This window comes from Plutella xylostella, chromosome 25 (assembly GCF_932276165.1).
Source record: "Plutella xylostella chromosome 25, ilPluXylo3.1, whole genome shotgun sequence".
Lineage (NCBI taxonomy): Eukaryota > Metazoa > Arthropoda > Insecta > Lepidoptera > Plutellidae > Plutella > Plutella xylostella.
In genome coordinates, this window is record NC_064005.1 from 160,837 (window position 1) to 285,022 (window position 124,186).

General features: G+C 39.2%; 7 protein-coding genes and 2 long non-coding RNA genes across 15 annotated transcripts; 5 read left to right on the forward strand and 4 right to left on the reverse strand.

Annotated features, from left to right (window-relative positions):
• Window positions 1-14,420: 14,420 nt before the first annotated feature.
• Window positions 14,421-17,032, forward strand: LOC119690466 (cylicin-1-like). Its single transcript, XM_048630365.1, has 3 exons — window positions 14,421-14,921; window positions 15,173-15,433; window positions 17,015-17,032. The coding sequence occupies exons 1-3, from the start codon at window positions 14,421-14,423 to the stop codon at window positions 17,030-17,032; spliced, it is 780 nt and encodes a 259-aa protein (XP_048486322.1).
• Window positions 17,033-25,958: 8,926 nt separating this feature from the next.
• Window positions 25,959-43,547, reverse strand: LOC105387893 (protein kinase C). Of its 3 annotated transcripts, none has more exons than XM_048630425.1 (18): window positions 43,205-43,547; window positions 42,900-43,032; window positions 42,700-42,814; window positions 41,529-41,592; window positions 40,865-41,048; window positions 40,440-40,471; window positions 40,136-40,212; window positions 39,521-39,671; window positions 39,012-39,148; window positions 38,603-38,681; window positions 38,007-38,125; window positions 37,389-37,621; window positions 36,870-37,018; window positions 35,736-35,788; window positions 34,922-35,108; window positions 33,531-33,670; window positions 32,600-32,695; window positions 25,959-32,206 (listed from the first exon to the last, which is right to left on the reverse strand). In XM_048630425.1, exons 1-18 carry the CDS (start codon window positions 43,299-43,301, stop codon window positions 32,129-32,131), a joined length of 2,124 nt encoding a protein of 707 aa, XP_048486382.1. In that variant the 5' UTR covers window positions 43,302-43,547; the 3' UTR covers window positions 25,959-32,128. The 3 variants fall into 3 exon arrangements, with proteins under 3 accessions (XP_048486382.1, XP_048486381.1, XP_048486383.1); XM_048630424.1 differs by having other exon boundaries at window positions 32,600-32,698; window positions 43,205-43,546; XM_048630426.1 differs by lacking the exons at window positions 42,700-42,814; window positions 42,900-43,032; window positions 43,205-43,547 and adding an exon at window positions 42,386-42,601 and having other exon boundaries at window positions 32,600-32,698.
• Window positions 42,142-42,817, forward strand: LOC125490614. Its single transcript, XR_007267793.1, has 2 exons — window positions 42,142-42,228; window positions 42,570-42,817. It is a non-coding gene; the product is annotated as an uncharacterized LOC125490614 (long non-coding RNA).
• Window positions 43,548-43,592: 45 nt separating the features above from the next.
• Window positions 43,593-47,121, forward strand: LOC105387894 (ADP-ribosylation factor-like protein 2). Its single transcript, XM_048630429.1, has 4 exons — window positions 43,593-44,078; window positions 44,152-44,307; window positions 46,151-46,349; window positions 46,671-47,121. The coding sequence occupies exons 1-4, from the start codon at window positions 44,014-44,016 to the stop codon at window positions 46,803-46,805; spliced, it is 555 nt and encodes a 184-aa protein (XP_048486386.1). The 5' UTR covers window positions 43,593-44,013; the 3' UTR covers window positions 46,806-47,121.
• Window positions 47,122-47,162: 41 nt separating this feature from the next.
• LOC105387895 (pinin) lies at window positions 47,163-50,030 on the reverse strand. Of its 2 annotated transcripts, none has more exons than XM_048630428.1 (6): window positions 49,828-50,030; window positions 49,601-49,738; window positions 49,255-49,477; window positions 48,834-49,128; window positions 48,142-48,453; window positions 47,163-47,934 (listed from the first exon to the last, which is right to left on the reverse strand). In XM_048630428.1, the coding sequence occupies exons 1-6, from the start codon at window positions 49,953-49,955 to the stop codon at window positions 47,780-47,782; spliced, it is 1,251 nt and encodes a 416-aa protein (XP_048486385.1). In that variant the 5' UTR covers window positions 49,956-50,030; the 3' UTR covers window positions 47,163-47,779. The 2 variants fall into 2 exon arrangements, with proteins under 2 accessions (XP_048486385.1, XP_048486384.1); XM_048630427.1 differs by having other exon boundaries at window positions 47,163-47,940; window positions 49,828-50,029.
• An 883-nt stretch (window positions 50,031-50,913) lies between these two features.
• On the reverse strand, window positions 50,914-59,057 carry LOC105393810 (protein kinase C). Its single transcript, XM_038107566.2, has 8 exons — window positions 58,654-59,057; window positions 58,250-58,379; window positions 58,054-58,162; window positions 52,633-52,696; window positions 52,352-52,499; window positions 52,214-52,245; window positions 52,059-52,135; window positions 50,914-51,841 (listed from the first exon to the last, which is right to left on the reverse strand). The coding sequence occupies exons 1-8, from the start codon at window positions 58,748-58,750 to the stop codon at window positions 51,773-51,775; spliced, it is 726 nt and encodes a 241-aa protein (XP_037963494.2). The 5' UTR covers window positions 58,751-59,057; the 3' UTR covers window positions 50,914-51,772.
• A 12,190-nt stretch (window positions 59,058-71,247) lies between these two features.
• Window positions 71,248-90,637, forward strand: LOC105387897 (paired box protein Pax-1). Of its 2 annotated transcripts, none has more exons than XM_048630315.1 (5): window positions 71,248-71,424; window positions 86,052-86,190; window positions 86,574-86,706; window positions 87,593-87,826; window positions 89,136-90,637. In XM_048630315.1, the coding sequence occupies exons 1-5, from the start codon at window positions 71,346-71,348 to the stop codon at window positions 89,214-89,216; spliced, it is 666 nt and encodes a 221-aa protein (XP_048486272.1). In that variant the 5' UTR covers window positions 71,248-71,345; the 3' UTR covers window positions 89,217-90,637. The 2 variants fall into 2 exon arrangements, with proteins under 2 accessions (XP_048486272.1, XP_048486273.1); XM_048630316.1 differs by having other exon boundaries at window positions 89,145-90,637.
• Window positions 90,638-97,739: 7,102 nt separating this feature from the next.
• Window positions 97,740-120,681, forward strand: LOC105387898 (high affinity copper uptake protein 1). Of its 3 annotated transcripts, XM_038107285.2 has the most exons (6): window positions 97,745-98,006; window positions 98,884-99,154; window positions 113,401-113,495; window positions 115,726-115,961; window positions 119,046-119,127; window positions 120,005-120,681. In XM_038107285.2, the coding sequence occupies exons 3-6, from the start codon at window positions 113,418-113,420 to the stop codon at window positions 120,122-120,124; spliced, it is 516 nt and encodes a 171-aa protein (XP_037963213.2). In that variant the 5' UTR covers window positions 97,745-98,006; window positions 98,884-99,154; window positions 113,401-113,417; the 3' UTR covers window positions 120,125-120,681. The 3 variants fall into 3 exon arrangements, with proteins under 3 accessions (XP_037963215.2, XP_037963213.2, XP_037963216.2); XM_038107287.2 differs by lacking the exon at window positions 98,884-99,154 and having other exon boundaries at window positions 97,740-98,006; XM_038107288.2 differs by lacking the exons at window positions 97,745-98,006; window positions 98,884-99,154 and adding an exon at window positions 100,250-100,492.
• Window positions 109,072-113,042, reverse strand: LOC125490564. The gene is made up of 2 exons (XR_007267757.1): window positions 112,908-113,042; window positions 109,072-109,107 (listed from the first exon to the last, which is right to left on the reverse strand). It is a non-coding gene; the product is annotated as an uncharacterized LOC125490564 (long non-coding RNA).
• Window positions 120,682-124,186: the final 3,505 nt, after the last annotated feature.

Below are 124,186 nucleotides of genomic sequence, written 5' to 3' on the forward strand. Positions count from 1 at the left end.
TCAAATCTTTATGGCATCTTTTCAACGCCATATTTATTGCTTATTTAAACCACACAAAGATTACCAAAACAAACATGAAAAGATTTCTAAATAAACGGAGCACATTCTGTAGTCTTTCATCTGCCTACGCGCGGCCCGGCTCGGCTCGACCCACTACAGTAAGAAGTGTTTAGTGCGACAAATGCGCGCTGAGTAATGTATTACTATTCTTGTGAGGAGGTAAAGTTTTTCGTCGCGAGATTAATCTGTGGAGATTATGCCTTTCACAGAGTATAATCCTATTAGGATTTGTTTGTATTTAGTGCGCGTGCGGCGGCGGCGGCGGCGGGAGTTGCCACAGACAATGGTAAGAATAATATCCCACAGAGTGAGTCAACTAACTAAATAAAAACACAACAGTCGTTACCAACTCACAGGATTCTAAATATTATTTGTCTTTGTGTAAATCAGGACGTGACCATGTAAAACTGGAAGAACCACCAGACTTTCAATTCGTTTGGAGAAACATATAAATATGGCCTAAACGTCTATCGACCTAACTTTGTGCACCTCCTAATTATCTTTACAGTCCGTACGCCCATTCATTTTTCTTCCACTAGTTACCTGCCCCTGGCCCGTGTACCTGGCAGCCCCGGCGGAGTCAGCGAAGTCAAGCAGGCGCTCAGTATGCCGCGCACGTGACTCGCCGGCGACTCACTGATCGACATCTACGACTAATGATACCTACAGCCGCTGTACCGGAGGCACTCACCATTGCAGAAGCATGGAATTTTTATTTGGAGTCACGGTATAACGGTCCACATCATTATAATGGCACGAAAACGCTTGCTGAATACCTCGTTTTCTAATTCGTTGAATATGATATCGCTCCCTTAGGGGTTGCCTGTAACTAATTGCTTGGTAAAAACGCAGACGTCAACACTGTGTGCATATTTGTTATCTGAAGATTTTTTACGATACAAAATTTAGGCATCGTGTAGAAGCCACATAACAATAACAAGTGATTTTTTGCAAAAACAGCAGGATGCGGATTAGAATCAACGGATCGATCGATCGACGCCGGAAATTATAAACTCCCGGAGCAGCCTCCGCGCAGGACTGATAGCGACGTCACGTGACGTCACGTCCGCCGCGGACACACGTCACGTCGCGGACATCCTGTTCTCTGAACGGACGAGTAACGTCGCGGGATTTGCGATTCAGATGAGCCGAGATTTGTGGCCGCCCCGGCTCATACGAGCGATTTATGCTTTAGACAGAAGCGATAGGTTTCGTAGATAACAGTGAATATTGTTCATGGTATTGGATTCACCAATAACTTGTTTAAGTATGTATTCTTAAATTTATGGACACTGAATTGCATAGGTACGGACGAAACATGTATTCAACTATGTAGCATACCTAGCTACCTTGTCAGGAAATACACGCAAGATATATTAAACATGCTTAACATAGCAATGTAATATTCCTCTATAATAACATGTTTAAAGTGCAAAGTACGTAGAGGCGCACAAACATTGATCCGACCCTTCGATCCCAGATTAAAGCTATCTGACTTCACGGCGAGAACAACTGCGCAGATAACACCGGCGTGTACCGCGATCGCGCCCAATCAATCTTGTTCGCACCTTCCCCTGCCCCGCACCCCCGCAGCTAGCCCCCTCACCCCCGCAGCCCCCGGCCGTGGAGGTGATATCACTAAATCTCCACATGGGTAGATACCGCGCGGCACAGACGCTGCTGTCGATAGTGGATGGATCTGTGCAGGCTCACGATTGTGAGAAGTCGAGAGACCGAGATATAGGGTTAATATAAGTAAATACTATATTTATTTATAGCATATCATAATTTGAGATACTTCAGGTAACTAATTCCTATCTCGTTTTCTAACAAATAAGATTTACGTGAATGAGTTATTTACCAAGGTTTTGACACTTTTCATACAAAAGACATCAACGCGTTGCTTAAAAAAAGAAAGTTCTATGTATTTTACATGGAGTTCACCACTCAATGTCTGCAAATACTTATTTATATTGTTATGAGCAAATTTTCAACAGAACCCCAACTGCTGAAAATTTCAATACTTACTGAATAGATTAAACAAATACCGATACATTTTTTGTCATTAATTTCCCCAGGTGACTACTTAGTAGGCAATTCAGCAACACCGTTTTGTCGAAAATTCATATGACACCTTTTCAAAACATTTTACCAGCTTATCGCATTATGGGGAAACACTAAAATCCAAAATCTTCTTTAACAAGCTAATAAATTTCCAGACTATCTCTCTGGCCACGACCATTGCTCAAATGCTACTTCCACTTTAACTTACATCTCTATAAATTGTCGTATCGACGTTTTCCACATAATTTTAAGGGTTCCATCGGCACATAAGTAACCCTTCTCTAAACTTTTCTGGTTATTTTCACTGAAACTTCATCTTATGTATCTTATGAAATGCGGTGTGTAGTTGAAAATTTGTGAGTGATATATTAATACATACCTACCTTCAATTTACAGGTACAACCGCCGATATTGGTCGGACAGTTAACCCTTGACCCATTCCCATTACAACCACGGTGACTGCCCACAACGCTTTAAAGCATAGTATATAAATTATGATGGAACTGGATATGGACTATTGATTGTAATTAATTTAATAAGTCTGAAATAAAATTTTATTTATTTATTTATTTATTTATTTATTTATTTATGATAGATATTCTATTTAAAAAAAATGCGGAGCTTACAACAACAACAAAAAATAAGCTATATATCTACTGCGGAACCACTAATCTCAGAGCGAAAAGAACACACTCTTATCAATTCAATATAAAAATAATTATAAAATTTGTCCGTTGGTGTATGTTCGGTGACAGATGGCCGCGAGGCGACTCGGCGAGCGGAGGCACCAGCTATCGGCCGCTAATTATTTATATGTTTTCGTTTAGACAAGACTCTTACCGGCGCGTGCGCAGCTGGGGAATTTACTGCCTTGTTGTTGTCCGCACTTACAATGAAAAATTACAGGAGAAATTGATTTACGGACTTTTACTTTAAAGACATCTTCTTAGCGTAAACAACTAGACTTGGGATTTCAAACAGTGGTGAGAGGATTTTCCAATCGTATTTGTCTCAGTTTCCGACTACCTAGGGTACGCCAGATACGTAGTATAATCAACAGGTACATCCACCACTCCAAGAGGTTCCTTTAGTACACTCCGAAATTAAAGGGATATAGGAACATATAGTATAATGTTATACAAATGTGGATTTCGAAGTTGTATAGGCAGGTAGAGTTTAAAACGAAAATGGCGATGCATTATACGGTTAATTATTTAACGGTAATGGTTGTAGATCGCAGCCGCGGCCACGTCGCGTCCGCCCGAGCCCGCTGTGTCCAGCGCCCGCGATAATATCTTTTAATTGAACATCATCCTGTACACTATGTATCTACTAGCCGGTCGGATGTTGTGCGTAGCGGATTTCTGCGTCTCGACCGAAAACTACGGTTGTTATAAGGTTGCTGTGTGTGTGCCAAAGAGTACCTCCAAAACGAATATCAATTTGATTGTGATTTTGTTTGGATGGTTTGTAATGTATCATACATAGATAAACACACACACACGCACATACACTTTCATTTAATACATAGTAAAAAATAATTTACGTATAGGGTGGCACACAATTTGCTTTGTGGGGTGGCACGATGTTGGGGAGAGGAGTCACGATACATCATCATCATCATCACGACCCATTACGTCCCCACTGCTGGGGCACGGGTCTCCTTCCAGTGAAGGAAGGGTTTAGGCCTAGTCCACCACGCTGGCCAAGTGCGGGTTGGTGGACCCCAACACAAGCAAGCTTGTGCTGAGAGAGTTGTCGGGTAAGTGGGCAACCCGACTGTCAGATGTTTTCAAGCCGCCCGAAGGCCTCTGACTAGGCTTAACGACTGCTGCCGAAGCAGCAACCGGGACCCACGGCTTAACGTGCCGTCCGAAGCACGGAAGCGTCCAGAAAAGCACCACTTGAAATTGGTCACCCATCCAATGGCTGACCGTGTCAGTTGTTGCTTAACCTCAGCGATCAGTTACGATCACTGAGGCCCGCTCGACTACGGACGCTTCACGATACAATTATAACTAATTTATAACACAGACGTGTTAGTAACTGCTGCAGGCCTCTGATACACAATTAAATGCTTTGATTTATTGTAATGAGCTGTACTGACCCGCACTCTCTACATTGTTTCAGATAGGCAATTTGCAAGCGTAACCGTTCCGATCCTTGTATTTCGATTCTTATCTTACTAAATAACAATTATGATAAATATTAATAATTAAGGTAACTGAGTGTATAGCTTTTAGCAGAAAAGTCGTGCGATCTCCAGTCGGACACCGGGTAGTGACGGATGCGCGTCCTGATGCCGTGAGCCAGCCCGCGGCGCCCCCACGGAGCTCCCGCCCCCCGCAGCCTCCGCGGCGCCCCCGCCCCCCCTGCAACTCCCGCGGAGTACACAGAACTGAGCATCGCGGCGATCTGTCAAACCCAGCAGCTTAAGGAACAGCGGCCGTGATAGCGCTTAATGCTGGGTTTAGCGAGGTCTGACAAAGACTAAACATCCTGACCTGAGATATGCTTCACCGTACCACGATGGGTATAGTCAGCTACGATTTTGGGAGATTCTATAATTTTAATAGTTGAACAGATAATGTCATTCAAACTAAACTGAGAATACTGAGCCCTCTAATAACAAAAAAATAATAAATACCATTATATAATAAATTGATATTTGTTTCAGAGCATTTTTGTTTTAACGGTAAATGAGTTTGAACTGCTCAATAATTAGTCGAAGCTAGTCCACTATAAAAAAGATGCCAGGGTCTACTCGTGGTGATGGATCGCGGTGTCGGCCGCGGCGTGGACCCGCCCGCCCGGGACCTCTGGAGCACCTCCGACTGCATTCTGCTATACACAGTATAGTGTAAGTAATTGTATATATTTAGTGTAGTATATAATGCAACTACACAATTTTAAAATACAACAAGTAATAGATACGTAACTAACAGCCAACCAATATGAATTAAACATCAGCATCGTGCACATCCATAAAAAATATCTCACTAAAAAGTATAAAAGATAGGAGAGGATAGGGTAGAGTTCACACGATTTTTATCTGTGTTCAATAATAAAGGTAATTGGATAAAAAAATCTAGTAGATAAGTTATATTTTTATTTTCACCTTCCGATAGTAAAATTGTATTTAACTGAATTATAACGACATACCACTGAGCATCATTTGGTAGCAGAATGAGGCATCTGCCATCAATCCTGCCTTCATTGTGAGTGGATCGTGACAAGGGGAGATGGATCGCCCCGCGGCCTAGGACTGAAGGAATTCATTAACAAATTACATTCCATTTAATGAGGCTTCTGAATTTAATTGTTATTGGATCAAGCTTTTTCTGGCGATACTTAGTAGTATTTTTATGTCATGTATGTTCCTAGAATGTCGGAGGTGAGCAGTGACCCGGATACGTGAAGTGAAAGCGCCCCTACCGAGTAAGTAGTTGATTCAAATGTCGGCCCGGCAACGGAATAAAAATTAAAAGTCTGACCTAATATTTGTTCCATAGTTACAACTGTTACAGTTGTTCTTCCTCAAGCTCAAATTTTTTCTCTAATCTTCACGGTTCGCAGGTTGTTTGGAATTATTTTTATTTCGTGGAGTCGTAGTTTGTAATTTTTAGCACAATGTTATCCAGTTTTATGTTGTTATCATCAAATTATCAGCTCTAAAAGGTAAATTTAAACTTAAATAAAAAAGAAAGCCACATAGGTTATGGTATGGCATAAGAGTAAAAAAACTTGTGTAGGTAATATAAAAGGAAGATATTAAGTAGTTGCAGTTTATTTAGTCGGGAGACTCGGGAGTCGGGACCTGTGAGCTTCAAAAGCTTGTTGACAGAAAGAGATTTGGCTAAATTCTCTACGAAAATGATGTATCCAAATAATGAAAGTAGGTATATTTGGCCTCAGCATCAGCAACGAGGGCACGTTGGTTGGCAAATTGCCGAAAGTCCCGGGGCCGGCGAGAGCGCCCCCCGCCGGGCGCCGCGGAGCCCCGAGCGATCGTATCTGACGCAGGAGGCCTCGGACACGGGCATAGGAGCAGCGGTATACCTGATTACACCTACCGAGTAGAATGGCCGAGATAGTATCCTCGGCCGAGCACTCGTTCAATTGCTAGCCGTTCATTGACCAAGGCTCAATCAGGGTAATTGAGAGGTATCCCGCTCATAGTAGGCAGGGGTAACTACAGTTTTTTTTTTGCAATTTAAATACTTACCAAGTTTTATGCGGCTTTCAATTCGACGTCTTAATTTTAACATCTCGTGTTTATACCTAACTATTAAGTCAGTCATTATTAATCAAATTATTCTAAATTTAATTAAAAGATACGTATAAGTGTACTCAATACTAATAATTAAGCATCTAATCCACTATCACCTATAACCATAACAGCATCCCAACAATGAAAACTGATGAGTGGACTAGGCAATGTTGTGACTGACCTCGCGTTGTAGCCACGGCCGGCCGCCATCTTGAGCAGATTGACGCGAGATAGCGCCGAGAATTAAAGAAAAAGAAACTCTTGTCTATGGACGCTTTGTTTCACCTCCACGGCCGATTAGGCAAGCTATCCAGTGACTCGGGAAATGTTAATCAAGTTTGACCATATACGTCCGTTAATGGCAATGGAGTGGATAAGGTGTCGAGCTTTACGGTTTATGTTCAATGGCTTAACAAATAGCCCAATCATCTCCGCGCCCTCAGAACAACACCATTCCCTATTTGCTATAGCAATTTTACAAAATTGGAAGACTCTACAATGTGTTTCGACAGTTACGCTCCCGTAGAGGATAATAGATAGTTAGGTGTAAGTATCTTGAAGCGTTTTAAATTTAACGGCATATTTATAAAGCGAAAAGATACTTTTACATCACTATTACCACTAGAAACAATTGAAGTACTTCCCGACAAGGCGTCGGTCGCATTACGAGCAGTATTACGGCATTACACAGCCAATAAAATTATTCACACAACCACATCGGGCCTTCTAGAGAGATCGCCGCGTCTCTTTAAGGATATAACTAATATATCGATAACTGAACCGATACTATTGAGACGTTATCCTGTAACTATAGCAAGACCATAATAGGGATGGCTTTAGTTGATGTTGAAGTTACGTTTTTGTGCATCATTATGATAATAACTAGTGTCACAGCATGTAATAAGGACATGTGCCAACAATAAAATACGTAACATATAAGTTAAAGTGTACGAGAAACAAGAAAAGTCTAAAATGCCTATTTCGGTATGATTTATGATGGTTGCTCTGCACGAATGCTGAAATGTTTGTTTAACCGTACAGTGGTACTGAAGTTAAACAAACTTTTAAGTTGCTGCAATATAATAGATGAATCATTCTTTGTAAATCAATTTCATTTGTCTCAATGTGTATAGATTTAACCAGATTCTCTATAACAACATGCTAGTGAAACACTATTTAGTTATGGAATCAAGCCTTGAACATTTATACCTATAAATATAAACAAGGATAACTAATTCTAGTACATTTAGACTAGAGCCATTGTTGGCCACAATCAGCGATTGAATCGGGCGCGTCCCTAGCCCACTTACTGCTTCAATCGTCCAATAATAACATAACATTATAATAGCCGGGACACGACTCTCCAATCCCGCCCTAATGTGTTTAATCAGTCCCGCGCGGCTCTGTCTCCATTTGGACATTATTGTTGTTTTAAACTATACTGTGTGCGTGTCACGATCACTCATACCCAGGGATTCACTAAACAGCTTTAGAAGTCTTTATGTACTTACATATTATAAAAAAAATATGGATCACTGGACAAACTTAAATTTAATTACTGACAAATACCTATAAAAATACATGGTCATGGTCACCGAGAGTTTAGGTCTACATGTATAAAAAGTACCATTCCTTAATATCTTTTACTTCTGATTCCTCTGCAGTGGCTGTCACAGGTCCTGCGGACGCGCCGCGGCCACGGGGGCTCCGCGGTGGTCGCGGCTAATTCTGGTATTTGTTTAGGCGACATCACCCCGAGTGTTGTTGTTGTGGCCGGCCGGTCGCCGTGTTTGTCCGCGGCATCCGGTTTGTACTGGTTTGTTTATTAGAGGCTCTATTGATGATCATCATGCAATCGGATATTGCGGTGGTCTGGGTGTTGACTGCTGGCCGATGAGTGAGGTCGGTATTGTACATGTTCATTCACATTTGGATAAATTTATCTTTCTGTTTCTCAAATCATAAACAAACATGTAGGTTCATCTGTAGGTCCTCATTTAACTATTCACCTAATGCACAAATAGATCGCATTATTAATACATTTTATTTCTGATAAATGATAGCAGACTATATGTATAAGTATACACCAACTAGACTTGGAACTTGAAAAAACTTTCAGACAACGCGTTGATGTCTTTTGTATGGCACATTTCAAGTATTTCAACTCGTTAGCAAAGTAATTCCAATAACTCATTTTTGGTGTCGAACTTTATAATAAATGCAATAAAATCTTTAATTTCTTCAAACACGTTGCTTCCTAACGTTTAAATAAGTGTCTTTCGATATCAAATAACCAATATAGAGCCAGTTTATAAATATAAAATTCGATACGACTTTTAGTCAAATGAGTATTATGATTAGCAAATTGCAATAACATATCATTGACAAATTGTCTTATTAATTTCAATAATATTTGATAAGAAACTTCCCATTTAATGTGAGTAGATCAAGAACCGCTATTTGAAACCAGATGTCTGAAGAATCCCCAGAGATGCGGAGTCGTAATACAAAAACCAAAACTTAGCGACTTATTTAGTTTTATGAAGATTTTATCATAATTTGTATCTACCGCCGTTGTAAATGAATATGAGCGTTTATATATCTAGATAAAATTACCTAAGTATATAAAACAGGTGAATCATTAATTAAATATAGGATTTACCAATTAAATAATATTCTTATTTAATTATATTATTAAAATAAAAAGACTACTGAACCTTCAAGGGCAAATAAAATTGTAATGTGATATCGATTCACAAATCAAGTATTGGCGCCCCGCAACCCACGCCCCGCACCCCGCGCCCCGCTACCCGCGTGACAACACTCGATCAAACCAAACATTTCTATAAAAGCCACTTCCCAGCCATAAGTGGACAATTCTAATAGATTTATAGCCATTTTTATCTCACATATTATGAAGCTGATGGCTTTTAGAGCGTCAAAAGTTAAATTTACTATCAGCTGGGTGACCCCTCGGGGTCGCTGCAGAGAGTCAGGGCCAGGAAATGTCTCCAAACATTCAGTGATGAAGTCATATCGCATAGGTATTGACTTTTTAAGTAAATAGCCGGATAAGAGCGCTTTCTGGGAGCTTTTAAGAAGCTCGTAAATATCTACTTTTAATTCGTTGAAGCTTGTGTTGAAGGCTTTTTACTATTTGTCCGATAAGCAGAAATACATTAAGTATCCAGTTTATTGCTGATCGGAAGCGGGTACTAATGGGTTTATTTGTCTGCATTTATCTCGACGTCTTCATTCTAGTTCGAAAACGACAAGGGAGTAACTTCCGGCGGGATGTCAAAGCTGATAAGTTTTCAGCTCATTAAATATGTAAAATATGATTGACAATTTTGTACGTGTGTATCTGTTTCTTTAGGGCACAGGACACCTATCAGTTTGACATTCGTAAATCCAAATTAAATAAAAATCGATAAACTGCTAAAGTAATACGGATTTCACAGTTATAACTTAACTTGAGTAATAAGAACGGTCATAATTACAAGGGTTTTTCTGCGGCTTTGTTTTACATGGTTTTACATTATAATATTTCAACAATAGTAATTAGCGTAATAGCCGTCAGTTGTCAGTTACATGTCAAATAAAGCATAGAGCAGCTAGAGAGAGCTGTCAGAGAGCGGCGGGCGAGGGGGTCACTCTCTACATCCATAAACGAACGAACGAGAATTATCGCGCAATCGGCACGCTTAGTACGGTCAGGTGCAGAGAAACCTGACCCCCCTCACATACTAACAATGCTTCTGAGGGGGGTCAGGTTTATCTGCCCCTTACTGTACAACGAGATAGATTCGTGGTTAGCGCTGCAGATTTTTTCCGAAGCTTTGGCGGGCTATGCTCTGTATCGGTAAATTAAGCGTGCTGATTGTTTGAAAATATTTGCATGTTCGTTCATCGATTTATAGAGTGACCCCCTGGCACGGGGTGACGGATAGATCCTGCCACTGACATTTAGACTCACTGACTTGTGCAACGTCCTGGCTGTGAGCAAACGTTTAGAACAAATTATTAGTTATTCCTATTTTGAATTTGTAACTAAAGACTACTAACGGCATTGAATTTTGGGTAATAAAACATATCCTTATGGTAAACGTCCGGTGCACCCTGGGAAATCAATGCCAACTTCTATTAGATTTGACATCACGTTACGTCTTGACGAAACGGCGGTGACTTTTTTTGTTAAAAGCTCAATGTGTATAACATTATGTAGTAGAGCTACTCTGCATGAAGAGATACATATTTTTGTCTTGGATTTCACACAGAAACTGACTCTTTAAGAGTCAGGCTACGGAAGACCCCAGAGAAAAGCCGTGCAGGTAAATAAAAACGACAACCACTTTAAATCTTCAGCCGGAAATGCAGTCAATTTAACGCTTTTTCTCAACGGAGCTGCTCCAGCGAATACCTGCAGCCGCGGCATGCGCCCACATCCGCGTCCTGGCGGGTCACTCTATACTGGCGAAAAACGAACGAACGAGAGCTGTCGTGCAATCGACATGTTTAATACAACGAGATAGAGTCGTGGCTTGCACAGCAGCGTTCTGAAACTTAGTTCTTCGTCATTTAGAGTGATCCCTCTGCCCATTAGCCCCTAGCCCAGCTCCAGCTCAGTCCTATTTATGACCCGCGCCTGACCCGCGCGTCGCGACCGATTCCAGTCAATTAGCGAATACACCCGAGTCGTGCTCGATAACCGCATCGATACTTATCCGATGCAATTAAATCGATTCGATCGTATAGCACAGATTGCGGTAATTTAGGCGTCCACTTACAGGTGGAGCTGCATGCTAATCAGCTGGAACGAGGATAAATTAATTGTAATGATCCTGGTTTATGTCCGTACGTGGTAAACTTGTAATGATTACCGTTAATAGAAAGTTATGGGTTTGATCAAAGATCGCAAGATTGCAATAAAAGCAGAGATAAGCTGTGCAATGAGGTTAAAAATTTCAGTCCAAAATATTCATTTTCATAAATGCTATTTTGTTCAATGGTTGAACTTAAAACGATTATGTTTGATCAAAGTAGACAACAGACAAGTAAAGTATCATTGGCCAGCACATCACCATATCGACATCTACCTATTTGAGAGGCCCGAACAGCAAATATGCGTAGACAGAAACAATACCGACTCGACTACGTGGCTCGCTCCAACACCATTGATCTGCAGAAGGTGTCCCATTACCGGTCGCCGGCGGCCGCGGGATGTTCCCACATGATCCATCACCAGCGCGCGCCATCCGTACCCCGCGCACGTCCTTAATTGTACCCGCACCGCCGCCGCCGCCCGCCCCGCCGCCCGCCCCGCGCCGCCCGCCCCGCGCCGCGCCGCGCGTGACCTGATGTGGAGCAGAGGACGATAAAGTATGCTTGCAGAAGATCAGACTTTAAAAATGTGCTACATTCCACGGAGATTTTTAACGTTCAATGTTCCTTGAAGAGGATTAATAGAGAGGCAAATTATGCTTAAATATTTGCGTTACGTTTGCATTTGCTAAAAGCCTCCACCTGCTATAAATATTAATTTGTTCGAATACCTAAATCTAATTCTCACGGCGAGACAGAGCAAGGTCCTCTTTATAGCCACGAGTATTACAATCTCAGCAGAAAACCTGTTAATTTATACAATTACTATACTAGTATTGCCACTAATATAATACCTAGAAAAGGTGTGGCTTGTAACCGCACGGTGCCGGCTGACATAGGATGCCTAGCCGCAATCTAGCTCAACTAGCCGGCCCTAGCTCTGTGGTTCCTAACATCGTTAACTTTGATTAGTGCAGTTTAGCTATTAAGAATACTTACGTATAAATTTAAAGTGTATATATACCCGCGAGTATTCAGTCTTATTCGTGTGGTATCGCGTATCATAGAGAGAAAACTAAACACCAACATAAATAATGCAGATTTATAAAGGTCGCAGTAACAGGTATAATTTCAGTTTCCCTGAAGTGAATTGCTATTAGTCACAGTCATAAACAAGGAAGTAATCCAGTATTTAATAAAGCATTTAATTTAAAGCATTAATCATTTAATTATCTCTGGGTCCAGTGCATCACTCGGCTGATATTTACGTCCCTAGACGTTTGTTCGTGAGAGCTGCGACGGCGCCGCGACAAGTGAGAAGTTATGATGATGGGCCGAGCGCCTGCATGGGGCATTGCAGCTTTAGTATCGTGAAAAATGGCTCTGTTACACTTTAAAACTGTCTTTATTTTCAGTAAAAAATATAGGTTTATTGGACTACGAATAGGTAGGTCTAGGATGTGCAAAATCGCTTTCCTTCATGAAAGCTCTTCCCGGGTAACCTAATATTTTAAAAGGTCTCTTTTAAATTCCAATTCTTCCTTATCTAGCTTCCTTCCTAGCTGTACGGAGAATTTCAGTTTATCCTTTCAAAGAAAAATGTTTCAGTTGAAAGTTTGATGCGGGAATCCTTGATCTGCCTTCACCACAGATAGCCCAGCCTCGCGAGAAATACGTGTAGGTACCGTCAATTTAAATAATAACCACCGCACTAAAACGTAAGCGATCAGCTGAATATGATCCAAGCATGCCGGCAATGTCTTCCATCAGCTTTGTATTGTTTCCTTCAGACCACAAACCGCAGGCGGGTCATTCCCCGGCGGCGGGGGCGGGGGTGCGGGGGCGCGGGGGCGGCGGAGAAAGGCTCGTAAGTTAAGCGCGGCTACTTAACCCGCTCGGGTTCGAACCCCGACCATAACCAATAAGTAATAGCCGGTGCCCACCGCAACCATTTAGGCACAGTTATGGACTGTGTAGAGACGATACCGTATACCAGGTCTGCACGAACAACTCTACATTCAGATCTTTTAGTTGATGAGTGTTTGGGGCAGGCAATGATAGTATGTAATTCGAATAATGTGTTGTTAGTTATTAGTATGTTGAAGATAGTCATAAAAGTATTCTTATTCGAAATTGCAACAGGTGCTAATAAATATAAGAGTTTATTGCGATTCGATTCCTATTACATACAGTCATTATACTGTACCTACCTAAATGGTACTAATAAGTTAGAGAACTATGGATGGTATTCTAGCATGGTATCCTGTAGATGATTAAATTTATCTCCTGTACAATCTACTTAATAGTAGAAGCTTTTTAAACAATAGCACCGGTCACAATGTAGTTTCTCCACTACACACGAATATGTCTGTGTCGTGCATCTGAAGCGGATCTTTCGAGGCAATATCTGGAGCTCACTGCAGTGGAAGTACCTACAGTAAGGTACTGTGGCGGGCTTATTGCTAAGCGTGTGACCACACGGCCACCGCTACCACAACCGCCGCTGGCTACACTTTCAATAACATCAAAGTACTTTTTTGTCACAATGGAATGTTTATGAAAATTGTAGCATCTGACATGTTAAGTTAATATTGGCTTCAGTAAAACCAGTGATTACCAACATTAAAGTAAGAAAAAACTTTATTATTTTGCTGTAATAAAAGTTAAGCTCTGGTGTGGTGTGTTACGGTCTGGATGTTTTGCTTATCGTGTCTGATTATGAGAATAAAATTGTTCCTAACTTTGTCCTCTAATACCTACATAATTTTAAAAATAAACTGCCATAATCGCAACATAAATGTAGGAATGGAACATTATCATTTATTATTATTTGGATGAACAGAGTGTGTGAAGAAAGGAAGAAAGCATTGATTGTCTATGGAAGGAAGTTGGACGGGATGAATGGAGGATTTGCAAAATGTAGTTGTGCTCAAACATAAATTATTTTATAAAAGATGTTGTAACTAAAATAAACGAGATTCAGTGATTAAATCAAATTGGTTCTCATTTCCACCGCCTGGTCCCACAATTTTGGGGGCTCGTCCGGGATCGAGCGTGGAAATGAGAAAAAACGACGCGTGATGAGCACACAGGACGACGACGGCCATTAAAGACGAAGACGAAAATACGACGAAATAAATTGGAAAAAGTGATTGGTGACAAAGTTGGTCGCTAGTCACTAAATATTTGAAGACGAAGACGAAAAATGACGACGCAAACAAGAAACGACGGAAGAAGTAACGCGATGCTTGGTAGCATGGTGTCCAACGACAAATTCTGCGGAATTACAAAATTCAGTGGAGAAGATAAGACGTATTCTTCGGCGAAGTGGGCCGCCGATATTGAAGATAATGCCAAGATATTCGGATGGAGTGCCCGGCAGAAACTCATTGTCGCTCGACAATCGCTCGTTGGTACGGCTCAGTTGTGGCTGAGATCGGAGGAGACGTACAAAACATTTGAAGAACTAAATGCCGCCTTACAAAACGAATTTCCTGATGAATTAAATTTAAATAGCAAGGAAATGCACGAGCATAGATACCCAGAAGAAGAAAATGACAGCCATAGACACAATTCATGTGAAGAAGAACCAGAAGAACAGAGTGACAGCCAAGAAATATCAATGTCAAACAGCTTTGAAGACGATGTAAACAAACAAAGTTTGCATAATGAAAAGGAGAAACTGATGAACATTTGCAAAAAATCTGTAAATATGTTGATAGATAACGGAAATGACGTTAACCTTATTGTAGACGATGTATATATTGTAAAAAGCGACGATGAAATGAAGACAATGAGACCTGAACCAATCGATATGAAGGCCAATCTCAAAGATGATATCCCTGTAGCACAGCGGTTGACGCGTTTATCATCGATGGAACAGAAGTTAGCGGAGGAGGAAGTAGTAGAATGGTTGAGGGAGAGTATAATTGAAGAGTGTTACTCAGCACATTCTAGTCCTCTGGTGTTGGTGACAAGAAGAATGACAAGGAAGATGATAAAGTTTATAAATCAAGTGATACCGAGGCGAAGAAGGATAAGAAGGCGAGTGACACGTGTGAGAAGAAAGATAAGAAGAGAAGCGAAATTCGAGATAAAAAAGATGAAAAGAAAGAAGGAAAAGAAGATGAAAAGAAAGAAGACAAGAATGAAGAAAAGAAAGGAAGTGATATTGGGGGAAAGAAAGATAAAAGTGATGATGAACGAATGATGACGAATGTGTGTGTTTTAAGTTGTAATGCCGTATTTGTTTATTATTATTAGTTAAGGTGTTAATTTATGTTGTTATTTATTTGAGATTGTTGTTTGTTTATTTAAGTTGTTTTAAAGGCACATGCTGAGGGCAGCATGTAAGCAGGATGGCCGAGTTGTAGGAATGGAACATTATCATTTATTATTATTTGGATGAACAGAGTGTGTGAAGAAAGGAAGAAAGCATTGATTGTCTATGGAAGGAAGTTGGACGGGATGAATGGAGGATTTGCAAAATGTAGTTGTGCTCAAACATAAATTATTTTATAAAAGATGTTGTAACTAAAATAAACGAGATTCAGTGATTAAATCAAATTGGTTCTCATTTCCACCGCCTGGTCCCACATAAATTGTATGCATAATAATACATATAGTTTAGGTAAGCACTTCTTTTTTGCCTGTGGCCACTATAAGTGGCAAGACTTGCGCAAAAACCTTAATGTGTCCGAGTCCTTAGTTGCGCAAGCTGATATCCGTAACGAGCGAGATTGAGCAACTAGGGCACTAACTAATAAAGAGCAGGGGTCACGTTTCTCTATTGTTTACATTTGCGGCGGCGACCAATCACGACGCGCCGCCCCCGCCCCGCCCACCGCGCCGCCCCGCCCACCGCACGAGCTACCAGCAGTTAGAAAGCTGAGACCTTAGATGTGATAGCTATAGCAGGAGCCATGGAGCCACCGCCGCGGCAGCCGGCGGGAAGCGAGCCTTCACGAGCCTTTGTTTGCTGCGTGCATTTTCAAAAAGGTCACTTTAGGTTTCGCAAATTCAAATTTATCGTTTTTAAAGCTGGGTACCGAAGCTTTGGTCCTGTTACAGTATACTTATGGAAATAATTCAAGTATGAAGCAATGCAAGATACAATCCTAAGCATTATTAAAGTAGAATGAGCTTGGTCGCTATCAACGAATTAACTTCCTAACATGAAGCTAAATCGTGTCGAACAGTTAAATAATCTATCTACTTGTATCGAGAGAGTAACAATCGCCAGTTATCTTAATGTGTCTCGAAGCTATTACAATAAATATGTCGATACAGTTACTCCGACGGACACGGACACCGACACTATTTTGGCTAAACGAGTGGCTCTACCACGAGTTATTGAAAAGACTACTTTGGGGAAATTTAGTTTAAACAAGATCCTTTATGCATATTGAAAAATCGATGTCTGAAGTTTTATGAATATTTGAAGATAAATTTTCTCACAATAAAAATAAAAAAGGGTAGGTATTCGTGGAGGTACATAATATTTTCAATCAATATCTACCATAGCCAATATACAACTCACAAAATATATCAATTTCTGGGTGGTACTAAAAACCAACAACGTATATTTTGGTAGATCCTGTGATAGTATATATGCTACAGTATCGATTACTAACTTTCAAATAACTGATCCAACATCATAAAACCTCACAGTTATGTTTCGCTCGGACCGGTTAGAGCGATCTATCAATGGCCGCCAGATGGATATCAATGACATATTCATTTAGGTATTTCCATTCAGACCTTATTAATGCTCAGATAAGATATTGCTCTTCTGTACAGAGAGGAACTTGCGTGTGAGCTCGACGACTAGAGAGGAAGCTGTGCTATTGGACAAGCTTATATAAAACAAATATGTTAGGTAAGTACCTACCTAAATCTACCTTTTATGTCAAGACAGTAAACGAGGCATTTTACTGAAATAAAACAGATTTCCTGTAGGTAATATTATTATACAATACATACGTCTCCGGTGACTTATCTACCTTAAAGATATACATAATGCACATGTTTGTTCATATAGAGGTGAAGGTCATCGTATTCAGAAACTTCCAAAAACTTTATTTACACCATTCTACCATCTTCTCCGTTACCTTGAGTTCGCGTCACTAACTAAAACAATACACACACATACCTACACAACATACTAACATTACATAATACACCTAACATACTCAGTGTATCTGCTCTGTAGCTCCGGGAGAGTTATTGATCGTGTTATCTCCACAAAGATTTAATTTGTCGGACAATCTGTGAGAGTGAATAATAAATCTGAAACTACTTACTTTATTGCCGGTGATCGCTGATAACACACGAGAACTCATTATGAACTTATTGCTTCTTGATTATGATTATTGATATATTATGTACAATACTTAGACAGCACAATACTGATCTACTTTAACAAATTTAGGTACTTATGACATTTCCAATCCCATTTGGAGTAAAAAAATACGTCGCTTTCATAAGAAAGCAACGTATTTTTACTCCAAATTTTGTTGTTATCAACATAAAGTTTATTAGGTACCTAAATCCCTCGCGAGTTTTGCTTCGCCTATTTTTTCCCCTTGAATGAAATTCTCGCGGCCCAAAGATATTTTTTCTGACTATGATATCGATAGTCTATTACATAACCCGTAAGCAATAAAGATTAAGTTCATTTTAATTTAAAAAGTTTGTATATGAAAAAGTAAAGGGGTAATTTTTTGAGTTTGCCCAGAAATTATAATTTTCAGGAATCCTCATACTAGCAATTCACAAAGTATGTACCTTTGTTAGGCACACCCATTCCACAACATTTAGCAGCCACAAATAGTACCTACGTATCTAAGTATACAGATACGTTCCAACATCATCTACAGAAACTGTTGACCTTTTGTTTCCGCTACTTAGCCCCTCGATCTCTCGCGGGTCCGTGCCGGTCCGTGCGCGGCGTCACGACGCGTCGCGTGTCGGCCCACTCGGCCCTGATGACGGATCTCACGTGTTCCACTCCGCGGCCTTATCTACCGAGCATCGGTGGTGGCGATGGAATACTAAAACAGCACTTAGATCTACGTTTCCGTTGTCAGGAAAATAAATAGGTAGAAAAATATGAAGCTGTAACGGTAACGCTTCCTGCCTCTGCTGCCAAGTCATTTCATGTCCATCATATTTATATTCAAAGCATTGTCTTTTAGAAAGTACCCGAATAAGTTTTATAGCTACGAACTTTGCATGGTCAACTCCAAACTACAGCTTTTAAAATATCGAATCCAGATAATAGCGAAACACTCAATCATGGGACGCTCTGACGGATCGTCTAGACCAGTGTTTTTCAACCTGTGGGTCGCGACCCCCTGGGGGGTCGCGAAGCTTCTGTAGAGGGGTCGCCAGAGGCCGAAAAAACTGGGTACTTTAGTGAAAAAAACATAAAGATAATTAATATTTCTTTATTAGATAGATCAATGATCATAAGCATTTTACTCCATCCATGCGAGCATGGATTTTTATAAACTAACTATAAACAAACTACTACTAAATCTGGCCTTAATCTGTAGTTTTCATGAGAAATCTTTTGTTGATACCTACACACAGAAGAAGAGTACAATTAGCTTGAGTCTATTCTTACTTCATCTTGCCTCCCACCGTAAATTATTAAATTGGAATAGGTTTTTTGATTGATTCAAGTCATGTTTGCTTCCAATGAGAGCAGAAAATAATAATAAATAATATTTAAGTACTTTATTAAAATATAAAGGTTTTCAAAATAACATCTAAATTAACAACTCTTTTCAGATTTTTCAAATTGAAGAGTTAAGAATTGAATTATACAGAGTGTTTTAAAAAGGGTATTTATTTTCATGAGATTTGAAATTCTCATTTCATTTTCGGGCTTAGATAAACCATGATGCACATGTAGGTTTCGGCTCAGTATACTGTTTTTGCTACAACATAACTAATAAGAAAGTTTGACTATATTTAGGACCTTTTAAATGGTAGCCAATAAAACAAAACCCCAAAAAAAATTGGCCCCTTTTTACATACCTACATGTTAAAAAAACCGCAGGGTCAAGGGGGTCGCGAAAAATTTTTGAATACCAGGGGGGTCGCGTCATGAAAAAGGTTGAAAAACACTGGTCTAGACCCTAGACTCTAGGCAAGTAAGTACGCCTAACTACCGTCCCGCTATATCGCTGGGCCTCGTCCCCCGCTCCCCCCCGCCCGCCCCCCGGGCCCCGCAGATCGTGGTGGATGCGCGGCGTCGTGCCGGTAACTCTCGGCTGACAAACGACGCCGGGGCACGCCACGCCGCCGCCCCGCGCCGCCCGCCGGAATGTCGGCAGCGGACACTGGACCGGGAGCTGACCACTGAAATCATGGACGGAAAAAGAAGTACTTATAGCACTGAAACTCCTGAAGGACTGACTTTCCATCCAACACCTCACACTAACGTGCCAGAAAGTACTTATAGAAATACAATCGGTCAATAAGAGATTAGATTAGAAGGGTGCTGAATTTACAACCAATTTCACGTCTATATAAAGTTATTTATGCCTATATGAACGGCTATAAATTCCATCGAGAATGAATAGGCGGAATTTCACGATGTGCCTATTACATATTTGAAGACGCCTCCAAATAAAGAACTCTAAAACGTAAAAATGACAACAAATCTCTCTGAGACGAGGAGCCCCACTGTGTTGTGAATGTTGTGATTGTGATTAAATTTATAACTCCAAGTGACGAAAATATCCATCGAAGTGTGATTTACTCGCGTTTGAATCGTTTGATAGATCCGGTTTCGTTAAAATTAACATTTATTTAACGGATTTACAGGTTAAATGCCTATATTTAGTATTGTTATTTGATACTTCGATATCGATACATATTATAGGATTAACAATTTGAAAGGAAGGTTGTAACGTGTATTTATGAAGTCCTTTGTCATTGTCAAGCTATGAATCATTGCTGATAGGTGGTCTAATCAGAGAGTTGGCTATTATATTCAGTCCTAGACAGCCATAATACGTTCGACTCGAGAGCAATGTAAAAGTTCCAGTGACAAAAGCACCAATTACTCCTGAACAGAAAACCAAAAACGTAATTTTGGATGGAACTTTTTAATAACTTGCGAGTTTAATACGATGTATCGTAAGCTCTTCATAACGTTTATCATTAAAATACATATTTTACAGGCTGTAGCCCCGTGTGCCTGGTCCAGCCCGGGTAGCCGGCTCCCGGGCCGCGCTAGCGCCGTGCGGCGGCGGCCCGGATCGCCGTCACGCGCGTCCCGGCGGCCGCTGAATTATGACCGAACCCACTTTTTCATTTTGCCGAGCGAGCGTGTACCGATAGCTTGCCTAATCGAGCCCTCATTATTTTCCGCGCAGTTGCCGGATAACGTAAGATAATAAATTTTGATGTACGGTGCTAGTTGGCACGGTTAGAAAGCTAAAGGCTACGAGGAGAGAACATATTAGGCTGGCTGCTTTAGTTCATACGAGGGCTAGTGCAGAAATAAAGAGTCGCGTGTGTGTGTAGACATTATGATACCATGGATCTAGTAATGTTGAGCTTTAAAAATACCTTTCTACCGGCTCGGCTACCGGGTGCATATTAATATAGGTAGGCTAAGATACTTACCTATTAGATTAAATTTTAAGAATTGCCTTTTGATGTCATCGATATTTTCTCTTGAACTACATTTTGATCTTTAATATGTGCAAACGGGTTGCAGACTTGCAGTTGCTATCCGTACGGCCCCGCTGTGCTCCCGCCATCTACAATTATGTTGGGAGATGCTGCCATTTCATTATTACAGGCAATACCGATGAGAATCTGCCAGTTGGTTCTTGCACTCAGGGCTGCCGTTTCAGAGATAAAAGATATATTTCTAGGAGCTCACCCCTCAATATTAACCTGCCTGATCATTAGATAAAAGTCAGTTGATTATTCCCCATGTTCCCTGTCTACTACATATCTATCTCTAAACAGAAATACAAATCACTAAACTAAGGTAGGTTATTCCAAGAAAGTTTTCTAAACCAGTTGCAGATAACGTAAACTTTACTGATCAAATATCCATAACAAACGATTGTAGGAGCAATAGCGGCGTTCTCCACAATCCGACACGTCTTCCCGATCGCTGACAACAACGTGTGATACAGGTTTATGAATTGGTCGTACCTATAGTGTTTCGACACAGCGAATAAGATATCCGACAAATAGTGCGCTAAACGAAAGCCGGCGACTATCGGGGCATGTACCCGGCCGGGTCACGCTCGGGACCGCTCATTGTGCATCAGAAAGCTTTACTGCCGCGCGTGGGCGCTTCTCCACTAGATTTGTCCAATAAATACCGACTCGAGATACCTAAAACATAAATTACCATATTAATACCTACGGCCCAAAGTTCAAACCGCGTTTTTCCACTGTTTATGTAAATGTAATGCGCCGTATCTCTTACTAAGAGTTTCAATTACACGGGCAGGCCGCTATATATTCTTAATTAGGCTCTATGGGGCACTTAAGTACGTCGATGGGCAGGCTTGATTGCTGCGCTCGTTACGGGACAGCCGGCGATTGAGGGGTTTAATTGAAAATGTATGCGACGAGATATCGGCTCATTGACGATCATCGCTGCTCGCGGGCAATCATCGCCGGGTTATAGGTAACTACATAATTACACGTGTAAACTGTGGTATACCACGGAGTGACAGTCGCTAGTCGCCTCGGCCATGTGAGAACGGCGCGCGACGTGGCAACAGTGGTCCCCCGGGACTAGAGCACGCACCGACTATAACAGCAGGTTCACTATTTGCAACAGATTGCATGGGGAGCGACTATTTTATTATCTTCCCATATCTTTATCAACATTTGTTTATCGAATTAACGCAACACGGCGCTGCCCACTTGTTGCCACAAAACTATTAAAATAATCCACAAACAAGAGCGTGCATTGTGCCGGCGCAGGGCGAGGGCGAGGGCGAGGGCGAGGGCGAGGGGGAGGGCGAGGGGCGGCGCACGATCCGTCATTGCAAACAAAATAGTTTTTTATCGTGTCAGCTGCACAAGTGGAGCGGCTATTGTCTAAGGATCGCTGCAAAATGGGATTAAATGGCTCCCCTCGCGAAATGTATCAGTTTTTATGGCGTTTTATTCATTAGAGGGATTATTGTAGTCGAGTGCGTGAAATCGAACGGCCGGGCGCTCGTGGGGAACGGCTTTTCGGCGTTTATTCATGTTATTAAACGATTTTGATCGCTACCGCAGCCGCGTGATCTCACCGATACAGTAATGCTATTGAGATATCCGTGGCGGATTGGGGATATTCAACATTAATAAAATAGCTACTGAATTAAATAGAGCTACCGTTGAACCGTTAGTAATTTATTTAAACAAAAATATGCGGGGTAACTATAATTTTAACGTTGAACTCCAATAAAATTGTAAAGATTGGCCACTATTGCAGTGGCTATTTGCTACTTTTATATACCATTGAGCTTAATCATTATTATTACGCATATTATTATAAAATATATAATACTTATACAAAAATTGTATGGTTCATTTCTGTTAGGTAGGTATACTTATTTAAAACTATATGGACGAGAGTATATAGGAATCGGTAGCAAGGGCTCTCACATTCACTAAGTAAGGATAATAAATTAGACTAGGACCCCCATTCTAGAATTGAATTCATGTGTCGAATTTAGAACAAATTTTACTGAAATATTTTCAATAGACGTAGGTATAAATCAGTCTAATTTTGGTGAGACTACTAAACTAGGTAGGTAGCAGCAACATTGAGTTAGGAAGCTGTTTTGATTTACTAAAATTCTCTTTATTTGGTTTTAACATTAATTTACAGTTTACTTACATAATTATATTAGTATACATTACACAAGAATATCTTAGTAACTTCTATTTAACAATTTTTGTTTTGATTTTGATTCTGATTTTTGTGTTAAGTACCTACCTATACTACCTAGGTACAGTTCAGTTTGTGCCTAAGGTTTTTTATTTTTTCTGCGTCGTGCCCCCATACGTGCCCCACACCGCGCGACAAATGAAGTGAAGAATAACAATCGCGGTGCGTGGAATCAAAAAGTCAAATGTGCCCGTTTTCCTTCGTAACGAGTCGTCGTGACTAGACACACAGGGCTCTTGTTAGCAGGCCTTCCATTCATATTACATTGCGATATTTTTTACCATTTTTATTTATCCGAACAGACCTACCTAGTACCTACCTACTTATACTTAAGTAGACCCAGAGTGCAGACCTATTTTATATCGTTCCATTATAAACCATACTTAAGAACTTTCTCGTTAGGCATATTCCAATAGAGGATGGTTACCTTAGAAGAGTAGACATCTATTACCCGAGTTAGATGGTCTCACCTCTAATATAAACTGCGTTGATTTTTCCCGAATCTTGCCTACCTAGGACTGTGTACGGCTACGGTCCAACCACACATAAAGCTAACACATCTAGATCTAGAGCACGCAGGCCAAGTGCTAATTTCCCCACGAGCCCCGCTTCGCCCCGTGTAGTGCGGTGTTAATGAGCGCGGCTGGCGGCGGCGGCGGCGTGCTGCTCGCATGTCACGTGACCCGCGACCCGGGACGCAGCGTGTCGCATGGACCAACACTGCAGCTCTAATGGGGTATAAGTAGTTAGTTTAGTTTCTACTGCTTAGTTAAGGCTAAGGCTCAGTTTCTCACGCGAGTAAATTTATCTAAGCATGAAGTTAAAAGTCTTTCTTGACAATTGCATTTCACTGACTCGATTTACTCAAGTGTGTACCTATGTACTTACCTATACATGCATGTAATCTGTTCAGCATGCATGATTACGCTGATGACTATTATCACCCAAGAATGTGATCCTGAAAGATGACTCGCAAGTAGAGATGCCACGAATATTCGGCAACTATTCGGTATTCGGCCTATTCGGCCAGTTTTTTCAGTATTCGGTATTCGGCCGAATAGTGCGTACTATTCGGGCCGAATACCGAATAGTAAATCATGTATAAATGACTTGTTATTTTAATCAAAATTGTGTATTTATTTCCAAATCACAACATTTAAGTACTTAAAATTAATCAGTAGTAAGTTGTGCAAACGAGCATTTCAGCATTTTTTGGCAGCCCACGATTGCGCTTTTCATTGTACCCATCCTCAGAAAATAACCTCTCACTATAGACGCTACTTCCAGGTGAAGAAAGATAAGATAAGTTTTTGCAAATTTCAAAAGGTTCGGGTATTGTTTTTTGTTTGCTGACCACCACTTGTAAGGATCGGCCATCCGATCTAGGCGAACTATTATCAAATAAAAATTCAACTCGTTTGCCACAGCATCTGCCTCCTAATAATTAGCATTTCTCATATATAATCTGTAGCGACTTCTTCAAAGCAGTTCCAAGAACAAAAAAAAACAGGTTGTAGCGCCGAATATTCGGCGGCCGAATGTTCGGCGCTTCGGCCGGCAGCGTCGCCGAATATTCGGTATTCGGTATTCGGCCAATTCACTATTCGTGGCAACACTACTCGCAAGCGAAACACTCGTGATAAGTGGCGAGCATGGAAGTAGAAGTGGCGAGCTGTATCGCCGTTTCGGACTTAGCGTAGGTACCTGCCGAGTAAATAAAGTTAAAAGTATTAAGGTAATAAAGGTATATGTATAAAGCAGTGGAGGATTACGGGCTGATGATGATGTCAATGGGCAATAGAAATGAAAGGAAGTAAATTGTACTCACCATATTTCATTTCCTATAGAGGAACATCGCACAAAACCATCCCTGCGTAAGTAAAGTTGGTGCTTATATTTCCTCTAAGACGGTAGGCATATATAATAGAGGTAGGTATAAAATATCCGCTTCCAAATACCAATCGGGAATCGGCACCTAGGCCTTACGTAGGTACTACCTACTAAGGCCTAGTCTCAGGCATAATGTTTTAACCTAGATGCAATAAAATCCTTCGTAATTTAAATAACTAATCTTCCTTTGCACCAACTTTACAATCTAATTCCCATGGCCACAAATAATAAAACAAACTAAAAACAATAGACAATCAGCGCCGCAGCCGCAGCCGCGCGAAAACAAATTGCATTCTGAATTAGTTCGCGCCAAAAACGGAATCTCAACTTAGTGTAATGTATCTGGGAGCCATATCGGGCGCGGTATGGGCAGGCTTTGTGTTGAATAGTAATACACGGCGACCTGCGACCCCGCATTGTTAGATAGCTTCATTAGTCCGGAATCTGTCGCTGTGTGAACAAAAATGGAGGCAGTGCAGGTAACTGCTCGTGTTATCTGTAATGGCGCAGTCGATAGGAGGTAGGATATAAGTCGTTATACGTGGTTTTACTATACATAAGTACAAAGTTATTATGTCGATATCAAAAATCATAAAACGCTTGAGTTTTACGGGTTTTCTATTGGTTTATGGTAGTTTTATAGACTTTCACGCTGTTATTGCACCGTTACGCCTGTACATCCCGAGTTACATCGCGACTACGATGTTTAGAGGTTGTTTTATTACTCAAAGTGAGGATAGCTTTATGAATGTGTAATGCTTGATTGTTAGTCGTTACGGACCTCGTTTATGTTATTCATATCGTACGTTTTATAGCGACAAGATCGTTACTGGCCACCGACATAGTGTAGCTTATACACTTTCACGACATAAGGTTAACATCCGTGAACCTACTTTTTTCGCGCTTAAAATGAAACGCTAAAGGTATACTCTATTTTCATCGATTTAATAGACATGTAGGATTACATATACATATTTTATTCCACCATAAAACTATATTATAATGCGTTAATTTACTCAGCTAAGTGTGTCTAATTGTGATTGGTGAACAAACAACAAATAACCGAGTGCAGGGGCGCGGCGGCGGCGGCGGCGGCGACACTCTCTGCACGCCGAACAGTAATCCAATGGTCTGGTCTCATTGAATCCGGCGCACAGACCCCGCCGCGCCTCTCACTCCACATATATATCTCATTTACTCAACTGTTAAATCACTAAATACAAAACACGGGTCGCCGACGTGGGACGATCATGCTCCGACTGCGAGGCACTGGCTCTGTATCGGTAACCATTTTAAAGCATTTATATAAATTAAAAGTTGATAGCCACATCATGATCCCACGTACAACACTCAGTTTCTGTAGACATTGTAAGTACATTGTGTGTTCTGTCAGCTAACAATTGGCAAGATGATATAAAACTAAACTCATAGGGGGGCTTATAGCCATTTGTACATTGCATATTTCTAGTGTTAAATAATCCTTTCTTTGGCTTAAACGATGTATCGGAAGCGTAAAAGTATACTTCAAAAGCATTAAAAATATATGTAGTACTTATCTAAAAACTAAACATAACATGTAAGTATGTGCTATGTTTTACACAGGACATTTTTATATGACATTCACTGGGGTAAATGTTATCTTTAAATTTTATTATAAAATATTCAATAATCCAACAGAATACAGAATATAGCGTGATATGTTCCGTTACTGGTAGCGTGATTGTTAGTTTAATTTAAAATGGCGTCAAGTTTACATTTCGTTATGTTTTGGACAGCATTGTAGCGATTGCCAGCAATCGTATTTTGACAAAAATTCTTAACTTTATCTAGGTTTTGTCGACGAACACAGTGCCGCTAGCATGTTGGTACTATAGAAAGCACTTTTCATGCTAGTTTATTTTTAACTTAATGCCAAAGACATTGATTTTTCCCATTCGCATCATCAAAATTAACATGGTCAAGGAATAAAATATTTTACATCGTTTCGGACTGAATATCGTTAGCCATTTGTGTGATAAAAATGTGATGATGTATCAAACTTTTAAACGCGTGCGGAAGCTTTGATAAAAATATAAAACGTAGCGGCGTCACTGTCGGCCTCACGGATTGATTAAATAAATGATGTTGGATGTTTATAAAGATTAAATAAACTTGACTATGTTCTGATCACAGCGGGGAAGGCGCGGGGTGCGGGGCAGCGGGAGTTTCACATCCACCAATGAGAATTTTGGATCCTCAAAAATGTCACTGTGAGGCCTCGATGACGGCCGGATTCACACAACGGCTGACGGGCCGAGACGCAGTGTTCAATAGGTGTGTACGGTGTTGGTTAATGCGACGGGCCTGCGCCGGTGTGCCCGTGCGACAAAACTCCATCACGTTAACATCCACCTACAGAAACTATTCAACACTACGTATAGGCCGTCACGTTGCCCGTCTTTATAAATCCTTGACCGTTAACAAGCGCCCTCAGCCGATATCAAACGTCCTTCACTGCGCAACCCTGCTCATCTCCGGTGGGAAATAAACTTTAGTCAAGTTCGAGCCCTCATTAAATCTCCATAGACCTCCAATGTAATTAATTATATACATTTTTATATAAATAATGCCGTAAACCTGGCAGTGAGGCCGCTCCTCGTCCGTTCTATTTCAGTATATTTGGCACAATCGGTGACAGAATTACATTCAACTACAAGCGTATAATTAATCCTTAAAACAAAACCTATTGGGACAATCATTACTCTGCCTGGGTGATACTAATAACATGAAAGAGTACAAATGTAAAATGGAGACTTTAGACCCCGTGTTGTTCTTAGCGTGTCTGTGACAAACACTAGAGCTGGACTAGGGTCTGTCACCGTGAATGCATATGAAATAAAAAGAGCCATTTGGATTGCATTTGCATCGCACGGCGATGGTTAAGGTCAGTTATACATTTGACATGGATCAAATGGGTCAGTGACCATCGACTGATATCTGATTGATACCCGGTACACTCACCTGCCTTCCAATGACACGGCATGCGGTGTGAGTGATTGTACACCGTCCAAGCAGTGTAAAGTAAACGATAATCGCGCGTCAGCCGTGCGCATAGAAATTCACGTTTACTTTTCACTGCATAAAACTCGAACTCCGCATGCTGTATCTAATTCGAAGGCAATTCAATGTACCGGGTATACATTTAATTACCGTAAAACCGTATTATAAATAAGCCCAGTAGAATTAAGTGCAATAGAATTGAAGGCAGAGTTTCTTACAAATCCAATTTCATCTGATAGAGTCAAAGTCTCCATTCAACCGTTCCCCAGTTTCTGAAACGGCATTTAACTTACACATATTTCAACAAGCACCAGCTTATACTATACTTGTTCTCGTCTGCCAATCAGAAACTGGGGAACAGGAACAACAATTAAATATATAATAATGAATCACAGAGGCTATGGTCTGGTTACCGTCATATTTCATTATAATCTTCAAGTAGAAATAACATTCTCATATAGGTAATCTATTTTATTTAGCGTGCGCTTAATTTCTCTATATATATCTCCATATATAATATTTCAATAGCTCTATATATGTTGTGCTCGGTTTGTACAGCAATGCTACGATCAAAATTGTACTACTCTTCAATTTATTTATTATCTATTAACAATAAAAAGTCCTCGTACCTACATAATGTAAAATCATCGAAAAAACGAGAAAATAAAAACATTTTCCAAAAATTCATAATAGAAATTAATATAAATTCAATTTGCAAATACAACTGTGGTAAAGTATACATTTACATCTCACATTCAACAGGATCAAATCACAGCTAACAACGAAACCGCTACTCGTAGACGTATGTACTGTACCGTTCAACATCCAACCTTATTACCTAAGCATAAGAAATGTTGTTTTTACAAATTGTGTAGAGAAGGAACAGCCGTGCGTCTACGAATAACACAAACTAACTTAATTAAGTACGGAGTGGAGTTACTGAACATCTACTATAACGCCTACGTCTTTGGTTAGTCACGTTCATCTGAAGCAGACTAGACCATTCCAACCGACTGCATTAGTACAGAATACAATATATATTTTTCTATATAGTTCACGAGAAGAAATTAAGTGATATCAGTGAAGTAGGCCAATTTGGGATAAAAAAGGGTTTACGTCAAAATGCGAATCGTCCATTTAGAACAGCCTAGTCCGGGAACGTCGCTATTGAAACAAAACGCACACACGCATATATACGGTAAGTCACGCCACACGACACACACTAACTATTACTAGAATGTCAATAAATAATATTACTGGCCCGAGACTTGATGTGCCATCCGCCACGCCGTCTCAACATCCCCGGGGTCACTCTTAAATAAATCGACGAACGATCGAGAATTGTCTGGCAATCGGCAAGTCTCGTTCGCGCGGTTCTGTCTGTTTAGAGAGTGACCCCCAGAGCCTTTGCAAGAGTGTATGAGAGACAGACATACTTCTAGTGGCGGCATGGCGCACAGTTGAAGCCTGCAGAAATAGGGACCTAAGATAGGATAGAAAGAAACGTCGCGATTGTACAGATATTGATTTGTTTCTTAGTAAATAGTTTGTACACGTCTCCTCATACAAATGCTACGTATGTAGGTAGATCCCCGAGGCCCAGTGTCCCGTCCACTACTCACTATACTTGTTTAGTATGATCCACATCAAAAATAAATTTGCACATACATTTAACTTACAATCTATTAGTACATAACAAGGAGACGTTTAAAGACATATATGTATATTTATTATATATATAAGTAACTATTCTTTATTTAGAAGCCGTTTTAACTCTGACGTTAAATAAAATCGGTTCAGAGTTAAAATGGTTCTGCTTTTTTCATATTTTTTTATATACTTATAGTATTGTGTTTGAGTTCAAGCGCAGATGTCACATTGAACGACAGATGCCGCGTTCATTCAGTGAATGTCATCACGTGGTGACTCCTGCGGTTGAAGCCAAGCACCGGACGAACCACCAAGCTATGTCTACCACGAGTTAACATAGAACACAGAGACGAAGTGCCAACGACTCAGCAATATGTACACGCACCCAACTATTTCCAAAAAACAACTGGAAAAACGACGAAAAACTTAATACTTCATATACGGATTTGTTAGGTAAACAACTTCAATACAAAATATATAAATGGTGTCAGAACGTAACAGTATAATATTAATAGTCGGAACACGTAAAATATTGTTTGTATATAATGTTATATATAAATATATATTATTTTACACTAACATCTACATAAGTAAAGCATTACATTTGTGCAATGATGGCCGCGCCAGGTATGTTCAACGCAATTGAAACAATACATTTTACACTACGTTTGCTAAAATTAACTAAATATATTTAATTTAAAATATGTTAACAGACACCTTTGGTACGTTTTACGAATGTACATCTAAAAATAAGTTTAATAATACTAAATAAACAAATACTGTGCTCCATCACAGGATGCAGCGTGCGCAGATCAACATAATCTCAATACGTCCGTACTCTCAGTACAGGAGAACAAAACGCGGCGAAACCCTCGATAAATCGATTCGTAAATAATAATATTATGAGTATTGCAGGAAAATGCTTTACAAAAGTATTACACAACGAGGGACTAGAAGCGGGATTAATTATTATTACATTCCAAATAATTAAATTATTCCAAATAGAAAAAACATACTCTTACAAACTTAAAACTTGGAAGAACCGTGTTCAAAAATTCAAATATAACGTTCAAAAAACAACTTTCAAATGTAAAGACAATATAAATTCAAATTGATTGATTGCTTTGCCCCGACGCGCACAAATCACTCACACACACACACACAAACACACTCTCAGCGACATTATTATAATAAATTTGCTCGTACCACTATCGCGACTGCGCCATGGCTGGCGTCTGGGGTTTACTTGCGGCGGGCGCCCGCTGCCGGCGCCTCGCCCAATCACCGATCAACATTCACTAAAGGTACTCTCTTTCAATATTTTTTCTTCAATATTTACAACAATCGTTAACTGCTATAAACTCTTTTTTTATAGTTTAATAAATTTGTTTTTTAGTGGAAAATACACTAATTCTCGCGACGACATACGTTGCTCGTATGTTTCGACACCGGCGGCCGCGTGCAAGCCCACTAGAGTGATTTTCATCAAACATTTAAACGTTTTTAAATCTATTGCTGTCTTGCTCTGCCACTATACTGTCAAAGCAAGCGACCAATAGATTTAAATACCCTAGAGCCTTGAAGTCGCATGAGACGCTAAAGCTGGGCTCACACGGGCCGCCCGTCGACTCAAACAATCAGTGCTCGATAAAATACATCTGGCTTGTGATAAAAATCATGGACAGAATCTCATAAGAAATTAACAATTCATACGTTTTTTTCGTGGAAATTAACCCTCAAATCTAATATTTGGCAACATGCTTCATCTATGAGAACCTATGGGTGTGTTGAGGTATTCCTTACATTAGCTAAAACCGCTACGATATAATAAACTCACAGTAGACCTCGCAACTTGCATCCGACATTACTTTCACCGGACGAGTGAATGCTTCTATAACTAAAACGTCTATGCGCCGTCAAACACCTTTCAGATCAATAAAAAAAAAATAAGAAAATATAAAATAAAAAAGCGAAATGACTAAACGGGAGATTGTCGCTCCGCTCGCGCTAGAGGTCGCCACTAGACGCAAACACGTATGAAACAAAACATGATAAAAAATAATACTTTGATCAACATTAATACTTAACTGCTCAAGATCTAGAACAGTGCGGCCCGACCGCACACTTTAACTTCGTGTTGACTAGACAAGTGTTGGCATTGCACTTACAGGCTATCAGAAGTGGTACACCATTCGTCCAATATGTTATGACCAATGTTTGATCAAATACAGCCGATATTTTCCTTACTGCCGTTGATATTGACGTCATCTTGCAATATATTTGGCCAAGTACATTGCGGATGGCGCACCACTCGTAGCGAAATAAAGAACGACATGGCACTGAACAAGCCTACGTTTGGAGGGCGACGCGCGGCAATGTAGACCTTATGCGTTGGTGATAAGGTCTCAGGCGACCGGCGTCTTGTCGAATGAGGCCACGGGGTTGAAGTCCTTGTTGACGAACGAGAAGCCGCGGAATTCCTCCTGCAAATAGATAATGAACAGTTATTCAGTGAACGAAGCAATTTACGTATCTTGAACAATGCGCAGTAGCCTTTATAAATGAAGAATTTAATGATTTTATGTCAATAGATTTGCGCAGATGGCTGCCGTTTTCCATACCATACGTGATTTGACGGCAAACGTGTGGTGTGGTTCGGCCCACTGGTGAACAGGCAGCCAAGAGTGGCTGGATGACAAACTAGGAGCTGATATCAGTTTTGTGATCCTTAGGAGTTAGGAAAGTCCATAAGTTGTTGTATGTATAAAATTGTTAGTGGCTATTGTTCCAAGTGTACCTATCGGTAAGGATTGAACCATTGCTTCACAGAGTGAGCTACAGAATGAATAAGTGAATGAAAGTGGTCTAGCACGGACCTGGTTGATGGCGCGCACCACGTCGGCCGGCAGGGGGGTCAGCACGGGCTCCTCCTTCGTGAACTCCGCGTCGAAGTTCACCGCCTCCTTCTTGCTCTTCTGAAACATACAATGTCATTATTAGACTTGTATTAGGTACTATTGTAAACTTGATGCAAAAGGCCAGAAACCAAAGTGGCTGACTGCAAAAATAATGTTAGATATGAAAGTCATCTATTTAGTTGGTAGTGTGTGTTAGTATGACACCTACTATCACACACTACCAAAGTGAATGAATGCTACAGGCCACATTGCACCCTCCCATTCAGTCCACTATATTTAACGACCCTGTAGCTCAGTTCGCTGTTTCGTATTCCGGCCAAACATAGTGCGAGACCCGTATGACAGACTCTGCCTAGTTTTGGGCCTGATGGCCGTGTATGAGATGTCCCGTATGACTCACTGAGCGGGGGCGGAAGAAGCACTATAGGGACCAGTATACACTAGGACTCACTGAGCGGGGGCGGAAGCACTATAGGGACTAGTATACACTAGGACTCACTGAGCGGGGGCGGAAGCACTATAGGGACTAGTATACACTAGGACTCACTGAGCGGGGGCGGAAGAAGCACTATAGGGACCAGTATACACTAGGACTCACTGAGCGGGGGCGGAAGCACTATAGGGACTAGTATACACTAGGACTCACTGAGCGGGGGCGGAAGAAGCACTATAGGGACCAGTATACACTAGGACTCACTGAGCGGGGGCGGAAGCACTATAGGGACTAGTATACACTAGGACTCACTGAGCGGGGGCGGAAGCACTATAGGGACTAGTATACACTAGGACTCACTGAGCGGGGGCGGAAGCACTATAGGGACTAGTATACACTAGGACTCACTGAGCGGGGGCGGAAGCACTATAGGGACCAGTATACACTAGGACTCACTGAGCGGGGGCGGAAGGGCGGGCGCAGGCGGCGCTCGTGCAGGGCGTCCCAGTCCATGTCGCGGAAGAAGGGGTGCTGCCGGATGGAGCCGCCGCCGCCGAGCACGCCCAGACGCCGCGCCGGGTTCTTCGTCATGAAGCCTGGAGAAAAAAATAATGTTTATTACACACACACTCACGTCACGCCTTGTACTAATTTACTCCCTTGCGGGGTAGGCAGAGATGCATCCACCCACTTTTCTCCAGAGTATTTATTACATTCATAAGTATACACTTTGTTATTTTACTGTAAATTGGTATAGATGACTTTGATATAGCTATTTACTCACGGAGTCACGGGTTCTTGTTTCAGTGAATATTTGGTCCTGCGAGCCGGATCTATAGCAGATGATCCCTGTGTTGCTCACTGTTATTTTCTAATGTAATGTACTTAACATAGTAGTTTATTTGGTTGTTATCAAGGACCCTTCTTCAATAAGCATCCAGCTTCATCAGCTGAACCAAACCATACCGCGATCTACACGACCACCCTACTACGCCATCTATGAGCGGACTTAGCTACTATAAAACTCAAAACTCACCCTTGAGTATGTTGACGGGGCGTGATAGATTAGTTTGATACAGCTATTTAGTCAAGACTTTTGTTTCGGCGAACAGGTGGTCCTTCGAGCCGGATCTTTGTTCCCTACCCTTGAGTATGTTACCCTTATCGAACTGTAAATCGGTAAAGACTAGTTTGATACAGCTATCTAGTCATGGGTTTTTGTTCCGGCGAACATTTGGTCCTTCGAGCCGGATCTATAGCACACTCAACACTCACCCTTGAGTATGTTGACGGCGTGATAGATTACTTTGATATAGCTATTTTTTACGGGTTTTGGTACGTTGCATATTTAGTCCTTCGAGCCGGATCTAAAGCACACTCAACACTCACCCTTGAGTATGTTGACGACGTGATAAAGTAGTTTGATACAGCTATTTAACCACAGAATTTTGTTTCTGCGAATATTTGCTCCTTCGAGCCGGATCTATAGCACACTCAACACTCACCCTTGAGTATGTTAACAGCGTGATAGATTAGTTTGATATATTATATATTTTGCTTAGCTTATATATATTGCTTTTTTTTACGAGTTTTTGTACGTTGCACATTTGGTCCTTCGAGCCGGACCACTCTCCTTACCGTTGAGTATGTTAACAGCGTGATAGATTAGTTTGATATAGCTTTTTTTTTACGAGTTTTTGTACGTTGCACATTTGGTCCTTCGAGCCGGACCACTCTCCTTACCCTTGAGTATGTTAACAGCGTGATAGATTAGTTTGATATAGCTTTTTTTTACGAGTTTTTGTACGTTGCACATTTGGTCCTTCGAGCCGGACCACTCTCCTTACCCTTGAGTATGTTGACGGCGTGGTTGCTGAGCCACACGGGGTACAACACATCGTCGTGCAGGATGGACTCGAACAGCTCGTCCTCGTTGTCGGCCTCGAAGGGCGGCTGCCCCGCCAGCATCTCGTACAGAAGGACGCCTAGAGCCCACCAGTCCACTGAGGGACCGTATTCCAGCTCTTGCAGGATCTGGGGATGATAGATAGGTGATTAATTAGATTATACGGCAGTATTTCAAATTGAAGTTGAGCAAAGTATATGGAATGATGGATAGGAATATGTTAGGATTTTTTTTAATCCACCTGAACTAGGTCCTATAGGATGTTCAGGTTACAAGTATTGTTTACAGTAATTACTTCAGTAATCACTTGTTTGTAATATAATTATTATGATAGATTGGGGGAAGGGAGTTTAGTTATTGATATCGATTCTGAAGGCGGAAATTTTAAATTTAGAGACGTCAAAACCTTAATTTCTTTGTTTAAAATTCGACTCTATGATTGTTTCCGTAAATGTCATTTTTGACTAGCAATTTTTTTAGTTTGACAGCGTTAAAATTAGAATTTCTGCCTTCAGAATCAACATCATTGACTGGTTGTAAGAATTGCAATGATGATTAACAACCCAACTGACGCGCTGTTTCGTGCGACGGTCTCCGAGTTAAAAAGCGTAGAATTCCACGTCGAATAAAAAAATATAAAAAGCGATAAGACGGCAATGGTAACCTTTCGTTTTGTAAATCCATGTGCGAACCCTGTATATTATTATGGTTATTTAAACTATTGCTATCCCGACTAAAGCAACTTTAAAACTCACCTCAGGCGCGATATAATCCGGAGTTCCACAGAACGTAGTGGTCGTGGCGCCATCTTGGAACATAAAGCAAGTACATATTTATGGCAAAATACTATACATAACAATATTTTAAAGTACACAATAACATTTAATATGTCCTCAGATCTCATAATCTTGGCTGTCACAGGCCACTCTGTTGCACAACGGATCACAACGCGTTGTCATACAGCTTCCTCTAGAGCGCTTTTCTCGTCATTGGACATCATCATCACTAGCCTACGACCTTGCTACACTTGGACAAGGGCCTCCCCAAGGAGAGCCATTAAATATTTTCAATCCATCGAAAACCAGTTTGAGTGCGGTTGTCAATGTTGTCATACTATGGCAAATGTTTCCTCTGACAAAGTTAAAGTTACAAAACTTGGTACTTGGCATTTCAAATTCCCTGGCAGGTACCGAATGCTTTACGAAGCAAGCCGACATTCTTTAACCCTGGACGTAACATGACCTATAACGACTGAGGGGCCGAGCCATTGCCAGGTGTGTACTAAGTTCTCCGAAGACAGCTGGCATTGGCCCTGTCCTTGTTAAGTTTGTTGCCATTACTAATGTAAGTGTGACTCTGAAAACCATTAATTTAAAAAAAAAAGGAAAAAAAAAAGAAAAAAAAAAAAAAATATTCTTGTATAATGAGATACACGGCTGGGGGTTTTTAGTCGGTTAACGCCCGACACTACCTGGGTCCTCTTCCCAGGTGTCCATGTGGATTTTCCCCCAGCAGTGGAAAAAAAAAGGGAAAAGAGAAAAAGAAAAAAAAAAAGAACAATATATATATAAAAGATAGAATATATATACCTATATATAAATGAAACTTCCTTATCGAGTAGAAAGTAGATAAAAGAATTAAAAACTATCTCATAAAAATTACCACTCTTCAAAAGGCACGGACATAAAGTCTGTGGAGTGATAACAATTTCTTAAAAAAAAAAAAAAAAAAAACCCTGGACGTAAAAAGACAGGTTTTATAAGTTAAAAGTGTGTGTATCTGTGTGTGATGTCTATGGTAGCGTAGCTCCCAAACGGCTGAACCGATTTTCATTTTATTTTTTTAGGTCGATAGGTAATATCTTCACTCCTAAGCCTCCTAGGACTCACCGATGATGCCCTCCTTGCACATGCCGAAGTCGGCCAGCTTGCAGTGGCCCTCGCTGTCCAGCAGAATGTTGTCCAGCTTCAGGTCGCGGTAGATCACGCCGTGCGAGTGCAGGAACTGCAGCGCGAGGGTCACTTCCGCTGAGTAGAATCTGCGGGGGTAGGTGCTGGTTAGACAGATGTGTGGGTGTTACTGACCGCCACATTAGTAAAATGAACGGAAAGGCTAGATTTATGACATAACGAAGAAACCTTTTTAATGCGAATAATCACAACAAATAAATGGTAATGTCAGTCGTCACTTTGGTCCGAATGTCCCCCTATAGCCACACGTACTATTAGCAAAAGCAACATTTTTGTACTCAAGATATAGGTAGCACGCTAATATAGCGCTAGGTTTGAAATTTTAAATTAAGAAAATGCACACTGGATACACATGTAGAATATTATGTAATAACCGCTGCTCTGTTCTCCGTAAGAGTTCTACATTAACTGTTCTGCCGTCACTCCTCCCACACTCACCTGGCTCTCGGCTCGTCGAACTTCCTGGCCCGCTGTATCTGGAACATGAGGTCTCCTCCGTCCACGTACTCCATGACAAAGAACAGCCGCTCCCGGGTCTGGAAGGCGCTGTGCAAGGCGGTCAGGAAGGGGTGCCGGGCGGCGAGGGCTAGTACCCGCCGCTCGGTCAGTGTGCATTCCACGTCGTCGTCCTGGATTATCGCGTCCTTCTTGAGGACTTTTACTGCGTACACCTGTAGGGAAATTGATATATAGCATCTGAAGAAGACTTCAATATTAAAACCCAGAGTTAAGAGTTGAGCGTGGGTTTGATAGTGTCGAAACTGCACAATGCCATTGATGCACGGTAAGCCGCGGCCTTATAGTCTACGTGCTCCTCCTATCTTTTCATCTATTGGTAAATGCAACATGCTCTGATGGTTTTTTATGCTATCGTATGGAAAGTCAAGTCTTCTCTGATAGGAAATGCATCAGACGAGAAGGTAATCGACAAATATTTATGTCTTTGAGTTGAGCCAAAGTCACAGAAAGTGGCTACGCTTAATTTTATTTACCCTCTCCCCTTTGTTCTTCAGCGGAGAAATACCCACACTATTCCCCACTAGATGATCCCCTCACCTCATCCGTGCCCTTCTTCTCCGCCAGCATGACCTTGCCGAAGCTGCCCTTGCCCAGCACCTTGATGAAGTGGAAGTCGTCCAGCGACACCGCCGCCGCGCCGCTGCCGCCACCGCTCTCTGTCGGATTAGTACATATACGTTAATAAATAATACACATAAATAAATAAACCAGACTCCGAAGGCCTGGCCCTGTAGCACGGCACGCCATTAAGACGTGACAAAAGTTCTTCGTCGCGCTCGCTCTTGAGGCTGCGCAATGTGAGTGAGCGCGATGCAAAACTCTTGTCACGTCTTAAATGCGCCCCGTACTAGCCCTTCTGTAACATGGAGAGGTGGACGATAGATTCAGGGAATTTTAGCGTAGTCACAGACACAATAATCTAATAATAATCATAAATTATTACACTAGCAAGCGATGCGTGGTAAGTACTTCAATTAGGTACTTTGTCTTATTTTGGATTTTCTACATTAGATTGGTCGGTCGGTCCAACAAAATTCGATGCAAATAAACTTGTGAAATATCAGAACAAAGAATCCAGATTCACACATGACGAATGATAGCTACACATGTAGGTGCTGATGCTGAGTACTGACCTTTGTCCTGCTGCTGGTCCGGCCCCTCCTTGTCGCCGGCGGCCGCGTCGCCCGCGCCCTCCAGCGCCGTGTTCAAGTACTACAACACACACAAAGTCATGTTAGCCACATAATTTAAAACAGGAGGGTTATAAGAAAACGTAATATCCATGAAATGCAGAGAGTCACAGACAGATCATCAAAAAATATATATTTATACGATGAATAAAACTTTCCCGGTTATGCCAAGTGCACACACTGCACACTCCTACGCTTATACTATGAGCATCATCTACGATTTAGTCCTATTTTTTAACCTTCATTTTTTTTATTGTGCCATCCAGTCTCACTTTGGCAAGGCTATATGACCCACAAAATTCAAATTTAAAACTACATAATGTACAAAAATAAATATATAGTTGTAGGGTACCTTGCTGGGCCGGGGCCTTGGGTTCTTGTCGGGCGAGATGCCCATCTCGCTGAGGATCTCGGCCATCATCTTGGTGTTGATGCCGCAGTTGTTGGCCACGTTCTTCTGGCAGCGCTTGTGCACGTTCATCGAACACACTGCGGGGAACACACAAGCTAGTAAGTACTCTTCTAGCAACCATTGCAGTGTTGAAATTTTGTAGAAGTAAATTTTACAAACGCAATAATGAGTTTCTGGCGGAAATGAAATTCACTTATAGATTCGAGGTAATAGGAGGTAGGTTTTAATAACCTAACCTGTTAAAAACACCCGACGGTTTGTTTTGAAGGCTAAGCCGATTTTGATAAATATGGCTAAGAACACTCAGGTTAACATTTCCCATGACAGATACACACAGACACGTTATACTTAAACCAGAAATTAAAACGCATACCTGACCTACCTCCAAAAAAAATTGTTGGTCCATGTGCATACTGAACACCCAGTATATTATACAGCACAAGTCATACCTTCGCACTGCAGGCCCTGCTTGATGAGTCCGTAGAGCAGCGAGCCGCAGTGGTCGCAGAAGGTGAACCGCTTGTAGGAGTGCACCACGAAGCGGTGCGGCACGTTCACGTTGAAGCGCTGCCCGCCCGACACGCCCACGCCGCTTTGTTGCTGCGGGGGGAGGGGGGAGGGGATGAGTGTGTGGAGGAGTAATCACGGCCCCGCGCTTTACACGGGCAGGTGAGGCCTTGTGAAATGTACCTATGCCAGGTTTGACAGATAGTCATAGCTGTTGAAGAATATCTGGTTGTTAAATTTAGGATGGTGTTCGATGGCAGGTATATTTTTGGCAGGTATATTTAATAATGGCGAATTTCAGTCCCCCTACTAGGCAAAACCCTCATTACTGTTGTTGCTAATAATATTCAGCAAGAAAAAAAATGTCATTTCATCCCTTCATGGGTCTGAGAAGATAAGGTTTGTCAGCGTGATGAATGGATTAGCCAGCCTGAGCACCCTCAATCGCTGATCGCCAGGGGTGCGCTGGACTATAAAATACAGTTGATATGTCACACGGGGACGTTCCTTTTGTTCACCCCATATAAGAGTAAATAATAGATCCATTGTTGACTCACCCGTACTTCCTCTTTCATGCCGGGACACTTGGTGACGACGGACGAGTGGCAGCGCTTGTGCACCACGCACGTGCACACTGCAAACAAAAATTTGTGTTATTCATGTCTTGTTCATAGAAGCGTCGCTTCTACCATCAACCTTATAATGCAGCATGGCTTCTTTATTAGAAGTAGTAGCAACAAAACATTGTTCTTTCATGTCTTGTTCATAGCGGCATTGCTTCTACCATCAATGTTATAATGGAGCATGGTTCTAACGCTTCTTTATAAGAAGGAGAAGCGTAAATGAATGATGACAACTCACCTTGGCATTGGTAGCCCTGCTTGCCGAGACCCCTGAAACAAATACAAGTTCGTTAGTAATGAGAGCACATATAATCTTATATGATGAGTACTCCACTCGAAACCTACTAAATTCGTGGCAAATAGAGACATAATGATATGCTATGTAGTATCACTTAGCTACGATTTTTATTTAATTTCAGTGGACTTTTGCGTCAGCTGCAGCGTAATCATGGAGCAATTTTGATGACTTAATTTTTCTTCAATGGTGGTTTGACCCAACAAGGCTTGACTTGGCTCAGATTGATTACTTCGGATACTCCAGAGCAGTACATTTATGAAGACCCATCATAAATGACAATCTATGTATAATAGTATTTTTTTGTTACTGGGGGACTTCTTATGTGAAACAAGGCACGTCATATCTAGAGGAGGCTCTACACTCACCATATGAACTCGCGGCAGTGCGAGCAGAAGGTGGGCTGGCGCAGGAAGGTGGCCATGAACTTGTGTCCGTTGACCTGGTGCACGCGGCGGCGCATGGCCCCGCGGCGCCGCGCGAAGCCCGCGCCCTCCTTGAACTCGCGCCCGCGCGCCGCCGCGCCCGCCGTGGACCGGGGCTCGGCCGCCGCTAAGGGGGAGGGGAGGTGAATTGTGATTATTTATTTTACCTATGTAACAGGACTGTATATAATCTATTTTTGTTGTGTTTCCAGCAAAATTGCTAGTATAAAAGCAAAAGGGGGACTTTTAACATCATCATCAGTCAATACTCGTCCACTGCTGGTCATGACCATGACTAAGGAATGTGAAACTACTTTACTCCTACTTTACTGTCCCCGCCTTTTGTGTCTCTGATTTTATTCTAATTATTAGTCTGGGATTTTATTGTACAAGCTAGAAAATATTTGCACAGTAAATCCAGCCTAATAACTTAATGACAAATTGTTAATAATAAAGTTCCTACAACTACACTAAACTATTATGTAGATTTCAAATATGAATTAAAAAAACATAAATAAAAATAAAGTTAAAATAAAATTACAGATGGCTACAAATTTAATAATCAAATTTGTGAAAATGATGTAATTTATTTAATTTTATTAAGTACCTTGTGTGGCGCTCCATTTCAGATCTATGCGGAGGTGCAGCTTGCCCTGCGGCTCCAGGTCCACCTGAAGAACATCACATTATTAGTTTTCTGAAATATTGCTAAGTACATTAGGGACAGTGGATGTTGGGCGACCCACTTCCAGCGGCCGAGTATGTGGGTCACTGCAATGTTTCCCCAATTAGGCCCAACCTGTGGCATGCACTTTAGTTTACAAGCCATTATTGGATTTGTGTATGAAATTGGTATACTTTTCAATTATACTAATATGCAAATAAGTACCCATGTAAGTATGTGAAAATTGTTTTGTGTAATAAGTGTAAAAATAAATAAACATTTACATTTAATCTGCAAATAATAGTGGCTTGTTAGCACACAGGTTGCAAGCATATTCTGAGGTGACTTGCAATCTTATGTGGTATTTCACAGACATCATGAATGTATACCTGTGATTAATACTTTAATTTGAAAGTGTACTTTTACAGTGTGTCACTACCAGTATGAGTCATAAATCTCATCATCAAGACATACATCACACAAATGGATCCCTTTGAGGAAAATGTGTTGTGCACCCAAAATAAACTTTCAGTAGGAAGCCCCTGATTCATCACAGTAATGTGTGGTGATTGTAGTGAGTAGAATGAATTGTTCAATATCAAAGTTTGAAATAACAAACATTGCACACAGCATCAAATATAAAGTAATGTCAATAATAATATCTTATAATTAATTTGATTGCATATCAATTTCAGTTTTATAGATTTTATAGTATAATTTCAAAAACAAAGACACTTAAAACATAGAATTAGTGAGTTTGTTATTTTTGCTTTGTTTGTTTAACAAATGTATGTAGGTACCTCATCTTCCTCACATAATGATTCATAACCTTCATTTATTTCCTCAAAATACAGTCGGCCAGATTTCCAGCACTTCATATTGGCACCACTCACATTGACTTGTGACCCACTTGCTGCTGCGAGACACTATTAGACACTGATGCACACCACTTATCTTCTAAACAAACATCTATTTATGTTTCAGATAGCATTCACTTCTATCACTACTATCAAGAGATTACATGGTATTAAGATAAGATGTGAGTAAAACCCCAGTCGGCCGCTAGTTCCCACAGTCAGCTGATAGGCGGCATCAACAACACAACAACACTCACCCAAAAGTCTGAAGCATCTTTATCTCTGTGTATCAAGTCTTCAAAAGGAATAGTACAGTTTGCAACAAAATCATCAGGCGGAATGGCAGCATCATGGAACACTGTGATGCCCAAGCTGGAAAAAAAACAAGTTTTAACAACAATGTGAATTGTGAACAGAGAAATAGATTCCAATAAGAAAGTATGTAAGTGACAGCAACCTGGTGACATTATGCACTTCGTGTATGAAGGTCTCGTTCCACACGGGGTCGAAGGTCTTGGGCTTGGTGGTGGAGCGGTCCAGGTGGTGCTCGTCGGCGTCGATGGAGACGTACGGGTCTATCGGCTGGTCGTCTGCAACACAACCAGTATTTACATATATTACCAACACCCATTTTGGTAAACATGCTACGCCTAGTTTACGCGCCCATTTTTTTGTGCAACCAACGAAAATTTCACTAAATCTTTATATTGCCAGTGGCGCAAGGATCTCGAGATTGTGTTTAGACGAAGCTCCGGGACGTACCTGGTTTCCCGAAGGTCATGTTATGCCTTTTCTGGAAGTCAGTCGGCCTAAGGCCCGTCGCCTCGCACACCTTGACCCGCACAGTCCCGCTGAACATGGTGGCGACCAACGAGCCCTATCACCGAGACCGCGCCGCCTCACGATCACTTCCACACGATAAACCCACTTAAAATCATTGAAGGAGCTTCATAATTGAAATAGAAATTAAAAAGACTTGACAGCGACGAGATCGGCCATGGATGGATTGTTGTCTATGGATTTGGAATTTGGATTAAAAAAACACTTTAGCCTACTTTCTGTATAAGGCTAGCCGCAACATAAATACAATGTTCCATTTCCAGCTTCCACAAAATTCACAAAAGGGACATACAAAAATCCTTCGTAAGGTAGTAATGCGAATCGTACACAAACAACAAAAATTGAATGGCTACATTTTCAAAGGACCTGCTACGTAGCAGCAACTGCTTGCTATTAGAGTAGAAGAGCACACAGTGATTGAGTATGATTGAGTAGTGGTAGGGTCAATAGGCTCTGGAGCAAACAGTGAAAAATCCTCCAATCATTTGGATACCTATCGTGTTGTGAGGTCGTTATCATTCTGAAGTATTAGGATTAGGGCCACAAACACAGACTACATTTTACTTTGATTGACATTTCAGTGACTGTCAAGATTACATGATTCTGCATGACATTGCCATTGTTATTTGAATGGTGGCCGATCGGTGTAAATTCGTTTAATTTATTTGTAAACATTTCGATTTTCGCTCTATATTTTACCTATTTCAAAGTGAACTACAAACTCCAACAAAATGGGATTCCTAACTATGCTGAAAAAACTTCGCCAGAAGGAGAAAGAAATGCGAATTCTCATGCTGTATCCTTTTAAAATTACTCACAACTTTTACTTTCATCTTTCAAGCCATAATTTCCGCTACATAGCGTTCCAGAGGTCTAGATAACGCGGGCAAGACGACGATCCTGAAGCGCTTCAACGGCGAGCCCATCGACACGATCTCGCCGACGCTCGGCTTCAACATCAAGACGCTGGAGCACAAGGGCTACAAGCTCAACATCTGGGACGTCGGCGGACAAAAGTCGCTCCGGTACACCGTTATAACTATTGATAAAGCGTTTAGTTTAACTGCAGACTGAAAAAGAGCCATATGAAATAGGTATCTGGATGTGAACATTGTTTTCTATGTTGTTTTTTGTTTAAAAAGCAACTTGGTTATAGTGATGATTCATCATCATCAAAATTTGGTCTACTGTTCAAAAGTAGGTAATAAATTATGAGTTTTCAATTTTTTGACGGCTGAATGGTGTAGTGGTTAGTGACCCTGACTGCTATGTTGAAGGTGCCGGGTTAGATTCCCGGCTGGAGCAGATATTTGTTTAAAGAAAGATATTTGTATGGGTGTCATTTAAACGATCGCCAATTAAATCCGTTTTGAATTTGCTAAATAATAGGTTTGAAGGCAAAATAGTAGATTTGCCAGCAAATTTTTGCCCCCAAACAATTTTAAATCAATTCAACAATTAATCACTTAAAATTGCCGGGATTTATGATCAAGTGGCAAGTTAACATTTATGTATATATTTTAATAGGTATGTCCACATAACTCGATGTTATGTTTAATATTTAAATGAAACAAAAAATTAAGTTTAAATCATCAATATTCTTAATTAAAAACAACATAAACAACCTTCTTCTAATTATAACTTAAACCTTAATCTTCTTCTAATCAAAAGCAATCTTATTGTAATTAAAACTTAAACTTCCTCTTTTCATCATCATCATCATCAGCCAATAATCATCCACTGGTGGAGATAGATCCGCTCCCAAGGAGTGCCACAACATTCGGTCCTCTGCCTTCCTCATCCAACCACTATCGGCTATCCGCCTAAGATCGTCAGTCCAGCGGGCAGGAGGGCGTCCCACGCTCCGTTTGCCTGTTTGTGGTCTCGACTCGAGAACTCGTCTACCCCAACGGTTATCTGTTCTTCGGCAGATATGACCAGCCCACTGCCTCTTCAGCTTGCATATTTTGACAGCTAAGTATGACGGTAACCTTGGTCCTCTGACGGATAATCTCATTTCTGATACGATCCATCAGAGAAACTCCAAGCATAGCTCTCTCCATAGCACCGTCTCCGCTAATTTGTAAACTCATGTATTAAATTGCTAACGAATTATAATGTTTTAATAACTGGACCAATCATAATGTAACTACTGCAATGCTGATAAAATATGAATTAAAAAGAAATCGCAACATGCGACCTAGAGTCAATATATTTGCTGGCAAATCTACTATTCTGCGGGCGCAGTTATTATTTGAGGAGCAAAAATAATATTCTGCATACAAAGTTTTTATTTATGTAATGAACTCAAATTTTTTGGCAATCCATCTATTATTTTAGATTTTTGTATTGATATTATTTGCTGATTCATACCAGAGGACACTTTTTATTTATTTGAGGACAAAAATATATTGTTGCGGTTGATCTATTAATTTGCTGATACAAGTTGATGACAAAAATAAACTTTGCTGGCAAGAAATATAGTTCCCTATTTGTATTAGGGTCTTGGGTGTTGATATTTATATTTAGTATGTATCTATCTATGTTTTTGTGTAGATATATCAGCTGTCCAACACCCATAACACAGGTTCTGCCTAGCTTGGGATCAGATGGCCGTGTGTGAGATGTCCCCACATATGCCACTGAGTGCTGCTGAGTGTTAAAAATGAGCTTCTACCACTGTGCAACAAACAATGTTATAGTTTTTGGAATAATAGTAGGTACCTATCATCACTTCATGATAAAAACTTTACATGTTACTTGATGAACTTAAATTTGGTTTTGAATGATAAAAGCAGAGCTGCTAACAATTAAACTCATTGATGAACCATAACAATGACTTAATCTTACAATCATAACATTTGCCAGATCCTACTGGAAGAACTACTTCGAGAGCACGGACGGCGTGGCGTGGGTGGTGGACAGCGCGGACGCGCGGCGGCTGGCGGCGTGCGCGCACGAGCTGCACGCGCTGCTGCGCGAGGAGCGGCTCGCCTCCGCCACGCTGCTCGTGTTCGCCAACAAGAGTGATCTGCCGGGAGCGCTTACTCTGCAGGAGATTAGAGAGGTATGCCTAATGTGTCTAGATATTTTTAGCCAGGAAGGCCCTCTAGCTTTAAGAAAACTTATGGCTCATCATGACACATGGAATGGTAGCTCTTTTTATATGTAGAGCCTATTCCCTGTGGTGCATGACCAGAATTACATGTCAGCTTAGGTGTATTAACTATTCCACTCTCTCAAACACTGTTCTCTAGCATACACATATTATAACATTCCAGGTTCCTCTCTCCACTCTCCCCATGCTAGATATTAACTTTATTCCTTTCTCCCAAACACTAAAGTTCTTGTTCTTACCCCTAACATACACATAATTCTATCATTCCAGGCGCTGGACCTGGACAGCATTAAGAGCCACCACTGGCGCGTGGTGCGCTGCTCCGCCGTGACCGGGGAGAACCTGCTGGAGGGCATGGACTGGATGCTCGATGACATCGCCTCAAGGATATTCGCTCTTGACTGAAGACTAAAATACAGATGTCAAGGGAAATTGCACAATTTTTAATATGAGCGGAAAACGGGAGAGCTAATATTATAGTTGTAAAATAAAACCAGTGAATTACATTTAGATAATACAGTGGGTTGCTACAACTTTGTATCTCTCGTAACATAAATGCTTGATGAAATAATCACTGATGTATAAAAGTTACACTGTAACTGCTAACAGCCCTTTAACCAGCTATGCTTATTCCATGATAATATGAGAACTGTGATCTCTATTTTATGTATAGAATATAAAAACTAAATTATTAAGTTACGTATTAAACAATTTTCATAAACGTAGTATTTTATTCAGGACTTATAAAATCAAACAGATATGGTAATTTCACGAAAACAATTTTTATTGTCTTGTTTTCACTTACTTTTCACTCTCAAAATGGAATAGTTAATGACTTAAACACCACAGTAATCTAAAGAACTTAATTACACTATTATTTTCTCTTCATAGTCATCTGTAGAACATTATCAATCAGCTATAAAGAAGGGCAGCTAAATCATAACCACTATTATCTGTAGGAGTAACATTCTGATGGTATAAACTTTACACTATAAAGTAGTAGAAAGAAGGTCACTAGCAGGTGCGGTCAGAGGGCCTTGTGGGAGATTTTATTACCGTTCGTGCAATGAAAAGTAAACGCGATGTCATTCATGTCATGGTCATGATGGTACTGAATTATGCTTTGTAAAATATACCATGAGCCCTATAACAGCTTTCAAATCCATACATTTACATTTTATTGGTAATTTTTCGTTTTTAAGGGAAAGCCAACTTTATTTACCTGGCATAAGGATCTGTCAATCAAACGTCATGCTCATGCTATATTTATTTTACCAAGTATAGTGCAGCAACTTTCCCGCAACCCGCAACATACTGCGTTTACTTTTCACTGCTCCAATGGCGTAAAATCTCTCACACCGCAGTCAGTGGGCCGGTGGTTAGGGCTGGTCTGGGGAGTGGTCCCGGTCCGCCTCCTGGTCGAGGGCCGTGGTGTCCAGCAGTGCACTTGTCTCCATGGTGACGTCACACTCCACGCTGTCTTGTGTCGTCTCTGCTGCAGGTGGGTCGTCTGAAGTTTCTTTCACTTCTTGTTCTTGTTCTGAAATAAAGAGAAAGACAATTTATGTATCTATTAATGGCTCTGCAGTAGTAGTTGTACGGTCCCAGACAATACAACAATACTAATGGTACAAGAGGAAAGGATATTGTGGCGTATCAAAATGGTGGCTTGTTGCTATTAGAGCTATTCAAACCAGGCCTTAGGCCCATCATCCAATCTTTCATTTTGGTACCTATTTACCTTTAACAGGGCTGTCATGGGGCTGCACGGCATCTGCAACCTTCTCCTGTTCATCCACATCACTGTCCTCCTTATCCTTGTCGTCTGCATCAGTCGCGAACTTGTCTCTCTTGCTGCTGCTGTCATCATGTTCCGCAGTGCCGTCATGCTCCATGGTGGAGTCTTTCCGTTCTCTAGTGTTCTTCGTGTCCATGTTGTCGTGATTGTGGTCGGGGTCATTCTCCTTGGCCGCGGGACCCTTCACTCGCAGGCAGCGCTGCTCTATTCTCTGTAGTTCCTCTTGAAGCTCTTCTCGTTTCTTTTCCAGGCATTCTGTGCAAGATTTAGGTGATTTAGAGGGGATGGATTAATTATTTTCATCCATTTTAATTTAGTTTTACCACTAATGAGGTATATTACAATAAATTTGTAAAAGATAAATAGGTTTTGTTAAACTTGAGTTTTGAGAAATCAATAGGTTATGCTATCATATTAGAGGAAGATTAATAATAGATTACAATGATAGTATGGATGTAAGTTTATTGTAGAAAAAGGTTGAGAACAGAATGATGAAGAACCCCTTGAATAATACAACAGACCAACTCACTGGCAAATCTATGGCTTTTCAGCCATTCTGTGAAAATATTAGAACAACATTTAAATACTGTTAAATTATGTACGTTATAGACAGAAATTATCCAAAACCCACTTACTTTCATGATACTTTCTACTGGACTCCAGTAGCTCTGTTGCCTTTTCTGTCATTTTCTTTGGGATCCAGTAGATGTAGGGCTTGGCTTTAGTGTAGATGAAGTTGCTGAGGTGTTTCTGTGAGGCCTCCCACTGCTCAAACTCCTGCACTCGGTTCATTTTGGCTTCAAGAGCCTTGATGGTGGCCTTCTTGTGGTCTCTCTCGGCAAACAAGGTTTTCCTCTCTTTCTGTTCCTTCTCCTTCTGCTGACGAGCCTGCTCCTCTATTTTTCTCTCAACCTGGGCCTTTTTTTCTTCCTGAAATGTATAAATGAAACTTAGAACAAAATTTTATGCTTGACAAAGAAAACTTGAATAAAAAAGAAATTCTAATCAATTTCTTTTGGCAACTTCATCTAATCCTTATAAATAATAAACACACACCTTAGTCTGCAATCCAATCTCCTCCTGTTTGAACTTCTGCAGTGTCCCGAGCAGTGAGCCGAAGATGCGTCTGTTCCTGGTGCGGGCCTGCTCGTCGCCGGACTGCGCGCGCAGCACGGCGGCGCGCGTGGGCAGCTCGCGCGACACCGCCGACGACATGCGCGCGCGCTTGCCGCCCGGAGACTCCTCCTCCTCGTTGTCACTGTCGTTGCGAGCTGAGAGCCTGAAAGAAATAACATTATACTGTAGATTATGGTTAAATACAACAAGTTCATGTCGTGTTTACCAAGAATCTGGTGTCGGGAGATGTTTGTTAACCAAATAAAGGTCTAGTGTACAACGTTACCTGCTAAATACGGTTTTGGTTTCATGTTTCCTCTTGCCGAAAAGCTCATCGTTTTTGTTGTAGTTGTTTGATTCCGGGTAAGAATTACGGCCGGGGCGGGCTCCTCCTCTCATATATTCACCAGATTGATTGTTAAACCTGAAACCGCAAAGATAATGGGTGAGAAAATTGAGAAAAACTAAGTAGGTATGTGAAATTACTGCATTAGCGGAAAATCATTGACTAACCTATCGGAATACCGTCCCGTTGTTTGCACGATTTTCTTGATATTTTCGTCAATTTTATATAAACTGCTCTTTTCATTTTCTAGTTGGGTACGTAATGTACTAAACGATAATGCCACTTCGGTGCCCATACTGCCTAATATTGAAATAAATGTAAATTTGTTTCAAGTCCACCACTAAAATTGTTTTATTTAGTAAAATGTCAAATTTGTTCAAGTTATTGTCTGTGGCTGAACGAAACAAACACAGAACACATTTTTATGGAATGAAAGTATCATTATATTTCATTCTTCTCAATCATAGTCTGTGAAATGTGTGATGTGAATTTAATTAGTTCAGCTACTCACCGCTAGATGGCAAACAATACTAAAATATTAATACTAAAACGGTTAGGAATTAGAAAAAAACATATGAGTTACAATTTTTAGATAATTTTAAGAGCTCCATTTTATTAGTTTATAACATTACTCTCCGATGCACCGTTTTTGAGATATAAGCAAAAAACCAAAAATTCGTAGCTTTATCCCCCCCTCCTCCCCCCGCTCATCACCTAGGAGTCAGGACTTTTGGTATGTTAACAACCTAAGCCCCCTGAACAAGTTTCTGAAAGAATCGCTTAGTTACCTGCTCACGCACTCTACACCTCATTCCTTGACTGGACTATAATATAAACTTTGAATAATCCATTACAGTGCGACAAACTTATCTGTTCCGGTGAGAGCGAACTAAATTGATCTATATCTAATTACTTACTAATGAATTGTATATTGTAAAAGATTAGATGGGTTTATTAATACCGTAAGAGCGAATTAACAATACGAGCAAACTTAAAATCTTATAGAATTAAGAAATATTACACATTTATGTGCGCTGTCACCGGAACAGATAAGTTTGTGGCACTATACGTGATTACTTGATTAGTACTTTTAGGTACTTCAATGGAATAATCTATCGCTATCACTATTTTTGTTGCACTCGTGTCTCTGAGTGGCGTCCACCCACAGTGACAGTACATAACTCTACAATATACTCAGCCCTATTGTTGTGGCACTATACTCTAGAAACTCTAGATAAAGTATAGCGAAATAAATAAACTTTTACAGGTTTTGTATGATTTTTGTATTTCTTGCAATAATCACACCGTTGGTTTAACAAAAATGAATACATAGTCATCATAAAATATTTTTAACATAAAATTATTTACATAATTTATATAATTTACATTTTAACAATATTTATTAAATAAATAATATATTATTGATACTTATTCGAATATCAGTTAAATATTGTGCTGAACTAAACATCGATCAAAATGTGCTTATTGAGTGCCTTTACAAACAAAACACTATAGGTGCTATCAGACACTATAACAAATGGGTCTTACTACCATTACCACCAATTAAAAGCAATACGATGGCATGATGCGTTATTACTAAGTTTACCTTACTAGACATTCGGTACGTATAATGGGCAATTGAAGAGTTGGTTTTCATTTAAGGCACATAATTTAGGATTATATTACTTATTCATAGGAGTATAATAATAGGTATGCTTACAAAGAGTTATGTTGCAATACATGACATACCTAAATAAGTGATACATTAATGTATATTTCAGTTTACTTTTACCAAGTTCATATTACGAGTAAGGCACATTAGATAGTACTTAGTACTTACCAAATTTTAGTGGTAGGTTAGGTACAATATTTGAGTTGGTTTTACATAAAGGCGGACACTTGACGTATCAATTACGCGTAGGTATAAAAATAAATAAGTTATCGACATCAAATAAAATATCTGTTGATCAGATCTTTGATTATAAATTGCCAGTAAAGGGCCTTAGAATTTTGTGCACACACATTAAATATAAATTCTAGTTCTAGGTACACAAGGTGTAATATAATATTGTGCAGCTACTGCTGTGTTCTGTGGACGGGAGCGGTCGGTGACTAGGAGAAGCGCTTGTAGGACTTCAGCAGAGAGAGGCTCGGCATGTTCACGTTGAACGAACTCTGCGTCTGGAAATAGTATATCGTTAGGAGGCATGGCTGGGTACAATCATCCGTACAGAATATTCAGGTTAGTGGATCCGATAGTTGACTGCTATTATTCGGCTTGATTGTGCATTACAAATAAGACAGAAAATATGACGTTAGCTATATTTTATGGATTTAAAAAAAAATGAGGTTTGAATGTTAGTTATGTAATTTATGAACGAAAACTTGAAATACTCACATTGACTTCCTCTTTTATTCCTGGACAATTTGTTGCGACATTAAGATGGCATCGTTTATGAACCACGTACATACAAACTGGAAAAAGTATACTTCGTTATAGAAATTGTGTCAAACAGTACAAAATCAACCATTCAAATATGTACCAGGACTCACCTTGGCACTGATAGCCTTGTTTGCCGAAACCCCTGAAATCATAATTTAAAATTAGCAAATACCTAACAAATAGCAGTACGAAATCTATTTTAAAGATTCTAATAAAGACTAAAAAACAGTTATCACTAAACTTCTCACCAAATAAAATCGGTGCAATGTGAGCAGAAGGTGGGTCTCTGCAGACAGGTGGCCATGAACTTGTGTCCGTTGACCTGGTGCACGCGGTGTCTAGTGCCGCGGCGCACCGGGAACTGACCCTCCAGGGACGCTGAACCATTCTGAGAGCCTGTAACATTCACAAAAAGCTTTAGTGATTAACTATTGATACAAATGAAAAATCTATATAAAAATAACAGCAATATAATTAGGCACATAGATCTAGAATCCCAAATAATACCATATATAACGTAAGTACTAACCTTCACTAGCATTATTTGTGAGATCTATTTTCAGATGCAGTTTACCTTGGGGTTCTAAATCCACCTGAAATAGAAGTGAATGGTCAAATTTTATTGTAAGTAAGAAATTCCTATAAATAAGGAATACTTATTTATTTTTATTTATTTATTTAAAGGAAAACTTACAGCTAGAGATATCAGTAAAAATAGCAAAGTATGAGACAGACAGCCAATTACAAGTTTCCACATGTAAGAAACAAAATATTGCCATTATGCCTAATAAGTTCTACTTATTTCAGTGAATAGTAATAAATAAAAGTAAAAAACATTAAAATAGCCTTAAATAATAACTTTACGTAACTATAAGTGAGATTACAAATAAATGAAGTGAATGTGCCTATTACACAAAATATCTATATAAATATCTACCTACTTAACAAATTTTGAGCTAAATTTGTCGGTCAGACAGAAGTATGCCATTTTAGGGTTACTAACAAATAAGTCAAGACCTGGGTATTCTCTGGTCAGGGAGTTAAATGATCGTGAGGCTCTTAAAAGAAATGAGTTCTGTCGGTAGTTTGTGTGAACTACTGGTACATGCAAAATAGTCTTTTGTCTCATTTGACGATCGGGGGCTAATATGTTAATTTTACCTAATAAATCCGGACAGTCAATTTTATTTTGAGCGATCTTTAAAATAAATGCGATGTCTGCTGCATCACGCCGTATATAGAGGGGCAATAAATGAAGTTTGTTACACATAAATTCGTATTGACCTTTAGGGATTCTGAATTTATAACCTAAGTATTTAATAAATTTTCTTTGAATTGATTCGATCTGTGATATATAAACATTATATAGTGGATTCCAAACCTGACTCGCGTATTCTAAATTACTCCTGACAAGGGAGCAGTATAGAATTTTTATGGACTTCATCATTTTGAAATTTTTACAGGAGCGAATAAGAAAGCCCAATGCTTTGTAGGATTTTTTTACTATAGTTTGAACATGTGTATCAAAGATAAGCTTGGAATCCATTGTTACTCCTAGGTCTCTTATTTCGGAACAATTGGAAATTGATTGGTGGTTCAGCTTGTAACTATTTAAATATATATTTCTTTTCCGACTAAATGTAATAGAAAAGCATTTAGATACGTTGATGTCTAATTTGTTATGGCGACAGTATTGTTCCACTCTATCAAGGTCATCCTGAAGCAAAGAGCAATCTAGAGAGTCATTAACTACTCTAAATACTTTCATATCGTCCGCAAAGAGGAGAAAGTCGGAGTAACGGAAGCAAGTATCTATGTCATTTATGAAAATAACGAACAATAAAGGTCCCAACAATGATCCTTGAGGAACTCCTGACGGAATATCTGTCCATAAAGATTTATAGCCATTTAGTACTACTGCCTGAGTTCTGTTACAAATGTATGAAGAAAACCAACGATACAGATCACCTCGAATGCCAGCCATAAGTAACTTTTTTAGTAACATTTTGTGATCGATGCGGTCAAACGCCTTACTGTAATCAGTATAGATTGCATCAACGTTATTGTTACTTTCCATTTCCTTGCTAATAAACTCATTTAACAGTACCAGGTTAGAAACGGTGGAGCGATGCCTTAAAAATCCATGTTGCTGGTGATTAAAAGTAAGTTTAAGTGAAACGTAGACTTCATTATAGACTATTCGTTCAAATACTTTTGCTACTAAACATAATTTTGAAATAGGTCGATAGTTGTCTACCTGATTTTTAGGACCCTTTTTATGAATAGGACTGATAAAAGCCGATTTCCAGATCAAAGGAACTACGCCTTCAGCTAAGGATCTTCTGAATAGAGTGGCTATGGGGACTGATAGCGACTTTGAGCATTTGATGAGGAATATCGCTGGTAGATCATCTGGTCCTGCTGATTTATTGGGATCAATTGAACTCAATAGCTTGTGGACAACGTCTTCGGTTATTTCTATAGAGCTTACGTCCGCAATATTAGGAGTCGCATCATCCACAGTACCACCATCCGCATTTTGATCAGGCTCCGGTTGAAGAAATGTCGAATGAAAGTAGGAGGAAAATAAATTGCTTATTTCATCTCCAGAAGAAGATGAGTTTCCTAGATAGTTCATAGTGGATGGGAACGAGGACCCTTTACGTTTGTTCTTTATAAAAGACCAGAAAGCCTTCGGGTTGGTGTGAAGTGAATTTTCGATGCGACTCATGTAACTATCGTAGCACTGTTTTTCAAGACGTTTAACTCTTTCTCTTAGTAACTCGAAAGTTGCCTTGTCACAGAGATTCCCATATTTTTTATATTTCTTGTGAAATTTGAATTTTTCTTTGATTGCTTTAGAAAGAGCTCTACTATACCATGGCGGATATTGGCCAGTATAACCAGTACGTTGAGCAATATGATTATCACGAATTTTATAAATAACATCGTAGAACTTAATTACAGCCTCTTCAACGGATCCACAACTTAGGATTGATAGCCAATCTATATTACAGATTTCATCATTAATAACAGTATAGTCCGCGCGATTGTAGCTATATACTAAGCGAGTTAGTGGACGAAGTGGTTTGAGGTCTATAATTGTAAAAGTGATAGAGAGCGCTTTATGGTGCGGGTCTTCAGGTACAAAAGGGTCAGAGCATGCATCAACAAGCACTTGCTCATTTTCGTTGCAGATGGCCAAATCCAAAATACGGTTAAATTCATTTTTGATATTGTTAAATTGCTGAAGACCACAAAATTGAAGGGTTTCTAAAAAGTTATTTATGTATTCACAAGAGTTTGGTGCTGCTTCGAGATGGTCGTTAATTGTAGTCCAAACAATGTCGCTCATATTAAAGTCACCTAAAATTAAGAATTTATGGGACGCGTTCGACGTAGTAGCTAGTTCTAAACTATCACAAAAAGCCGATAATTGGTCCACAAACGATAAACCTAGGTTTTCGGCACATAGATATAGCGTACAAATACTAAGGATATAATGAGATTTGGATGTCGGACACCGTAGAGTCACCGTGATCCAAAGATCCTCGGCAGATGAACGCCAATTGGGTTGTTCATGTGCGATAAGTTGCTTCTTAATCGCGATTAAAACCCCTCCCCCGCGCTCTTGTTTTGTGCGGGCGTAATCGCGATCGCGCCTCCAGACACAATAACGGTCGTCAAATAATTCCGTATCGAAAAAACCGTCGTTTAACCAGGTTTCTGTTAAAGTTATTATGTCGTAATTATTGATTCTTACGTTTCTAGAGAAAATATCTGTTTTGGTGCGTAGGCCCCTGACATTTTGATGATATATTTTTAAGTTAGGCATTGTAATAAGTAACTAAGTTGAAAACTAACTTGATTAACAAAATTATAAGATAGCAATCCGGAACAGAACTCATTTCATCATGGAACTCCACTTCAAATATAACAGTCAAAACAATGTTGAAAATATAAACGTGACCAACTATAATTATAACGACACTAAAGTATAAATTGGGTAGATTGATTTTAATACAGGTAGAGACACCCAAAAAATAGATAGCAAGGCACACAACATAAATAGCTAATAAAAACAAATACATAAGAGACTTAGAATATACAGTACAACAGACCAACACTGACAAATAATTATTTTTCGGCACAATCAAACTTAATCTTAACTGCCAAAAGAACCTGATTAGTTGAGTTTGTTTAAATCTTCGATGGATCTGATTGTTAAAACTGGTGCAGAGTCATTTTTCCGAATATGGATCTTGGCATGTTTTACCCAGACATAGAGGTAATTCTTATCGCGCGCAAGTTGCTTGGTTCTACTTAGCAGCTTCTTGTTATTGGGTGATAAGTGGTCGTTTATGTAAATTCGTTGGTCGCAGTTAGCAAAGCCGATATCACAAGCTTTAGTAGTTTTCCTAGCTCTTGCTGCGGCCACGAAGTCCTCCTTTACGTATCTATTTACGAAGCCAAGTAGAATTGATTTTTCCTTTGTATTAAAAACAGGCACACGAGAAACAAAGTTAATGTTGGCCTTAGAAATGGGTACGTTTAAGTGCTCGCTAAGGGTCTCGACTATCTTGAAGAGATTTTCATTATTCTTGAGTGGCACTCCTTTAATCTCGACGTTGTTCAGCCTTGACCATTGGTCTTTTTCATTGAAATCCTGCTGAACCAACCCCATGGTAGATTGTGTACTTGTTAGAGCTTCCTTCACGACCTCCAATGACGTAACCCTGTCCGTGAGCACAACGAGTTTCGACTCGAAATCGTCTATTTTCTGGCCCGCGAACTCACAACTTTTAACTACTTCCATCATGTTAGACTTTAGCTCGTTTACATCGGAAATAAGCTTAGGCAGCACATCCAATTTTTTTGTTAGAATATCTAGGCGACTGATAATTTCATCAAGGGAAGCTTCTTTATGTTTTATTGGACTTTGAACTCTCGGAGATGAAATTCTGCATCTTGGACACTTCCATCCAGCTCTGCGCTCAGCCCCTAAGTTGCGGTAACCTCGCTCAGTAATATTAGCGCAACCAAAACACAATTCTTTTTTACACCCGGAACAGGTGACCCCATCGCCACATGAGACGTTGCAATCAAGACACAACATAACTGACTGGTCAAAATGAAGCAAAAGCTCAAGCCAAGCCCCTAGTACAAGCAGCACAATCAGTAGCACAGGCGTGCGTAAGTCGAATTTACTGCTTCGACGACGTCGCTCACTCCGTAGCAATATCTCGTAGCACGTAGATCAAAGCTCTTAGACAGAATCCGTACGCTAATTTTAGCGGGCGCGCTACGGTTCCGATAGCCAAGCGGTTAAGGCGTCAGGAACTAAGTTCACTCACCGGAGAGGCACGGGTTCGATCCTCGGCAAAGCGTCTTCCACTTTTCTAATTTTCTTAATTAGACTACGTCCACTCAACACGCAGCTAAGGCAAATGTAGCTGTCTCACTTCAGACACGCCCAGTAGGAGGAGCTTGCCGTAAGTTATCCACAAGATAGAGCAGGAAACGGCCGCAAGGGTCTTCGACCAATCACGATTTAAATAAATACAATTTAAAACTATTAAGAACACAGAGAAGTACGTGTACTCGTAAGGCTGGCCAAAAGAGAACTGTAGAAGAATACTAAGACAGTAATGTTTCATAGGTGTAATGACTAAACCGGTCTTTATGCTAATTATTATCATGATCATTCACAAATTATTAATTAGCCAAGAATTTCATTAGCATAACTACTATTTACATAGATATTATATGTTCATAACATAAAGGTATACCTAGTTCAAATTCATTACATATTGGATCAAAGTTCACAAAGATCTCCCCAATGGTGGCAGAGCATTGAAATTCATACGATTTTTGTGTATAAAGTGTAGGTACAGTATCTTAGTTTATTTATTTAAATCATGTACCTATTGTAAGTTTATCAAAAACTTACCCAAAAATCTGATGATTCTTTATCCATCAAATCATCAAAACAAATTTTACATTTTGCAACAAACTTGTCCAATGCCAGTGAAGCATCGTGGAATACTGAGATGGTTAAACTGAAACATAATTACAAATAAAACTTTGTTTGATATGGGTAGTGGGTACTTAATTAGCATGCAGATCAATAAGTGTTGGCTGCTCACTTGCTGGCATCGTGAACCTCATGTACAAAAGTTTCATTCCACACCGGATCCAGGGTCTTGGGTCTTGTGGTAGAGCGATCAATGTGCTCATCATCAGCATCAATGGTCACATATGCATCAATCAGTTGATCTGAAATGGATCAAAAATCTAACATGAGTACATTGACTTATATATTACTAGCGTAAGGACAGGTCCAACTGCTCTAGAAAATGACAGTATCACGTTGGCCCTAAAATCTCATAAATCTGTCATAATTTGTATGAATTAGGGCCAGCGCGCGGGTGCCATTTTCATTTGACAAAGCGTTCTGACGGGCGTATCCTTCCTTTATAAATCATTGCATGAGTACAATTTCCTACATAAAAATATATTGAGAACTGTTACTACAGCGAAATTTACTTACCAGATGATCCTAAGATAGTATTATTTCGTTTCGAGGAATCTGGAGATTTAAGTCCAGTTGCCTCGCATACTTGCATTCGCAAGGTCCCAGTGAACATGTTGACGAGGCTTTAAGAATTTATATCCGTGGCAGTAACTACGATTAACCCACTTATAACTGTGGCTGAGCTTAATTGAAATACAAAGGCACAGCTGCTTGGTGCGGGTGATGTGACCTTGATGGGGCAAGACTTGCACACACTCAGAAGACTATTTTAAATTATATTCTAATGTTATTGTTTGTTTTTTGACTGAATCAGAATCGGACGGACGGTAATTTTGTGCATGATTTTGATTCCCAGGGCAACACAAGTCAAATCAAAACAACACAACGTCGCAGCTGTCAAATCTGCCAATGTCATGTCCGTCACATTTTTGATCACACACACGCGTCACAAGTAAATAAGAGTGAATGAGTGAATGAATCACAGATAAAACAGCCGGATAAAACATGTTAGCTACTCACCGCTAGATGGATTTAAATCAGTTTTGTGCTTTTAAAAGGTAGATGTCGCTAGCTTACTTTTTATATGCTTTTATTTAAGGCTAGTGGTTGGCCTCTTTGTTCTTAGCTACCTCCCTACCAATTTTCAGCCTTTATTCAGCCGCTCTTGAGTTGTAAATAGTGTAACTAACAAGACTTTATTTTACACCTATTATACAGGATTTCGCAAAAAGTTATTACCGAAAGGGGGTGACTCAGGAGGTCTACCTATTCTATTTTTCTATTCTATTCTCTGTGGGGGTGTCAGTACCTGCACCTGGCTCTCTCGAATGAAGCTCTCTTTGTGCATATCCCCTAGGTCTAAACTGCCTTTTAAAGCTTGGACCATTTCCCACCACGCTGGTCCACTGCGGGTTGGTGCGTTCACATTATGTAGATGTGCTAAATCTAGATAATGTGCAGGTTTCCACGTGATGTTTTCCTTCACCGTAAGAGCGATGGTATAAATTGTACTTACTTAAATTCTAAGAACTCATTGGTACATGTCAGCGCCGGGATTCAAACGCGCATCTCTGGCGTGAGAAGCGGGCGCTTAAGCTTACCCGACTGACCTACCACGGCTCTCGACTCAGGAGGTCATTATTTGTTCTTCGGCTATTGGAAAGACGCGAAAAAAACCCTGTTCCGTAATAAAAAAGTCACGTGACCATCTAAGTTTCTAGTAAGTAAGTAAGTATACCCTTTTTGCAACAACCTGTGTGAATATAGATTTAATGCTCATTCATTTTTTTACAAACTATAGTTTTCAGAATAATAAGTAATTATAGGTAACAAACGGAAAGTGCGGAATCAAAATGCATGCGGATAATCCTAATTACACTAATATGCGGGTGTGACAATATGGCAGCTAGGCGAACACATATGAGACAGATTATGAGGCGTGATGTGGTTATAAGAAGTATAAGCTATAACTTTATGCCCTCAACACATAAGCGGCGGCAGCCTAACCGGGACATACTGGTGGTCCTCAAATAATTTACACAAACCACTCAGACGCCGCCTATTTACTAAACGTATTATGTTCTCAATGGTTTTAACGTTTGTATATTGTAGGAAACGCGATACGGATCTTGCTTATGGGACAGAATCTCCCTTATTTGCCTTAATTTTCCGGCTTCAGTGATGTATGTCCGACGGAAGTACCTACCTATACGACTATCAGGTAAGTAGTTACCTACTCAGTATGGTGTTTGCAGTAGGGATCTTGACCTAATTTCCACACTCTTAGCACTAAGTAGGTACCTACTATTTTCCTATGAAGATGAGCCTGCCAAGTGCCAATCATCACAAGATAGAAGACAAGTTTAATTTCACAGTAGCCTGAGCATGGGATAAACCTATACGACCATTTTGTGATATTTTTTAGCCAGCAATATCTATGTTATAATTATCCAGAAATATCTCCCCAGTACCGCGGTTGATATGTTGGAGATATCTTTGTAAACGTGGAAAATTTTGCCCTTTCACCATCTTGATTTAAAAACCATTGCACTCATGTGCTTATTGCTATTATTGCGACAGCGTTTCTTGATTTTATTTGGATTTGTACCTATTTGTAGTAGGTATGTATTTAGGATTTTGTGTCGATTCAAAGCTTCACAATCACTTATCTTCTAGCCTAGTACCTTTTATAGGGATTAAATTGCCTGTCTAATGCATGTAGGTAGGAACAAATAACATAGAAAAGCGCGGTACCCACTCATCCAACACAACATAAACTTTTTACTCAATATCTTACATACGCGCGTAAATCTGTTTTCGGCTCGCGTTTCATTGTGAAAAAAACCAATTAACTGAAACGCGGCGCTTTTAAACTTACTCTACCTGTTTAATAATAAGCTTTATTACCTGGTACGTAAGGATGAGTGTGTTTGTCGGTGGATGAGCTAAAAGCGAGCGGCGGCGGAGCGTTCAGGCGTGCGAGCGGCGGCGGCGGCGGCGCGCTTCAGAATTAACTTACTGTTTACTCGCTTACGATTAGTCTTCATCTTTCCGTTACAGTTTTGTTTAGCATTTATTTTTGAACGGATACAGATCGTTTTTGTTAAGTATTTTCATCACTGTAGTTGCAATTCAGTAAGTCAGAGCCCAGAGGTAGGTAGGCCTACGGACGAGTAACAATTAGGTATTCGATTATAAATTATAATCGATCAGCTGTCTGAACCAGGAACAAATACCAGACTGTTATTGGAATGGATTTGAGGCTGGGCGTATGATCGCATGATTCAAAAGTGACTTACCTCTTGCGACCAATGCAATGCTACGCGGGAAAATTGTTTCATCTCGCAACGCAACAGACAACGTTACGATGTCTATCTGACCGATAACACTGCCTATCTGTGTTGTCATCAACATACGACTAAAATAGGAAGGTATTGAATTATGAAATTCAATTCATAACTTTCACATTCTTAATACCTTTTAGTTTTTTTTTAGTCTCACTTACGCGAAGAGACAAAGTCGTCGTCTATAAAATAGTCTAACTACATGACAGTGTAGTCGGTGAATAATGCGCATAATATTTACTTCTATGATATCCGCATGAGTACCTGCGCGAGTACGTCGACACAGTGTGAGTATAATTAGCGCGTCGGACCGCGGTGGGCTGCGTCGGACCGCGGCGGCTCGAGGCGGGGCGAGGCGAGGCGAGGCAAGGAGAGGCGGGCTGTGGCGGGCTGCGGCGGGCTGTGGCGGGGCTCGGCGGGCTGCGGCCAGGCGCGGCCGTGCGGGCAAACTAGCTGGCGTATGCGCATGAGTAGCAACTTGGAACGATATATAACTCATTAGGCTTAAGTATCTAGTATTCAGTAGTATATAGGTTCCTCGAGTGTTCTTCTAAGTTTTGATCGTTTACGACAATACTTACCTAGGTGAACTAGGTACACTGCAGCATTTCTAGTGTTATAAATTATAAGTAAACCAGAGCTAGCAAATTTTAATTTGACCCGCTTGCGAGTTGCGAGTCACCGCTGACTACCCCATCGGCGATTACAGTCGTTAGCATATTAATTTAAGTATGTAGAAGATACTTATATGGGAAAATGGTTTTCCTCACCACAACCACACTGTGTGTGGTCAATTGCATAATTATAACATCTGCGCTAGTTATGAGCGCCAGCCAGCCAGCCCCGTGTTATCGGCTAGTCGACGGTTATTTACGAGCCTACATTGTACACGAACATTATATACTCAGGAAGTATAATTAATGTGTCAAGCGTGTTTGGCGATTACCAAATTACGTGTAGATTTACAATATACGAACAAGTTGACATACAAATAAAAAGCCCCAACTGTCCGCAATTTGTTTACGGTGTCAAACCGTTTTAGTTCAACCTAATGACAACCATTGTAACAATCATACTAAGGCCCTGTTCCACAATGTCTGGTTAGCGGCTACCTGTAAGATAAAATATATGCTGTCACTCTCTGTTATTATTTTTTTGACAGTGACAGCATGTATTTTATCCCACAAGTAGCCACTAACCAGACATTGTGGAACAAGCCCTAAGTCTATGGTAACAATGAATTAAGTCAGAAATTATCTGAACGAACGAATTCAAAATAGGATCTGTGGTAGACGTGGGGTGTTATTTGTGAAGACATTTCTTTTTCACTGACACTCCATCTCCTTCTTATTAAAAAATATGGTTGAAATTACGTACATAATGCGTAGCGTCGTTTGGCGGCTGGTTGGCCGCGGTCGACGGGGCTTGGCTGAGTGAACTGAATGGAAAAATACGTGGCCGGCGTATGACGATGATGAAAGCGTCTGGCGCAGGAATGTGCAGGACGATCGCCAATCACTGATAGAACATAGTTAATGCTGCTACTGCTTATTCTGGTTCACAACCAAGGACCAAACGGCTCGTGACTCTGTTATCACATGAGTAATTAATGCACGTATTACAGTGCAGATTTTTTTATAAGTACAATGGAAAGTAATCACTAAATACTTTAACCGTGGGCATGCTGTTACAAAGCTCAGTGATTGAGTGAGTGACCATTTCATTTAACCGCACCTATTTTGTGCAAACCTAAGAAGTTACTGAGTCTGTTACTCTTTCACACAACTCTAGAATAATAATATCTAATAAATCTTGTTATGCAGTAATTCGGAAAACTTAGTGGCGGCGGCGGCGGCGGCGGCGCAGTTCCCGGAACCCTTTCATGTGCGTCCCTTGATCCTCGCCCCAGCGGCGCCACCTGCCGCCGGGAACTCAAACCAAAACAAGACGGATGAGGCGAGCCTTTCATTTAGCTAGATAACTTCAAACTGTTTGCGTCCCATAAAGTAGTAATGGTTACGTAATCTACTGTAATGGGATTGTTATAAATCTCAGAAGTTTTGAATTAGAATAAATATATAAGTACATCGTAAAGCTGTTAGATAGCTCTGTTGTAACGGCAAAATAAACTAAATATTTGGAAAAAGTTCAAATCTCCTAAAAGTTTGCTACGATGTCGTAGGCGCCTACGACGCGCTACGCGGGTCTACGAAACCAATCAAGCGTAGCGACGCGTAGCACGCTCGTAGCACTCGTAGCAGTGTCGTAGCAGTCAAGCGGAACTTTTCTGTCTAACATGTTTTAATATGAGCTTTTTCACTATTTGCTTAATTTTCCCACGATTTAACCAATTTATGATCCGCTAAAGCAGGGTTTCAACATAGTTAGCTTCTAAATTGGCCACAAATATGATCATCTAGGCCGACATAGCTGCGTTGCTTCCTAGTTGGTACGCGCAGTGTAATTACGTGTACAGATGGGATCGTTGAACTGTCCCCTTGATTAGAGCTGCAGACGCGTGCATCCGAGCCGCGCGCGCAATGGGCCGCGCCGACCCCGGCTTGTTAGTTGATGGCTGTGGACTGCTAGGAGGTTACTCTATACTGACGAACGAGAGCTGTGGTGCAATCGCCACGTCAAGATAGAGTCGTGGCTCGTCATGTAGAATGACCCCCTGTGACGTGTGGTGTGTGGACTGCAGACTCGAGTAGCGGCGGCAGCAGGCCGTGGCGCACCAACCAGCCATGTAAGTGGGTGGTCGGAGACCTGCAGGTAATTGATAAAAGTATGTAAATTTATGTAGGTGTGTTTTTGTTGCTAACTATTGTGCTAGGTATTTGTGTCGCACGGTGTTGCTGTAGCTGAAGACATAAATATTATAAGCAGACTTATTTGTTATTATTTGAAACCATTAAATGACATTTAACGAGAGCTTGTTCTAAAATTATGCGTAGTCAAATGCTTTATGAGTGCTTGATAGTGTTATTGAATAGTTGAACATGGTTTTAATATTATTAAAGCAATGCTATTTAATAAGCATCTAAAATGACACTTCAAGCTTTTAAAATTACATCAAAACAGAAAAAAAACAATTGACTAACAGATCGGCGGTCAGATTTAGCCGCCAACCTTCTTATTTCCGAGTTCTAAAAGCCCGCAGCTTCTAAAGGCATTAGCAAACAAACCGTGAACGACAACAGTTATTTCTATTCCATTGGAGACGTAATTAATCAGAATAAACGTTTTATTGGCTCGCCGGTTCCGCTAGATATCTCGTCGCGAGTGACAGCGCGCAAACAGTAAAACAAAATGGCGGCGGGTCTTTTGGCGGGAAATGGCGCTGGCGTGGCGCGCGGCCGCTGTCCGCACGGATTGATGGATGCGAAAATGAGGCGGGCGACACCAAGATTTCTTGATAATTGTTTTAATACACTCAGGAAATACTCAGTAAGATTATCTGTATTGCTAACTACCTAGACATATTACCTGTTATGTAAGTGGTTAGTCACTATCTTAAATTCTGGAAAATCCTTAGTAACGCGTCTTGAAAAGCTTTGCTATAATTAGGAATGTCGATAATACTAAATCTGATGTTGTTTGTTTGGAAACTATTAATAGAGCTAATGAAAAACAAGTAGGTAACATGATCTCCGTCTCTTATTCTCTGCCCGGCGCCTTCCCCCAGTCAACTAATACACTGCATCTGTTACTAAACAGTTATAAACAGTTATATTAGCCTATACAATACACCCAGTAGTGGTTCGCCTGACAGCTTGTCACCTCGCTGCGAGGCTGGGAACGACGGCGGCCTCTTTGATATTGATACTCCTTGCCGCGACCTCTTTTACTGAAAAAAAAACTAAAATGTCAAAAGATGTTCGAGAAGTTTGTCAAGTTACAGTTTTCGGAAGGAGGTTAATGCTAGCTTAGTTCGGTAAATGTAGGTAATGACGTTGCGTTGTTTTTATTAACTTTCCTTAGCATTTTGTTAGCCACCTTTATGACAGTGTCGTAAAAAGCGATTAAAAAAGAAGGGTATCAACTTAGTATACTGATGGTTTCAGCTTGGGTAGAAAAATGACATTGTAAATATTGTTATCCTATCAGTACTGCAGTCGGCAACTTTACCTAGACTGAAGTATGTAGGAAGCAATGTAATTATCAGATAATGGGTTATCTTTGTCAGATTTCGGAAGAAAATTAAAAAATGGTACCTTAGGAAGTCTAGTTTTACAAGGGTATTTTAAAACATACCTCATTAAACGTATGCAGAATGAGAGAGGGCATCAAATATAGACTGCCTATCGCACTTAATCCCTGTTAGCTTCAAGATAATTTAGCATCTAGTTGAATTAATAAAATAATGTGCATCATTAATCAACCAGAGCTACTTGCACACTGGAACAGCCGGAGCCGAGTCTTGCCTGAAGCGGTCCTGAAGTATTCGTGAAACCAAGAGAACAACGCACTTCCTCACAACATCGAGAGGCAAAACACTATTAATGATCTAATTATCGCGTCGAATAACTCGAATTTCTTAATTAAACCGACTAATTAAAGAGTGGTTCGATAGCATCGCCGCGCGCTTCCGTTGTCTTGTCTCCGTGTGTCGCCGCGCACGCCAATACACACTCTAAACTTTCAGCACACAACTGAAAATCGACCATCCACCCCTTTTAACTCAACATTATTCCCTAGTACAAGTAAAAATAAACCAAATGCGTGTTGACATAGGGTTGATGTTATCGTGTGGTGTGGTGGCGGTGTAGTAGGGTAGGCGTTACTATTACCGGGCGTAGTGGCGCGTGACGCCCGCCGCAGAGATCACAGGCGCGGGGGCGGCGCGGGGGGCGGGGGACGCAGGGGAGAGCGGGGGGCGCGGGGGGTGCGGGGACGGGGAGGAGTATTTATAGAGGAGCTTCCCCGATGAAAGGAAACGCGCGCGGCCAAAATTGAACTGCATATTTTGTAGATGGATTTTTTATAAGTACAACCTTAGTTTTTGTTGGAAGTTACATCCGTTTTGTGTTGTACAGTCAGGTGCAGGAAAACCTGACCCCCTGCATTTCAAATAGAAATTCAAACTACGCAAAGCCAATTTGTCGGTGTGACGTATGTTGCGGTAGTGCTCGTGTCTATAGACAGATATAGAACTATTTAACTATTCTCCTATTTATATCCATCATTTAGATAATATCCATCATTTACATAAACTAACAAATTCATAGAACAATAATATTATGAAATACCTACAAAATTTAAATTCTTTTTGCTTTTAATCTGGGCTCGAACCCGCGGCCGCGCCTCAACTATCCGCAAACCAACCATTTGCCCGCTACGCCACGAAGCTTGTTAAACTCGTTTGCAAAATAGTGAATATGTTGCGGTTCATTAGCAAAAGTATAGTCTATGTGGTGATAATTGTTTACAATATGAAATATTATAAGCGCAGAGGGTATTTTGAATTTATTTCTCAATTGAAATTGTAGACTTGAAGAGAATGTTTTGTTGCATTGAGATGGGTTTTGTTAATTCCATCTGATTTATATTTACCTATAATACACATTATTAATTTGTTATCAACATTATTAATTTGTAACGATGACGAACGAATTTATTAACAAGGTTATTGTTATTTGAGTTAAGTGCCAGGACAACATTGGGTTCGTATTTTCTCTTTATAATTTTATTGGTTACTTTATATAAGTATTATTGGTTTTCATTTATTTTACTTATAGATTATTATAATATACTTTTTACGCTATAGTAATAATGTCACAATTATTATATTCATTAAGGCATGATCAAATTATTGTTTTTAAAGGTTACCGAAGATGGATGTCCTTAATGGGCCCTGAAGAGCTGTTATAAAATAGCTAAACGCATGACAAGAATCAATTTGAGAATTTTAAAGATGATGTTATGGTTGCTGTTTGCATTGAGTGAGAAATATCTTCTACACGATAACAGCACAACTCGCATTGAAGAAATGGAACATTATAACTATGTTATTATACGTTTAGTAGGTATTTAACGGGTCCCCAGTTTAAGTATGAGTAAAATTTATTTAGTAACTAGTAAGATAATTGTTCATACTGTTAAGATCATTGATTACATATTTATAAGTAATTAGTAATAAAAATGTTGCTTATTTATAATTTAATTGTAGAACAACAAGAGATGTAAATTGTGAAATTTAGTAACATGTTGGTTCTCTTTGTTGTAATTCTACAATTTTTGAATTTGTTTACTTTTATTCATAATTATTCTGCATACAGACTAATAATATTTACTTGTTTAGTGAAATAAAGCTTTTTTTTCTTATATATTATGTTTTTATTTTATTTTCTGTTCATATTGATAAAGATAGTCTAAAATAACCCATCTATAATGATTAACAAAGAAAAACATAAAAATAAATTTTAAAAGTCACTCCTCCCAGAGATTTGAACTCTGGACCACCATATTGGAAGCCGAATACCTTAACGATTAGACCACACCGTCAAGTAATTAAACTGGTGAAAAATGCAATCACTTCGTATCACACTGAGCTGGCTTGCAATAGTTAAAAGTGAAGAACACAGGTTTTAACATTCTGGCATGAACTTTATGAAGCTAGTTCTAATATTTGATTTAAGATGGCGCTTATGTTAATAAAATTCGATATTTAGCGCCATCTTTTAATACACACACAGAAGTCTTAGTAACGAAACAAGGTTTTTGTAGTTCAAGGTTATTTTATATAGGTGGCGCCTAAGTGGGAGGGTTGTAGTTATAGCTATATAGGGGAGTCAGGAGATCTTGACCTTCACTGTACCTACACATCATGATCAGCCTGTAATCGACCAAAACTGGAGAGACTTACCTATACAATCCACATCAAGTCAAAGAATATGACATTGTACAGTACGTACTGTACTCCGTTAGTTCATAAGGTCGTGCGTGGCCTCTCGAATCTGCGTTGTACTATGCACTATCAAGCTACAGCTACAGCACCGCTACAAACAAACCGCTACTTTATTGGAGAGTTTGGAGACTATCCCTGGCCTATTCTACCTATCATGTGGTCCGTTAATTATTACGTAGATAGTTAGCAATCGGTGAAAAATTTACCCAAAAATCGAACTACTTATATAAAATCGATTTCCCTACTTCAGTCTCTACGCTATATAAATATGTCTGTTTGAGCAAGATGCGACATGCGACGGGCGGGCGCGGCCGGCTGCGCCTCGCTGCTCCGCTGGTCGCGGCAACAGCAGCAGGAATCTATCAGGCATGGGGGGTCACTTAGATATATGACGAAAAACTACAGACTCTATCTAGTGTTAAACGTGCCGATAAAATGGCGATACGGCTCGCGACCTATCACATGAGTACAAATGTTCAGCGAAAAACGAATGATTTGCTTGATTGTCACCTCTGACTGCCCCTTCGGGGAGCATAGTATAGTAATACCCTCCTGTCCAGAGCAACACTGAGGATAATATACCTGGACTCTGGACCATCAAATAGACATGAATAGTTCGACTAAGTACTCGTGGAAAGAATGCTCATGAACTTCCATTGTCAAACAGGACGTAAAACCATAAAATAACTTTATATAGGGAGCAAGGTTCGGCCGAAGAATTAACCGCTACACTACCTTACACACACTATCTTCGTCTCACTGCTGTTTGGACATTTTTGATCTAGAAACAAATGAAAGTCAAACCGAATACTGGCTGAAAAATACACTCACGGGAAATGAAAAAGTCCCAGTGAAAAAAGCGACAAATTACTCAAACGAAAAAGTGTAAATGACGTCCATTCTTGTGAGTATATTACCTACCTTTTTATGAGTCTGGCAAATTCATTGCTTGGACCACTCCAAAGTACTTCAAGATAATACTGAAACGGCAGCCGTTTAGAAATATCTCGTTACACATTTTTAGCAATATAACATAAAGTAATGTAAGTAGTTCCTCATAACAATAGGTTTATTGAATAATACATCCCGCCCGCCCTCGCCCGCGCCCCGGGGGCGGCCATGCGCGCAGACAATCGCGCATAAACCACGCTGCGCGCGCGCACGCCTTTATAGCTTATTTATTGTCCTGTGCGGCGCACTGGAGGCGCAGGGCCACAGCTCGGATCTGGGACGAGGTAGGGATTGTCCAGTGAGCGGTACTGGGGTGGTGGAGGGATTGTCCAGTGAAATTGAGAGGATACAGCGTTTTCAACAATGTTGTTCAAAAGCTGTTTAGTGTGTGGAGTAGCACCATTCATGACCATTCCCTGTATGAAACATTCTGTACATACCTATCTACGTTCCTACCTTAACAATAATATATAAGTGAGTATTTTTGTTAATGATTCCACCACGAAAAGTTAATGATATCTGCAAAATTTATAAAGATATCAGAATAATATTGGCGAAATTTAGCTGATTCTGAAACTAATTCTTGGAAGGCTTCTAGTAGGTATATGAAAAAGACACGTAGTACCTAACATTGACATTTATCGATGAGTGAGCGTAATAACAGGATCACCAGCAGCAGAGTTCAGCAATACGCCGCCGGTTTCGATGCGAAGTTAAAGCATTGTTTCGCAAAATAATTTCAACAAACTACCCTGTTATTGATATTTTTATGTCGATTGTACTTTAAAATTGTGGGAAATATGATTTGGAGCTCAAAGTGATACTCATGTATGCTACTATACACGGCTTGAATAGGGCTTGGTAGCCTTAGTTGTCCGGGATCGTCGGTAATGGAAGCAATTTTCAAAAAGCAAGTTTATTTGTAAGGAAGAAAGGATTGACAAAACCGAAAGTATCTTAATATTTACGGCTTAATACGGCTCAGTCTTTCAATACATATTTACAACTGAACACCGCTATATAAAAACGGTTTCGATAGGTAAACATTCTTAGATTTTGCTGGTAAACAAAACAGCTGAAAAAGTTTCAGTGGCACGACGCCATTTGTCACGGCGGCGGCGGCGGCGGCGGCGGCGCTTTGAGTGCAGTTTTTACGCAGCAAAATGACATATTCGAGGCTAATTAACAGAAATCCAACGGCGGCCCCGTTTACGACGTTTTTGTTACAATTTGGTTCTAATTATCTATTTACGTCGCTACCGTCTTTCATGTCTGATGTCATAAAAACTGTTCAGAGGCATTTAAAAGATGTGGCTCGAGAATGTGCAATAACATTTCAATATTCTCTTAAGATTTAACGTCCTTCAGCTCAACGAGTGTTTTGGTATTGCACTGTGCAATATTAAAACCTGAAATTATTATTTTATGTCCGATAACAAACGGAATTCATATCAGAAATTAAATTATAGTGGAAAAAAAACATAGAACATGGAAAGCGGTTGGTGTTGCATAACAAAACGTTTTCACTTAAACGGCGCTCGTAAAATACCTATCAATTACCGAGCGAGCAGATCTAGCTCACAACAAGCGCACATGGGTGCGTACATAACAACCACTCCCCGCGTGACGTCACGCCCCCCCGCCCCGCGCGCCCCCCGCGCCCCCCGCGGCGCCTCTCCTCGCTCCGCGGCCGAGCGCAGCGGACCGAACGAGAAAACAGACATTTACCCCCCTCGAGCTGAAACAAGAAAGCGATCTAAACGACGCGGCACAGGATCTAAAACGGCGCGGTGGCCTGCGCGGACGCATCGGTGCGCTTCAAGTGGTGAGCGTCACGGCAAAAGGAGAGCGTGTTATACGGCGTGCTGTGATTGGCGGGCGCGGCCCCGCCCCCCGGCGCGAGGCTGCGCGCGCGCCGCGGAACCGCAGTCGAGCTCGGGTCGGCGCGACGCGCGGTGCGCTGAAAGATAACTGTGAAACTGTAACTGAAAGGTGCTGAAGTGGCGATGTTGGCGAACATGGACGGCAAGGAGTACGGCGCGCTGCATGCGGCGGCCGCGGCCGCGGGCTACGCCATGGACACTGGTGAGCTACAGTGTATTTATTTAAAATATTTTCTATCTGAATAGTTCCTGAAAAACTAAACTGAACAGTTCCAAAATTTCGTATAAAATGTGTGTGAAAATACTTGGAGAAGGAAAATGATGTGTGTTAACTGCCTATGTGCATGTAGGTTAAGATAGCTTCTACTTTCTTCATCGGTACCTACTTATGAAGTTTTCAGCAATACAGCTGTTATCCGACCTAGCTATAAAAAAATATTTTAAAAGTTAGTAAACAACATCTACACATTCTTGCAAATTATTGAAACATAAGTTCCAACCGCGTTGAATAATTGTTAGGGTCACTTAATCAAAGAAAATAATTAAAATTACCTGTGTCACTACACTACTATCCAAATTTCCTATGAGTATATATTTATAGGTACTTACCAATAGATGATAATATTTATACACAATCAAAAATCTTTGATAATGTCAATAATTATGCAGAACTTAAAATGAAAGGCTGTTGTAGTTGTGTGTTGTGATAGGCTGAATTGTAATTTAGCTGGATAAAACATACATTTTCAGAATGAGAATTATTGTAAGTACCTATGTAGTTAGCTAAACGCACCGCACCGCCCGCCGGCCGTTGCCAAACCACAGAATAGTAACTAGTAACAGGTCGAACTGAGGTCTGAAACTGAAGGAGGTACCAAGTTTGTACTTGCCTACCTAGGTACATCGAGTCCGCGTTGTTTTATGCTTACCTATGATTTTTATTAAGCCAAAACTTGAATATCGGATTAAAACAAAGGTTTGCCTATCTTTTGAAGAAAAAACGATTGTCACAAACACGCACACACAGAAACTACACAAATATATGATGTTATTTAAAAAAATATCTAAGAAAGCAATTAAAATAGTGCATGACCATTGCATCCCAGTTGTAAAACGGGTTCTATTGAATTCTACTCTAGCTCGGCTTGATGTTATGGTAGGCCATAGCGCTGGTTTTCAGCTAGCGGCGGCGGCGGCGGTAGGTAACACAAAAAAGCCTTAGCCATAATTTTATTCCACTGAAAAACTTTATCCATAGCTGAAATCTACGGAAAATGGGTTTCAATTTAATTTATTAGAATTGTTGGCACGGGCGGCGGCTGATAACACGGGTCATCGACGACTATCGATAATTCTAAGTACTTAAACCTATGGGCATTTATATTTTATATCATCATTTTTGTTAATAAAGTTTGCTCAAAACCTTTTCTTATGGGCTGTATACATTTTTCATCACCATAAAATGTAGTGGATTCAAAAATTTTGATAAAAATAAAGTAAAGTAAAGTAAAGTATTGTTTATTTGCATGAATATAGGTGTTACATAAGATGTTACATTAAAATGTCAATAAATTAAAAATAAATCACTATATTCTACCATGCAGGCATGCAAATATTATTATCTAATTACAATTATGTCACTATCAGTATAAAATTAAGATCATCAAATATTATTTATTATATATTATATTATTTCTAGTCAAAATTGTCGTCTAGGAACTCTTGCAAACTATAGTAGCATTTGCCTATTAGTAATTTCCTTAATGTTAGTTTGTACAAATGTGTATTATCTATATTTCTAATAAGTAAGTAAAGAAACAAAACTGCAGTTACTTTTTAAAATATCATATTTCATAATTATCAAAATAACGTCAGTGCCATTTGTATGATTTTGCATGCATTATTTACTCTAGTTATTGATAAATACTATATTTTTTTTTCATAAATACAGTTTAGAATTCATGATTATAGCTTGAAAACTAGGTATATGTTGTTTTACACGCTAAATCATACACACACCGGTGAAATAAAGAGGGCTTTCAGTTTTAGATTTCCATAATATAATGTCAACGACTTTCATCGTTCACTCACAAGCAATGGAAAAGTTCCAGTAACATAGGGATTTTCAATGCGCGGTGGAACTATACAATATTTTAGGCAACAATGTTAGTCATATTATTAAAATACACACAAAGGTACGTTTTCAAACAATACAAAATAACTAAAACAAAACTAATTTACATTCAAAGCATTATTAGCAGCCTCTCGCTTTTACAGTCTGTTCCTCCTCCATGTACCGAAACAATGTAAGTATTATTATGAACAGAATACGGAACACTATCCCGATACATGCAGTATACCTACAGTCTATAGGATTTGCATTCGTCTTATTCTGCACATGAAACAAGTGTTGCGTTTAAATACTTCAGATGTGCCCCTTTTACGAGTGTGCTCGACGTGGCACCACCCGCCCCCTGCAGTTAAATAGGACCACACCGTAGCACGCGTACGAGAGGGCTTCAAGGTGTTCTCCCCTCCCGAGATATTAAAATTTCCTTTTATATCTTAACTACACCCAATCTTAAAAAGGTTGTCTGGCAGATCGCTTTTAGTGATAGGCGCCCTTTATAGGTACCCTAGTGAAGTTGCAATTTGTTAATCTTATTATTATTTGTTGGTGTACAAATAAAGTGTATTCTAAAAGTAAAGTACCTGATGTTATATAGCTTTTAATGAAAGTCCCTCACTTTTATTTACCTCACTACTTTACTTTTATTGACATTGATCAACATACATCTTATTTTAGATGCAAGAAAGCCATTTTCCTCATTTTCATGAAAAGAGCTATTTTCACAGTAAACAGGTAATTCCTACTATACTTTCAGAGCATGAGTGATGCAAATTACTTATATTTATTTTAATAATATGTACAGGTTCTGATTACAAACAAACACAAAAAAAATATGGACGTGAAGACACAAAAATTAGATTGACTTTCACATGAGGTAACTGCACGCACGGCAGCAAGGCTTACCAACTAAGTACATACATTAAAAGTTATGTTACTTGTTAGATGTCCCTTGCAATGCTAGGTGTTCGTAGCAATGATAAATGTTGCCAAGTTCCTGTACGAGTCTCAGCTGCTACAGAAGGCCTAGCACAGGGCTCAAGACGCGCACGCCAAGACGTGACAAAAGTTTTGCGTTGCCCTCACTCACATTGCGCGGCTTAGAGAGCGAGTGCGAAGGAAAACTTTTGTCACGTCTTGATGTTCGCTTCTTGCGCCCCGTGCTAGGCCTTCAGGATTAGTGACGTGAATCAGTCGATAAGTCACGGGTTAACTGATATCGATGATCTTGCTCCGGGTCAGCGCGTTGCATCACTAGGCATCACGCCATTCAGATATATTTATAGATTAGTTTAAATCACTGCATCTACATATTTATACCTAACTACTCACGTGCAAACATAATTCATATTTACCTTGGTTTCGCGTAAATATTGTACAGCCCTTTAGGATTCCATTAGTTAATTAGTAGGATGATTGAAATATAAATACATAGTACTATGTAAACAATACAAAATACAAGATATATTTTATAAGTACAGTAGGTATACCTACATAGTCGGATTAAAATATTTGGTAATTTTCTATTCTTCTTAGGGATAATAATGTGCACGTTTATTCTACCGATTGCAAAACCTAAAGTTTTCTAATAAATATTGTTTTAATAACTAGAGTTTTAGGTTTTTTAAATTCTTTTTATGATAGATAATATAATAATAATATGTGGGGACATCTCACACACGGCCATCCGACCCCAAGCTAGGCAGAGCCTGTGTTATGGGTATCGGACAGCTGATATATCTACACAAATACATAGATAGATACATATTAAATATAAATATTAACACCCAAGACCCGAGTACAAATATTTGTCTTTAAACAAATATCTGCCCCAGCCGGAAATCGAACCCGGGACCTTCGGCTCAGTAGTCAGGGTCACTAACCACTACGCCATTCGACCGTCCTTATATCATATATGTATATCTATATTGATTGATATCTATATTGGACAACGAAGTTTACTATAAAACGCGTATGTCCTAATCTGAATAAACTTGTGAAGGTCTAAACCACGCACTCTAAATCCGTTTATCGAGCGATTCGAGCGTGCTATCGTCCGGGTCACCGCCGCCGCCGCCCGGGTCAACAGGATCGAGGGTTATCCACACTCGATACCGAATTACGTGCTTCACTTTACTACGAACGATGACTATACAATGTAGTACTCACTTACCTATATCATTTTTACTCAACATAGGCATAAAGGTACCAATGTTGGCTGATGAAAGTTTTTGTTTCATTGCTGTTTTTATGTATTCAGGCTTATTTCTGCAAGTGGAAGTGGACCCGCATTACTTAAGTATATATCAAAAAAGCTGTTCTGACACCAGACTCAGATAGCCGGCAGTGGCTGGATGAGGAAGGCCGAGGATAGAATATTGTGGCGCTGCTTTAGACAGGCCTGTGACCAGGAGTAAACATTTACGGCTGATGATGGCAGTATCCTGGATTTGTATAGGCCTGACAAGAGTCCACCAGAACTGAATAGATCCAAATCTCAGTTATGTATTATGTGCTTACAGTCGGTAGGTAGCTCTAAGATGTTTACATAATCCCGGTGTGATCTTTATTAATGACGCAAATTAAAATGTGTAAGGTTATCATGAGACGCAGATATCTAATAAATTCTCTTAGTTGTATTAATTGTGATAAATCTATCTACATTCTACATAATATTATACTCCTAACCTATATCAGGATTGGTGTGTGAAATCACGTCAACTATAACTGATAAGAAAAAGATTATGCTTCAAAAGAAAGAAACATTTATTTGACACACTGAAACAGAACAATAAATACCCATGTCTCTACGTAGGAATAGCAACACACTGCTTGTTGAAATAACTGTCTTTAGTCTATATACCTGAGAATTATTATTAAAGACTTCATTTATTTCACTATACTTATCGTCATAATATTACCTAAGGTATCAATATTGGTGCTTACAAAATTAAATCTATTCAATAATGTTTGATGTACTTATTTATCTCAGGACAGGCTGGCGGCGCCAATCCTAAGTACAAGCTCAAACATCGAGTTATGTTTCAATTTCCGTACAATTAGCCCTATTTGCTGGCCCAATGTTTGAACAAACAGCTTACATTTACCCACCAGAAGCAGACAAATGAAAATAAACGTTACACAGTCGTAATAAAGCACAAGGATTGCTAAAGGGCTTTTGTTGGATTAGGCAAGCAGACTGTTTGTTTCAGTAAGTTGGAGCTAACTCATGAGCAAACATGGCCGACGCCTATTTGTAACCGTTTGTCTGATTATAAAAAAAATATTCACCTGCATTATGTTACTTCTATAATAAAATAATAAAAACCTACTTAGTACGTACAAACGTTAGAAGAAAGAACCTTTTTATATCTGAGCAGCAAGCAGACATTTTGTCAGTCAGCACCGTCAGCCCGAACTAGTTAATATTTTAGAAACCTACTTTCTTATAAATCATAAAAGATGAAAAAGATCAGCAATATGCTTTGCACTGCGTGGTCCCGTTCGTAATAAGGATATATGTTAATCCCGTTTTGAGTGATGTGCAAGACAATTATCGCATTAACATTTGTCGCATATCGATACTTACCTGATTCCCGTTTACTCCGCGCCCACTCACTGCGTTGTCGTCATGTTTGGTCGCCGTGGAGTTTGTTTGACGGCGCAGCGCGGCAGCGGCGACGGCGGCGGCGGCGGTGCGGTGGCGGCTACCGAAATAAACGAAGCCGAGTGGAAAGCGAAACCCCCGTGTTTGCTCAACAGAGTGCCGCTCAAGTGCCGAGCGAGATTTGTACTAGCCCATGAGAAAGTCGGTCGACTTGCGATCGCTGTACATTTTGTAAATCTGTTTTCTCTCATCAATGCTCATAGAGTTTAATGCCAAGAAAACCAGTTTTTAAAATTCACCTTTGTTAAAAAAACTGCTAACCTAGCTCGAACATTGTTAATATTCTTCAGAGCAGTCTGCACCTAATACATATTTGTTATAGTGGTAGACTGGCTGCGGCTGATCAAAGTTACCTCTGGCATCTTCTTTCTCCTGCCCTCTGCCCGGTTCAGCCGGGGTCAGGCCTCCTCGTACTTCGGCGCAGGGCTATTCTATCCCGGGTTGTCGTTGTATTGAATGAGTACCTAGCTGATGTGGTCAGGTTTTGGGCTTTCATCCCCTTCTCGATATTGGTGTACCATGTTGATGGTGATCGTCCTCTACCTGTAGATTGACATCAAAGTCACCTCTGAAATTAAAAAAAAAAAACATTTGTTTTATCTTAGCGACCATCTTTTAGATTTTTTGTGGATTTGTCAAAATATCAACGTTGAAATAGTTAAGTAAGTATATGGATTTAAAATTATGATTACAAATAAGCCTCAATCAAACATGTAGAGATAAGCACACTATATTATTATGTTATGTACTGATAGTATCTCTATGAAATCAAATTAATCAACAATCGGATAAGTGATTCTAGCCAGAACTTTGATCACCGACAATACATCGCACCATCGAAAAAATACAAAAGGATTCAACGAGAGGCGGAAAAGCATAATATTGATAACAAAACACCAAAACACTCACACAAGTGAAGTCGAAAAAAAACAATTGGTTCTGTGCTGTCAGCTCCTGTTTGCGCACGCATTAGCCGCGGCTGTGTCCGCCACCGGACGGTCAACACGGCGTAATGGCGGCAAACACCCCCCGCGCCCCGCGCCCGCGCCCGCCCCGCCCGCGACCTGCGCGCGCGACGATCGAACTATCGATACATGGAAAACCCGCCCCTATTATGCTATTGTAAACCTCTATTCTGTTTTTGATGTGCAAGGTTTTTATTTTTGGAAATTGAATGGCTGGAGAAAGTAAAAAACCTTGAATTAATAACAGGCATTATTAAATAGACTATAGGCGTACTTTATAAGAAGTAAGTATTCCAGTGTTTTGATCGACCGTCCATTCAAAGTTTTCGTCACACACCAAGAAAAGGCGCCAAAAGCCAAACTTGATTCTTAAAACTATAAGCACATTCTCTATGGTCCGTGGCTCTTGAAGCTAGCCGTGGAGAAGTGCGGACCACACACGGTGACAAAGCGACCGCCGCTCAAACAGCCACCGGCCGCCGGGCACGTAGCGAGACACTCCAGTAGCTCGCACTAGAAGCGGGTCTCCTTTGAACCAATCCCGCTGGTTATTTATTTATTTATTTATTTATTTATTTAGGAAAAATAACAGAAATAGATCACAGAGAGTAATATGCAGACGGATATAAAATAAATGCTTAAATCTACTTCCTTGAACATTTTTCTCAGGGATATAATATTATAATACTTTATTTGGTGACATTTTAGAATTAATTTAGTAGATATAAAAATATTTATGACTAAAATTAAGCATGCAATTTATTAAAAGGGAAAATAAATCATGCATCCTAATTATTATACATTATAAAATTATTTTCTAATTAAATTAAATTAAATTGAAAATTGAAAATTCTACATTATTATATATAATTTTGAAAATCTATATCTATAGTATTTTTAGTAAGTACCTACTATATTATTTACTAGGCTTCGCATTTTGACACAGGGTTCTACGATAGCTACAGGCAGGGAAGGCGATGAGCTTAAGGGATAGTGGTCCGTGAAGGCTATTCTACTAGATGAATCTAGTAGATGAGGAAGCGAAATCTAATACCTACTGACTGTGAAGAGGCGAATTAGCAATGTAAGGTATTGTTGGTTGTTGGTAATACCTGCTACCATACCATAGATATGTATACGAATACGTACCTGTTACACAGTTTTTATGAGTACTTATAGCTCATCGTACGCTTTGTCACCATGAGTGCTCAAAAGATAAGCCAGTCAGGTTAGTTGTCAGGCGCTGATTGCCCAGGGTGCGTGTTTTTATAGTTACTCAATTTTTATAAATACAATACGAATAGATACAGAATCAAGTTTTCATATCTGGCATCATTTAATTCTGACACCTAAGAATGTGTTGAGAAAACTAATGTTTCTAATATTTATAAATAGACGACAATGATTAGCGGGAGAATGCCGCCGCACACAAACACACGCCCGAATATTTAGTAACAATCATTAGATTTGGGAGTATATTTCTGTCAGCTGAAGTCTCCACATCATTTGGCCTTCAGGTGGCCCTTATTAACCTCTGTACGCAGTGTCAAACTATTCGACGATCATAACTCAAAGTCTAACCAATTATCGACAAGCGTGGTCCTGGCACGTGCCCACAGCGCATAGCTAAATTTACGCCCCAACGAAATGCCAAGAGGTTAAGCAGCACCCACGGCGGCGGCCCACCAATTTGTTTGTCTGTGGCAGTTCGCAAGCTGATATTTGATTTAGGAGCTACTATATTTAGATTTCCGTGTTTCTGTTGTTCTTCTAATTAGTAAGGTCGCAGCTGGACTCATCCTTGAGGTACTTGCGTGACTAATGACACTCTTAGATCAGCTTCAGTTGAATTGTAAGCCTAGCTTGATGCAATATTTCATAAATGTCCATATTGTCACGTAATCACAGAGCAGTGTTTGCTAACGAGGCCAGAAGATTGCTCGGCAAATAAACAGCGGCCCCGGCGACGGCGGCGGTGGCGGCGGTGGCGCCTCCATCATGGATTCAATCACGACAAAGGTTGTCCACCTCTGGACCTCTGGACTGGCTGGTGTGCGACAGTGTATAATGGGGGTAAAGGGGCTAAGGGGTACCTTTCTATAAGTATACTACTTACCGCAACCTTTGGAGCATACAATGCCCTATATTTACTTACTTTAGTTACTAAATTTGACGAAATAGTTCAGAAATCTTCATAAAGTACTTTTCGTTTCAGACGTACATACTCATACTGACTGATTCAAATATTACCCTGTTGCTAAAAAAATATATTATTATTAGACTTACAGTGGTTTTAGCCTCTGATATGAAAGTATTTTGGATTGTTCAATAACTTACGGTGTAACAGTCTAGGTTAACGAAAGAAGTCTTTTACTTTCGTTCAGATAAACGATATGGAACACTATACTTAATAAACTTATCTGCTTTCTAGCACGCTTTTTAGAATTTTTGCGCTGGACCCAAACGAGCTTCCAAAGTTTTTGTAACACATTTTACAGTCCTCGAAATATTATAAGAGGCCCGTTTGGACAGCTCCAAAATGTATGGGATAACAGCTGGTGTCAAATCTAAATCAGAAAAAATGTAAACAATAAGTACCTAACTTTTGGTGCTTTAAAAGTTATTTTTTCTTTCGGCCGTTAAATAATAAGTCAGATTTTGTGTCTTTTTATAAATAAATGTATTTCATCAAGTAAATCAAGAGTAATAGCAAATTTGTGTAGCTGTCCAAAACGGGCCTATTATATTTCGACGACTGTAAGTACTCGAAGCAAATAGCCCTTGTGATTTTCCTAATACCCATAACTATTATGGAGGTTTACACAGAAATTGGGTATACTTTATCCAGTATACCTGGTAAATTCGTGAAAATGGCTTAAAGATTTCCATTTTCCAATAGTTGAAAAGCCTTAATCAAACTTCAAACATTTATTTTAGTAATGATAGTTAGCACTTTTTTAATAAGTACTTACTTAACTATAGATATAGATATGTATTGAATTTTTATAATACAGTGTGTTCTAGGGCATGCAATACCGCAATACCGGTATCCGTAATACCGGTATTAGGGACAAAATTCACGTTTTTTTCAATACCGGTATTGAAAGTTAATACCGGTATTGAAGTAATACCGGAATCGGACTTTTTTAGGCCATAATAAAGCGATTAAGATATAGTATTCCTAAGTACTGTGAAAGCGCACTTGTTTCCAACCGTTTGATGCAGTTTTCGGCCGTTTGATATCTACTGTTGACCATACGTAAACGGACACTGGATGTAAAACTAATAATTTAAAAAAAAATTAAACTCTAATACACAATTCTCGTAAAAATCTATTACAAAAAACTGAATTTCATTGCTTTTTCTTGTTTTATTTTGACGTATACGACCTTTAATCACAATATATGCCATTTATTACAAGGAAATCTAATACCGGTATTAATACCGGGATCCCGGTATTGAGTTGCAATACCGGAACTCAATACCGGTATTGAAAATAGTTCCGGTATTGCATGCCCTAGTGTGTTCTATATTGCCCGTTGAAATATGTATTCGTTTCAAATAGAAAAACCTTCATAATTGAGTTAAAAATACGTTCATCAAAGAAAATCAAACGGCATTATGACAAAGCCAAATTTCCGACGGATTCCGCCCGCGCCGCCGCCGCCGCAGTTCTAAATAACCACAACAAACACCAACACGACACAAAGATCACGCAAACGACACCGATTATTATATTTAGTATGTCCACAAACTTTAGCCGAATTTTAACGAACCATTACACCCTTTGTTCTAAGCGAAACACAAGTAGTAGGGCCGCACGAGCAATATATCTCGACCGGCATTAAACTGACGTTTCGAATTAATGAACGTGTTAAATTCGCCGAAAACACTAGTAACTGTCAACAGTAAAACGTCAAAGGAGGTCGATAAATTATCCGCGCAAAGAAAGATACTTCCCGCCTTTCGGACTTGCTTTCTCCCTCGGGGCTGTGCTCGTGGCATAGTTCTCTCTCTCTCTAGGACCAATTAGTGGAGTGAGGAGATCAGAAGGGCCGATGTGGAGATACGTCAGCTGAGCGGAGCTGTTGTCGATGCAGACATTATCTCTGATGTTTCAAACTCTTTATAGCGTTAATTTGATTTCATCCTTGATGTCTTGCTTAATTTGTTTAGAGGCTGTTGGAAAACGGTCACAGTTTGATAGCTACAAAGAACGAAGCAAGATTAAAAGCATCGGCATAAGTAGTTACAAACTTAAAATTCTAAAACTATTACGCAACTGTGGTAAAACGCCATTATCCTAATGTCTGACTAGGTAATCTAGGTATAGAAAGTGACTGATTTGGCATGAACGCACAGCCAAACGGCTCAAGCTACAATCATGAAACTTGGCACGTAGGTTTCATAGGTAGTGTAAGTGAGCACTAAGAAAGGATTCATAAACCCACCCCTACAGAGGTAAAATAGGGGATGAAATTTTGTATGAAAGTCCTTCAGTTTATCGCTAAATTCCCACGGGAGAATTTATTAACACGAAGCGAAGCTCGCGGGACCAGCAATTATACTGTATATTTTATTTATTATTATGTGTCATTGTTATTTTCGCTCAAACACACACCTAATAAATTATCTAATGGAGCATTTTATATTATTTTATCTGTCAGTCTTTAATATTGTGTTTTCACAATTTAATATTTGACTGAAAATATGTTCACTGTTCATACTATGTTTTACCACAGTTGCGTAATAGTTTTAGAATTTTAAGTTTGTAACTACTTATGCCGATGCTTTTAATCTTGCTTGCATATAAATAACTAACGTTTTCGTAATAATGTAGCGGTAAAACAAAAAAAAACTGATGTTTTGAGTTTTTGTAATCAAAGATTTGGTTCATTTGGTTGATTCTGGGCTTTAACTCTAACATAAAACCCCAAACCACTTATTTTACAAGTTTGCTCTTATAATATTACTTACTACGGGAGTGGAGTAATATGTATACGTTTAATGTAACTAAACTGGGTAAATTACATAGCTTAAGTGTAGTTGTACAGAATTAGTTTCAGTCACGGTCCCCCAATCAGGACGTGGCTGAGAACTCAGATCACTGATTACAAATGAGCTACTTACAACTGAGAAACAGGCTTAGACTTAAAGTATGATAAGGAATATGAGTTACCAACCTACTTCATAAGGGTTAAATCAATCAAGTATTCAAATATAACGATATTGGTACAAATTCACCCGTAGTTATAGTTAGAAGATATCTCTTTACCCCATAAATACAAACGGACGGATATACCAAACCTATAAAATAATTATTTTTCCCGGATTACTTAAAAAAAAACATAAATAAAAATAAACTCATCTTATAATATTACAGAAAACAGAAGTGACCCTTTAAGGCGCTACAATGTAACAAAGGGAGCTTTCAGTCCACTGAAAAGATTAATTAGGTAATTCTTACAACCATTCGTTGCGCAGGCGTCTCGTTTGATGAGGGAGCGAGACGGGAGACGCCTGCACGTTTGGTGCGAGAGCGGGACGGCTGCTCCCTTCTCTGAATCGCTGGAACTGAAGAACACGTGTGCAGCGGCGGCGGCGGCGGGCTATTGTTCTTTGGATCATAGTTGGTTATTGCGAATTCACAATGTTAGTTTAATTTCTTAAAGTCGTAGTCAAGGGTAATATTGTCAACACAACACTGCGTTGCGACGTCGCATCGCAAAAATCTGCGACAGTAAATCAAGCATTTGTACGGGAAGACTTCCAAAATAGTCGCAGAATTTTGCGATGCCAGGTCGCAACGCAGTGTTGTGGCCTGGTCCTTATTCTCTACATATCGCGTCATCGCAAAATTACCCCTTGACCCCTAAACAATAACCTATATAAGCATCTATTATATTCTATTCAGAATTGTAAATATTCTACATAAGCTCTTCTACATTACTCCAAATTATTCTTCAATAAACGTATGCAAGAGACTGTCACTGAAATAAAACTGTTGTTTTGTTGGCGAATAACACACGGGCCCGTCGAGAGTCATGCGTCTTGCTATATCAGTCGGCACTCCCCGCCAATTAGCACGAGGCACAGCCGGACACGGACAGACGGACCGACAGACAACGAGGCACAGTCGGACAGACAGACGGACCGACAGACACACTGAACATACATACGTATAGGGTGTTGCTCAGACAATACCGTCTACCATTACTAACTGAAAAATACGGTGTTAAAATTTTTCGTTGTCGTTTCACATTCGAAATGGCAAATCGTTATCTCTTAAAGTCGACAAAATAAATGAGTACTTACTTCTATTTTCTACTCTATGTACAAGTTCAGCAGCAGTAGCGTCAAATTAGTCATACTTTTCGTGCAAAACAGCTTCACCAAAAGTTTTCCTCAATTTCATGTTTAAGTTACATATTGTAAAAGTATTATACTATACGTAGGTACCTAAGTGTAAAAATAAAGGTCCCTTCACTCAAGTCAAAGTACATCCTCCGCCATCAAGTTGGAATAAAGCAAACAGACCGAAACAGACAGGTACAAATTTAACCTAATGATTTAAAAGATGTGTGGACTCGCACATTTGTCGCGCGCGCCTGACAAATGGCAACTGTAAGAATGTGAGTGCCGCCGGCCACAATTATTGTGTTGCAGCTTCATTGTTACTTGTGTATGTTTAGATTAGAGTGATTAATTAAATACTTATTCAATATCTTCTTCATCACTTCGCGCACAAGCTATGTAAGTGAGTACAAACCATCGTTTACCCTTTAAATTTTAAATTACTTAAGGTTTTGAAAGAAAGAAAGAAAACATGATAGACGAATGACGAAAGAAAGTAAAAACTACTCCCCATTCGGAAAGAAAAAAGAAAAAAAAACTTAATCAGTTAACAGTTTCCCCTTACTTAAGCTTAGTTATGATTATGATAAATGATACCACAGCCAAACTTATATTTGACAACATTTAAGAAGGTTGCCCTCCTGTCACCTGAAACGACGAATGACTCGACTGCAGAGAGTGACAGCGACTGACACATGTCAAAATAACCCCTGACGTTTATTAGTCGGATTCGGAAGCAACATGATGCTCCATTCCATGTAAAGTATCTCCGTTTAGGAGAGAAGTTTCTAGGTACTGTGAAATACGTAGACGGTATAGTTCATGAGCATTAATATACTTCTAATGTTTTTAATATGCATTTCACATAAGCTTAGGTAAGTCCTTCTAACGCTATGAGCTTTGCCTACTGAAACTGAACTGAACTATACATACTTACAATATAAATTATAGTTGTTGCTGTATCAAGTGATTAGTATCCAGTTTAAAAACTTCTACATCTACTTAGAGTACCTAAGTATCTAATTTATTTTTAGGTACTGAAACCTAAACTACCTATGTAATATGTATAATAATAATAAGCTATTTACAAAAATTAAACAAAATCTTGTTTCATTTGTTGCGAACAAAAGTATAATGATCTAATTTTAAGAAAATCGGTCTGGCTTCTATGGTCGAACAAAAAGACACAAACAGCGGAGTCGGCCCCAAATGTTGTCGTCGGGAATCGAACCCGGTGTCGACTTCAAAGCGAGGTCGGCTGTAACCGGACACCGCTGCCGCCGCCGGCGCAGGCGCAGCCCGCGTGACGTCACCAGTCAATTCAGACTATTCCATATTGCACATGTGGGAAACTTGTAGACAACACAAAAGTCAACTCTTTAAATTAGGTGTAAGATCCGTCTCGACTTGAAAAGTTTTACAGGGTGCCATCCAAATTGGATCAGCCATTTTCACGTGAAAGATTAATTACAGACCTAGAATATTAGCGCTGCTGACTGCCAATTGTATTGGCTTCGCGTAAACTGTGCATTAAAGACACAGATATACTCGACGCGACGTAGACGTTTACGTTACAATACAACTTTAACAACGCCTGTACACACTAACCATGGTCCAGATGTCCCGAACTTTCAGCTTACTATACTACTTTAACAACTCAGTGTATACTCCTCAACCATCACCACAATACTAACCCATGCCCCGCTTGTCCTCAGACCCCAACAGCGCGGCGCTGTCGGGCGGCGCGCAGCAGTACGGCGAGGTGAACCAGCTGGGCGGCGTGTTCGTCAACGGACGCCCGCTGCCCAACGCTGTCAGGTTGCGGATTGTGGAGCTAGCTCAGCTTGGGATCAGGTATGTGCATAGAAGTAAATAAACTAAGTTGTTGCTGGTCCTTTGTTTCACGCTGCTGGCAGGAAGCTGATATCCAGGATTAATACAAATGCTACTTTATATCCCGAAGTTACCATGGCAAATTATTTTAAGGCGAAGCGGAGTTTTCTAGCATCAGCTAGATTCACCTAGGAAGTGCCCTGATAGGATCAAACTTTACTGTTTAACGAGGCCAGATGCCCAAGGCCATGCAGCGCAAGCTCTCCGAAGAGCCCAGAGCTCGAGCTCGGGATCACCAATTCCGTTTAAATACAAATTAGGTACAATTACTTCCCCATCAAGCACTATTCACCCTTGGCTATTGCTAACCTCTCGCAACTTCCTAACTCCCTCCACCTCCGCAGGCCGTGCGACATCAGCCGGCAGCTGCGCGTGTCCCACGGCTGCGTGTCCAAGATCCTGGCGCGCTACCACGAGACCGGCTCCATCCTGCCCGGCGCCATCGGCGGCTCCAAGCCGCGCGTCACCACGCCCAAGGTCAGTAGTAGCGGGGGACTGTAGCAACCACATCAAGGTCAGTAGTAGCGGGGGACTGTAGCAACCACATCAAGGTCAGTAGGAGCGGGGGACTGTAGCAACCACATCAAGGTCAGTAGTAGCGGGGGACTGTAGCAACCACATCAAGATCCTGGCGCGCTACCACGAGACCGGCTCTATCACGGCGCAGGTTGCGAGCATGCATGTTAGGCCTTGGTCTCCTATTTACGCCGTAGGTCGAGTCCAGCGTCACGCCGTAGGCCGCGTCACGATGCTCACTATAGAAATGTACTGATGCGGTCTCCCTCACACGCCGACGTTTGGCGCGTAGATGTAGTGAGCATCGTGACGCGGCCTACGGCGTGATGCTGGACGCGACCTACGGCGTAAATAGGAGACCCGGGCCTTATACAATTAACGCTACACGCGATGTGTACGACATCTTTGCGTTCTATCTATCTATATTCTTCAATCCAGTGTATTTATTTACTTTATTTATCTCCATATAACTTATCAGGCCGGACATTTCCTCGACATTCATTGATAAAATTAGCAAATTACCTAATATAGTATCTATCGTTTATCTTGTAGTTTTTGGAATGGAATGACTTATCAGGATCATAAATCTCTTTATTATTTGCGCTACTAAATAAGTATACACAGGTGCTATAACATTTTCTTTGCTACGGCGACTTAGAAAGTTCCTATGTGATATTAATCGCATGATAGTTTGTGCGATTTTATCTAGACAGTTACAAAATGGAATAAAAGACTGTTAGTTGTTTCTGTTGTTTATTAGTCCCAACTCCGTTATTGCCATAGTTTTTTTAATTCCAATGTTTCCACACATGTAACTCACACCTTTATCTTAATATATCGCCCTCAGGTGGTATCCTACATCAAGCAGCTCAAAGCCAAGGACCCGGGCATCTTCGCGTGGGAGATCCGCGACCGGCTGCTCTCCGACGGCGTGTGCGACAAGTACAACGTGCCATCCGTGTCCTCCATCAGTCGCATCCTACGCAACAAGCTCGGGGCAGCGTTCCCGCCGCCGCTGTACGCGCCGCCGCAGCGCTGCTGGCCGCTGCACCAGCCGTATGACTACTATGTGTATTTACAGGTTGGTTCAGGTGTTAATTGAGTGTGTTGTGTGATATTTCCTACCCGCTTGCTAAGGTCCCTACAGACGGAATGGCGTGGAGTTATGGCAATAACCCTCAAGTCTTGGAGGAGACTCATGTCCTGAGTAGTTCATTATTTTTGTGTTTTGGTGTTTGATTTTGCTTCTACACTTTCATTGATTTGTAGAGTCCATGAGATAATTTTATCTAGCTTTGATGTAGTATATTCACGTGGAAATGAAGGTATAAGAAAGCCAAACCACGTAATTTTTAACCAACTTCAAAAAAAGGAGGAGGTTCTCAATTCGTCGGGATATTTTTTTTTATATTTTTTTTATGTATATTCACCGATAACTCCGCCGTTTATGAACCGATTTTGAAAATTCTTTTTTTGTTGTATTGGGTTGAGCTTCCAGGTGGTCCCATTTTTTTTTCAGAATTTTATCTCACCCCTAAGGGTGGGTAAAGGGGTAAAAACAGGGTATGAATTTCCATTTTGGACACATATTAACCGATTCTAATGAAATTAAGAACGTAAATATAGTTCTTATAACAATAAAATATGATGGTGACCTTGAGCTGATCTGATGATGGAAACGGAAGGCAGTCAAGGGAACTCCTCAACGGTATATAGCAACTACCTCGTGTTTAGGCTTGAATGATTCGTATTGATTAGTAGGACTTTTTGGTATCATTTGCATCTTACTTTTGATTAAAAATTATTGCAAATAAACTAAAAACTATAAAATAAAATAATAATTTAAAAAAATAAAAAACCGACTTCAAAAAACCATTAAAATGTAAGTAATAATTTAAGGTTTACACAAATTATATGTGACAGTACAAATATACCTAAGCAGGAACTGTTCTTTTTTGAAGTTGGTGCCATATTTCTTCAGATTACTTTGTCACTGCACCAACATCAAAAAAGAACAGTTCCTGCTTAGGTATATTTGTACTGTCACATATAATTTGTGTAAAACTTAAATTATTACTTACATTTTAGTGGTTTTTTGAAGTCGGTTTTGCTACTTACATACCTTGTACTCCGTTGGAAGGACCTCAAGCTACCCTTGTCGCTTTCTATGTATCTATTGTACTTTGTCTGTGGTCACGTAGCCCTAAGCTGGATACACCGATGTGAAAACTTAATCGATAGCGTCCTTAGTCACAAACCTTCAGCAGTTCTAAGTTATGACCACTCCTGGTCATGATAGTCGGGGATCAAATATGCTTAAAAGATAAAACCCTAATTCTGATAAATAATGTCCTATATCTCTTCCCAATCTAACGGGTCCCTCCCCGCAGGGCCGGCAGCACGCAGCACCACACGGGCTGCCGCACCCGCACCAGCAGCCGCCGCACCACACGCACGCGCATGCGCTATGACGTCAGAGTGGTGGCCCGTGACGTCATCACGGCAGCACGCACCACACGCATGCGCTATGACGTCACTAGAGCCTCGGCTCGTGACGTCATCATGCCCGCGCCACGCTGTGACGTCAGCACCTGAGTTGCCCAGTGTTTGCCGACTGTGAAGCCACATGAAGGCTGGTGGACAGGAGAATGGTAACTATAGTGACAGTGGTAACGATATAGTGACGTTACAAGTGTTTAGTGTACCAGTGTTAGAATTTAAGGATAAGTTATTGTGCGGGTTTAGGTACCTAAGAGTAATTTCAGTTTTAATTGCAAATATTTTCATTTAAAATAGCAGAAGGTGCTTAAATAGAGTTCGGATTGATTGCATAGTTCGGTACTTACAGTGGTTTAAGGAATGAAATATTTCAGATGAAATTTCTATCCATCGATCGATTCAAACTGAATGTAAATAAAAATAAATACTTACATGAGACACTTATCAATGATTGCCAATAATCTAGGAGTTATTCTTTTCCTTATCATTAATTTCATTACCTACAGATTAAAAAGACTTTGAATGCTAACGCATAGATTAAGTTTGCCTTTCGACAACTGGACATAACAACGGCCGGTACCTGTGTAGAATAATAGGTGTTTACAACGCATAAACCCGATATTAGTCTACTGTTACATAAGTATAATGATGTGTAGGTATTATAATGACCTGCCCAGGAACCGTGATAAATAATGTGCCTTTTTCTCCTTCGCTTTTTTCTATAAATTTAACTCACCAATTTTTAACTTTTACATTTTAGTAAGTCGGCACATTGTGTAAAGACTTTTTAGTACTTATATAGCTTGGGTATTAAATAGGTGGAATTTAATTTATAAGTGTTCCAACCGAAGGCAGTTCTTTATTTGTGCAAGGAACGATGACGGATCTACCAAACAACTGACTCTATATACTTATAGTTTTGTTTTTAAGCGTTGGTGTCAAGGGTCTTATTTCATAAGTCTAGATTATAAACTTAAACAAAGTATTATTTAACTTACTTGTGTAAATAAAAACTATTTTTATTCGAAGTGTAAGATAACAATTGTATGTGTAAGTTGTATAACCTTAATTATCTTAATTTAAGTTAGGATAACGAGAGACGAATATTTAATTAAATGTAATGGGTGCAATGATGTAAATATCACTAAGCTATAAGTATTTAATAAACTGTGAGAGCACTTACCTTTTCACCATGGCCATGGTCACAGCTCAAGACTGTTTCTTCTTCATTAGTATTTTTGATGTCTACATAAATTTATAAATATAAAATGTTTATAGGCAGAGTTTTATACAAACAATATTTTAATGATTATCTCCTGCAACATAATAATTATGAAATAAACTTATCATTAATGGAGCACGATCTGTAAAAATAAAATGGTTTGTTCATATATTTTTGTTATTTTACTCAATACCTTTGCCCTTAGTGTTTTCAATGGCTAGTCTACAATGCGACGGATATGATATGGTCAGGTTTCACGAGTAAATTCAGTAAAATTCAGGGCACAAATTTATTTCCCGAGCTGGCACAATAGAGCGGGTCCCTGCCTCGGAATCGCCTTTACAACCGATTCAACCGAAAACAATAAACGGATACGGCGTCGAACCACCGCCCGCCGGACACGAAGCACCAATTAAACCCTCGCTTTGTTTCGAATTTAATACTACCTAATCCGATTTTTACTGTATTAATAACAAATTTTATGACCACTGCGGAAAAAGCGCGGGAGCAAAAAACAATATGGCCAGTACGAGTATGGCGAATGCGGGCGCCCTTAAAATGACATTCGACGCCTGCGACCGGCCGACGGCCGAGGCCGAAGGACCATAATTAAAAATGAAAGGGTCCGTTCTGCGGTGGCTTTGTCGCAGCGACTACGCGCAAATAATGCTGAGTCCGTGAAATCTGCCTCCTCTCAGGACGTCGTCGCCGGACCAAGGACGAAACCTCTATAAAATTGAAACTTCTAGGTCTATAGTAAAAAAATTGTGAGCTGGATTACTCTGGAGATTTACCTGGATACATATCACAAGTTCCAAAAGTCAATATGACTGTAAAAACTGCAACCTTCTATTACGTACACTTACGGGCAATGAAAAGGTTCCACTGAGAAAAACACCAAATTACTCCTAAACGGAAAAGGTTAGCTTTATGACGCCTTCTGCAACATTGAAGTATATTTAGTAGAGCACCAGGATATTACCAACTAAAAACAATAATATTTTGTTCAAATTTTAAATTAAATGTTGGAAAAAATTGGGGTCGTTTTGTGTCGACTTTTTGTGAGTGGAACTATTTCATTGCCCGTGAGTGTATATTTCGTACTACCACAGCACGGATCTTCAATTATTTCTAATCACCTAATCAGCAGCTTATATCTAACGCTGAGTTGAGGAAAGGGTCTAAGCTAAGGGTGCTTACATAGAGAGACTGGGTAACCTATACCTACCCGTACCGGTAACCTGCTGTTTATCTTTCTGCGAGCGCGCTAGAGCATTTGCCGGTTTTAAATCTCTCAGTTCGCATAGGTAATCAAGTTACCGGTACGGGTAGATACAGGGAACTCGATTCTTTATGTAAGAACCCTCATGTCTAGCTGCCTTGCTTTGACAGAATATGGATAGAGATACTTATTACTTACTTAGACATAGATTTAATGTCGACATTAGCTTAATATTCCTTCCTGCAAATCAGCGTTACTGTAGTTTTCTACCAAGGTACATTTCCTCTGATGCCAGATGACCCTTGGGCCGAGGGCGGGGGCGGGGGCGGGGCGTGCCGCCGCGGTCGCTGAGCTGACGCCGCCACACGTGCTCTATGACCTTAGATTAACAATATGCGAACAAGATGGTGTGTCACATATAAAAACAAAGCAAAGATTCTGTCCGCATTTTGTTTGCTGTTCAATCTAATGACAACCATTGTACAAATGAATGATGTCACAATTCAATCTTCTAACAGTCAGCTCTGTGGTAGAAGTGGGGTGTTACACGACCCAAGACACTCCATCTAGTTTGTATTAAAATATCTTTGTATAATATGACGGATCGTCTCGGGTCGCCGACTGCCGGCAAAAACTCGATGACACCGACACCCACTTCTACCGAGTGACCTCTTCGTAGTAACAAGGACTTCTGTGATCCTTGCCGCTTGATGGTTATTAAACAGTATACCTAAGTATGTTTAATTATGGGGTTTTCTGAAGTTCACGGTACCGAATTACTACTAAAAGATATGAATAACAGATCTAGAAGGTAGGCACGCTGTTTTGTAAGGAAAGGTTAGCTAGCTACTTACCTGAAAGCTGAAAACACTTTCATGAGTATGAGTATGGTATAAATTATGGTTAGGCCATAGCATCTACTGATCACCTGCATGAATGCATGACTGAAACAGTTCGTCCTGAAACTAATTCTCTCCTATCATTGTAAAAATAATTATGATTTGGGGGTGTAGTTATGTAATTAAATTATGAAAGTCATGATCGAAAATCGGCCAGCAGTAAGTATGTGTTTTTATTATTATTTTATAAAGTCGGCATGACCTAGGAAGTTTTTCTGTTTAAACTAGACAGGCGCCAAATAATCCTGTCTCAGTGATGCCGCTGGCTTTGAACCGGCGACCCGGGGCGGGGCAGCACGTGTGTTAACTGCTGCGCCTAACGACCCGTGCGGGGGGACCGCGCCATTTCATGGTGGGCGGCTTCTGTCAAATGCTGTTTACCACAAAAGGGAAAAACTAACCCTTTTTATAAAACTAACCTCAGTTTGTTTTTTATGCATATTGCTTATATATAATTATAAATTACCTAATAACTTATCAATAAATAAATATTAATAGATCAATATACAAAATCATACATTCAGTCTTTACTTATAAGGATTTTATTTCTTCGGGAATTCTGGTGTAGTTGGCTATATGATAGAAATTGTCTTTGCACACATTCGATACCTATTATTAAAAAGTATGAATAAGAGAATTGGTCCAAACAAGAAAGTTACTTACAGTGCCACAAACTTTCCGGTGTGAGCTCACGTAAATGTCTAATATGTCTTCATTTTATAAGATTTTACGTTTGCCTGTAGTGTAAATTCGCGCTTGCAGTTTTAATAAACCCATCTAATCAATATGGATCAGTTTAGTTCGCTGTCACCGGAACAGATAAGTTTGTCGCACTATACTTACTTATTCCCAATCTCCGCTGGGGAGCAAAGGCCCGAAGTGAAGCGCCGCCATTCTTTACGATCTTGGGCCAGCTCAGAGACATCCGCCCAAGACATCCCCGCCTGGCCCATTTCCTTTTTCACAGAGCGCTGCCATGTCTCTCGTGGTCTGCCGAGTCTTCGTTTACCGCCCTCGGGGTGCCATATCAGCGCTTCCTTTGGGACGTCTTCAGTACGCCTTAGAACGTGTCCTATGCATCTCCATTTGCGTTCTTTTACGGTTTCTGCTACAGGTTTTTGATGTGTTCTGCGCCAAAGTTCCTCGTTGGAGACAAAGTCAAACCAACGGATCCCTAGGATATTGCGTAAGCATCTGTTTACGAAAACCTGTAGCTTGTTCGTGGTTTGAACCGTTTTCTTCCGAGTTTCGCAACCGTAGAGGAGAACGGTCTTTACGCACGCGCTGAACAGGCGGATCTTGGTTTGGAGACGGAATGCGGAAGACCTCCACACTGGGCTTAACATGACAAAAGCTCCACGGGCTTGTTGATGCGGTTGCCGATATCCTCGTCAGTTCCACCATTTGGTGTGATTTTGCTTCCCAGGTAAGTGAAGGTGTCAACATCTTCAATTGATTGGGCGTTGATTTTAAATGGAGTACGGTCCGCAGTCATTACTCGCATTGACTTTGTCTTTTCTCTGTTGACATGCATGCCCACACGGTTACCCAAATGGACGAGGTCATTGAGTTTCCTTTGCATATCAGCGCTATTTTCGGAGAAAAGACAAAGATCGTCCGCAAAAGCGAGATACTCCAGAGATGTTCCATCGGACCAATCCAAACCTCCTTTGCCATTCTGCTCCATCATATCCAAAATTACTTCGGTAATCATGATGAAGAGTAGTGGGGATAACATGCAGCCCTGCTTGACGCCAATATTGGGGCTTATTGGTTCGCTCAGCTTCCCTTCGTGGATTACTTGGCAAGTGTAGCCATTGTAGGCTTCCTTAATAAGGTTTCGCATTTTATTCGGAACGTGAAAATATTTCAGCGTATCCCATATCGCTGACTGGTGTACCCTATCAAAGGCCTTCTCAAAATCCACAAATGTCAGGAAAAGGGCCTTTTGCCACTCTGTTGATGCTTCCAGAATTATGCGGAGTGTGTTGATTTGGTCCGTGCAATTTCTTCCCCTGCGGAATCCTGCCTGTTCACTCCTAAGATGTTCATCTACCCGGTTTTGGATTCTGTAGAGGATGATGGCATTCAGTATCTTGGACACTATAGGCAGTAATGTGATCCCTCGCCAGTTTCTGCAGTCACTTAGGTCACCCTTCTTTGGGAGTTTAACGATTGCCCCCTTCTTCCACTCCTCGGGTATCTTCTCTGTCTCCCAAATCTTTTCGAGGACTGGTTTTAGAATGCCTACTGTTGCTGAAACAAGAAAGTTATAAGAAATAAAATGAGCGCCAATTAGCAATTTTCTTTTAAATTATCGTTTAAAAACACATAGGTGTGTTAATTTATTGTGATTTATGTGAGGATCTGCAGTGAAGTATAATTGAGCCTATCCGGCAGTGTTACAGCAAAGATACAAAACACGCAGAAAGAAAACTTTTGCCGCCATAACTTCGAAAAGATATTTATGATTGTTTATTGCTTTTCAACTTAATATAAGGTAAACGATGCTATTAACTTAGAAAATCGAAAACAAGGATACATTCTGTAGTTGTCTGCGTTAGAGAGGTGAGCTTACAAGTAGGTACATATCCCTAGAAGTGAGTCACTAATACCTACAATAACAATAAATATTAAATGATTTGCTATCACAGTCTAACACAATGCTATTATAATCGTACATTAAGAATATAAATAATCAAAATATAATTTTAAATAAATCTACCTTCAAAATCCTATAAATTTAAAAAACAATATTATTCAAATGTATTTTAACCGTGTCGTGAATGTACTGGTGCTGCCACCTAGTGATACGAAGATTATACAAAAACTCTGAAAATGTTCAATCTGCTACTCGGCACCAGATGTCGTTAGTGCAATATCTAAGTTTATTTTAGCATAGTGTTTTAGTAGGTAGTATACATACTATACACAGGTACATTAATTAGTATTTGTTTTAATTAATTCATTCTGCTTTGTGTCAACCTGAAGCCAAAAAGTACGCACTGCAGTACTCGTGAATAACAATGACGTAAACATTTTTTTTAATCCAAAATGTAATCAATAATAAAGTAAATTTATTTGTAAGACTAATCGGTTTCTAGGCGGGTTTCCAGCTCGGCTGGTATCTGGCGAGTGTTTGTTATCACAGTAATTGTCGAAGTGAACAATAAGATATGAAAGTTTGAAAGCCTTCGTTTTGCACGCGGCACGAATAATGGTGCCGTGCGGAAAAAATAAGGCGAAGCACTTTTTTCAGCAAGTTTTCAGGAATGTGTGTTGAACTACATGTTTATCTACTTTATAATAACTCGATGTATTAAACTGGGGATTGATAAGACTAGGGAAATTATTCATTTAAGTAAGTAAAGTATAGTTAACTGAACAAATACTTACCCGATAATGGGGAAAAAACACAATGTTCCTATCAACGTTTTAATTTTCTCACTAAATTTTAAGACTTAGGTACTTAAGTACTATAAGATTAGCTGCGGAATGGAGAGCGTTGGGAGTCCTTTCAGGCGCTTTGTGCATAAAGCATGATAGAACTTAATTACTTTCATATTTAAAAAAAATTTAAGTATTGACTTTCCCTATAACTCTGTAAGAACCCAACTAAGTACATCGGTAAGATATCTAGAGTTGTAGAGGCATAAGTCAGAGAGGACAGCATCTCATAGTTAGGTTTATCTTTAATTTCACTTGTACTTACCTCAAACTTACAGAAGCTTTCAGTACAACACTAAAAAGCAGCTACCATTTAAACGTTCCGCCTGACCGGCAACAAGTCCCTTAAGCTGTTAGCCTTTTTGCGCACGGCCCCAGCTCCGCGTTATCATCGATCGAATTTATCAATCATTCATTATTAGGTGTATCTGCGATAGTTGTCGCAGAGGTCGCCTGCGCGCGCGCACGTCGCGCCGGGCCCGTCCGACCCACGGCAGTGGACCCGTGCTATACATACAGTTATAACATATTTACCTGTCTTGAATATAGGTTTCTTTACATATGAATGAGTAAAATCTTAAGTATGGATGGATCATTAATTTAAGAGTATAGAATACAAAAATTGTTCAATATATATTTTAGGCGGAATAGCATGGTCCGAATAGGGAGTAATTAAATCGAAATAAAGAGTTGATTAATAAAATATACAATGATAAGTCACGCATTCCTAATAGGTGGCATCGAACTTAAGGTTAATTAACCTTAGGTAGAGACACTGTACATAACTACATACATACGAAGTCAAAGTGAATGGTATATATTTAATACATACTTATGCGTTACTAGGCAAAATAAATTTGATTATGTATATCTACTATTATATTTTGAAAGACGTAGATATCATATTTGATCGGGTTGTAGTCGTGTCGGTTCTTTAGATATAATTCTATGAATCTCTTGGTACCTAGGTACTTCGGTATGTGTGGCACAGTACCTATCCGACTAATAGGAGCAATGAACACCAGGGTTTGGTGCTGTAGCCCTCGTCGTGAACCTTCGTGGACTCTCCTTGTCATTCAGCACAGTGTGAGGTCCATATTGAAGTGCGATGATCCTCGATGCTTGATGCGCTTAACCGGTGTAGAAGATTGGTAGAGAAATATGGGGCACTGACGAGTGGCCTGTTCCGCCGATACTCCGCTCACCAGCTTGCTATTGACCGTTCTATTTTAGATTGCTAAAGAGTTGTTGGAGGAACAGTTTTCTTCTTAGTGTGTTAGTGATTGATAAACACTACTAGACTAGGCTAGACTAGGGTTTGTCACTGCGGTGGAAATATTCAAGCAAAGCACTGACATCCCAGGGTTTACCCGACGTAAGAATATTTAAAAAGTCACTACGGCGATACGGCCCGCGACCTATCACGTGAGTACTAAATGTACAGCGAAAAGCGGGTGGGTCGCTTGCGAGTCACCTCTGACTACCCCTTCGGGGACTACAGTCGAGTCGTGAGCATGTGTGTGCATGTATAAAGTCACTTGGAAAGGCTCCTTGCGTAGATTATTCAGAGCTGCAACAATGTAATGTATGAAGCCGTGGTTTTTGCACACGTCAGGTTGCGCACGCTCCGCTCGCCTGCCGTCTACCGCCGCCGCCGCCGCCGCCGGCAGACACCGCCGCGGACTGGCGCGGGGATTACCAGCTGGGAGTCCCGTGTTCGAATATCATGTGATTAATCTTAGTGAAAACCCTAAAGTGTATTTTCAATGTGTAAACGACTGACAAATAAAGAGTTGTGAAAATGTTTTTGTGGCTGTGTTGAATATTGTGTGCAGTGTAAAATGCTTAAAATCCAATGTTAATACCTAATTGTGAAGTACTTATTGACATGATGCTAAAGATAACCTTGCCCGTCAAGTTGGGATTTGGGATGTCAGCAGACGTGTACGTGTATTACGAGTAAATAGAAAAGGTAAATTGTTATCTCTACTATACCTATATGATATCTTAATTGGGTAGTTACAGATTACTGATTCCTAAAGAATCAGTCTCAGCATAAAATAATAACTAATTAGGCATAAATAAATAAACATACGAATAAAGATTGAACTTTGGTAGGTACGAGGAGGTACAGAAAATCAGTTAATGACGATGACGACTTACCTCTGAATCTGATCTGTCTGATCTATGGGCCATAAATTAATAAATATAATAATTTATTGTAAGTAGGTACAATAACTTAGATTTATATGAAATGATTTATAATAAAGTTTTCAATGAAGTAAAACGAAAGCCTTGTGTTTGGTTCTGCACATTATTGCCCTGACTCCATGACTGTAAATTAATTGATACTCAAATAAATTATAATCAGTATACAATAATACAAAGATGCTTGATGTATTATTGAAACATTTAAAATAATCTGTTGAGGTTTTAGATATTAAATTATTAATGATGTACTTTATCAATTAATTGTAAAAATACCAAGAGAACGTGATAGAGTTTATCCCTGACCAGAGTATTGTTTTACTGTAAGATTTTCATATTCAATATAATTTGTTTCGAAAAATTCTTTATTGTAATCCAATATTTAATCGTCAGGAAATCTGTAAAACTATTTAGATTCTAGAATTTTAAGTGCATGTACCTACTCATTACAAACTGCTCCCTGGCGAATCATCCCTGACTACCCCTGTACTATTCTCAAAAACCTTTCATGACATGTCAGAGCACTTATCGATTTTCATGAAACAAAGCCAAAGTTTTTAAAGTTCTTATATAATGTTACACAGATGGACAAACCCTCATGCATGATACCTTCCTTTTTCGGAGGAGGGTTATCGTTTCAGATTTCAGCATTTGTGTATAAACGTCTCTTGACTCTACAAAAGGCTAATTACAACTGATTCACGTACACAATCGATTATTATTTATAAGATTAATTTTATCGTACCAATAATCATAGGATATTACTCTTATACGTCTCATTAATTGATAATCGATCGCATTGATCCGTGAAACTTCGCTGAAGCTATATCTTCGGCTGAAGTATCGGCCACTCATTCAGTAGCGAGCAGTGCGTGGATATATCAGCGTGGGACGCCCTCCGACAACTCACAGGTATTTATAAAAGCACTTTTATATCAACAGATTCAGAACACTGTTATTTATGATAACTGGATAAGATTATTATTTAGATTGAAGATGCTGATATTGTAGTTTTGGATAGCAACAATGTTTTCAACGACGTTCAGTTTTCGTGGCTAGATAAGAATACGGTGTATATTTCTTTGAGTTAAGCGCACCGTGGCACGATTGTCTGTGGTCGCTAGGGCTCAGTTAGAGACCTCAAACCCTTCTAGGCTAGGCAGTTAATGTCTCATCCCTAGCCCAGAAACTGAAAAACCTTCTGAATCATGTTCAAATCAAATTAGTTCAGCGTTTAACGTTACGCGCTCCTTTGTCATAATAATATCATAAATTCATAACATAGAAGTCGGGGTTTTGAACTTCGCTTAGGTTTCATTAATTTAATTTATTAATTTGAATTGCGGCACAGCCAAAATATGTAATGGGGATTGATTTGATTAGATACTTACTTACATAATACATAAGTACTTCCTCATTGACCCGAGCCGAGGCGAGTGGAATACTAAACACACATCACATCCATTACATTCACACTCTATGTTCACAACCTGCGATTCTGAGGATCTACTTATGTCGAACGTCAAGAGGCGTGATGTTACATGTGATGGCATAATTTAATTTGTGCGTTAACATTTGTTACGCGACGCGTACTAAATTAATATCTTCATTTTAACTAGTACATTTGTGCCATAAATAAGCAAAAATTGCTTAGTCATGTTTGAAACTGAAACGCCTAGCTAGTGCCAGGAATTAATGGCATCTTCAGATATAGTCTATGTAAGGGTTCATCTGAAATACTGTAAACTGAATTTCCGTTCATATCTGCTGAAGAACCGACAATCGCTGTGGTTAAGCACATCTTATAAAAACTCTACAAACAACGGACATGTTCCAAGTTAATATCATGAGAGGTTTATCAAGATGTCTAAGTAGAAACATAACAAGTAGGTAAATGACATGGTTGAACAACACAGTGAGCATTTGACTAAACCGCAGTTAGAGATAATAAGCCACAATGTTTCGTCGGCGCAGTGTGTCGTAATCAGCAAATTGAATGTTGTAGTGGTTTCAAAACGCACTCGAGTGTCGGCCGCTGCGCGCGCACGTCGTTCCCGCGCTGCCCGCCTGACGTTTCACAACGCATTTACGAAGTTTATTACGTGCGCGATTGTTGAAATCATTTGTTTACAAAACAAACAAAAGACAGAAAATCTTCAACATTATTAACATAATCGGTGGTTTTCTTTTTGTTTTCAAAATTGTGTGCTGTGTACCTGTTCCTTTGCTGTGATATTTTTGAATAATTCGGTAAGTCTTGTCTTTTAGAACCGGCCGACCTTGATGATTGTTTTTGAATGGAGTCGGCAACTTGGTAGTGTTTATTTTAGTTATTAAGAATTTAATGGGAGGAGTTTAATCCTCCTATGGGAGGAGGTTGAGGTACGCAGTACTCACACGCAGTCTTGTTTGGTTGCAATAAATAAGCGTCTAGTTACAAAAAAGTTTTTAGCCACCTAAGTAAATATTTATGCACGTTTAGGATTTCCTCTGTTAGAATCGATCGCGTGACAATACCTAAGTATCTAGATATCCTAGCCCTAGCGCGTCGGACAATTACTTGTAGCTGTCGGACCGGTTAAATGGCATTGTTATAGCCACGAGCCGGGAAAACAGGGTCTTCTGCTTAGCAGTGTCGTAACCGCACTGATTTGGTGAAAAACAATGAGGGCCTTACCATCATTACATGATAGAACTACAACCATACTAAACACTCTCAAAATAGCTGTCAAAAGCCTTATAAATATGTCAAAATCTGATCTAAACTCCTGTTAAATTAAATGAATCGGTAGTAAGTACCTACCTATGAGTTTGAGAAGGTACAAAAGTGTAACAGCTACTTATGAAGCTGACTGTACCACTCAAAGTCACATAATGAGAAAACAAAAATAAATTACCTTTTTATGATGCATTTGTAGTAAGTACTGTAGTAGGTACATGTACAGGCAACTGTCAACTTATTTGTAAGTATACATACATATTTGCTCATGAAAATACAGACGCTAATCCGAGTAAAATCAAATAAAACTTGACTAATTTGGCTGTAGGCCTATAATCTGTAATAATGCGCGTGTACCTAATCTAATTAAGAAATTATCTACTTAAATAAGGAAGGATATAGGTATATAATAACATTAACAGTAGTGTGTGAGTCAACTATCTCCAACAGTTGAATATCAAAAGGTCTCATCGTAAAAAAACATTAATATTACCTTTTACATAAATACTTTTTATAGTTTAAAGTAAAACAAGATAACGCATATATTGGCAGTGTAATTCTATGAAAGTGCTTGCATCTTTTTAGTACCCTAAAATGTGCGTCTTATTTGATTGAACTTGAATTAATGACAATCCGGCCAATCACAGTCGGCTCTGAGTTATTTCATTTAAATACTTACCCAGAAAGTTAACTTCAATGAAACCCTTGCCATACGGATTCTATATAAGTAGGTAACTCAAGAAAAAAATATTTAAAAAAAAATATAATTGTATTGAAAATAATTTATTTAGTAGGTAATGTGTAAATTTTAGTCTCAAATTAAAATAAATAGGTGTAAGTAACTATTTTATTAAAGTAAGCAGTAACAAGTAACCTACTTGTAGTATTTTGACGAAGGTTGATGTTGATAGTTATGAAATCTCAGCAAGTCGACAATATTGCGAAATAGAACCTTCGATTTGATCGACTGCTGATATCACACTTTCTACATATAAAAACCTCAAAGGTAAAAACTACTACTTAAGTGTTTAAAATATTTCAATTCCTAGGCTTGCTTTGTATTGAAACTAAATATCATGAACTACATATTTTTATGAGCTTCAATCCGAAACTTTCCATGTTTAGATTTCAAAATATCGTAGGGACTTTATTATAAGTTGAAAATTTAGTTGATATCAAGTGCCTTCACCGCGTTCCCCAATAAAATGTCCCACCCTGTATAGCTGCGGTTACGCGACAACACAAACTAGGTATCTAAATATTTGCTTTTCAGCATCCGTGTGAATAAACGTGTTTACGTGTTTTGACAACTGTGCACCCTGCGCTGGTGCAGGTTCCTGCTCGCACGGCAACAGTTTACCAACAAACCACGAGGCTTCATACAACCTCACAATACATACACTTGAAGGATGTTTTAACTCGGGTCTACCTAGGTACCTACATTGTGTCTGCGGCATTAATCCAAAATTACATAAGTACTGTAATTTTGTTATGATCGAACCGTGCTGAACTGACCTACGCCACGTTAGGATAAGTTAATTTAAATTGATTGATAGAGTTTATCTGTATGTCGGTAAACTGGTACCTAAACATCATCATCATCATCAGCCAATAATCATCCACTGCTGGACATAGGCCTCTCCCAAGGAGCGCCACAACACTCGGTCCTCGGCCTTCCTCATCCAACCACACATATTCTAGGAAACGAAAATAATATACTTCATCGTGAAATCACGAAGTTCCTATATACACTATCGTTCGCTATTTTGTGACGTGTCAGTGTAGATGCAGCATCAATTTTGCAAAAACAATCCTAAATGGTCAATTTGAGTGATCGCGTCGAGCCAAGTGCTCCCTTCCGTCGATCACCCGCTCGCGAGGGGGATATTGTTCTAGTACATTCGACACCGGTGCAGAGTCGTATATTATATTACTTAACAAGTCCCTGTTGTTACTAGAGCTGCCTACTGATAGCAATTTTCTTGTCAGTGCTAGTAAATAATTGTATCCCGACTGCAATTATTAGGTAAGTCAGCTGAAAAGTTTTCCGTGTGTGATTAGTTTTATATAAATTGTATAAATCATCTCCATCTGCAGACCAAAATAAATTCGTCCGTCCTTTTTTAATCATTAGGAAATTTTTGCTATAGTCATCGGGGGTAGCTAAGGTCCGTAATTGAGATGTAGCGCTACCTGAGCCCAAATTATTAACATTTATGTAGAGGTATGTTTGTGTCTGCATTTGCTATGCTAACTCGTTCCACTTTGAAAGTTATCTTACATCGCTTATGGTGATAAGATCACCAATTGCGAAGGACTATAGAGCAATCAAAGGATGCTTGTTGGCTGCTAAATAAAAATGTATTACATAATATACATTTTTATTTAGTAGCCAACAAGCATCCTTACACACTTCATGTGCACTATTATAATCTGCGAACGAGTAGTCAGACTCAGACTCACAAATGCCCTCTTTTAAAGCCAAAATTCGAAGGTAGACGGAGGCCGTACCTATTGGCAGTGTTCTATGATAGTTCACATTGACTAAAGACAGAAAGCTACAAGTGATCTAATAGTTCAACAGCCTCTCCGAAGCAAATATAACTACTTACGTGAGGTAATAATGAATCTAGACTTCCCAGAGAAAGTGAGATATACACAATCTGTGATTACTTACTGATATCTTTTCCCTGTTAGACTGCAGCAGGCATAGATTACTATGTATAAATGGCAGCTGGACGTGATCCAGTCGACGGAAAGTTAATGAGAACATTCTGTTATTTCCGAGAGCAAGTAATGATTAGTAATGTTTAACTATATAAAATAATGAGAATGGTAGAGATTACTATAAGCAATAAGGCCGCCTTTTAACTGTTTTTATTTTTAAGTTTTATTTTTGTATGTTTTTGGTATTGTATAATATAGGTACTTATACCTAATCATACGTCGAACAATGAATAAATAATGCACTAAGTACCTACGATGAATAAACTGATGTGGATAACAAATTGTGCACCTGTTCAAAGTCACATTCAAGTATTTTTTATTTTATTGCAATAATTTATTGAGAATAAGCTTTTGCTCGCGGGCTCAGGTTCTCTTTAAAAGATCCTGATATTTCAGGCTGAAACCACACAGCAACTTTTCTTCCCGAACATCTATACAAAAATAATACAATGCGTTACTCCATTGTGAATACTTGCGATGTATGAAAGACAAACAAACATACTTAAACGTTATAAGTTTATGTAAGCATTGATATAGGCACTTACTCGTTGAGTCGTGACCGGACTTCGGGACTCGCATACATTATAATCATTGTTGTCCTTTAATACATAATATATGATTGTTATGTTTAACTTGTTGTGGTGTTTCCGGTGACTTGCATATGTAATTCAGATAAGCAAATAACTTTATTTTTTGTGTTCTCCTCTGCTATTCATTCGCAATTTTAATGAGTACTATATTTAGAAACGTAAAGGTTTTTTGACACATACTTACCATTACCTACATACTACATACTACATACCTACCTGCATAACTTGCATTCATACCGCGTCCCATAAAGAGGATTGATGGCACTTAACATGCATTTACCTAAGTATATATAGGCAGTAGATACATAATATATTTATTAGCTTACCATACAATTCATCTGTCTGGATGAGGTATAGGCCTCACCTCACCTCTTGGGCCTATGGACGATTAATGGCTGAACTTGATGATACATAACTACGTCATACAATATAAGGATATTGTGGCTGTGAAGCTAACATTACATTATTACTTACATAAGCACAGTGAGACGTCGTGACGGCGGTATGCAACAGGATCCACGACCTCACGAGACGAGGTGGGCTCCTTATCTCATCCTTTTATTAGACAATTAATTTCATAAAGATGTCTAATTGCCGAGGCAATGAGGACGTCGATTTTATTGGTGATCTAATTTTTGACATACGTTTGGTAGAATCCACTGAAACTAAATATAATTATCTACATACCTACATAGATAAGTGCACGGGACTTCCCACCAAAGGATTTAAGTAGGTACTTGCATAAGTCTCAAGTCAAGCAAACTAATCCACCTCATTTTTATAGCTGTGACTTGTAACTATAATTACGATGCAAGATGCATACCATCATTTCAGACAATCCGTGATTAATAAACTTATAAGTAGTTATACAAATAGCAAGGTTACTTATATTTTATTCTTAAATAATAATAAAAAAAATAAAAAAACCGACTTCAAAAAACCACTAACTAACCACTGCTTAGGTATATTTGTTTTGTACTGTCATATACGAGTAGAATTTGTGTAAACCTTAAATTATTTCTTACATTTTAGTGGTTTTTTGAAGTCGGTTTTTTTATTTTTTTAATTATTATTTTATTTTATAGTTTTTAGTTTATTTGCAATAATTTTCAATCAAAAGTAAGGTGCAAATGATACCAAAAAGTCCTACTAATCAATACGAATCATTCAAGCCTAAACACGAAGTAGTTGCTATATACCGTTGAGGAGTTCCCCTGACTGCCTTCCGTTTCCATCATCAGATCAGCTCGAGGTCACCATCATATTTTTTTGTTCTAAGAACTATATTTACGTTCTTAATTTCATTAGAATCGGTTAACATGTGCCCAAAATGGAAATTCATACCCTGTTTTTACCCCTTTACCCACCCATGGGGGTGAGATAAAATTCTGAAAAAAAATGGGACCACCTGGGAGCTCAACCCAATACAACAAAAAAAGAATTTTCAAAATCGGTTCATAAACGGCGGAGTAATCGGCGAACATACATAAAAAAAAACAAATATCCCGACGAATTGAGAACCTCCTCCTTTTTTTGAAGTCGGTTAAAAAATAGATTTCATGAAGTTATGTTCGTCAGTATTGTATTCAATAGTGTAATAGTACTTAATTAATTATATTATTATTAATTAGACTGTCTCTTGTTTCAATATAGTCGAAATTTTAATTATGAAGGTAGGGTACCAAACCCAATTCTTGTATTTACCAAGGTAAACTAGAGGTACTTAGTTTAGATTGATTATGTACTATTGTATTCGTACCCAGCTACCCACCAGTGCGGATCTGCTTCATCAGATTATATTGTATAAGTAAACCACGATTTATTGTTTTAATAAGTTTGATTTGGGGCATTTGCATAATCATAATCAAATACAAATATTTTATTTTATTCCTTACTAATCAAAAATTAAAACGGCGCTACTGGTGAGATTTTTTTTTACAAATTTAATGTAGGTTCTTACAGCGAAACCTTTTCGCCGAAAAGCGGGTGGCTCGCTTGCTTTTAATTTAAAGCAATAAAATACTTACCTTAATTTGTCACCTAGGTCATGAATATTTAGCCTCGAAAGATGTTGGTGGTTGCGACTAAATCTGCCAAAATGTACTTAAGTATACTTAACAATGCACACAAAAGCAAATTATCTAACAAGTTTATTAGAACCGCGACCTTGGCCATTCGTGGGCGATTACACCGCGCATCGGGCCATGTAATGTGTGTGTGTTTGTGTGGGCATGTTGTAGTTAGTGCAACTAGATTACTAGCTATTGTACTTATCAGTAGCTATGTACCTACTTACTACTGGGTACTACGAGAACGTAATCATTAATAACCATATAACCATTGTTTAGTACGACCGAATGGCGTAGTGGTTAGTGACCTGACTACTGAGCCGATGGTCCCGGGTTCGATTCCCGGCTGGGGCAGATATTTGTTTAAAGACAGATATTTGTACTCGGGTCTTGGATGTTGATATTTATATTTAGTATCTATCTATCTATGTATTTGTGTAGATATATCAGCTGTCCGACACCCATAACACAGGTTCTGCCTAGCTTGGGGTCGGATGGCCGTGTGTGAGATGTCCCCACATATTTATTTATATTTATTTATTTATTTATAGTAGTACGAAGCAACACCCGGGGGATTGCGGCTATAGAGTCTATAGCTTTGCGTAAAAACCAAGGATATTACATTACAATCTAGATGGAGTGTCAGTGCAAAAGAAACGTCTCGCCAAATAACATCTCACTTTCTAGTGAGCTGTTATTTTGAACTAAGTATACTTATACAATTTTTTGGTTATGCTTATAAATATACTACTGAAACATAAATGATAATAAGTAAATAAGTAGGTAGGTACTTACTCTGTTAATTAGATATGTAATGTACCTAGTTGTAGAATATTGTAGATATTATACCTGCATTCCTATAATATTATACTTACTACTGTTTTTCATAAATATTAATATCTTGATTGTAGGTACAGTTTTTTTATGACGGAGAACGTATTTTCCCGGTACAAAACGAAGTACTTAAATAGGTTAGATTGAGGAAAATGGAAAATGAATAGGTACCTAGTTGCAACGAAGTTGCGGCAGTCACCATTTTCATATTTTTCATAATTATTTTCTTACAACAAGAATGAAGAACATCAAAACCAAAATACCTACGTAAATACTAAACATATTATGGATTCGGCAGAATATTTTTTAACCCCCGTCGGTAAAAGAGAGGTGTAATAAGCTTAACGTGTCAGTGTATCTGTCTGTTGTAACGTAGCTTCCAAACAGTTGAACCGATAGCCTTAATTTATTACTAGCTTCGCTTCGCCTTAAAAAGTTTTTTTCCGTGGGAATTCCGGGATAAAAAGTAGCCTATGTTCATTGACAGAGTCTAGGTCGTATGTATACCAAATTTCATTCAAACCGTTCAGTAGTTTTGGCGTGAAAGAGTAACAGACAGACAGACACAGTTACTTTCGCATTTATAATATTAGTTAGGATTAGGATAATAGTCGTTCAAAAGCTGCCAAATGAATCCCATACAAATATATAACCAATTAGTGACAAGAAGTCGTCGACCGCCATCAGTTAGCACCTTAAGTTTGAAGAGACGATCTTGTTCCTCGCCTCACCGGCTATGTTATGTAATGAGGTGATAAGGCGAGCCGCTGTGTGGGTCATTGGTCCGGTGTCGCGGCGATTACTTGCCAATTTAGCCGCCAGGTGCACTGGCGAGCCTAGGAATTCCTGCTAGGTTGCCAAGTTAAGTTCCTTCTGAAGCATTACTATTTGGTTGGTGTAAATCGATCGCAATGTAACACAAACTTGCATTTTACATCAAGGGACCGGAAAAGTGTTATACATAGCTTATCGGAACTAGTAACTGTCTATTACAACTACTCATGGCCAGTATCAATGACGATAGTAACTACGAGTACCTTAACTGTCTAATAGAGGATAGTTACTTTTTTCATACGTTTTTGTCAAATTTCCACATTGAACTATCAAAATGCAAAGCGTCCTTAGAGCATGCAATTATGCATCATATTCATTGTAGAGTACGGAAAACTTTTAGAACATTATTCCATATATAAAATTTTAATAATAATATTATGAACGGCCCATTGTAATGTCTGCGGTGGCACGTGGCGTCTACATTCATATTTATAAATAATATTGTTCCGCCCGACACTTGCTGTGGCCAATGTTCAACATACCTAACATTCCTTCGCCTTATTAAATTTGTATCACTTATACCTGGTAACTAAACCCTCTATCACAAATAATTATCACTTATAAGTGATCTATGCTATTAGTCGTTGACTATAGACATAGAAACTAGGACAGGAAGCCGCCATCATCATCATCAGCCCGTACTCATTCTGTTACTATCGCCTACGTATCTATCTAAGTTGCTGCTGCTTAATGGATTCAAAAGGAGGATGACTTCGTAGACGTATTTAATTTATCTTCGACACGTGTAAGACATTGAGAGAAAAGTGCAAACGCACAGAAATACGATAGCTTATCACCATTTTGTGTTACTTATCACTTAATGTTACGATCATGTGATATAGTGTGATGTGTGAATCTTCACACTCATTTTAGTAAGCTAGCAATGTTCTTTACTATGACAGCTTTGATCTATTTGATCCAATGAGGTGTTAGGCAGATATTTTATCTGACAAGAGTTAAGATTATTTTAGTTTATTAGGTATGTCCATGGCAACTACTAAATTTCGTCTCGCTACTGAATCGTAATACCGATTTTATACTTTTTACCTTAATTTCCTTGCGCTGTTTATCCAAAAATTCTCACCGAAAACCCTTTAAGGGCCCGTACAGGGTGACGTGCCGCGCCAATTTTGGGTTTTCAATGCTCTTCACACAGCACAGGCAGTGACACGCACACATGTAAGTTTGCACAGTGGGTCGATAAACTTTTACTCGCCAACTTTATTGACAATTATGTTCAAGTACATTTTGGGTGATTTTAGGGTAAGTAAGTATAATTCTTACTTACACTGGTAGGCACCAGGAAAGAGTAGAAATTAATAGGGGTGCCACTTTAATCTATACTCGGAACCCGATTAGCTTTCTCAAACAAATGTGGTATTTACTTGTAGAAAGGTAACTACAAGTATTAAAGTGTAGATAATAAGTTTCGGGCATCCTCCAGCCAACTGAACCCCGACGACAAAGCAAAGTAAATACATAGTGTCGCAAAAGGGCTATACTAAGCCAAAAGGGGATGACTCAAGGGGTCATTCTGAACAACTTTTGTTCTACGAGATTTGCAAATTCGCGAAAAAAAATATTCGTTTTCCATGGTAAAAAGTCACATGTCCAACAAAGTTTCTATGAAAAAGGTTTTTTTTTGTTAATTTCCAAAACTCGTAGAGCAAAAGTTCAGAATGACCCCCTGTCTTACTCCTTTTTACCCGACTGCCGAAGGAGGAGGGTAATGTTTTTTGATTGTATGTATGTATGTTTGTCTGTTTCTTTGTTCCCTCCTGTAGCCTAAACGGCTTGATAGATTTTGATGTATGAGGTATTGTTAGAAGCGTATTGATGGCGCGATGGCTATAGGCTATGTGACGTTCCATTAAAATGTACATAGCGCCCTCTTGAGGACATAACGTGATGATCGAAAAAATAATAATTCAACTTTGCCGTGTAAGGTATCAAATGAAAGGACTTGATTTTCACATTACAAAAAGGGTAGCAATAAAACGAGTGACTGTAAATTACAGTTCTAAGTGTCAAAATTAATTAATTTGGGTTATAGAATTACTAAGTGAGCGACTGACTGCGAGTGACGAGAAATCAACAGAACAGCAACTTATAAAAACATAATTTGAGTTACTTAAAATACAAAATGAGCAGCTTCATAATATTTGGCAAATGTATTTTTTATACTGAGCGGCATTTTATCTTAAATGAAGTGTTTCGAATACAAAAACCACTTTGAAAAATACACTAATGAGCAGAGTATAATGAGCTCACATTTAAAAAATAAAAATAATATGAAATAACTATTTGAAGAAACACTATTATTAGTTGAGAAATTTTATTATTGAAGTATAAGGGTAATTAAATAAAACAATGTTTAAAATAAGACGCTTCAGTCAACTAAAAAAAAACTTCTTATTAATACTAAGAAACATTGATAGGTATGAGGAGCCCATCGTCACTGGTAAATAAGTGCGGGCTTGGACTTATTGGGCCGGCCTCGTTTTCTTTTTTGTCCAATGGGTATCATTTTTGCTTCCAGTGGTGGTGTTGTTAGTTTGACAAAAAGTGTTTGCATATATATTATCTATTGAAAAATTCGGGACAGTCGCACGATCCTTTTTGCCAGTGCATTTAAAATACTGTAGTTTTCATTAAAAAGCGTATCAAAATAAAAAACATAAGCCCTCAAATAGAATATCAGTAACCAATAATCATTAATAAAGCAGCATACAAAAATTTGCTCAAAGTGAACTTTTTAGTAGTTTGCATAGTATAACCTCACTTAGAAAAATCGAATATATCTTAATATTGAAGTTGCCCTCTTTGTATTTCCAGTCGCTCACTTAGTAATTAAGTCGCTCGGATAAAATTTTAATATCTGAAATGGATTTATCACAGTCCACTTTTTGTAAGCTCGTTCTGGATTTTATTATAAATCAATATTCGTCGGCAGTTTAGTTAATTTTTCGCTTACTCAAATTCATGCCGCTCAAGTTATTAAAACAGTATGTCATCATCAGTCGCAAAGTTTTTTTTTGTTCGCTCGTTTTATAATTCCCCTTACAAAAATATGCATATTGAAGGTATTTAAATAACAACACCAAAATTATTGAAATAAAAAATGATCATGAACTACCTACCGACGTAAAATTTCATAAAATAAAAACAACTAAAAAGTTACAAATAGAAAAATACAATTATAAAAAACTAAAAACCTGACTGTACGCTAAAAACATGAAAACGAGTCCCAATGTTAATGAAAAGTATCGCAGGCGGGGACCAACTTGACCGCCACTCAAGGCCGTTTTCTAAGTAACATTCAGCTAAATGGTGAACCCTCTGCTGGTATAATTTGTTTATATACCGCTTTTTCAATACCTGTAAGTACATTTTTTGGCAGCATAATATTTTTACTTAATTTTAGGGTTTCGAACGTCAAAAGAAAAAAAAGCAACCGTTATAGGATCTCTTTGTTGTCCGTCTGTCTGACCGACTGTCTGTCACCGCCCTTTTTCTCAGAAACGGGTAAAGATATCAAGCTTATATTTCGCATAGATGGGGAGTACCCCAAAAAATATATTATGGTACTCCCTGTCCCACACAAGTAAATTGGGGCTTATATTTTTTCCAGTTATTTTGATGTGTATCCTTTTTTTTTCTTTGTTGTTTTGTATAAGTATGTGTTTCTTTTCTTTAAATCTGTATTTTTTTGTTGTTGCTGTCTATGTGTCGAAAAAATGTATCTTTATCTTCAAATCACGCCATCTATCGTTTGTTTTTTTTGTGGCTACTGTCTATAGAAGAAATTCCGTCATTGACAATTTTACGTTACGAATTTATTTTTATTTATTTTATTTTTATTTTTACATTTTCGTGGAGAATCAACAGCATTTTGTTAATAAATAATTATTACTTATGAACACATAACAACTTGATGCCATTAACAGAATGAACTTAGTAAACCCAGTTAACCTAACACATCCAGAGGAAAAACAAAATCTCTTTCTCTCTCTCTGAAAAACATACTTAATAGCCCAAACTCGATGCTTTTAGCTATTAACATCTTTGAAATAAAATTGAGCCACCACCGTGTTACTGCCCTCATCAGATCCTCACGAGACCATACCTCAACCAGCACCAAGAGACTGTATTTTTGATCCCTAACCTAATGTTCGTGCGTATTGTCATCACTTAGATCCATTCGCTATATTCCTGCTCCTCATCAGACCTTTACGAGACTGTAATATCACGAGAATATTGCACACTATCTAATTTAATTTAATGTATTGAATATACTGGAAGAATTATGCTTCCTCAATTTCAAATCAAATTATGTTGGTGTCATAAAAGTTGAAAAAGTGCAATGACAACCAATGTGCAGTGATTTTGTATCTGTACACGATAAGATCGCGAGCTGTCAGTGCTGCCTAAACCGACGTGACCCTTCTTTGGAGGCCAGCGGCCAACTGAGTCAAACGTCACTTGTGTTTATGATTTTATAACACAGAAAGCCGCCATAGATATTTGTATGAAGATTTGGGGGAAAAAAATTGCTCAAGTTTGGGATTAATTTACACAAAATAAGTGTGTGTTTATTAAAAAACAAGGTATTTAGCGCCTAGTCCAAGCCTTTAACTTTATAATATGATAAAAATCATATGAAAATTCTTAATAATTACGACACAGTTGTTACAATACGGGAGTGTGATTGACTGGTTTTTCTTGATATTCTGAAATTAATTTACAGTTATCCATAATCATTTACTTAAATTCGAATGATTCAGCACCTAGCTAGACTCTTCAACTACCTATGTGATTTTTTTCAAGGCTGTAGAGCATCATTTACTACATAATTCTATGACAATGCCAACCCTCGATTCCCTATTGCAGACCCTTAAAGGTAAAACTGGAACGGAAAAGCTAGTAAATCATAGAAAGAAGTTTTATTATAAACATTTCATTACATAAGTTACATTATTATACTTACTAGGTCATTGCACTGCTGCACCGATTCGATTGATTAGATTACGTGACTCACTCTTATCTCAACTTACTCTACCGACCTACTCCTACTGTGCATTTAGTTTTACTTGCTTTATTTGTATGCACAGTGTGGAGCACAATAAAATAACCGTTTGTTCTTATAATATTCCTACAACCCTGTACATAATAATATTGTAACATCCTGTGGTTTTATGCATTATACATTCTTAAAAATTTCACAAATTTGTTAGTCGGACTCGCCCATAAAGGGATCTAGGCTAGTCCTAGCCTGATATCTATATATCCTGATCTATAGTTCCTGAACTAGTAGTAAGTAAGTATTATTGAAAATTGTATTTCTCCATAGTTTATCCAACTGACAGTTGTTTATTTTCTTTCCAGATAACTAACAATCAGAGATGGAAGCCCACCACGACCACGGTAGCCACCACCCGCCCGCGGCTGACGGCGAGTGCGCGCCCGGGCACCTCATGACGGTCAGTACTTCATCATCATCATCATCATCATCATCATCATCATCATCATCATCATTATCATCATCATCAACATGAGACATGAGCTTGAGTTGAGAGGAGCCTCGCGTGGGGTGACGTATCAACTAACTGTACCTCTAGGTACGGCGCCTCTACCTCTCCCCAGTCGTGTCGGTCAATCCGTCCCATTGGGTTACGATTACGAGAGTGATGGAACAGAGAGTGCTCCTGTGTACTGCGCACACACTTGGGCACTATAATCTACTCCTGCGTAGATGGCTGATCTCAAATGAGATTGGCCGCCGTGGTCGAAATTCGGCTAGGAGGACATTATTATTATTACCTCTTCGGCGGCGCATCAAGGGCTAGTACGGGGTGCATTAAATTTAAGACGCGGGAAAACTTTTGTCACGTATTTTAGCGCCCTGTGCTACTGTTGCCTTTTTAGGCCCTGCACAGTTAGTGACTGATAACTTATCTGACTGCCTATCCTAATGATTTATCCATGGTGGCAAACTCTAGTCTAGCTCTTAATTATGTTTGTCACCGAAACTGACACTATACACGCCAAGAGGATCATCACCTTCATCAACATGTTTTAGGGCGAAGTAGAGAGAGGCAGATATTTTATAAAGATAACATAGTTAAAAGTATCTACCTTAAACCTACCCCTTACCTTACCCCCGGCGGTACCTTTCCCGCGACCCATCATTCCTACCGTTTTATTATTTATCACTATAAATAAAATTCAGATAACATTTTCAAATAAAAGATGGGTTCAGTACCGACCGATACATTGTTCCATAAAGTCAATTTAATTATAATTAAAGCAATCACGCATATCATGTACAAGTAGGTATACAACAATCAATGCCTAGTTTGCCTAGCTATATTTATAACATTTTGCAATTTATATGTACTTAAATACAAGTTGACCTTCAATGAATAATAAGTTTATTAGGTCAAGTGGTCACATATATACAATCTGGGGTTTTTCAACCTTGTAAAACCTCAATCAATCAATAGGAAGATAACAGCTGAAAACCCCAATGACAAAGAACTTTTATTTTCAAATCGGTGGATAGGTTTTTATTAATTTTCATATCTTAACTACGACCACCGACAGTCCAATTTGTAATATTTAGAACCATATAAGAACCTTAAGTTCTTCTTAAAAAACAGAACTAGAATTACATAGGAATTTGTGGTTAGCATCTATCATATCCAAATCCAACTGTGATAAAATACCACGTTGTCAGTAATTACAATAAACGTTCATTGGAGTTGGTATAGGTACTTGATTCAGTTGCAAATTTGTCGGTTTCTATGTCTGTGCTGCAGCTATCAAGCCAGGCTGTCTATACCACAGTCGCGGTTGGCAGTTGATATTTTATAAACAGGAAACAGGTTTTCCCACACTACAACGTACCTACGAAAGCAAAACCACTTCATCAATATCCGCATCATAATTTGATGTTTCAGGGTAGTCAATTGAATAGAATACATAATTTAAGAAACCAAAACATAGATGTATCAAAAACCTGAACAATTAGCACGATCACCTGATTCTGTTTCTGGAGCATCTCGATGCATCAATATTCGCGTATCCGTTAAATTCCTAACTTCAGTCAGTGTGTCAATGTGATTCAGATACTGTCGAGACCACAACCCACATTTGCGGTTAATCCGTTATATGTCTTGTAACATAGCGGACGAAATACCGCCTTAAATACTACCAATGATGTGTCCAAGACAGTACCAGCTGTCAAGAGTTGGCTCTTGAATGTGGATTATGATTTGTATGCGCATCCTGCGCTGAAACCACGCTTTCTACCTTAACAACGTCATGTTACTCTACATCTTTACAAAACGCGAAAAAAACTGTAAGTAATCCTTACTCGTCCTCCACTTTTTCAATTCATTTTCACCTTTTTACTGATCAGTTTTAATTCGTCTGAGCTGTAAGCGCAAGATTACATTACAGCGTCATACTTAGTACCGCCACCGTCGCCATTAATAACCCCATGTCTACTTCAACTACAAATCTCTTACTTGTTTCACCTTAGCATCAAACAGACCAACACCAGAGCCAATAACCAGCGTTTGTCTTAAGTTTTTGAGTTACTGAACCTGAATTTGAATTTGATGGTCACCCAGTGTTTGGCGCCCATAAATTTATATACCGTGGCCATTTATCAATAGCCCACTAACGTCCCCGTTCTCCCGCTTCCAGTTCCACCTGGGCGTGTGCCAGGAGATCCTGTTCTCGGGCTGGGTGACCACCAACGCCATGCAGCTGTTCGGCTCGGCCGTGGCGCTGTTCGTGGCCGGCTTCCTGTACGAGGGGCTGAAGTACTACCGGCAGGCGGCGCAGCACGGCGCCAGCAGCAGCAACAAGGACAGCCAGGTCAACATTACCAAGACCGAGTGTGGGGGTGCCGACGGGCCGCGCTGCCACAGCCAAGTCAAGTGAGTTGGGGTTTTAGCAGGCCTTGGGCACACTTTGGAATAAGATAGATATACATAGTAAAATTCGTTTATTTGCCTTGTTCCTCAAAGTAGGATTCACTGACCTATGACAACTAGGACCTGACCTTAGAATTGGTTTGTCCATAAAACTATAATTCTGTAAATTTTTGGTTGCCTATTATAGGTATGGTGAAAGTTAAAATATTTATACCTGCTGGAGCCAGTAGGTAGATAAGTATACAATCGTTATTGTTAAAGTCAAGTCACGTTACTAATCAATTACAACATTTTATAGGTACGACTATAAAAAATACTCGTAAAATGGCCATAAAATCAAATATTATTAACAACGCTACAGCCATAGCGAAACTGAAGTTTACTTGTTGCATGTAGTAGGTAGATAAACTTAATGAATAATTAACTTTCTTTGTTAAGTATGTTTTCATTATCTTACAACAAACATATGTAGCTGTTTTTATTATACAATAACACATGTTTAAGAATCATGTATTTACCTAATACATACGTTCAAATATCTCCGATAAGTACTTAAAACCACGTACTTAATTTAATATATTACAATCTATGTCGAATAAACATGTAGGTTTCATAACATCATTAATTAATTAATGTCAGTAGGAAATTAATATAATAAGTTGCATATTCACGATCAACGATGATAAAGCATAATATCGGTAGGTAAAATGTACTAAAATTATCATATTTTAAACTGTGACATTGAGCTGTAGATAGATAGGACCCACCATGTATGTGGTAAGTTACAAAACTAACAACAGTTTGCGGTACCGGGTACACCGCTACAATGCTTGATAGTAACTTTCATTGATAACAACCATGTAAATTGTAAAGGGTATAGATCTAATAGGGACCTAAATTAATAGCTGTATTTACAAGAATCTATGGAAACGACCGTTTAATTACTTATACCATAGGATAACGCGGACTCGGGAGTAATAGGTAAGGCTAAGTAAGTATAGGCATTTCTTTATAGACAATAATGAATCTCAACAAGTACAAATAATACGTATAACGTATAAGTAGAGCTATTAACGTAAACGATGTGTCATTTCATTTCCAACGGTTAAATTGTTTAATTATATTCTTTTGTTTTCAATGCAACCCTGGCAGTGACCGACGATGTTGAATTGTTAAATTTCAAAGTGGATTATCCTCGCCACGCTACGTATTACTGTTAACGTACTATAATCTCGACGATTACCGCTTATCAGTGTCACTACCTGGATACCTAGTACTATTTTTGGAAACAGTCGGTTTTGTGAACTCGTGTATCTCAACGATTAATGGTTTTCAGTTTATGAGACTAACCCACTGCCACTTTGCCTTACGAATGTTAACATTTCATGTGGTCAAAATTTTGCCGCCCACCGGATGGAGCAGTGGTTAGTAGCTCTGACCGCTCCCGGGTTCGATCCCCTTCCGGAACAGATATTTGATTAAACCCAGACATTTGTATGATTCAATTAAGTTTATGTGCAGACTCAAATCTCAAACCCACTGGAGACGTCCCGCCAATACTTTTACCTTCGATAAGTATATGGCTTGTATTTAAACCTCCACCAGAAATTATATGATACTGCCGCCAATAAATTCGAAATCTCCGCCAAAACGGATAAATCATCACCAAATCATGCTTCCCAAAATATTTTTGAAATGAACCAAATTATTTTTTACTGCATACTGTAAAACTATATTGACACCATTAAAATTTATTTCAAACCAAATAAAGTATATCATCGCTATATAGATGTAACCAATATATTCTTTTATCAGCATCATTTTAATAATCCTTTCTAACCAAAAAAAGTAAAAGTAAATATTAAAAATTAAGTTTATACCAAATAATAAATAGCTTATCACAAAACAAAGTCACTTGTTAAATTGCTTTATGAATTAATTAAATCATTAGTATGTGCCTAGTAAAATCTATCCGTTACGCCATCTCGACTCCCATTCGTGTGGCCGAGGGTTTGAATTTTGCCATGTACCAATAAATTCTATAGAAATAAGGAATTGAAAGAATATAGAATAAAGGACTAGGCCTAAACCCTTCCTTCATTGGAAGGAGACCCGTGCCCCAGCAGTGGGGACGTAATGGGTCGTGATGATGAAGGAATTGAAATACAATTTATTATAGTTAAGTGCTTGGTGCTTGGGGTTTCTCTGATGGATCGTATCAGAAATGAGGTTATCTGTCAGAGGACTAAGGTTATTGACATAGCTGTCAAAATATGCAAGCTGAAATGGCAGTGGGCTGGTCATATCTGCCGAAGAACCGATAACTGTTGGGGTAGACGAGTTCTCGAGTGGAGACCTCGAACAGGCAAACGCAGCGTGGGACGCCCTCCTGCCCGCTGGACTGACGACCTTAGGCAGGTTGTGGTTGGATGAGGAAGGCCGAGGACCGAGTGTTGTGGCGCTCCTTGGGAGAGGCCTATGTCCAGCAGTGGATGATTATTGGCTGATGATCATGATGATGATAGGTAAATGTATGTATATGAGGGCGGGCGCGGGGGGATGGCGCCGCTCAAATTTGACCTTGTCCAGAAGGGGTGAATTTGCCGCGATGTATTGAGGTCGATGTACTAGACATCAACATTGCGTCCACAAGCATCGCGCAAATTCAAAATTATATCATATTAAAATTAACAGGTAAATCGATTACCTTTATACTATATTTTATTTATATTGTTTTTGGGTAGGATAGTTTGGTGATATAAAAAAAAATGGAATACTTAGTATTGGTGTCAATGTTTATATTTTAGTATAGCATAATTTGGTGATGATTTATCCGTTTTGGCGACGAAAAACATTTTCTATTGTAAACTTGCAATTATTTGGAGGCGTGTTTATTTATTTTGGAACGTAAACGTTTTTTTTTGGGGTTTCGATTTTGGAGTTGATTTAATTAATTTGGTTATAATTATTTTTTTTGGTGCAATGTATTAGCGTACAATTATTTTTTTTGGTGATGATTTAAATTGTACCCTAAGTATATTAGGTTGTACTCGGTTGATGCTTAATTTGTGTTGTTATTGTTTTCAGATACGGGATGTTCTCATCTCCTCACGTGGTGCAGACGCTGCTGCACATGATACAGACTACTATCTCATACATTCTTATGTTGGTAAGTACCATCATGTTTATATTAATTTACCTACCATATACTTTCTGAATTTATGAAACGAGGTCTAAATAATCCTAACTAATATTATAAATGCGAAAGTAACTGTGTCTGTCTGTCTGTCTGTCTGTCTGTCTGTCTGTTACTCTTTCACGCCAAAACTACTGAACGGATTTGAATGAAATTTGGTATACATACGGTCTAGGCCCTGGGAAAGAACATAGGCTACTTTTTATCCCGGAATTCCCACGGGAAAACTTTTTAAGGCGAAGCGAAGCGCTGTTTGTCTGTTACTCTTTCACGCCAAAACTACTGAACGGATTTGAATGAAATTTGGTATACATACGGTCTAGACCCTGGGAAAGAACATAGGCTACTTTTTATCCCGGAATTCCCACGGGAAAACTTTTTAAGGCGAAGCGAAGCGCTGTCTGTCTGTTACTCTTTCACGCCAAAACTACTGAACGGATTTGAATGAAATTTGGTATACACATATGTTGTAGACCCTGAGAAAGAAGATAGGCTACTTTTTATCCCGGAATTCCCACGGGAAAACTTTTTAAGGCGAAGCGAAGCTCGCGGGAACAGCTAGTATTCCATAAAATCAATACCGCAATAGGACCTCACTCAAACTTTCAAACCTGCTACAACCATGGCCACATTAGTAATCACATTCAAGAATAGCGCTGCTGATGATAATCATCGAGCATCTGTCAGAATCATTATTGAAAGTTACATCGGATTTATCGTTTGCGAATGTTCCATGGCAGTATACATATAGTCACAGTATATAGGCCAGCAGCTGTAGTCAAAATCCGTCGTCCGTATTCACACCCCTCCTCCCATCTCATTCAGTATCTAACCACCGTCTCTCCACCAGGTGTTCATGACCTACAACGTGTGGCTGTGCCTGGCGCTGGTGCTGGGCATGGGTCTCGGCTACTTCGTGTTCGGCTGGCGGCGCGCCGGCGGCGGAGACACCAACGACTGCTGCTCGTAGACCGATAACGCTCCTGCCACCTCAGCGCTCCTGGTACCTGGTGCATCTTCTGAAGACTTCTTCTCAAACTTCAACTTCCATTCAAAATTGTATATATTATTATTAATCATGATATTAACTGGTACTTGGTGTTCGTCCAGCCGTTGCTCGTACCTTGATCGATGACGAGGACCTAATTGTGAAGAAACTTCGATTCAAAATTGTAGACCCGGACGCTCCTGCTACCTCTGTGCGCCTGGTATATGAATACAGAGCTCTTATAGCGAAGTAACTCAGATTCTAAATTGTATAACTAGCGTGGGTATTAAATAGTCAAAACCAGATTAAGCTGTCTCCTCCCCTCCATTCAGTTGTGAGCTAGTGACAGAGACAGTTTAATTCAGATAACAGCCACCTCATTTTCATCTTCTTTTTTATCGCACTTCAGTAAAGCCCAAAGGGCTGTATTGTAAGTACATACGGGGTTGAGAATGGATGTACCTACCTATTTGATACAATTTTACGAATTTGTGTTTGCAAAAGCATTGCTTTGTACAGAGTATGACTTCTTAAATATTGTTTACATTATTACAATATATGTACCTACCTATAAGTAATATAATCAACTGTTTGTATTAACTAGAGTAAGTACCTAAGTAGGTACTAGACATAATTTCACCTTTTATAAAAAATACTTATAAATGTTTTATGTTCCATTTGCAATCCAGATTTTTTATTTGAGGCCTTTCAAACTCACCTAGGTTTTGATTGTTAGGTTTTTATAGATCAGTAAGTATATGGAGTTTATAGTATTCGTTCCATGTACATAAGTATTTTTAAATTTTGTTGGTAGGATTAATTGAAAAAGCGACACTTAGACCGCCCATTTTATGGGCTTAATGATAAAACCATCGATACTATTAAGAAACACGCAGGTATATTCTAATATCTTTTAGACGTTGAATCGGAAAGTACTCGTACGTACTTGTTAACTAGATAGAAATCATTAGGTTTTAATTCAAATAAAATCATCAAACTGCCATGACAAAATCTCCAGTAAAATTGTAAACATAAGTATATATAAAAAAGTAAAATTGTATAAATATGTCATTATCAAAATATACCTATTTATAAAAAGGCTACAATGAATCGGCTACATAATTAAATAAAACCATGTAGAATTATGTAGTACATATCTTTAAAAATATGACTGTAAACAAATTTTCAATATAATTTAAATTTTCAATTAATATAAAATATGTCATTGTGATATTTTTTATGAATTAAATTAAGGTTAAGTAGTTAGGTAGTTAGTTAAGTATAATATTTATGTACACTTTAAATACGAAATATGCATGCCTTTCCCACATTCCTTATAAATTTTATAAAAAGTAGACTATTTTATAAACAATAAATTTGTATTATTTCGTAGGCTACTTTATAAATCTTTCCGTAGGTGGACATTAATTTTGAATAATATTTCATACACATTTATTAGATAACTAACTGTTTGATGTATTATTTATACATACATAATATTCGATAGTGCGAAAACTGCCAAATTACTAAAACAAATCTAGAAAAAATATATATTTACATACAGCCTAGCAAATAAGAGTAGAAAGCAAAACATTACTTTCAACTTTGCAATGATCGTCTGATATTGTCTGAAATAATTGTTGATAATAACGAAAGTAAATAATTATTGAATGGGTATCCATTCCCGTTTTCTGCACCTTTTTGCAAGCTAAAGCTACGTCGGTATTACCTGAGTTATTTTATATGAGATACTTTTATATATATGACGGAAATATACCTTCTTATAATAACATATTATTTTGTAAATGACTTTATAACTACTTAAATTAAATACGTTTCTGTATAATGTTTGTATTTATTTGAATCTACTCTCAGGCATCTATAGATTACCTACAACGTAATAAGTACTTAAGTTATTTAAAAAACCTATTACCAAACTCCTCACCAATAAAATATAATAGATTAGCGCTAGGTAGGTATTTAAGAACCACCTTTTTAAACTAGTTAAATTTTCACATCAAACCGGAGCCGGTCATCGTTGGTGAGGCAACAATAGACGTTGTGCAAGAAATGTCTACCTCGGGCAGACTATTCGGCTAGTCAGAAGCAACTTCGACAAGGAGGCTGCAAAGCGCGTCCAACTGGGTTGGACTACATTCGGGAAACTTCGTCACATATTCTCCTCGGCCATTCCTCAGAGCCTGAAGACAAAAGTCTTCAACCAGTGCGTCCTGCCAGTGATGACGTATGGTGCAGAGACGTGGACACTGACGGTAGGACTGGTCCACCGATTTAAAGTAGCTCAGCGTGCTTGCAGTCGAGAGCTATGCTTGGGTTTCTCTGATGGATCGTATCAGAAATGAGGTTATCCGTCAGAGGACTAAGGTTACCGACATAGCTGTCAAAATATGCAAGCTGAAGTGGCAGTGGGCTGGTCATATATCTGCCGAAGAACCGATAACCGATGATGATGAAACTAGTTTTCGGATATTGACAAGCTTGAAAATTTCACTAGAGGAGATAACGTTCCTTAGACTATACTTTGGGGCCGTCCATTAATCACGTGAGGCTCAAAAGGGGGGGGAGGGGGTACGGAAAACCTCACGAAATATCACGTGGGGGGAGGGGGGGTCTTGTTAGATATCACGTGTATTATTTTTTTGCCAAAAAGGGCTAGGTACAATTTTGAACGGCGCAAAAATTTTAACGATTTCTAGTTACCTTGATTGACTCGCCCGCCGTTGCGTTTCAATTCAAAACGCAATTTTCGTTATATTTTTTCTAGTCAAAAATAGCCGTTACATATTATAGACTCCCAAAAAATACACGTGATCCAAGGGTTGGTCCCAAACCTCACCAAATATCACCAGGGGGGAGGGGGGGTCAAAAAATGAGAAAAACTACCTCACGTGATTAATGGACAGCCCCTTTGCTAAATAGCCGGCGCATTACTAAAAAGTTCTACCTACTCCACAAATTAAATAATTCTATTTCTATTTGCTGCCAGTAACGCCATCTACGACAAAAAAATCAACCTTCTGTTGTGTGGCAGAAATAAGTAACGGGAACTATATTTCTTGCCAGCAAAGTTTATTTTTGTCATCAACTTGTATCAGCAAATTAATAGATCCACCGTAACTAAATATTTTTATCCTCAAATAAATAAAAAGTGTCCTCTGGTATGAATTAGCAAATAATATCAATACAAAAATCTAAAATAATAGATCGATTGCCAAAAAATTTGAGTTCATTACATAAATAAAAACTTCATTTGCAGAATATTATTTTTGCTCAATAAATAATAACTGCGCCCGCAGAATAGTAGATTTGCCAGCAAATATATTGACTCTAGGTCGCATATTGCGATTTCTTTTTACTTAATTCATATTTTGTCAGCATTGCAGTAGTTACATTTTAATAGGTTCAGTTATTAAAATATTATAATTTGTTAACAATTTAATATATGAGTTTACAAATTTAATGAAAAAATGTTCAAAGGGGCGGAGCCAAATTGGCGCGCGACGAAAATTAACCAAATTCATGCTGGTTCAGCAAATGGCAAGTGGATCTACCGCACAATGACTAGATGCAAGGGAAATGCAACTGCCCTGCATTTTACAAAAATTATATGTGCAAACATATAATGGGGCTAGCCATACGCTTAAAGCTCGCGAACCCCCCACCAGAAGCAAAGAATGTGCCTATCGGCCAAAAAAGGAAGAGAGGGCGCCCTTCCAAATCAAGACCAGCGCTGGTAATACAATGATTTTGATAAGAGAAAGATTATGTTTTAATTAGAAGATGATTGCTTTTTATGAGAAGAAGTTTAAGGTTTAAGTTTTAATTAGAAGAAGGTTATTTTTGTTGTTTTTAATAAATAATATTGATTATTTAAACTGTTTTTTTTTGTTTCATTTAAAGATTAAACATACCATCGAGTTATGAGGACATACCTATTAAAATATATACATAAATGTTAATTTGCCACTTGATCATAAATCCCGGCGATTTTAAGTGATAAATTGTTGAATTGATTTAAAATTG

Excerpts from the sequence above, each read along its gene's own strand:
- LOC119690466 (XM_048630365.1), top strand. The coding sequence starts at position 14,421 with ATGACGACGCAAACAAGAAACGACGGAAGAAGTAACGCGATGCTTGGT. Across the intron at positions 14,922-15,172 it reads TGAACATTTGCAAAAAATCT|TCCTCTGGTGTTGGTGACAA; the intron begins GTAAATATGTTG and ends AGCACATTCTAG.
- LOC105387893 (XM_048630424.1), bottom strand. The coding sequence starts at position 43,301 with ATGTTCAGCGGGACTGTGCGGGTCAAGGTGTGCGAGGCGACGGGCCTT. Across the intron at positions 38,126-38,602 it reads GGACCAGCAGCAGGACAAAG|AGAGCGGTGGCGGCAGCGGC; the intron begins GTCAGTACTCAG and ends CTAATCCGACAG. Across the intron at positions 35,789-36,869 it reads GTGCAAGGAGGGCATCATCG|ATGGCGCCACGACCACTACG; the intron begins GTGAGTCCTAGG and ends TTATGTTCCAAG.
- LOC105387894 (XM_048630429.1), top strand. The coding sequence starts at position 44,014 with ATGGGATTCCTAACTATGCTGAAAAAACTTCGCCAGAAGGAGAAAGAA. Across the intron at positions 44,308-46,150 it reads GGCGGACAAAAGTCGCTCCG|ATCCTACTGGAAGAACTACT; the intron begins GTACACCGTTAT and ends AACATTTGCCAG. Across the intron at positions 46,350-46,670 it reads CTCTGCAGGAGATTAGAGAG|GCGCTGGACCTGGACAGCAT; the intron begins GTATGCCTAATG and ends CTATCATTCCAG.
- LOC105387895 (XM_048630427.1), bottom strand. The coding sequence starts at position 49,955 with ATGGGCACCGAAGTGGCATTATCGTTTAGTACATTACGTACCCAACTA. Across the intron at positions 49,739-49,827 it reads ACGGGACGGTATTCCGATAG|GTTTAACAATCAATCTGGTG; the intron begins GTTAGTCAATGA and ends TTGCGGTTTCAG. Across the intron at positions 47,941-48,141 it reads CCATGACAGCCCTGTTAAAG|AACAAGAACAAGAAGTGAAA; the intron begins GTAAATAGGTAC and ends TCTTTATTTCAG.
- LOC105393810 (XM_038107566.2), bottom strand. The coding sequence starts at position 58,750 with ATGTTCACTGGGACCTTGCGAATGCAAGTATGCGAGGCAACTGGACTT. Across the intron at positions 58,163-58,249 it reads GAGGTTCACGATGCCAGCAA|TTTAACCATCTCAGTATTCC; the intron begins GTGAGCAGCCAA and ends ATTATGTTTCAG. Across the intron at positions 51,842-52,058 it reads GAATAAAAGAGGAAGTCAAT|ACGCAGAGTTCGTTCAACGT; the intron begins GTGAGTATTTCA and ends TACTATTTCCAG.
- LOC105387897 (XM_048630315.1), top strand. The coding sequence starts at position 71,346 with ATGTTGGCGAACATGGACGGCAAGGAGTACGGCGCGCTGCATGCGGCG. Across the intron at positions 86,707-87,592 it reads CGCGCGTCACCACGCCCAAG|GTGGTATCCTACATCAAGCA; the intron begins GTCAGTAGTAGC and ends TATCGCCCTCAG. Across the intron at positions 87,827-89,135 it reads ACTACTATGTGTATTTACAG|GGCCGGCAGCACGCAGCACC; the intron begins GTTGGTTCAGGT and ends CCCTCCCCGCAG.
- LOC105387898 (XM_038107287.2), top strand. The coding sequence starts at position 113,418 with ATGGAAGCCCACCACGACCACGGTAGCCACCACCCGCCCGCGGCTGAC. Across the intron at positions 115,962-119,045 it reads CGCTGCCACAGCCAAGTCAA|ATACGGGATGTTCTCATCTC; the intron begins GTGAGTTGGGGT and ends TATTGTTTTCAG. Across the intron at positions 119,128-120,004 it reads TCTCATACATTCTTATGTTG|GTGTTCATGACCTACAACGT; the intron begins GTAAGTACCATC and ends TCTCTCCACCAG.